At 48.9% G+C, this 142008-nt stretch overlaps 3 protein-coding genes, 1 non-coding gene and 1 pseudogene across 6 annotated transcripts; all 5 read right to left on the reverse strand.

Annotated features, from left to right (window-relative positions):
* Positions 1-4351: 4351 nt before the first annotated feature.
* On the reverse strand, positions 4352-48411 carry Asap3 (ArfGAP with SH3 domain, ankyrin repeat and PH domain 3). 3 transcript variants are annotated; one of them, XM_026403607.2, is made up of 26 exons: positions 48189-48411; positions 26355-26427; positions 26130-26275; positions 24264-24338; positions 23117-23166; positions 16351-16462; positions 16056-16141; positions 15590-15665; positions 15352-15438; positions 15094-15203; positions 13906-13975; positions 13538-13625; positions 12343-12391; positions 12059-12249; positions 11845-11978; positions 11463-11557; positions 11050-11227; positions 9766-9851; positions 9512-9627; positions 8706-8773; positions 8520-8627; positions 8216-8411; positions 7231-7453; positions 6558-6648; positions 5615-5659; positions 4352-4734 (listed from the first exon to the last, which is right to left on the reverse strand). In XM_026403607.2, the coding sequence occupies exons 1-26, from the start codon at positions 48315-48317 to the stop codon at positions 4714-4716; spliced, it is 2703 nt and encodes a 900-aa protein (XP_026259392.2). In that variant the 5' UTR covers positions 48318-48411; the 3' UTR covers positions 4352-4713. The 3 variants fall into 3 exon arrangements, with proteins under 3 accessions (XP_026259392.2, XP_026259393.2, XP_026259391.2); XM_026403608.2 differs by lacking the exon at positions 5615-5659; XM_026403606.2 differs by having other exon boundaries at positions 4352-5659.
* A 17466-nt stretch (positions 48412-65877) lies between these two features.
* LOC113193220 (actin-related protein 2/3 complex subunit 2-like) lies at positions 65878-67202 on the reverse strand (annotated as a pseudogene).
* A 3292-nt stretch (positions 67203-70494) lies between these two features.
* On the reverse strand, positions 70495-70599 carry LOC113193229 (small nucleolar RNA U13). The gene has a single exon (XR_003302117.2). It is a non-coding gene; the product is annotated as a small nucleolar RNA U13 (small nucleolar RNA).
* A 15190-nt stretch (positions 70600-85789) lies between these two features.
* Positions 85790-106104, reverse strand: E2f2 (E2F transcription factor 2). The gene is made up of 7 exons (XM_026403633.2): positions 105853-106104; positions 100147-100252; positions 96785-97004; positions 95873-96031; positions 94617-94731; positions 92675-92867; positions 85790-86055 (listed from the first exon to the last, which is right to left on the reverse strand). Exons 1-7 carry the CDS (start codon positions 106102-106104, stop codon positions 85790-85792), a joined length of 1311 nt encoding a protein of 436 aa, XP_026259418.2.
* Positions 106105-126524: 20420 nt separating this feature from the next.
* Id3 (inhibitor of DNA binding 3) lies at positions 126525-128085 on the reverse strand. Its single transcript, XM_026403601.2, has 3 exons — positions 127730-128085; positions 127540-127622; positions 126525-127020 (listed from the first exon to the last, which is right to left on the reverse strand). Exons 1-2 carry the CDS (start codon positions 128027-128029, stop codon positions 127563-127565), a joined length of 360 nt encoding a protein of 119 aa, XP_026259386.1. The 5' UTR covers positions 128030-128085; the 3' UTR covers positions 126525-127020; positions 127540-127562.
* Positions 128086-142008: the final 13923 nt, after the last annotated feature.

Genomic DNA, 142008 nt, shown 5'->3' on the forward strand with positions numbered 1-142008 from the left:
CACTAGAGGCGGTCGTGGCGCAGAGGTCTCCTGAGGGTGCCCAAGAGCTCCAGGAAGAGTTTTGGGTTCTTGCGTGTCTGCATGGTTGCAGCTCAAACAGGGAGGACCCACGTCCGTGCCTATGGCCAAGTGCAGACAACTTGGTGTACTCGAATCACGTCTCGGTGAAGTGCAGCTCTGCCCTAACTTAAGCTCACTCCCTGCGCTCGACGTGTGCATGCGCCTGTATCCTGCTGTTTTGGTCTGAGTGCTCGGAGCTTAGTCTATTTTGTAACAATGAGGTTTTGCGTTTCTAGCAAGCTCTAAAGTGCTCGGGGTGCTGCTGGTCCCAGGGCCATTCTTGGAGTGGTGAGGGAGATTCTTAAGGGCACCCAACTGAGAGATAAGGATCAGGTGTCCACTGGTGCCCAGTATTTATTCAGCTTCAGACCAGAGCCTTCCCAGCGGGTTTGGGTTTGGAAGGGTAATTTGCAGAGGAGGGGCAGAACCATTGCCCAGCTCCCCCAGCTGTGCACACATTAGCCTTCCTGATGAGGATCTCCTGAGTGTTCCTCCTAGACCTGGTCCCCTGGTGTCTTTCTGAATCAGCAAGTTTAATGGACAGAAAATGACCTTCTCATTGGGCCTGGTGGTGCATGCCTATAATCCCAGTAGCTTGGGAGGTTGAGGCAGGAGAATGGAGAGTTCAAAGTCAGTCTCAGCTACTTAGTGAGGCCCTAAACAACTCAGTGAGACCCTGTCTCTAGATAAATATAAAAAGGGTTTAGGAATGTGGCTCAGTGGTTAAGTGCTCCTGGGCTCAATCCCTGGTACAAAAAAAAAAAAAAAAAAAAAAAAAAAAAACCTTCCCAATAAGGGGTCCTGGATCTAGAGGGGAAGCAGGAAAATTGGTCCATGGTTGGGGAGCTGTGGCTTGGTGTGTTTCTAGAGAAATTTCCAGACTGAGAAACCCCAAACTCAGAGACCACCATTGCTGTGACCAGCACAGCCCTTAAGACAGAAATCTGAGAGGGGCAATGGGGATTGAAGAAAGAAACAGACACACATAGCAAAAGCTGGGGCCAGGTGTATCATCACTCCCTGATGGAGGGTGAATGACCCAGAGCTAGCTCAGCACGTTTATTAGGTAGGTTTTGTCATCAAAAAGTTATATGTGAGAAAGTTTCAGCAAAGCTGACAGAAGTTCACAGTGAAACTTGCAAGACATCAACGTTATCTTGTTATGCCCAAATTCTCTATGCCTGGGAGTTGGTGCCTGAGCTCAAGGTCCTGACTGATACAGCTCTGCCCCTTCAGGAGCCTCCTCCTTTCCCCAGGCATCACCATAGCAACTGATCCTTTTTTCTTTTCTTTCTTCTTCTTTTTTTTTTTTTTTTTTTTTTTTTTTTGTGGTACTAGGGATTGAACCCAGGGCTTTGTGCATGAGAGGCAAGCACTCTACCAACTGAGCTAGATCCCCAACCTGCAACTGGGCCATCTTTGTACAGGAAGTTCCCAGTACAAACGCAGTCATGAGGCCGTCAGAAACCATGGTTCAAGTCATGGCTGTCTACACCCCATCCCAGTCTGTGTGGACTCCTGTCTTCCAGTTGCTGTTGTGTGCCCGAAGTTAAGTAGGACAGGGTGGATTTTTTTCATTCATTGAACAAATTTGTCTTGAGTGTCCAAGTAACAAGCAAGACTCACCCAGTCCCAGCAAGCTGGGCAAGAGAATCTTTATTTCATTTTTGGATAGTGGTTATTGACCCTAAGGGCACTTAACCACTTAGCCACATCCTCAGCTCTTTCTATTTTTTGAGACAGGGTCTCACTAAGTTGCTTAGGGCCTTGCTAAGTTGCTGAGGCTGGTTTTGAGCTTGTGATCCTCCTGTTTTAGCTTCCTGAATAGCTGGGATTACAGGCATGAGCCACTGCACCTGTCAGGAGAAACTTTAAGCAGGGATATAATCAATGAATGTATTTACCACAGCTGAGCTGGGGTTAGGGGGAGGTAGAGGGCATTTTAAAAAACAAATTTGAGGGGGCCTGTACAAGCAGGGGTGCCACCTACTCAGAAGAAATGAAGTTCATTGAACTGAAGTGCTGAGAGGGAGTTGGAAGAAAAAGTTCATGTAAGGGAGAAAGAAACAGCCATTCATTCAACATATATTTATTGAGCACCTATAATGTGCCAGGCAGTTTTAGCCCTAAGCATCTAGAGAGGAACAAAGCAGTCCCTTAGAGCTCCAAATGTGCAACACAACTTGAGATATATTCTAAGTATCATCTCTCAAAGGCATCCAGCAAGATAAACTCTTGGTGCTTGAAGTGGTCAGCCCTCATCAACACATCCTTTATTGTCTCCCACCCTGCCCTGGTACTAGGGATTGAACCCAGGGGCACTTTATTACTGAGCCACATTCCCAATCCTTCTTGTTTCTTATTTGGAGACAGGGTTTCATTAAGTTGCTTAGGGCCTTACTAAGTTGCTGAGGTTGGCCTCAAACTTGCAATCCTCCTGCCTCAGCTTCTGAGTCACCGGGATTACATGTGAATGCTTAGCTGTTGCCTTTTTAAATTTATTTATTTATTTATTTATTTTGCAAACAGGTCTTGCTAAGTTGCCAAGGTTGGCCTCATACTTAACTTTGCAATCTTCCCCCCTCAGCCTCCCAAGTAGCTGGGATATAGGCACATACCACCACATATGGGTCTTTTGGTTTTTTTTTTTTTAACTCTGTTTCACTTCTCTATACCCTCATTATGTTTCTGGGATCACCTCACAAATAAAATACTTGCTCCTAAATCCTTGTCTCAGAGGGCAAAAGGGACTGGTGGGGCCCGTGGCAAAGGCAAAAGCTTTGACTCTCCAGAAGACAGTGCAGGGTTCTCTCCACACCAGGGCTTCACAGCCTGGGCACTACTAACCTCTTGGACTAGACAATTCACTGTCGGGTGTGTGGCTATGGTCTGGATATGGTTTCAGTGTCCCCAAAAGGTTCACATACTGGAAACCTGGTCTCCAACGTGGTGATGTTAAGGGGTAGTGAAGCTTTAAGGGTGCGGCCTCATGGAAGGTAATTAGGAATGGAGTCATTGCCTCGGAAGGGATTAATGCGGGTCTCCTGGACTGAGTGCTGGAGAGAATGGATTGTTAGAAAGGCAGGCTAGGGGCTGGGGATGTGGTTCAAGCGGTAGCGATCTCGCCTGGCATGCGTGCGGCCCGGGTTCCATCCTCAGCACCACATACAAACAAAGATGTTGTGTCTGCCGAGAACTAAAAAATAAATATTAAAATTCTCTCTCTCTCTTTAAAAAAAAAAAAAAGAAAGAAAGGGAGGCTACTGGGCTGGGGTGGTGGCGCAGAGGTAGAGTGCTTGCCTGGCATGTGTGAGGTACTGGGTTAGATTCTCAGCACCACATATAAATAAGTAAGATAAAGGCCCATCAACAACTAAAAAAAAAAAAAGTGAGGCTACCCCACACCTTGGCATCTTCTGCATGCAGCTGATTCCTTTCCCTGCCATATTGTGACATGGTCAGGGGGCCTCTGCCAGGGTGCTGGCACCATGCTGTTTGGACCCTCCAGCCACCAGAATTGTGAGTCAAATAAACCTCTCTACTTTAGAAAGTACAGTCTCTGGTATTTTGTCATAGAAACACTAAACAAATTAAGACATGGGCATGTTTAACAGCATCCCTGACCTTAGTCCACTGGATGCCAGTAGCACCCTCCAGTTGTGGGGGGGGGAGAGAAGGAAAAAAAAATATTGCTGAGGGCCATTGTCAAGTAGGAATGACGCTTCAAAATTTCCTTGCCAGCGTACCCCATGTTAAGTGGATTTCGCTGTTGACATTGCATGTAAGGTGACCTTGCTCAAGGACCAAGGCGGATCCGGGTTTAGAGCTGATCAGGTTTGAGGAAGTATCCCGCTCCTTAGGATGTTCCCGGTTTAAGACAAAAGGAGTTTTAGGGAAGTGGGAGGTTGAAGATTATTGCTGCTGGGAGTAGGGCGTGCCTGCTGCCTGAGTTCCCGCTGAGTTCTCGTGGAGAAAATGTATTTAGGACATGTATTGGGGGGGAGATGGAGAATTTCCCCTGAGCGTGTGTGGAGGCTGGTGTGAGATTGGGAATAAAGAATTGCTGTTTGAACCTACAAAGCTGTGTGGTGGCTCGTGATCTTGTGCCAAGCCGAGACAATGGCATTTGGCACTCTATACCATGACACCTCCTGGGGCAAAACCGGCCCTGATGGCACTGCAGTCATGGCTCCACACCAGGCTGTCTCCCTCGCAGGATCCAGAGAAAGAATTCCAGGGCCCAAGAGTCAGATCTCATAAATGAAATCAATGGAACTTATCTCCTCCAAATCCTTTATTATAAAGAGATGAATGAAATAACACGTCTGAGATGAACAGAGCCATACACGGGGGGCTCAGAAGGCAATCTGTTTCTGTGGGCCCACACAGCAGTCAGACCTCCTGGGTAAGTGACCCAGCCTCCCTGCAGACTGCTGTGCTGCTGGCCTTGACGCCCTCTGGTCTCCTCTGCTTGGCCTGGCCCATCCCCACCAGGGCCCAGAACCCATGGCTGTAAAACTGAGGTGTTAGCAGTTGGTGATGACTTTAGAGAGTCGGCTTCCAACTGGGGCTGAGCAGTGGTGGACTTCTGGCACTGGGAAGGACCTTGAAGACTTTGCTCTATCCCTCTCCTGCCTCCTTTCTCAGCCCCTCTCACCCAAGACTGGCAGGCTCCTGAGTTGACAGAAAAAAGAGATAAGTGGGGATCCATCACCCCAGTTCCTTTCCTCTTGCTAAGTCATGGAGATAAACAAAAGCAGGTGAGCCATGCTCTACTTCGTGGCTGAGAAAGACATTAGAGATCCCTGGGAAGGCTGGATTGTCCCTCGTGACTGGCATTCAGAATGTCTGTTTAACAGCCAGTTCAGCATAGGCCCTGGCCAACTAGAATAAAGATGAGCTACAGACAACTGTCATGGTCAGATGGGAAACCAGACAACAGCACGTCCTGCTCCTCATTCCAGAACCATCCTCTGGAACCTGGCCCTGCCCATTCCCAAGCCAGTCCTTGAGACCAGCTTCCCTACTGGGGACCATACCTATAGGAAGGACCCTGGCCTTTCCCATGTGGCATCCATAGTGCCTCACATAGGCCTGGACACAGAGCTGGAACTCAGTAAAGGAACACTGGACTAAGAATGGTGAGAAGACAGTCCCTGGTCCAGCAGAGTCCGTGATCTGGAAGTGAACGAGGGCACCCCGGGCTGATGGGAGAAACCGTCCTGACAGGGAACCGAAAGTTCTGTGTCTGAACCGAGCTCAGGAGCACTCAGACCTAACCTCTGGGTGGCTGGCCCCCGAGGGCAATGAGACAGCAGGAAAAGGACCATCTCAGCCCCATCATAAAGGGCACAGCTTCCTTGGCAGGGACATGGTCCACAGCAAGAGGAAGGCCATCCACAGAGACACGAGGGATGGAGAGCCGGGACCCAAGGGAATGGATGCCTTCACTCTCCAACTTTGTGTGCTCAAGTTCCACTTGAGCATTGGGGTTCAATATGGCCATGCAGGGGTCAGCAAGGCCCTAGTCTTGCAAAAGGCGCACAGAACTTGCCGGGAGAACCCCAGTCTTTGCGCCATCCCCTTCAGGGAAGCCAACCTGGGGAGAGAAAGATGAAACCGAGATCTAGGTTCTATCATGTACTAGGTGATTATCACACTTAGCTTCACGATTTCCCCACGGGGAGGAGGTTAAATTATTCCCATTTTTACACACAGTGAAACTGAGGCTTAAAGAAATAAAGCAACTTGCCCCAAAAAGCCACTTTCCTCTAACATTTAGCTCTTACGACCATACACGCCACAAGAGACTAAATGCCACGTGACGGCTACCGGCTCTCAGGGCAGTAGTGGAGCACGGATTTGTACTGGTACCTGACAGATGGACAAAATATGACGACTCCCCAGGGGAGCCAGCTCCTGCCCTGCCAACCCCCATGCCCAGCGCAGACATCCAGTGCCATCCCTGGGAATCCAGGGGAGCCAGGAACGGAGGAGGCCACCTTCCCCTGGGCTTTGGTCTCTGCCCACTGCAGGTGCCACTTAATATATGTAACTGCTGAAGACTCGGTGATCTCAGCAGGGAGAAGCCAGATTAAGGCTCTAGCTCTCTCCCTGTTCCCGTCACACCCCTCTATGCCTGGGATCTGGAAGTCCATGCGGGTTCTAGAAGCCCTCAGTACAAGGGGAGAGATGGACGGAGGCCAGGTGTGCAGCCTCCCTACTCCCGCTGAAGGAGGCCTGGCTCCTCCTCCCTTGGGGAACAGCACAACTTGGGCCACTTCGCGGCCTCCACTTTGAGGCCTGGGCTCACTGCAGCTACACGCAGCCCTGGGCCTGGGTGGGAAGGAAAGCCCCGGGGCAGGGACTTGCACCAGGTGGCCATCTGGATCCACATGTGCCCCAGCCATGGGGAGAGACTTCTACCCCACGACACCTGCTCCTGACAGACTCTCAGGCCCCCCCACTGCCCTCAGACACAGTCCCAGGGCTCCTACCTGTGTGCTCCTTCTGGGCACGGGCTGCCGGGCTGAGGGACCATCTTCCAGGCTCCGGGCTCCCCGCCGATAGGAGCGAGTGCTCTCCGAGCTAGAAGGCAAAGAGAGACCACCCCGGTTGCCTTGGTGCCCAGAGCCCCTCTGAGTGAGGAGAAAGGGCTCAGGAAGAGAGCGAGTGAGGCCGGGGCTGAGGATGAGGGGCATGGAGTCCTCAAGGCTGCCTAGTCTGGGTCCATGATAGGTCCCAGAGGCCTGGAGATGACCCCCAGAGGGCTCTGAGGATATCACCACATCGGTTTGCCCAAACTCCTGCTAGAAAGGGTTTGTGAGAAGGGAGAGGATTGGGTTCTGGGTTACAACTGCGGACAGAGTAAGGACCCCACTCAGAGTCTCTGAATGAGCCACGCAGGTGGGGCTGAGCCTTCTTTCCTCCAGCCTCAGCACCAAGGTCCGTCCCAGGCTCCTCCCCAGCTCTGCAGGCCAACCTGGGGGCAGTTGGGGGAGGGGGCCACACCCCTAAGCCCAAGGTCTAGCATCCCCACCTAGGGCATGGGCCGCAGAGCTAGGATGTGGCCCAGTCTTGAGGGAGGTGCTTTTTAGAGGTGGGGAGACAAATGGGTGATCAGAGACATCAGGAGACTTGCCTAGTTTCCACAGCTGGGCCCTCACCCACCTGAATCGGACGGGGAGATACACCTCTGCAGGGGTGGCTCCAGGTGCCAGGCTGGGTCGGGAGGTGCCCGGGGTCTCCTGGAGGCCCTCCTCCGAGCTGAGCAGGCCTTGACCGGCTCCCCCAGGCTCCATGGGGCTTGTGAGGCTGGAGGAGGAGGTGGCTAGACTGCCCAGGCTCTCAGAGGCCTCGGGGGGCTCTGAACTCAGGCTGGGGACTTCAGGATCTGGAACCAGAAATGACAGACCCCATTTTTATCATTCCCTCTGCTGTCTTTCAAAGCTGCCTTTGACCTCTAGGATTGTCCTTGGTTCCCTCCCAGCTCCCAGCCCCCTCTTCCTCTCCACCTTCTCCAGCTGCACATCTGTTCACAGCAGCAGCTGGCCTCCCGGCTTGCCGTCCTGCTCCTGCTCCCCCTTCCCCTCAGCCTGGCCTCTCCTGTCCATCCCTCATTTCAGCTCCCAGCCCTGACCACTCATTCCCAGCAGGACCTGCCTGCTCCCACCTCTGGATGGACCTTCCAGGACAAGCCCGCTCTAGTCATTCAACCTCTGTTCCCAAGCACAGGCACATGCACAAAAGCCCAAGTCCCTGTCTTCCTGAGATTAAGGCTTTGAATCTTATCACACTGAGCCTTGTAATGCCATCAACTGTATTTCAGTTTTATCTCCTCACTAGAGGTGTCCCAGAAGCCCTCAACGGACTCAAGACTCAGTAGATGCTTCAAAAAACTCCTGTCTTTCTTTTTTATTTAAGTGGAATGCCGAGGAATTTGGAATAAGACAGACCTGGGTTTGAACTCCACACCAGAGGCTTATCAGCTGTGGAAACTTTAGCATATTACTTAACCTCTCGGAGGAGGATAACCTCTAAAGAGAGGTGACTGTGAGCGTGATGTGGACTGGTGGCACTCTCAGTTCAGGGTCCCAGCATACAGAGGACCTCAATAAATGGTCTGGTGAGGACTTTTCTGAGCATTCAACTATACCTCCGTTGGCATGTCCTGCACGTCCTTGGACTGTTGTCCGAGAAGAGCTTTTGATGGGCAAGGGTGGGGGACAGTCTTCACTCTGGCTCTGCTGGCCGGCTGGTCCTAGGCTGGTGAAGGTCTCATAGGTCTTGTTGCTGATGTCCAGCCTGCCACTGGCCCAGCGGGCTTGGGCTGGGGGCTTCAGAGGGCAGCGCTGTGGGGCGAGGACAGCTGTTTCCCCAGTTCAGCCTGCCCTCCCACACCAGGCCCACTCCGGCTTTCCTTCCGCCACCTAGAGGCTGCGACAGGGGCTAGCACCCACCTTCTCTTCCTCGTCCTCCTCGCTGTCAGAGCCAGGCTCCATAGACATTCCCCAGGGGTAGTCTACATGCAGAGGGAAGGTGAGGGTCCCAGCCTGGGCCTGATCCAGCTGCCAGAGAAAAAGGCCCGCCAGTTCAGAGGCCAGGGGCCCAGCAAGGTCAGAGGGTAGCCCCACCCTCTCACTCACCAGCTCCTCGCACTCCTTGTGCTGCTTCTTCCTGGCCACATCCAGAGCTGTCTCTCCAGCCTCGTTCACTGTGAAGGGGTAAAGTCAGGGTCATGGTCAGGGCCAAGGAGACATTACAACTTAGGTTAAGATGGGCCTCTGGAATTAGAATGTTTGGCTTTGGGGCTGGGGATGTGGCTCAAGCGGTAGCGCGCTCGCCTGGCATGCGTGCGGCCCGGGTTCGATCCTCAGCACCACATACAAACAAAGATGTTGTGTCCGCTGAGAACTAAAAGAAATATTAAAAAATTCTCTCTCTCAAAAAAAAAAAAAAAAAAAAAGAATGTTTGGCTTTGAATCCTGGCCTCGAAACTTTGTAGCTATGTGAGATTAAGCAAGATATTTAACCTCTCTGGGCCTTAACTGTCTTATTTATAAAATGAGTATAACACTTGAAAGTATCTGACCAGGTTATCGTAAGAATTAAATTAATTATCAGGTATAAGTCAGTGCAGGCATATTAGTAAGCAGTAGCTATTACAGTCACTATCACCCAGATTTGGCTATATTTATTTTGATAGATACTTTCAGAAATGTTACTTAATTTTACCCCTTTGGCAGGGCTGCCACATCAGTGGTGTTACTCCCATTTTACAGATGAGGAGGCTGAAGTTCAAAAGATGAGTGACACCTGCCCTAGGTCAGAGGCAGTCAGAAGTAAGCCAGGTTAGCACCCAAGTGTGTCTGCAAAGCCCATGCTTGACAGGCAGGAAGCCGTAGCCGGGAGCAGGGATGGGCTCTGAGGGAGGAGGTGTCCCTGGTCGCACCTGTGCCCACAGCTGCTCTCCCTCTCAGCAGCAGCTTGATGCAGTCGGCCTGGCCGTGGAGCGCCGCGCAGTGCAGGGCAGTGTTCCCGTCCTCAGCCTTGGCATCCAGGTGACCACTGGGGGAGGGGTTCAGGGGGCAAGGAGGGGAACCCAGTTGGGAGGGTAAAGGTTGGGGGAAAGGAAAAGAGGAGACCAGGAGATGGGGGCGGGAAAGTGGGCAGTGCAGGGAGGGGCTGAGGGCAGCAGGTTCTCACCCGTTCTGGATGATGAAGTCCACCAGGGGCAGGGAGGCCTGGCTGGCTACTTTGATAGCCAAGTGCAGGGCAAGCTCTCCGGGCACCTGAACACATGCCCACACCTGAGTTTCCCCAGGTCACCTGCCCCCAGCCCAGCGCTGCCCTCTTGGACCCCTGCTGCTAGATAAGAAGCTGCCAGAACCCGAGAGACAAGACCCAACGGACAGAACCATGCGTGTGGGGAGAGGGGCAAGGACCAACCGCTCCCTCAGTGTTTCCTTCATGGCTCTTCCTCTTCTGTCCTCAAAGGAAGGAGTTTCCCAAGCTGGGTTCTGGCTCCAGGCTCCTCTCTGCCCCCGTTTCCCCATGGAAACCTATGCAGCCTCACGCCCTGCAGCGGCTGGCATCGCTGAACTGCGGCACCCTGCTGCCCACTGGCGCCCAACGGATATCAGATGATGGCTCAAAGAGCCCCAGGCTCTTTGTTGTTTTGGTGGTGCCAGCTGGGGCTGAACCCAGGGCCTCCTTTGTGCTAAGTATGCACTCTAGCACTGAGCTACACACCTAGTCCACGACAGCCAACCGCCAATGTCCAATCAGCAGCAATCCCCGCTGACTTAACCTTTCCAGGGCCTGGGATATCCCCTCTCCCTGACTATTCCATATCACTGGAATAGTCAGGCAGTGTCTAATCTGACCTACCCTTGCCCAATTCCAAGGCTATTCAATCCTGTAGGTGCTATTCTCTCCCTCCCTCTCTTCTTCTTCTTCTTTTTTTTTTTTTTTTGGTGCTGGGGATTGAACCCAGGGCCTTGTACATGTGAGGCAAGCACTCTACCAACTGAGCTACCCCCAGCCACTTCTTCTTTTTTTAACCAGGAATTGAACCCAGGGTTGCTTAACCATCCCCAGCCCTGTTTTTATTTTTTATTTTGAGACAGGGTCTTGCTAAGTTGCTTAGGGTCTCACTAAATTGCTGAGGCTGGCCTTGAGCTTGCAATCCTCCTGCCTCAGTTTCCTAAGCCACTGGGATTATAGGTGTGTACCACCATGCCGGGCTCTGTGGGTGCTATTCTTAACCCAATTTATGGATAAGGAAATAAGGCTCAGAAGGTTAAGTAACCTGCCCTGGGTCACATAGCTAAGAGGAATAATAGCTAGACTTCTGGCTCAGGTCTGCTTGACTGGAGGCATGCACACTGACTCAGGGATGGTGAGAACTGAGCAGCTGGCCCAGAAAGGCACAGGGGAGTGACAGCTGGGTTATAAGGGGCCCTCCGTGGGGTGGGGGTGGGATCACACCTGCCCGTCAGGCCCTGGCAGAGGCTGTCCAAAGTCCTGTCCGTTGGCAAAGGCCTCCAATACCGCCAGGAGGTCCCTGTTGCAAATGGCTGTCCAGAGTCTCTGGGGCTCAGGTGTGGACCGTCGCGCAAATCTATGTTCCACATACTTGGCCACGATGTAGTCCCTGCGGGCATTCCTACCAAAACAACTACAGGTTCTCAGAGCAAGAGCCTATTTCCACCTAAAGGACCCCTGGAACCAGCCCGCTGGGGATGCAAGTGTCCAGTTCCCCAGAACCATGCCCTGGAGACTCCCCAGACCTGAGGTTCCCCTCTCCCTAGACATCTGATCCCGGATCCCTCTGAGACTCTGGGGGCGGGGGAGGTAGAATCCTCCAGTCATGAGGTCCTTCCCTGGGAGAAGCTCCTTACATGTCACTCTCAGCTGAGGGTTTAGGACCGCCGTGTGAGGGCAGCTGGGCCTCCATAACCTCATTGAAGCGCGTGTTTCCGATGTTCAAGGCCAGCTGGGGTTAGAAGTGTGTGTTGGGGGTGGGGGTGTAAAACACAACGTCCCTGGGAAGGGTAAGCTTCCAGAAGTCCTGGCGCTCAGTCGCGCGGCTCACCCAGGCCCCGCCCCCGGCTCCACCCCCGGATCCTACGGATCTAGCCTATCTGGGCCCCGCCCCCCGGATCTAGCCTATCTCGGCCCAGCCCCACCCCCGGCTGCTACGGATCTAGCCTATCTGGGCCCAGCCCCGCCCCCGGCCGAACCACACCCCCAACCTTCCCTCGGGTCCCGCCCGGTCCTCACCAGCAACTCTGACGGGCCCAGCAGGTCCAAGGTGAGCGACTGCATGCGGGAGAAACGCACGCCCAGCTCGCGGTGGACGCCAGAGCACTGGATGCAGGTGAGCACGCCCAGGTTGGTGCTGAGCCACGTGGGGTCTGCAAAGGGGCGTAGCTCGAGCCGGCGGGCGCGGGTCCCCTCCCCGCCCGCCCCTCCTGGCCGTGCCGCACCAGCTCACCTGCAGCCCCGCAGTCGCAACACTGGCCGTTCCCGGGCCGGCTCTTCACCTCGGCTATGAGCAGCTTGGTGAGGTCCTGGGACTCCCCGTCCAGCCCCGCGCCCACCCAGGACGCCGGGCCGCTGCTGGGTTCCCCGAGGAAGGCGCTGCTCAAGGCTTCATCCTTGCTGTTCTGCAGCACCGACACCCACCTGCGCAGATGGAGCGAGCGGGCGGCGGGGCTGGGAGGCGGGAAAGGACCAGGCTCCCTGCCCCACCGTAAGGCTGGCCTACGGGGCACTCACGCCTCACACTCGTGCTCGTCCTCTGCCTGGAAGTGGTATGTCCGGTTGTCTGTTGGGAGAGAAGGGGCGTCAGGCCCGCAGAAATCCTGCTGGTTTTCCCCAGGTCCGGGGAGCCCCACCCAAACCACTGAGACCAGATGGACCCTTCTTCTCTGCCATGTTGGTCCTCCCAAGCTAGAAGGGTGTGACAGCGGAAGGCTGGGGGGGCAGTGGCTCACGCCTATAATCCCAGCAGCTGGGGAGGCTGAGACAGGAGGATTGCGAGTTCAAAGCCAGCCTCAGCAACCTCCAAAGTAGTATTCCAAGGAGCCTGCCTCTATGGAAAGCCCAGGTTTCCGAGTCAGGGCACAGTGCCCAACCCCCATCCCCAAGCCTAGGCAGGGTCCCCTCTAAACCTACTGCCACCACCCCATTAGGCTCTCAGCCTCTTGCCTAGTCTCTCTGCTTTCCACATCCTCCCCTCACCCAGCTTTTACCAGCTCCCATCCTTGTGCCTAAGATTCTAAGACCCCCATGGCTCCCTACTGCCAGGGAATAAGGTTTGAACCTTTAAAATGGCATTCCCAGGCCCACCACCCACGACTCCTCTGTGAACCCTCCACGCTGGCCAGCCTGGCTCCTACTTCCATGTCTATCATGGTGGCAATCCTGTCTCCTGAAGGCCACCCCACCCCCAAACCCTATATGCTCTATGTCCTTTAAGGCTAAATTAAAATGCTCTCTCCTCCCAGCAGCCCTTCCTGGTTCCCCATGGCAGGGCAGGCCTGTCCCCTCCGAGTCCTCCATGGAACTCTGTGTTTCACTCTCTCTGGACACGCCCCCTGGGCCACAGTCCCGGGAGCCCCCTCACATCCCTGCTGGAGACGACTCCCTGACCAGTCTTTCTCGGCCTTACCCACCTCACATAAAGGGCTCCAAAGGAGAAGTGAAAATTTAAATAAATAACAGTTTGGAAAGCCAGATCACCCAAAGCCATGCAAATATGCATCACCTGATGATCACGCTTACCATGGAAAGGGGTTCATTTTAATGCTGGACGTGATGGGAGGTGAAGCTGCTAGAACGGAGCCAGGGCCTGTGGGGTTCTAGGCCTGGGGCAGCAGCCACTGCACACCAGGAATGCACAGATCCCACCAACCTCTGTGAGAAGCCCTGGGCAGTTGTGGGGAGGAGGCAGGAGGCAGGGGACACTCACGGGTCACCAGATGGAAGCACTTTTTCTCCTCAGGGTTTGGCCTCACTTGGCACGTCAGCAGGGTCAGCTTCACTGGGGGCCGGTTTATCTGCAGCATTTTGGGGGTGAAGGATGTACAATCTACCCTATGGACCTCCAGAACTCCTGAGGCCTCAGCTTCCCAATCTGTTAAATGGGCATGATGATCCTGTCCCAGTTATGTCTCCCCTCTCCCAGAATCTCAAGGGCGAGGACTGTAAATCATGGCTAAGCTGGGGGCTCTAGGTCCCACACTTTCTTCTATGAGGGGTCTCCAGTTCCCTGATCCAGTTTTGGGAGCCAATCTTGGAGGATCATCTGCCTGCTCAGAACACCAGGGGGAGCCTCACAGTGCTGTGTGAGATGGTCAGGCAGCCATACTTGACTCCACACTTCCTCTTCTGCCAGACTCTTCGAATCCTGAGGGCCAGAGGGATAGAAAGACAGGGACCAAGCCTCATCACCTCTGTGACCTCTCACCACATCTCTTTCTCTTCCCTCTTCTGATCCTTACTCTTCATTCTATGGGTTCCCCCACTGTGTGTGTGGGGGGGAGGGGTTGCTGGGGATTGAACCCAGGGCCTTGTCCATGCTAGGCAAGCACGCCACCAAACCTCCATGGGTCCCCTTCTGATGCAGGAGACCCAGTTCTGCCCTCAGGAAGCTCCTGTGAGACGGAGGAAGGGCTCTGCTCTCTGTGAATCCTTATTCTAAAGGGGATGATGTGGCTGTGGCCCCCCAAGAGCTCTAAGGCTGATGGAGGAGACACCTCTCACACCTCAGGGAGTGCCCAGTCTGAGAGGAGGCACAGGATCTCGACCACCACAGATGCATTGTGGTCACACTAAGCAAGATAAGTACAAAACCCCAGAAATAAACAAATCCATGCTTCAAAGCTACTTAACACTTCTCCTTCAGAGTTCAATATTCCCTGGTTTCTTCCAGAGTTTTTCTTTTTGGATAAAAACTGATTAGTAAGCAGAAATGCGAATACACTCTATAAAGGCCTTTGTTTTTTTTTTTTTCTTTTTTTTTTTTTTTTAAGAGAGAGTGAGAGAGGGGAGAGAGAGAGAGAGAATTTTTTTTTTAATATTTATTTTTTAGTTCTCGGCGGACACAACATCTTTGTTGGTATGTGGTGCTGAGGATCGAACCCAGGCCGCACGCATGCCAGGCGAGCGCGCTACCGCTTGAGCCACATCCCCAGCCCCTATAAAGGCCTTTGTGTTTCACACTTTTTGCTTGTTTGGCACCAGGGAGCAGGGCACAGTCAACACTTTCATTTTGGGCATATTCAGTACAGTGTAGAGATTAAGGATGAGAGCACAGCAAGTGCTCAGTGTTCACTGCTGCTGTTCTTTGAGTTAAGAACCAGTGACCCAAAGGGCAGCTGCCCTTTGATGATTCTGCACAGAGTGGAGGGTCCTGGAACCCTCTAGGTCTTAACAAACGATACGGTCCCTGTGGGCAGCTTCCCTAACCCTGTCGCTTCCTAGGCTGAGCCTTTGGGTAGGTTGTAAGCTCTTGGAGACACTTACCCATCGCTCTTCTTATACAGAAAGCCCACTTTCTCCGTCCCAAACTGCTTGTTGCCTTGGTGCTGGTGAATGCTGTAGCCGCCCCCAGAGTTCTTCCGGCTCAGGTGCTCCTGTCCCTCAGACATGCAGAGGAGACCTCAGGACCTCTGGGAGGGATGACCCCATTCTGCAGGGGCTCATTAGGGGGTCTTCCCTCTCCCTCCCTCCGTGGTGGGCCCTGGAGGAGGGCATTCCTTTCAGGATGGTTCAGGGACTGACCTCTCTGTTCTCCAGCTGCAGGGTCCCTCGGAGGGAGTCCCGGAGCTGGGCCAACTTCTGTAGCTCCTCCTCCTGGGCTTGACGCAGCTGTGGGACGGAGGATGACGGAGGACGGAGGCCATCACCAGCCAGCGGATGGCCCAGAGCCAGAGCAGCAGGGCAGTGCCTCCCTTACAAGGCAGATTTTCTCCAAGGACAGGGGGCTTGGCTACGTGCCCAAGGGTGAGACCCGACTTACTGCATGTACGGAGGCTGCCAGCTTCTCGATGAAGGGGGACAGGCTCTGAGCTGCCTTCCAGCCATCTTGGAAAAAGCTAAGAGATGCCAGAGGCCAAACAGGGATCCAGAGAGAAGAAATTGAAAATGAAGCCAGACGTGTGGAGGAAGGTGCTCAGGGACCACAGGGCGTGGGAGCTGATGGTCAAGAGCAGACATGCAGAGGCAGGGGTCTGGCTGCGGATCCCAGTAACTAGCTGTGCCATCTTGGGCTTAGGTTTCTTTTACAAAATGGGGACAATCACTACATCTGCTCACTGGGGTGTTGGGGACCCAGTGAGACCATGTGTGTGTGAAGTCCCTAGTGCCTGACACATGGTGGCACTCCAAGATGAGCTGAGGAAATGCTGCCAGTGAGGTCCAGATATGGAGACCCTGGAGAGGCCTTGCTGTGACCTGCAGGGCTGGGGTGGGGTCGGGGTACCTACTTGTGCTGGGCGTGGAAGAACTTGATGAGGCTCTGGAGGAAGTCGGGGCCTTGTTTCATCTGACTCTCCCCAGCTTTGAGCAGGTACTGGGGGGAGGGGGATCAAGGGCGTGTGACGTGAACCCAGGCTGGATCCTGAGGACAAGGGCAGCAGTCCCCACCCCAAGCTAATCCTCTTGGCCATGACTAAGCTTTGATGACACCCCACAGGCCATTTAGACAGGACCTGAGCTGGGCCTGTGACTGGGCCCTGGGAGGTCAGGAAAGGCAGCCAGGAAGACACCCTGTCCCCTTACCTCACACATGTGCAGCTGGAAGACACGTCGCTCCCGCTGTGTGTCCTGGGTCACCTCCCCTGGGCTACCTCCTGTCACCCTGGCCCGATCTCGCTCCTTCTCCAGCCTGGCCCTGGGCCATAAGGGAAGAGAGGCCTGAATGACTACAGCCTCACCATCCGCCATCCCTCCGGCCTACTTTCTGCCCCTCACACAGGAGCAAGGGGGCCGCGCAGAGCCTGAGGACCTTCTCTGTGCTTGCTGGGTGCTCAGGCTGGGGACAACAGAGGGCGAGGGAGACTCCAGGACTCCAGAGGGTGGCAGGGGAGAAAGACACAACCAAATCACAGCAGAGTGACAGGCAAGCGCAGCGGGGGAGCAGATCTTGTCCTGGCTGCTAAGAAAGTGATGCTAGTGCTGGGATCTGAAGCCGGGGCTGAGCTAGGAGGAACTAGGGCTGGGCAGGGGGACGGGGTCATGGTGGCCCAAGGCAGGAGAGCTCGGGGGCTCCTGGAGAGGGACAGGGAAGGGGTGCTGGCTGAGGTGATGAAGGGCCAGACCCTCCAGGGCCTGCTTCAGACTCATTGAGATTTGGTCTTCAGCCAAGAGCAATGGGCAAGGTCTAAAGGCTTCTGGGCCAGAGTTGAGAGGCGGAGATGAAGACCAGGTGGGACCTGGGTGACCGATTCTAATCAGCTGGAAGGATTTTGTAGGTGAGATGACCACAAAGTACCTTCATTCTTTTGTGTCTATTCAGCTTCCCATTTAAAGCTTAGAAAACCGTTGTCCTGGGCTGGGGTGCAGCTCAGTGGTACAGCACTTGCCCAGCATGCGCGAGGCCCTGGGTTCCATCCCCAGCATCCAAAACAACAAACCAAAAACCACCTGTGTTCTTTTCTCATTAAGTGGAGTCAGACAGTGCTTCCCATCCTGGGCAACCTGGGCCTTCCTCTGTGGGTCCCCAGGGCAGGCCATTTTCCCTGTTTGGGGATGGGGGGTGTGTGTGACTGGGTTCCTAAAAATGCCACGCCCATCAGACACCCACCAACAGCCACCTCTCAGGCTGGGTGCATGCGATCAGGAATTCCATGGAAAGCAGACATCTGACTACCGATTCCGCTCCCGAGGCACCAGCCCGAGCAGAGGAGGCGGGCCTGGCTGCTTGTCAACCGCATGACTTTCCCCTCTGAGTCTCAATCTCATCTGGAAAATGGGGATCCTCTGCACTCAGGGCTGGCACACAGAGGACCCAGCGGCCACTGTTTAGGCCCGTCCAGGCTTCGGCCTTCCTGTATGGAAGCTGAGGAACAGGGGTCCGCACTGGATCTCAGGTCCCTCTGGCCTTCCCCAGGTAGTGTTTGGACACAGGATCTGTCCCTGGAGAGCTGTAGGGCTGTTTCTGGATCCTGGACCTACAGATGGTTTTGCCAGAGAATTCAGTTCTCCACGGGGGCTGTCTGGTGGGCTGTGTGTTCAGCAGTACCCCTGACCTCTACTCACTGGCCCTGGCAGCAAGACAGCCAGACCTGTCTCCTGACCCGGCCAATGTTCCCCCCGGGGGGAGGGGGGAGGGTGTGGTCCTGGGTGGAAACCCCTGCTCCAGAGCAGGAAGGACTGGAAGGAGTTATTTTCCATTTTCCTAAAGATACAATACCCCAAGTGGGAGTTCATAGAGGGTGGAGGGGGGGTGGGGCTGGGGGTTAGGCGAAGATGAGCTGCAGAAAGGGGAAGCAATGGATGATCCACAGCATGTTAGCTACAAGGTGCCTGGAGACTGGCCAAGGAGGGAACAACAGTCCACAGCTTGGTTGGGAGGGCAATCTCCCAGGGTAGACTATTGTCATATCTTTCAATACTGAAAAAGGAAAAATTAGCTAACTGTTGATCAACAGGAAGTGGTTAGAAAAATTATGGTATATCCATATATAGGAATACTATGCAGTTGTTAAAAAGGCCAAATATCACATATCTTGACATGGAAACTATCTGCTCCAGAGTTAAGAGGATAAAAAGCAAGCCCCAGTATAGTACAGTGTTAGAAATGTGTGCTTGGATATAAACAGCAGCTCCTTCACACACTCAAGTTTTATAAAATCTAAGCTTCAGTTTCCTCGTTTTGAAAAAGAAAATAATGACACCTAGTGCTTGGCTGTGATGCATGGGAAACATGGAGTGTGGTTCTGGCACATGGTAAGCCCTCAACAATGGCAGGATTATGATGATGCTAGTGAGGGCAATGATGACATTAGAGTAACAACTATTGGTGGTTCCTTTTACTTTTTTGTGAGTCTCTTGCTGGACATCAAGCTGAAGGCCTCTTGCATGCTAAGCACATCTCTATCACTGGGCTGTACCCCCAGCCCCCATGGTGATTCCTTGTAGACAGATTTTTTTTTTTTAGCATAGGGTCTTTTCCTCCTTTCCTTCTCTTTCCCTCCTCCCTTCCCTTCCCTCTAGTAGAGATTAAAAGATGGAACTACTTTGTTCAGGATGAAGATAAACTGTAAAGTACTACGCATGGCTTTGTCAATTACAGTTCTATCCTTCAGCCTCGGCTGGGGAAATTCACAGAGGTCTTCCCTATAAGGTTTGACTGGGATCCTGAGATGACCTGACACACCTTAAATCAATAGTTGGGGAATTGCTTCCACCCAACTCTCCAGAATAATGAGCCCCGCTCCCTCCCGGTCCTTGAAGGTCACTATATTTTCTAAACACTTCAAACATTAGGAGTATTTTAATTTCCTCTCAGAGGAGTCGCAGCAGAAGGAATGAGGAGAAGTCAAGAGTGAAAAGTGTTAGGATGCCAGTAATGAGGCCCTAGGACAGAGATGATGGCAGAGGGGCGTCTGGGGCCAAGCCAGGGTGGGGACAGGTACGAGGGTGCAGGGAGAAAGGAAAGGGAGGGTCCTCGAAACGGATCATGCAGCTGCCAACCCAACACCACCTCGAGCCAGCTTCCCTGGGCCACCCCTTCCCACCATCCAAACAAAGCCACCCGTTTTCTCTACCACCTCTGTGCAGAGACCCTCGCGGTGCCACTGTCACCTTGCACTTTAGTCATTTACCGAGCCCTTTCCAGTCTTGTCTTACAAATCTGTGGTGTCGTATTTTCCTCCCCATTGGCCCATAAATCTGAGGGTAGCAACAGCACCTTTCCCAGCCAGGGGAGGAGATCTGATAACAGAGGCAAACAGCTTATCCCCATCCCGGGCACAAAGGAAGCTCTTAATAAGAATTAGAGGTACAAAGTTTTATTGTTTTTTCTTTTCTTTCTTTCTTTCTTTTTTTTTTATACTGGGGATTGAACCCAGGAGCGCTTTACTACTGAGCTACAACCCCAACCCTTTTTATTTTTTATTTTAACACAAGAGTCTCACTAAGTTGCTTAGGGCCTTGCTAATGAGATCCTCCTGCCTCAGCCTCCTCAGCCACTGGGATTACAGGTGTGTGCCACCATGCCTGGCATACTAATTATTTTTAAGCACTAATTTCATACCAGGCACTCTGCAAGGCCCTTGACAAACTGAAGTAGTAACCCATGTAATAGGGCTCATCACCCCATTTTATAGGGGAGCCTGAGGCTAAGGTGGTAAGTCACTTGTTCAAGTCCCGAGGCCCTTTGGTGGTGGAGGCAGGATTTGAACCCTGTCTCTCTGATGCTAGAGCCTTAGGGGCAGCACTGGTGACCAGCACTGTGGCTCAGCTTTGTTATTCCTTCCTTCCTGGTCTTCTTCCCACTGCCACCTGGTGACAGTCACACCATCTTTTGTGAGAGGCCACAGTGAGAAACCATTTTACAAAGACAAAGCTGAGACCCAGAGAAGGGAAATAACTTGCTCAAGGCCACAAACTGGTCATGGGACATGCTAGGGACAGACGTCTGGGCTCCAGGCTCTAGGGCCCCTCCTGTGTTGTCAGGAGCCAGCTCAGGCTCAGAGGGACAGTCAGTGAGTGTTTGATGACTAGAAGTTCTGGGTGCTTTATGGGCACCGTGCCTGTCTGACCTCCACGGCTTCACAGCCCAAGAAACACACCTGTACAGGGAACACAGGATGTCCCTGGCCTTGCACAGGCCAAGACACCTTTCCCAGGGCTGGGATTATGGCTCAGCGATAGAGCGCTCGCCTCGCACAGGCGGGACCCGGGTTCTATCCTCAGCACCACATAAAAATAAAGGCATTGTGGGCTGGGGATGTGGCTCAAGCGGTAGCGCGCTCGCCTGGCATGCGTGCGGCCTGGGTTCGATCCTCAGCACCACATACCAACAAAGATGTTGTGTCCGCCGAGAACTAAGAAATAAATATTAAAAATTCTCTCTCTCTCTCTCTCTCTCTCCTCACTCTCTCTTTAAAAAAAAAATAAAATAAAGGCATTGTGTTGGTCCATCTACACCTAAAAAATAAATATATATATAAAAGACACCTTTCCCAGCATCCCTGGGAGAAATGGAACCTCTTCCTGTCTGAAGAGCCTGGGGTGAGGTTCCAGGGTATTTTACAAATGCCATATGCCCTGGGCCCCTCCAGCTGGTGCCCAGGCTGGTCTGGTGAGAATGTGCTGGAATTTTACAGCTCACTAATAACTGACTAACCTTGGAACCTTCCATGAAAAGGAAGGTGGACAGTCACCTGTGTCAGGAAATGTCATTCAAACTGTGGCTCTGTGGCAGAAGCCAGGGGACCAGGTAGCCCTGGGTCCCAATGCAGGACCTGTCAATAACTCACTGAATCACCCTAGCCAAGCCCCTTTTTCCATCAACTAAATGAAGTCTTTTTAAAATTGAAATCTTATGGGAAAGCTCAATATAGAAAGCTAGTAAAAGCAGCCAGGTGTGGTGGGGAACGTCTATAATCCCAGCTGCGTAGTAGGCTGGGGCAGGAGCATCACAAGTTTGGAGCCTGCCTCAGCAACTAGTGAGACCCTGTTTCAAAATAAAAAATAAAAGGGCTGGGGATGGAGCTCCATGGTAAAGCGCCCCTGGATTCAATTCCAGATACCACACACACAAATAGTAAAAAAAGATGTGTTTGAGGGAGATCCGCCAGGTAGAGATTCTTCTTTCTACTTGGTAATTGAGGCCCTGAAAGGCTGAGATAACTCAGAAGAGGCCACATGATCCCATAGCAAATCGTAAAGACAAGTGGAGCCTACAACCCCACCACCTGTCCCTGGGCCTCTAAAAAGAGCAGATGGCCATGCCCCATCTCAGGCAGGGTGAGGCCCACTGGGGAGGGCCAAACCTCCACCCTTCAGTCCCCAAAGCCACGCCCACAGCTGGGGTTGGAGCAGCTGAGGAGGGAGGAGGCGTGGCCAGCTCTGGGAGCTGGAAAAACAATAAATGCTCCAGGATCTATCTCTTGGAATGGATCCTAGAGAAGTAATTATGGGTGGGAGCAAATATTTAGCTCCAAGGATGCTTACCCAATGATAAGCAGATTAAATCCATCATGGACAGACTGAATACATCCTGGTTATGCACACGTTGGCAAACCCTGCACCCACTAAGAGACGCTGCATGAGAAGCTGCAGTACGCAGGAGAGGGTCATGATGTATTTTCAAGTGAAGAAAGTAGATTAAAAACAGTTGCTTATTATGATCTAAATTTTGTAAAGATACTTCAATCGGATAAAGAAAAATAAATGGAAAAATGTTAATACTTCAGGCTAAAAAACTAAGGATTTTTCTAGCTTTTTGATAGTTTCTTCTTGAAAGACACTACCTGTTGAAATAATAAAATTACAGTGCTAACCATCCCTTATTAAAAAAAAAAAAATCAAGCTGGGCCTGCTACTATAGCCACAGGTGCTCAGGAGGCAGAAGGACGGCGTTGGAGGCCAGTCACAGCAACTTAAAAAGGTCTTAAGCAGCTTAGTGAGACCCTGTTTCAAAACCAAAAAAGACTGGGACAGCACTTGTCCAGGGTGAGTGAGGGCCTGAGTTTGATCCCCAGCATGGGTTTGGGGGAGAAAAAAGAAACAACAGGGAAATATTAGATACCCCCCACCACAGTCCTTTCCTAGGATGATTCAAGTTTTCCTATTTTGCTTTCCTGTATTGTCTACATTATGCATAACAAACATGCATTGCTTTGGTAAACTTGCAAGAGAAAATACGATTTTACCAAGAATAAATGTCACTGAGCTATGGCCTGACTGGACCCTGGACAGAGACCTTGGAAAACACGAGGAGCCTCTGCTTGGGAAGAATTGGTCACTGGGTGCCTGAGGCCCCTCCTGTCCCATGCCATCCCAGTCGCTGCATGGAGATGTGCAGCATGGTGTGCACACACAGGAAGCCTGGCTGTGACACCAGCCCCCCCCCGCCCCGCCCACGTTAACTACATGTTGACAGACACCACCTGGCACTGAGGAGTGAGGAGCTGGCAGTGTGGGCCCCAGCTCTGCGTGGCCTTGGGCAAGTGACTTAACCTGAGTCCCCAGTGCCTCCTCTGGTAATGGAGACACTAACAGCCCCTCACAGGGCTGGGCGATGCACATTCTGTGGCTGGCATGTGGGGATGTTCCGTCCCCACCCACAGTGGCACCACCGAGCAGGCAGTCTGAGGCAAGCATCCCGGGGTCCCTTCCTCTGTGGTCTTGTGACCCAGACCCAGACCCCAGCCAGGCCTGGGCATAAAGCACCCGCTGCGAGGGCCTCCAGACAGCCAGAGGCCACGTGCTCCGGTGCCAAGTCCCTGCAGTACTTAGGGTCAGCTGGACATCCAGCCTCCTGCTGCGATGCAAGCACAGCCTCCTGGACAAACCGCCCGCCGCGGCCACTTACATCCGGGCTTCGTAGTCCTTCCAAGCCTTCTCCAGCTGCTTTTTGGAATCCTGTAGTTTAAAAAAGAACAATTTGCTCAGAAAGAAGCTTGGGTTCCACAATAAACAGGACACTCTGCCTTCAGGGGGACACTCGACCTTCAGGGGACCCCACCCCTGCATTCCCTGGTGCTGCTCACAGCCATTCTCCAACCAACCCTTGCCCCATGGCCCCAACTACAGACCTCTCCCACCAGGAGGCCCAACTGGCACCACTGTTCAGGGCTCCACGCCTTCTCCCACCCAACTGTCTCCTCCCCAGAGCTGCAGGAATCAGGGTGGGTGGGCCCTGGCCAGGGGCATGGGAGACTTTTGGACTATGTCTTGTCACTCAGAAGATGGAGATGAGCCATGAGAATAGGGACCCGAAGATGAAGGTCAAACTCCTGACCTAACTTTTGCCCATCATTTTCTCCTGCCTGGTACTCTTTTCGGGAAGGGCACAGGTCAAAAAACATGCACAGAGAAGTTGAGAAGTCTCCAAAAGGCCACACAGCCAGCCAGCAAGACCTGGCTGACCCCCTGGCTCATCTGGACCTCCTCCAGCTGGGTTGCTCACACCCTTCTGAACAGCCTTGGCTTCTAAGGAGAAATGCCACTTGTCTGGTTTGGGTAGTTCCCAGGCTGGTGCGCCGCAGCCTAGGGAGGGAGGGAACCCTCTCAGGGGAGTATGGCTCCTCCCTGGGCCTTTTGGCACAAACTGCCAGGGAGATCATCGTCACCTTCTTTGAACTCTACGCTGCACTGATTTGGACTGTCAGGCACACAGACAGCAGCTCTGGCAGGGGTTCAAGGTCCCTGGAGTCCCACCGGCTCCTCCAGGTGCCGACGAGGCGCACCACAGCAGCTCTCCCTCCGCAGTCCTGCAGGGGAGGCCATGGCGCCTACAGAACCACCTGGCGCGCCCTGGTCAGAACCGCAGGAGGCATCTCACATCAGGGGCCTGGCAGATGGTGGGACTGTCCTCCCAAGGGCAGTGGTATGGGGGTCAGAACTCCCACCGTGACAGCCCTCATTCACCTTCAGCCTCAGCCCTCAGCCTGCCCTGCCACCCCGAGGTCTCCAGGGCACCCCCTTCCCTGCACCCGCCCTGCTCCCTGCAGGCTCACCTGCCGCCCGTCCCTCAGTGGTCCCTTCATCAAACTGTCCAGAGGGAAAGAGACAATGTTGTTCAGGTTCTGAACCTGGAAAAAGCAGAGACCCCCCACCGCACCTTGGGTGACTCCTGCCCTGGCCCAAGGGCTCAGAGCACAATGAAGCGTGGCCAGGAAAGGGTGCAGGAAACAGGGATGGAGGGCAGGGGGCGTCACAGGGGTGTCAGGTCAGCACCCCCACCCCGCCTCCTGCTCCAGGAGGCCCCACAGCCAGACTCCTCCCTGCTCCTTGCAAGGGCCCGCCCACCCCACGCCTCCCCTGACTCTCCATGGCCTGTGGGGGACTCTGCATCTCCCCTTCCTGCGGAAACCCAGGATCAAGACACCACCCTGGGCCAGGGGAAGGCTATCCTTCTGCTGATCCTGGGCCTGCGTGGTCATCTTGCCCACTAGGCAGAGACAGAGACACCAGAGAAAGGGACAAAGCCTAAAGCCAACTGCACGGACTCCCCTTCACAGGGGCAGTGAGTTCCCTGCTTAATAGTTTTTTGAGTTGGTGTCTGTATTTGGCAACCCAAAGAAACCTGGCTGATGTTTTAGCCCAGCTTTTGGGGTGCAGTCCCGCTCCTCCAGGAGGCCTCTGCGGACCGCCCGGGGCTGCCCACCCTTCCCCACTAGGCTGACCCACGGCTGCTGCTCCCCACCATCCCTCGCCTCAGCTTTCGTCTCCCCAGAGGGGAAGATCATGGCTCTAGAGGCAGTGTCTGACTCCTTCCTGTGCCACCGGCCCCTGGGACAATGTCCAGCCAGATGCAGACCCTCAGGGAAGCCGAGTTGGAGAGGAGAGGTGAGGTGAGGTGAAGGCAGAGGACATGGTCAAGGGCTCTGTGCAAGACCCTCTATGCAGAGATTTGATCATGACAGTTGACATGATGGAACCTGCTCCATCCTCACTTCCACTTTGAGGTGGCTGTCACTGTCATCCCATTTTACAGATGGGAGACCCGGGGCTCAGGCAGATTAAGTGTCATGGGACATGGGAGCAGCAGAGCAGGGTTTCCGAGCCAGAGCTGAGCCCAAGGCTAGGTGCTTGACCACAGGGCACCTGCCTTTTGGAGGTGACCTAGCCCCTGCAAGCCAGGGAGAACGTGGGGCAGGACTGGAGCAGATGACCAGGGCCAGGGGCCGGCAGGGAGGGGAGGCTTTCCTGGGGGCAGCACAGGGGCAGGGCTTGGGTGGCAGCCAGACAGCCTGGCTTCAGACCCAGCAGGCACCTCGGGCAAGCTGCCCAGCCCAGTCCTAGTCTGTAAAGTGGGGATAACAGCAACGCCAGGCGACAGAACCGTGCCGGGATCAAAGGACTTCACTCACTAAGAAGCGGGCTGGTCTCATGGGGTGGCTTCAAGCAGGAACTTAAAGGACCAGGGGAGCCTTACCCTAGAGGCCTTCGGGAGGAACCAGAGGCTGCTGGGCCTCGTGCAGGGGCTGAGAGGACTAGTTCGAGGATTTGAAGATGAAGCAGAAGCGACTGGGGAGGCAGAGGACACAGTGTGGGAAGAGAGGTGGCAGTGGTGATAGAGACAGGAACCTGGAGCCTGTCCCTCCCTGTCCCAAAGCTCCCGGGGACCCCTCCCTTGCATGGGGCTCTTCCCCGTCATGAGACCTCTCTGTCCCTGGGTGGAGAGAAAGAGAGAACAGAGAAGAGCTGGGCCGGAAGTCACAGAGAAAGGAGGCGTGTGCCAAAGCTGGGTGAGCAGGAGGGGTCAGGGGCCAGAGGCCAAGTGCAAACCAGAGGAGGAACTGACTCTTTCCTGGTCAGCTTCTTCCCACCTCTGGATTTACCCTAGGCTGAGGGCTGGTGAGGAAGGAGCAGGGCCTCACCAGGTTCTTGAAGAGTGCAGCCACCTCACGGGTGAACACGGCCAAGTTCAGAAAACCCGTGGACAGTTCGTGGCTGTTCTGAGACAGGTGACTGTTACCCAGGGACTCCACGGCCTCTCGGTACTGTTCCTCATTCTCCACGTGGCCTGCAGAGGGGGAAGGGAGCTCAAGAGCTTGCTGGAGGCTGGGCGGTTGAGCCCCAGGGGCCTAGGCAGGCTTGCTCACCCAGGCCAGAGCTGTGGATGGCCCGCACAGCCTTCTTTATTCTCTGCAGGATGGCTTGGTCTCCTTCCAGGACCTGGAAGCAAATGTGGAATGAGGGTCAGCATGCTGATCAGGAGAGGGTGCTTTCCTCAGGAACCCCCAACTCCACCATCCTACCCTCCAAACCCCTCCCTAGGGCCTCCCTGCACCCCCACCAAACATAAACAGACCACCCTCTTCCACCGGTCCACACAGAAGGCACCGGCCAGCCACGCGACCCTAGGAAGACCACAGATCTCTCCCAACCCAACGCCAGTCAAGTAAACAGCGAGTCAAAGGTTCGAAGGTGTGTGGCCCAGTGGGTACCAGGCCTGGGTTTGAATCTTGACTCAATCTAGAGTCAAGATTATCTTTTCCAAGCCTTAAGCGCCTTGTCTGTAAAATGGGGCTGACACTACAGGTTCTCGGAGTTGCTGGGAGGATCCATGATTTGACAAATGTGTACAGAAGGCTTAGCAACAGACCAGAGGAAGAATGTGGACAGCCCAGCACTTCTGAAAGACAGACGGGAGAACATTTGTTCCCTAATCCCAGGCTCAAGTAACAGTCATGTGAGCACCAGGAGAAAGAGGCCCCAGGACACCCTGGGTGGATAGTGGGCACTGGACACACTCAGGACCTGGGTCATTCCATTCCCACTGGGGAGCACTGGGGAGATGACGACCCCAGAGCCCGGGGGTGCAGAGTGACTGACCAGCTTGGGCCAGAGGACGTGAGGGTGAAGCAGACCACAGCCCAAGGCATGCGCATCCCAGATGGGAAACTTCCAGACTGCTGGCCTTCAACAGGACGGGAAGCTGCAACTTCACAAAACCCTCGTGCACGACAGGTGACTTGGAAAGCACAGAAAGTCAGGGCCACAGACAGGGAAACTGAGGCCAATAGAGAGGGCTCACCCAGAGTCACAGAGACGGAGGCAGAGCTGGGTTTCCGGGCACCCTGTGTAGCGCCCCATCTTATGCCATGGCCCCACATGACACCAGCCCCTGCTCTTTGTCCAGTGGCTGAAATGGGATCACTCTGATTTCCGAAGACCTACTTCAGTGTGGCAAGAGCATTGGGATGGTATCGCCAGAGACGAGATGAGCACAGGGCGGACTTGGAGGCTGTGTGGAGTGCTCTCTGGAGGCTTCTGGCTCGTGCAAAGCCTCTGGGGAAGGTGGGGAGGGGTGTCTGATTTTGAAGCCCCACCCTGGCCGGATGCTGGGTGACCTTGAGCAGATTGCCCTTGGTCCCCACCTTGAAACTTGGAAAGCCAAAAAGTAGTTGATTTAAGGAGTTATGACATCACTCCAAAAGACAGCAGCAGGTTAAAGATGTAAACAATTTCCAGAGACTTAGGGAAATCCCTAGAGGGTAGATCCTTGTGCTTAACACACAGAAGAAGCTCAGGAAATGTACCTAAGTGAATGACTGCTGGAAAGGACGAGTTGACGGTGGAGGAGCTGGGTATATATGGGAACTCTGACTTTCTGTAAAGTTTCACTATGATCCTAAAACTGCTCTAAAAGATGAAGCCTATTTAAAAAATAAATAAATAAAAACAAAAGAATGGAGTGGTACCTCTGTCACCCCTCTCTTCTGGCCCTAATGCACTTGTGATGTCTGGAGCCCAGGCAGCCATCTTGGACCAGGAGTTAGAAGCCATGTGTTGTGGATGGTGAGGCAACAAAATAGAAGCTTTGCTCTTGGTGTTTGAGGGGCTGGCCTCGCGGGCCTGGACTACCTATCTGTGGACTTCTTTTATGTGAAAGCAAAATAAATGTCTTTCTTACTTAAGCCACCCTAACATCTACCAGGTATTCTGTCACTTGTGGTTGAACCTCTCTAGATCTGGTACAGGCAGGCTTATTCACTCAGGAACCTTTCTTGATGCCCTTGACAGACACAGATAAGGAATGGCTCCCAGGGAGACACTGCTGCTGTTGCTACTGTTTTTTGGGGTTTTTAAAAAATGATTAGTTGGAGATGGACACAATACCTTTTTTTTTTTTAATTTAATGTGGTGCTGGGGATCGAACCCAGTGCCTCACAGGTGCTAGGCAAGTGCTCTACCGCTGAGCTACAGCCCTAGCCCCTCCCTACTGTTCGCCACAACCCAGGTTCTCAGAGATGTTCGTTCATTCATTCTTCATTCATTCACCTGGCTACAGAGTGCCTGGCTCTGTGCTCACACCCAGGCTAGTCTCGCTGTCAGGGAGGAAGCCAAGTGAACAGACACTGAGAGCGAGACCTGAGGGGCTACAGTGGAGCTGCACATGGGTCCTGGGAGCACAGGGGAAGTGGGGCCCGGTCTTCCCTTAAACTTGACTTTAGGGCACTGGACAAGCAGAAAAGAGGGAGACTGCACTGGGAGGCAGAGTGGGGGGGCTGTTGGTAACCTCTAAAGAAGGGGGATTGCTCTGGAAAGAATGGGCAAGCAAGCTGGGCACCATGGCACACACCTGTAGTACCAGCTCCTGGGGAGGCTGAGGCAGGAGGATCACAAGCTTGAGGCCAGCCTGAGTAATTTAGTGAGGCGCATCTTAAAAATAAAAAGGGCTGGGGGCTGGGGTTGTGGCTCAGTGGTAGAGGGTTTGCCTATCATGTGTGAGGCCCTAGGTTGAATCCTCAGCACCAAATAAAGATAAATAAATAAAACAAAGGCAAAAAAAATTTTTAATAAAATAAAAAGGGCTGAGGATGTAGCTCAGTGATAGAGTACCCCTGGTTTCGATCCCCAACACCAAAAAAAATAATAATAATAAATAAAAGATCTAAGCTAAGACAATATAGTTTTTCCCCATCAGTAGCCTGGGGAAAGGAAGGTATTTGGGGAAAAGCAGAGGGCTTTCCAGAACTCCAGGGGGGCTCCTTAAAGGGGTTGAGATTCTAGCTCCAGCCCCTCCCCCAAAGATCTCTGGATAGTCAGTTCTCTAAACCTCCCCTTCTTTAAAATGGTTTTTAAAAGTAAAACAATAAGGGGGAAGAAATCCATTTTCTGCCCAATTCACAGAAGCCCTGAGAGGGTCGTCTGCAAACACGGAGCCGTGCAGGGCCAGGCCTTTGGAAGGCGGAGTGTGTCTCCGGTGGCTTGTTCACTGCCCCCTGGAGACAGCTCTCATCGCCCACACCCGAGAGTGGCAAATTAGGGGGACAAATCAGCCTCCTCCGGATTCAGGTGGGGCCAAGGAACCCCCGACAGCCAGTGGTTCTCAAAATGGTGTCCCAGTTCCACTGGGCAGGGATGCCGGGCATCACCACTGCTAGAGATATGGAGCTGGCCCCAGCGACCCGGGTTGGCACTGCAGCTCCATCAGGTAGCTGTCAGGGGACCTCTCTAGACCTCAGCTTCCCCACTCAGGAAATGGGGTGAGAATAGTTTCGACACAGGTCAGGCTGGTGGGGAGATCTATCATTTGATAGCTAAAAATGTTCTCTATTTCAAAATTGAATTTGGTTTAGGAATTACTCAACTTGCCGTGAGCTAATAAAACATAGCGCCCAAACCCCAGGGATCCTCTCCAGCAAGATGTGGGATCACTGGTGCAGAGGGTGCCACTGAGTGCAGGAGGTTACCCGCCCAAGACACTGCTCTGAGCCACGCATCTTACCGGTCACTCTCCTGGCCATGCTCTGAGGCGGGCATCACCATGCCCACCACCATGAAAGTGCCAGAAGAAGGCAGCTGTCTAGGTCCCACAGAGATAAACAGCGGCAGAGTCACCATTTAAACCTAGCACCTGCCAAACCCAGGACCAATGTTCTTTCCACCGCTAGACACCCCACAAAGGTTAGGGGGCACGGCTTCTTTGATCCTGGGACCTGATTGCCTGATTGCACCTGAACCTCGATCCCAACTCTACCACCTGGCAGTGCTGGGCCGGCTATGAACACTACTACCTCCAGAGGCTCTCCTGCAGAACAGAAAAGAAAAAAAGGCAGAAGTTCAGGTTGGCTCTGGAGAGGCTTCCAGGACTGAGAGGTAGAAGTTAGGAAGACAGAACCAGCTCAGAGAATGTTCTCAAGGAAGTAAAAGCTACCCTGGAAGGAGTGAGCGCCCCCACTTGCAGTGCGAGAGAGTCTGGGGTAAAACGACGGCCACCAGGTTTCTTTCAAGGCTGAGTCAAGGGCTGGGCAAGAACCTGGGCAGGCGCTGGGCAAAGAGGGTGAACGCAGAGTGTGAGGGACGTGTCTGAACTTGGAAAGCCCTCTGGAGTCCTTTGGGCAGCCTAGCCTGGCTGGCCCAAGACACAACCTGAATTCCAGCTGCTGGCACTGCCCTTTGTACCCTCACTCCGTCAACCAACACGCACGCGCGCGCGCGCACGCACACACACACACACACACACACCAGGCTCTGGCTCTTTGGTTTGTGCTCTCAACAGGCAAAAGACCACAGATGGCAGCACTAGGCCATGCCCAGCTGCCCTGCCTGGAGGGCCTTCTGCATGCCCCCCTCCTGGGTCAGGACGCATCAATAGGACCCATTCTTCATTCCTGTGGTTTCTCAGAGCCAGCTGTGGTTACCATGGCAACTCAGCCAAGGGAGCAGAGCAACTAGTGCTAAGGCCTTGGGAGATGCAGATTAAGTTTTCACCATTAGACATTCACTCCTTTGGACCATTGTAACATAGGGCACAGGCACCACTTTGCCATTTCTTGTGACAATGACAGCCATCAATAATCAATCACAGTCTTGGGGCTGGGGATGTGGCTCAAGGGGTAGCACGCTCGCCTGGCATGCGTGCGGCCTGGGTTCAATTCTCAGCACCACATACAAACAAAGATGTTGTGTAAGCCAAAAAAAACTAAAAAATAAATATTGAAATTCTCTCTCTCTCTCTCTCTCTCCCCTCTCTCACTCTCTCTTTAAAAAAAAAAAAAAAAAAAAAATCACAGTCTTTTTCCCTGTGACCCTGGGTTTGGTTTATCATCCTGCTAAGAAGGTTCTCCAGGTAGCCTCTACCAACTACACCAGAACTAGTATAGGAAATGAAATTTTTTTTTATCTTTGCTTTTGGAACATTATGATACCCCTCGAGAGACTAAGAATAGAGATAATCCAACACTATCTTCTCATGTCACAGACTCTTACAGACTGCAAAACAAAGGTTAAGATGAGTTTCTTGCCCCAGGTCTCACTGGAAATGCAAATAAACTAAGGAAGGATACAACTAATACCTGAATAAGATTTTCCAGTTTGTAAGGAAGTTTGACACCCACCATTTAAGACTCACAGCAACCCAAGGAGGCAGTCGTCATTTCTGTTTACATCTGGCTGATCAGTCAGTGAGGCTCAGCGAGGTGAAGAAAGTTGCCTGAGCTCACACAGCAAGAGGTAGACCTGAGACCCAAAGAGTTAGACTCCAACTCCCTAGCTCCTCAGCCTCAGTCCAGACCCTGGAGGTCCATGAGTCCCTGCCAGGGCCCTCTGAAGCCACATTTCTCATGAGCATCATAGGCCAATTTTTTAAAAGCCTCATGTTCAGTGGCAAAGATCTGGAAAGAAGGAAAACTAGAAAAGGATCTCTCAAATTTATTCAGCCATAGTCCAAAAATGCATGCAGCTGTTATGATCAATAAGACACAGGACACCTTAAAAGCATTCTTGAATCCATGCTAGCTGTGCCATTTCCCATACTTCTCCATCAATCAATACCAACAGTACAACCGCCGGGAAGTCAGTGAAATGCCAATGTGTGAAAGCTCTCCTGTGAGGTGGGGACCCGGCTCCTTTCATCTTTGACTGATGTCCACAGAGAAGATTAAGTCATGTGTGCTATATATTAAGTGTGACCAACGAGCAAACCAAGTTACACTTGAGACATTTAGTAAATAATACATGCAGTGAAAAAAAAAAATGAGGCTTCTTATTTCTAGATCCAGTTACTAATTTACAGGAAGTGCAGGTGGAGAGACTTGTTAAACACACCTGGGAGGCAGCAACAGCTCAACCAGACTGTGAAACTGCAGGCCGCCTGGTCTCTCTAACCAGCGAACTGCAACAAACAAACAAAACCCCACAAAATCAAAAAATGATGGAGGAGGGGGAATTTGAGACTTAAAAGACACATCAACAAGTGACAATGCAGCCAGGCACTGTGGCACATGCCTGTAACCCCAGCGGCTTGGGAGGCTGAGGCAGGAGGATCCAGAGTTGGAGGCCAGCCCGGGCAACTTAGAAAGGCCCTAAGCAACTTAGTGAGTCCCTATCTCAAAATAAAAAAGAAAATAGGGCTGGTATGTGGCTCAGTGGTTACCTACCAACCAACCAACCAACCAACCAAAACACATGACAAGCATGAACCTTATCTGAATCCTGTTTTTAAAAAAACAACAACAATGAAAGAAGTTATAATAATAAGACAACTAGAAATTTGAAAGCTTATGACTAATGATGTAGGGATTATTATTAATGTTTTGAGAACAAGAATGGTCTATAGACAAAGGAGCCCTCACTGTTTAGAGACACCTGTTGAACCCCTGAAGGACAGGACCAATCTAGGGCTTGGGATTTGCTTCAAAATAAGATGAGAGTCAGGGAAGCAGCTGGGGCGCCCAGGAAATGGCTTCACCCTCCACTTCTACTTCTGCGAATAATTCGAATTCTCCATGAAAGTAAAAAGTGGGAGCTAGGGGGTGAAAACATAAGACTGACAAAGTATTGATAATGTTGAGGCTTTTATGTATGTTTAAAAACTTCTACAGGGCTGGGGTTGTGGCTAGTGGTAGAGCACTTGCCTCGCATGCGTGAGGCCCTGGGTTCAATCCTCAGCACCACAAAAAAGTAAACAAATATATTTAAAAAAAAATAATAATTTTAAAATATCTTCTACAACAAAAATTAATAAAACAGGACAAAGGGGCCAAATCCAGTAGTGCCCATCTGCAATCCCAGCAATACAGGAGACTGAGGCAGGAGGATTGAGAGTTGGAGGTCAGCCTGGGCAACTTAAAGGCTCTAAGCAACTTAGCCTTTCTCAAAATAAAAAATAAAAAGAACTAGGGATGCAGCTCAGTGGGAAAGCACCCCAGTACCCAAGACAAAAACAAAAACAGACAAAGGGGTCTCACATTCAGGACAGCTGGGAAGGTCTGCATGAAGTTATGTGACCCTCGCTTTGCAACCTTAGTACCGTGTAGTCCCCTTTCTATCCACAGATGGGCTCTGTCAACAGGAGCCAGGGGATGGAAAAGTGGGTTTGGGAAAATTTGGTCTAAGGGAGGCCAGAGGGCCCAGGGCCCAGGACAGCTCCTCCAGGGGAGGGGGAAGGGCCAGGCAGCAGCTGCTGACTGACCTGTTGGCTAAAGGCAGCCACAAAGCCCAACGGCAGGGGACACGTGCAAGAAGAGCACAGATGAGCAGTGCAGGCCGAGTCCCACTCCTAGCACTACGACCCCCTGCTGCAGACTCCCACCTCCCACCTGCAGGATAGACACCACAGTCAGTCGCTGCAGCTCCAGTCACGCCCACTGAAGGGGCCTCATGGAAACTGGGGTGTTTGTGGCCACACCCACATAAGCATAAGCCGCTCTGTAGGTGTCACACTCTTATCTTCACACTCACCCAACCGCCAGAGCCAGAGAAGACAGGGAGCCCCACAGGGCCCCTCCTGGGTGAGACGAAGTCTTTGCAAGCATCCCATCCTCCAGGGCAACCTGCTCCGTTCATCTGTCAAGCACAGAATCTCAAATGTGCAGATCTGCCCCTCCATCTTAGTGAGGCCCAGGGGTAAAGTCTTGAACAGAGACACGGGCACATAGTAGGTGCACACATGCAGAGTGCCTGGCTGTCCTGTGGGCCCTGTGGGTGCTGGGGAAGAGAGAATGCAGACGAGCAGCATGCTAAGGTTGGAGGGGGCCTTGGCAGACCTGGGGCGGCAGAGAAGCCCGGAGCAGCGCGCTCCCGGCAGGTGAAGAGATGCTTCTTCAGCGCTGAGTACCGCAGGACAGGGAAGGGGGCACATGGGAGCAGGGGCCAAGTCCCCAGGACAGAAGCCCTCAGAACAGCAGGACAGCAGCCAGAGGCCTGCAGGAGCTGAGCCTTAGGAGGCCAGCGGGATGTGCACAGTAATGACCAGAGCCAAGTGGCCCCGGAGACGACCGACTGGGACAGCGGATGCAGTGCGCGCGAGCTGGTGTCCGCTCTCCCCCAGCACTGGACCCACTCTGCGCTTTTATATCACCTTTTCAGAAACCCCAAGAGTTTCACAGATGAGAAAACCAAGGCCCAGGGAAGTAGGGCATGTGCCCAGGCAGCCTGGCCCCCAGGGACCCTGCTTTGAACCAAACCCTGAGGTTTTATCCTACAAGTGAAGGCCGCCCAACAAGAGCAGTGACTGACAGATTTGCATGGTAGAAGACTCAGCTCTGGGCTCAGCTGTAGACTCATGACCAGGCAGGAGACAGGGAGTGCAGTCCCGTCCCCAGGGCACAACAGGTTGACTGGGGAACACAGGTCGGCAGGGCCGAAGCAGATTACCCAACAGGAAGGACTCCGATTCCGAGCTCCCAGGGCGAGTCTATCACTAACATGAAGTGCGCCGCTGCCCCACTTCCTGAGCGTGGCTTTGGGGCAGGCACTGTGTAGTCACTGTCTAGCTATCCCTCCAACAGCCCCGTGAAGCAGTCATTATCTCCCCGCTTTACAGAGGAGGAAAGCAGGCTGGGGTAGGCCCAGCAAGCTGTTCAAGGTCATGCAGCAAGCTTGAGGAAGTGCAGAGCCCTGGCCTCCAGAGCCCTCAGCCTCCAGAGCCCTCTCACACTACAGCAAAACCCCACTCTGAGCCCCAGTCACCTCCACAAGGACGCCGTGAAGATAACAATCTTTTCTAATGGCAGATGTCTACAGAGGGGTACAGAAGTGCTTTAGGGGAATGGCCTTCCAGACTGCACAAGCCCTCAGACAAAGAGCCCTGTACTGCGGGGTGGTGGGAGCAAGGAGCTTGTCTCAGCCATTAGCCCCTCCGTGTGTCTCTGAGTAATTCCTTCTTTCTGTACCCCAGTTGACTTTCTGGGACTCAGAGCTGAGGTTCGTCTGCCCTTTGAGGTCGCTCTAATGGTGGTGGAGTGGAAGTCTGCAGATGGCGCCCACCTGGACAAGCACCAGGGCAGCACCAGAGGTTCGGCTGGGGCAGAAGAAGGAGGCGCTGGGGACAGGAGGGCTCTTCCCAGCTGCCCCTCTGCCTCTCCTTACAGAGGTGACCCTGGCCTAGCCTGCCTGGCATGGCCCATGGGTGGCCGGCCACAGGGCAAAGCCTAGGAGCCAGGACCTGGGGTGAACATGCCCAGTCTCCTTCCCTGCCTGGGCCTCCGACTTCTAGACTCCTCGAAACTTCTCCTCGGTGGTATGAAGAGGCTGGGCGGTGGCAGGGAAGACTCCTGCCAGCTCTGACGTTTATTATTCCAGGATCGCTCGGCCTCTCGCTGTTTTCCTTCCTGCGCTGCTGGAGCCCGTGCCTGGCCGTGCGCCCCTCGGTGGGGCCTCTGCAGACCGTTCCCAGTCTGGGCCCCTGTCCAGCCTGGCCAGCTCAGCCCGGTGGGAAGGGGAGAGGAAGGGGCTGCAGGAAGGGAGCCACGCCCTCGGCTGTGCCGGGGCCTCTGCAAACCCCAAGTTTCCTGGCTGGGATTTTCCTCGGGAGACTGCTCGGCAGGGATGAGCTAAGAAAGCAAGAACTTCGCTCAAGATTCCCGGAGATTCCCCCTGACCTCTGGCCGCAAGCCCTGAGGTCCTCCCAGCCTGGGGAAGCGCCTGGCGGCCGGTTCAGACAGAGCAGCAGAGGGTCCAGCACCTCGCGCCCCCTGGTCTCCCTTGTTGGCCAGGACGAGCCCCCCCCCATTCCCTGGCCTTGCTCTCTCTTCACCACTGTGTCCTTTCACACCAGCCTCTGGAACTCCTGGCAGTTTCCTCACTGTGCCAACAACGGGTCCAGCCACCAGACCTCTGCTCACTCGGCTCTCTTTGTGTGTGGGGGGGGGCCTCTTTTCCCTTCCTCCAGTTAACATTTCATCTTTCCTGCCTCAGCTTACCGTGGCCTCTCATCACAACACAACCACCTCTCTTCATGCCATCCTGCGCCTGCTACAGGATTTTTCTTTTTTCTTTTGGGTACTAGGGACGAAATCCAGGGGCAGTCTACCACTGAGCTTCACTCCCAGCCGTTTTTCTTATTTTGAGACAGGGTCTTGCTAAATTGCCCAGGCTGGCCTCAAACTTGGGACCCTCCTGCCTTAGCCTCCCAAGTCACTAGGATAACAGGCTGCACCTCTGTACCTGGCTGCTTTGGGTTTTTATCAGAGCACTCAAAGTCCTATTTGCCACACACCCAAGCTCAGTGGGGCTGAAAACTCTAAAAGGGTAGGGATTGCCTAATCGGGCTTGGGGTCTGTAGCACCCAACACAGGGTTCAAGACAGGGGTGTACGTAAACATTTGTAGAATGATTGAGCATTTAAATGGATGAATATTAGCAAGACCTTCTGGGAACAGAGAAAAGGCAGCAGGGTTTCAGAACTCCAGCTTCCAGCCCACACTGCTCTGAGGTCCAAATTCTGGTCCCAATACTCTTATCTATATGACTTGAGGCAAGTGACTAAGCTTCTCTGAGCCTGTTTCTCCCTGTCAAATGGGACAATGAGAGTGATCCCACAGGACTGAGATCCAGTAGGCATCTCAGTACCTGTCCAAGTGTACAGCACATAGAAGGGCTCCAGAGCAGCTATTCCTGCCCAGCAGGTGCCTTCTCTGTCCCGTGCTGCCCAGGGGAATCACCTGGAGTGCTGGGGTTGGAGGGAGGATGCCAGGGCCTCACTGGGACCTGTTAAGCTGGAGGCCCTGGCGGGGTGGGAGCCAGGCATCGCCAGTGGAGTGACCAGCAAAGCACAGCTCCAGGGCCAACGGCCCAAGTCCAAAAGCTGGCCCTGCTACTTACTGCTAGTAGTTGCCAGATTTAGCAAAAACAAATATGGAGCCTGCGAACTTCAGATGTCAATGAATAACTTCCAGGGCACCTACGTCCCATTTGGTACCCTGCCGACTAGGCTACCTCACCCTTCCGTGTCTTAAAAGTGTCCTCCTGTGGGAGCACATGCGTTCATACCAGAAAATGCTTACAATCTGCCTGGTGTATTTGTGAGTCCCATTTTAAAAAGCAACAGACCACATGGATGAACTTGGAAAACATTATGCTGACTGAAAGAATTCAGACACAGAAGGCCACATATAGTAGCCCATTTATGTGAAATGTCCAAAACAGGCAAATCCACAGAGGCAGAAAGTAGCAGGGGCTGGGGGAGGGGAAGGAGGACTGCACGGTTCCTAAAGGGGGTGATGGAAGCATTCTGGAACCAGACAGTGGTGATGATTGCGTGGCATTGTGAACAGAATAAAGAATACTAAATTGCATGTTTTAAAATGGTTACAAAGTGAATTTTATATTAGATGAATTTTATCTCAATTTTTAAGAAATTTACCTAAAAAGTCAAGCATGGTGGTGCACACCTGTAATCTCAGCTACTCTGAGGCAAGAGAATTGAAAGTTCAAGTCCAGCCTGGGCAATATGGGAAATCCTGCCTCAAAGCAAAAACCAAAAACAGCTGGATAAATAGAAAACTCAGTGGTAGAGCGCTTGCCTAGCATGTGTGAGGCCCTGGGTTCCATTTCCAGTACCACAGGGGGGAAAAAAAAAAAAAAAAACATCTAAAAGCAGCAGCCCAGAGGATTGCAATGTGCAGCTGGGGACCTCTGGGTTAGCTCTCAGCAAATGTTTGATGAAGAAGCCAACAGATGGGAGAGGGCAAAGGGCAGAGCTGAGAGAAGATCCAGTCTCATTCAAAACTAGTTCAGCTTTTCATTCCCCAATATCCCAAGACATGCAGATTCTTCTGCCAGGACCACCTGGACAATTTTAGTGCTCACTCATGGAAATTGCCTCACCCCTGTTATAATTATCTTCCCTTTTCTCTGTATAGTTCCTGACCTGTGTATAGGTTTACTTATGTTTTAGTAAAAAGGGATTTTAAAGAATCATTAAGTACCTGTTATATGCCAGGTATATGATAGATGCTTTATATGGAAAACCCTCAAACAAACACATAACAAGGTTTTCACCATTTCTAACTTACATATGGAGAAACTGAGATTCAGAAAGGTTGAGTGATTTGCCTGAGGTCACAATAGCAATTCAACCCCTGGACTGTCTGACTTCAGTTACCAGTCCCTAGCCACAGAATTCGGCCATGCCCCTCCCTGTGTGCTGTGGGCTGTCAATCTTCTTTTCCCTAGTAGAACCCTCTTACCAGATGGGGACCTCGCCTGGTGATCCCCTGCCCTCCGAAGCTGGCTTTGTACAGGGCAGCTGTTCTGTAAATATGGTTTAATGGGTTACCAGTCTTCCATGGGCACGCAACATCTCACCACTGATGCTTTCACCCAGCTGCTCATCGGTGTCACCTGGGGACTTTCTGAGCCACTCACTTGCCCAGGCCTCATCCCAGGATTATTCTGCAGGGTCGGGGTGGAGATAAGGCATCCGAGGTACATCAAAACTCCACCAAGGCCTACAACCAGCTCAGATAAGTGAACCTTGAGCAGCTATTCCTAGGTCAGCCCCCAAGCTTTCCACAGCCCCTCTGGTGACCTAACCACGGGAGGCAACTCAGGGTCTCCTCAGGTCCCCGGGGCCTGCCCTAGGGTCTGATGAGCCACTCAGCTCACTGTGCCTCGGGGGCCTCACTGACTCATGCACTTTGGCCCACTGAAGGGACCTTCTCAAAAATCTGCCTAAGAACTTGATGACTGACTAACCCACAAAATTACAGTTATCTAACATTAGACAAAGGCACCAAAAACATACATTGGAGAGAAGACAGCCTCTTCAACAAAAGGTGCTGGGAAAACCGGAAATCCATACACAACAAAATGAAATTAGATCCCTATCTCTCACCAAGCAAAAAACTCAACTCAAAGTGGATCCAGGACCTAGGAATTAAACCAGAGACCCTGCGTCTAATAGAAGAAAAAGTAGGCCCTATTCTCCATCATGTCGGATTAGACCCCAGCTTCCTAAATAAGACTCCTATAGCACAAGAATTAATATCAAAAATCAATAAATGAGATGGATTTAAACTAAGAAGTTTCTTTTCAACAAAAGAAACAATCTGTGAGGTGAATAGAGAGCCTGCATCTTGGGAGCAAATTTTTACCCCTCACACATCAGATAGAGCTCTAATCTCTAGGGTATATAAAGAACTCAGAAAGCTAAACACCAAAAAAAACAAATAACCCAATCAATAAATGGGCCAAGGACCTGAACAAACACTTCTCAGAAGAGGATATACAATCAATCAAGAAATATATGAGGGGCTGGGCTTGTGGCTCAGTGGCAGAGTGCTTGCCTTGCACATGTGAGGCACTGGGTTCGATCCTCAGCACCACATAAAAATGAATAAACAAAATAAAGATATTGCATCTCTGTATAACTAAAAAATATTTAAAAAAAAAGAAATATATGAAAAATTGCTCATCATCTCTAGCAATTAGAGAAATGCAAATCAAAACTGCTCTAAGATTTCATTTCACTCCAGTCAGAATGGCAGCTATTATGAAGACAAACAACAATAAGTATTGGCGAGGATGTGGGGAAAAAGGTACACTCATACACTGCTGGTGGGACTGCAAATTGGTGCAGCCAATCTGGAAAGCAGTATGGAGATTCCTTGGAAAACTGGGAATGGAACCACCATTTGACCCAGCTATCCCTCTCCTCGGTCTATACCCAAAGGGCTTGAAACCAGCATACTACAGGAACACAGTCACATCAATGTTTACAGCAGCACAATTCACAATAGCTAAACTGTGGAACCAACCTAGATACCCTTCAGCAGATGAATGGATTAAAAAATGTGGCACATATACACAACGGAATATTACTCAGCAATAAAAGGGAATAAAATCACGGCACTTGCAGGTAAATGGATGGAGTTGGAGAAGATAATGCTAAGTGAAGTTAGCCAATCCCAAAAAACCAAATGCTGAATGTTTTCTCTGATAATAAGGAGGCTGATTCATTCTGGGGTAGGGAGGGGGTACATGGGAATATTAGAGGAACTCTAGATAGGGCAAAGGAGAGGGAAGGGAATGGAGGGGGTATGGGGTTAGAAATGATGGTGGAATATGATGGACATCATTATCCAAAGTACGTGTATGAAGGCATGAATTGGTGTGAATATATTTTGTATACAACCAGAGATATGAAAAATTGTGCTATGTGTAATATGAATTGTAATGCATTCCGCTGTCATATATAAAACAAATAATGAAAAAAAATAAAAATAGAACTCCATGACTGAATTGCCTTTGGGGAAAGCACTTTCCTTCTCCTCCCACCTAAAGTTCCAGTTTCTGTCCCCAGCTCTTCCTGTGTCACCTCAGCGGCCAGCAATAGATTGACAGCAGGCAAGGAAGTAAGAACTCAAGAAGACTGAAATGTGGTGACAAGAGGAGATTTTGAGATTCTGGCTCAAGGCTGATGACTCTGGAAGACCCTTAGGCCCATGCAGTGGCAGCTGGGACAGGAAACTGAGATTCAGAAAAGTTAAGTTATTTTCCCAAGGTCACACAGCCAATAGGAATTCAAACCCTGAGCTCAGCTGAGTGGAGTTCCAAGCTCAGTTGGAAAACCCTCTTGGCCCAGGTCCCTAGCTCCACCCCAAGTCTTTGCTTTCATTCTCTGATCTCTCATCTGTCCTCCACGAACCAGTCCAGGCAGGCAACCAACGACCTCCATGTTGCCAAAGCTAGGGGTCATATCTGTCATTTTCTAGTTTTACCTGGGAGCATGCAGGCAGCAGGACACCTGGGACACTGACCTCAAGGCGCTGCACTCTCTTGATTTCCTTCCTGCCTGGCAGCTCCTTCCCAGTCTCCTTCGCCAACACCTCTGCCCCACCTCTCTATGCCAGGGCTTCCAGAGCTTGAGCCTGGGCCCTCTTCATTCCTCCCAGGTGATCGTCTCCATTTCCACAGCTTTGCATCAGCCAACACAAGGCACACAGTGTGGCTCACCTCCCTTGCCTGGGACCTCCTGGGAGGCTGGTTTAAAGGCAGATTCCCAGACACCCCACAAGCTGGCAAACCCCTGGCAAAGACATTGGGCACGGTGGCACACTCCTGTAAAGCCGTAATCACAAGGCTGACGCAGGAAGATGGCAAGTGTGAGGCTGACCTGGGCAACTTAGCAAGACCCTGTCTCAAAAAATAAAAAGGGCCAGGGATGTGGCTCAGTGGTAGAGAAGCCCTAAATTCAACCCCCAAAGACACTGTCATCTTTGCTAGTCCCGTCTCTGAACCTCCTTCCCATGGCTGAGGAATTACTTGCTGCACAAATCTTAGAAGACCTTGCCTCCTCCAAAAGCTGAAAAGATCAAACTCTTGCTTCCCAGCCTCCCTTGCACCTAGGCTCAACTAATCAGAGGCCTTCACTGCAGACTCTGAATCAGAAGCAAAGATAGTTGGAAGATTCATTTTAATGCCGGTGGCAACAGCAGTGATAGCGCCCAATATCCAGGGGACAGTGGCACTACAAGCTGTGGCATTTATTATGTGGCACTACAAGCTGTGGCATTTATTATGTGGCACCAGTGACCTGCCAAACTGGCTGGTGGTGTGATTTGAGCTCCAGACTCTCATCTCCAACTGCTTTCTTGACATTTCACCTGGTTGTCTCAAGACCCATAAGATGTACACACAGAATTCTTTCTCTCAAACCTGGGTCCCCTCCCAGATTTTCCCTTCTTAGAACATGGTACTCTTCCATCAGAGATTTGGGAACCAGGATGGTAATGAAGCTCAGTGGTAGAGCACTTAACCTAGCATGCCAAGGGCTGTGGGTAGGATCCTCTGCACCAAAAAAAGGACAGGAAGAAAGAAAGAAATTTGGGAACCATTCCCCACTGGTATTCTACCAGCAAATCTTGGTGTTATTACTTATAAAATACTTCTATGAGCCGAAGGCAGTGGCACACACCTATAATGCCAGTGGCTTTAGAGGCTGAGACAGGAGGATCACAGTTTCAAGGCCAGCCTCAGCAATTTAGCAAGGCCCTAAGCAACTCAGCAAGACCTAGTCTCAAAATAAAAAATAAAAAGGGTTGGAGGTGTGGCTCAATAGTTAATGCCCCGGGGCTCAATCCTTGATCCAAAAAAAAAAAAAAAAAAAAGCAATCTTCTATAATCTGTCTACTACTTCTCTTCTCCTCCACCAATCACAACCCCATCTACACTACCCCCATCACTTCCCTGAACAACTGCCTTAGACTGCTTGGGTCTTCTCCTGCCGGCTCCAATGTAGCCTCCACACACTGGATTATGTTACTTGCCTGAATAAGGACGTAAAATCCAAATTCCCTAGCAGGGCCTACAAGTTTACATATGACCTAGCCCTGCCCACCTTCCCAAACTCATCTGACAGCACTCTTCCATTTGCTCATCACTAGGCTTCTGCCCCTCTGCCCTCCTTTACGTGTAACATGTACTTCAGGGTCTTTGCTGCCTCAGAGTCTTTTCTTAAGCAACTGCCTCCATCTGGGGCTCCCCCACACCATTGTTTTCTATGCGTACTCCTTTTTAGCTTTTTTCTTTTACTTGTTATTCAAACAATACTTTCTAAGCATCTAGTATGGTGCTAGGGCAAAGCACCATAGTAACCCCCTAGTGAGGGGGCTGGTGGCACAGCTCAGTGGTAGAACATATACCGAGCATGCATGAGGCCTGGTTCCATCCACAGCACTACCAAAAATACAAATAGAAAATGCTGGGAATATGACACTGAGATTAGATTCTAGCCTCTTGGAACTAAAAATCTATCAAAAACTTGAAGTTTAGTAAAATACACACACATCTATAATGTGTGCTGCAAAGGAGAGCGGTGCAGAGCTACTGCAGAAACTGACTGGGGTAAAAGAAGTCAGACCAATGAGGAGGCCGCTGCCTGTTCCAGGAGATGGCAGGCCGTGGACGAGGGATGGGACCTAGAAAAGGCGGCTGACTGCAGAGATGCTCCAAGGTAGAACTGAGACCCGGGCAAGAGGCGCGAGTGGTGGCGTGAGGCTTCCAGCTTGTGCAATGGGATACAGGGAGGGACCATCTCTGGAAAGGGGACACCAAAGAGGGCTTAGGCAGTCGTGAGTACAGTCTAAGTGGCTGTCAAGTGAGGGTCCAGAGGGCTAGAACTACAAATGCGCAAGTCATCTGGAGGTGGGAGGTGACTGAACCAGGGGTGTGGACAAGGTGTCCTGGAGAGGGAGGCTGGCTGGTGAAGAGATGAGGACCCAGGACCAAAGTTTAAAGAGAGCACAAGGCACAATCCTGCTGTATTTCCCAGCTCTGGTCTGTCCTCCCCAGAAGACTGTAAGCTAAGGACAGCAACTGTATCTTTCACTGAGCATATGTCTTCTATAGGGCTGAGCCCCAGTGCCGCTGTGGCCCTGAGCCAGCCTCATCCATTTCTTGGGTGACATGACTGAGTCTGCTGGTTCCCAGTGCCCAGCAAAAGTCTCTAAGCCTGCCTGGCATTCAAGCCCTCTAAGTCTCGCTGCACCCTCCTAGCACTGTAACCCAGTTCACCTTTTACTTCTAAGTCTCAGTTTTCCAAACTGGGATTCATCTTCACCCCTGCTCTGCACTAGGGAGGTACACAACAGAATGGGCACAGTGCCCCTCCCCAGAACCAGGAAGATGCCCTGCAGAGAGCAGCTCCATGGACCTTGTGGGGCTGTCCAGGCCCCACCCTTCTTCTGACAAATGCTCCCCTCCCACATGGCAGGTCTCAGTGGCCATGTTTACCCTGCTGTGTCTGTTCCTCCATGACCTGGGCTGATGAAACAGGGGTGGAGACCCAGCTTCTGGGACAAATCCAGACGCTGGGCTGGGCTGTCAGCCCCTGCCAGGAACTCAGAAGTGGGACACGAGACTGGCTTGGTTACCTTTAGACACCGGACCAGTGAGATCACGTGATCACGGGGGCCCGTCTGATGATAAGGGAGTAAAAGCAAAGACAGAGCTGCCTCAGCTCCTGGGGCTCCAGGCCAGACCTGCTGCTCCCCAGTTCCTCCAGGCACCTCTAAGTCCTTAAAACTAATTTCCCTTTAACAGAGACAAGCCTCAGAGAATTTATATTTCTTTTTTTTTTTTTTAAAGAGAGAGTGAGAGAGGAGAGGGAGAGAGAGAGAGAGAGAGAGAGAGAGAGAGAGAGAGAGAATTTTTAATATTTATTTTTTAGTTCTCAGCGGACACAACATCTTTGTTGGTATGTGGTGCTGAGGATCGAACCCGGGCCGCACGCATGCCAGGCGAGCGTGCTACCGCTTCAGCCACATCCCCAGCCCCAGTTTATATTTCTTTTAAGCAATCTCTAGAGTCGCATAATTTTTACATTATAACAAATATAGATGTACTTTAAAGCAAACTGTAAAATCATGAGAATTTTAAAACTTAAGAATGAAATCCTTTCTAAATCCAGATTCAAAGAAGCAAAAATCAAAGATAAACTTAAAATGTGCATTATAAGAAATTTAAAACATATAAGATATGATATTGATCTAGGTAAATATCCCTCTAACCACTTCCCTTCCCACCAATAATCTATTTGCTATGAGGACATAATCAGGAGGCGGTGCTCTCCTCTGGGGAGAGTACAGTCAACATGGCTTATGGGGTTCCTGATAGGCCCTCTTCCCAACAGCCTCTGAACTCACTCACTGTGTTCTTCATTAACCACAGTTCAGCCATCCATCCTGGAAGTGTTGCTTCCTCCAGGAAGCTCTCCCTGGCTGCACCAGTCCTCACAGGCTCTCTCCCTCTCCTGCCCCGCTAGACTCTTATGGCACTGACTATACCTTTCTTTGAACACTCAGGACAGACTCCTGGCATTCCTACTAATCTCCATAAGATGGGGTGCATGTCCCAACCAGTTAGTCAACCAAAAGTAGCATCTTTATATCCTTGGTGCCAACAGAGATGGCCTGGAGAACCAGAGAAAGCACAGCAGTCAGACAGACCCGCTATGCGACAAAGGGCAAGTGCCTAATCTCCCTGGGCCCATTCTCACTTGTGATAGTGTATCAATGGTATGTGGCTGTAAAGGGGCCCAGGACAGGAAGAAACTGGCTAACTTACTATCTTTAAGACTCCCTTACTTTGTGCAGTGCTTCATAATTAAAAACAAAAAACTTTAACAACCCAGAGAGGTAAGCAGGGAGGGATTAATGAGACCCATTTAAAGAATGAAATAACTGAGGTTCAGAGAAGTTACATTTAGGGAGGACAGACAGGTGGACCTTAGAAGAGAAAAAGAGCAGGGCTTGGAACACTAAGGAAGAAATGCTAGTTCTCTCACTACCCAGCCATTGAGAGCTTGGACAGTTTCTCGCCCTCTGGATCTCAGTTTCTCCATCTTAAATGAGGGAATTCCCAGCTGATTTCATTAAAGCGTCCCTCAGCTCAGACATTCTAGTTTTCTGTGACCTGCCCAGGGTCCTTTCCAACAGTGCTGCCAAAAAGAGCAGCAAGTCCTAGGACAGGGTCCCTGTTACTTACAGGAAACCAAATGAAATTGGGAGAGTTGATTTAAGAATCAGTTTCATTTTGATTCAGCCACATGGAACTTCAAGCCTGGGAGTGAATTAATTATGCCCAGACTGGGAGGGGTGGTTTTGCAGCATCAGACCACATGTAAGCACAATATAATAATAACACATACATGCAAATGCAAAAACAATCAGGAAACCTCAGGAAGGTCTAATCCAAAGGTCAGACCCTTAACTTTTGGGGGCACCGAAAGGCTAAAGAGAAAAGATGTGTTTAGGTGCCCAAGACTTTCTGTTACAAAAATAAGCCCTTGCATGCACCAACCAAAGATCCGAAGGTAAAGGAGGCTGGGTTTTATCCAGCCTAAACTGGGACAAAGCTGAATCCTGATCAGAGTTTTCTGGGCTTCCAGACCTGTTCTAAGGCCTCCCTCCCCAAACACAAAGTGCTCATATGCACAATGCCAGTCAAGGCCAGATGTGCATGGGCATAAATAGACGTTTCTCTCCACAGGAAAGGGTCCACCGTGCAGCTCCTTCTGCTCTAATGAACAACCTGGAGAGGAAGGTGAGCTGTGAGAGTCCTAAAGATTCCCATGGCACTTAACTCTACCTGGTCATAAAATGCAAGGCTACAGTGACACCCCTTAGGGAGCACTCCTCAAGACAAGGCTGTGCGGCAGCACTCCCCTGTGAGCCTCCCAATAAATTATACACATTCCTGGGCAGCAGACTCTAAACTACTGAATCTGCTCAAGGAAAGGATCCAAACCTCACTGGTTGCTTATTTTCTTTAAAACAAGCACTCCTACTATGTTCAAGAGTCAAGAGACTCAATCACCACCATCAAAAGAGGTCTGTCAATTAACCTGGCGATCGATTGATAATCATTCCATGTATCAAGATGCATGCTTTAATGGCGGAATGAGACGGACATCATTACCCTAGGTACGTGTATAATTGCATGAATGTTGTGACTCTAATGCACAACTAGAGAAATGAAAAATTCTGCTCCATTTGGGTACAATGAATCAAAGAGCTTTCTAATGTCATATATAACTAATTAGAACTAATAAATAAATAAAAGATGCGTGCTTTACACACATTGCTTCACATAATACCAAACTCTGAGAGGTGAACATTCTTATCCCCATTTCACAGATGACAGAATAGGTCACATGGCCAAGCTCACCCAGATGAAAAAATTCATAGCCAGACTCTGAACACTGCTCTGCCTCCCCAAAGTCAATTCCCTTTGTACAATTCTCTACTATCCTTTAGAAGGGAGACAGACAAACAGACTTGCAGATGGAGGGTCAGCTGCCCAGGGGAGAGAAAGTTTACCAAGACACTGGCTCAGAGTACTATAACTATGGAGCTTTGTTCTGTCACAGAGTAGATGCCCAGCACACTTATGGTGAAGGATGCAAGACTAGAGATGAGATCCACAAATGCCACCCCAATTCAGGGCACCCTCTGGAGAGGAGCTGCACAATCACATTCTGTTGGCCCAAAGCCATAGGGTGTCTGCCCTAGACTATTCCCTGCAGAGGAGCCAGGGAAAGCTGCAATGAGTTCGGAGAAGAGGAATGAACTCCAGTGAACAAGGGAATGGGGTGGGGCAGCCTGCAAGGGCAAAGAAAAGGCCTGGGACGCTTTGCTGGGAAAGACAAAGAGGAGAGGGGAGGGGAGAGGAGCCTATAAACTTGCCAACAGCCCGGCCAAGGTGAACCCCGGCTCCTGGCGCCTTCCCATCCGCATTCATTCCACAAGGCGGGCCAAGTCTCAGAACGAGCGGCAGAGGGTAGGGTGAACTCCCTGCAGCCCAGAGAAGTCAGATAATGTGGTGGGGAGCCTGCTCTTCAACTGGGGAGTGACTTGGAGGTGGGGGGCACATTTGTGAGGCTCCGAAGATGAAAACAGCGCTTAAGGCGCTGAGCAAACAAACATCTGACCGGGCAGATTTCCCAGAGCATCTGGGGCATGTGCCCCGACATGTGGAGTCTGTCATCGAGGTGACCTCGAGCCCCCTCACGGAGAGTCCCTCGGGCCCTCCCCCGCCTCGACGGTGAGGACGCAGATGTTTGAGACGTGCTGGGTTCCCACAGATCTAGGAAGGGGGCGGGTTTCTGGGGCCCAGCGGAGGACCCTCGCAGCTCCCAGGGCGCCTGTGAAGGTCAAGGCCAGGCCCCGCACAACCTCAGCCCCCTCCCGCCTCGGGCGCCTCACCTCCTCCCGCGCCAGCGCCGCCCCCCGGCACCGGGGCATCTTGGCGGCGAAGGCGGCGGCCCCAGCCGGGGAGCTGAGGTCCTCGGCGGTGACGGCCAGAAACTCGGCGACGCTGAGCTGCTCAGGCATGGCGGATGCTGGTCGGGGGCACCGGGGCTGCCGGAGCGGGACGCGGGGAGCGCTACGCTGCACCGCGTTGGGCCGGCCTCACCAACGGCCGCTGGCCCAGTCGGGACCTCCGCGTGCCCCGCCCCCGGGCCCGCAGCGCCCCGCCCCGCAGCCCCGCAGCCCCGCAGCCCCGCCCCCATCCCGACGCCCCGCCCCGCCCTCCACCACCACCACCCCGCCCCTCGCCGGCGCCCCAGGCTCGGTTCCCAAGGGCTCCCGGGACCTTTATCCAACTCCCCAGACCGCTCCCGGCCCCTCGCCTAACTCAGAGACTCGGTGCTCAAGGGCTTCCAGCCCCCCAGAACTCTGCCCCGGCCATTCGCCTCCTCAGCCCCGCCCCTGGCCCGCTGACCCGTCCCCTCGACCCCGCCCCCGGCCCGCTGGCACGAGTCCCGGCCCCGCCCCCAAGGCCTCCCTGCGGGGAGAGCTCCCTCCCCGCCCCTGCCTGAGTCCCCGGCCCTGCCCCCGCGACCATGCCGCCTCCAGCCCCGCCCCGGCTGCCGCCCCGCCCCCGGCCTCTTCGCAGCTGCGGCCCAAGTCTCCCGACTTGTCCCCGCAGGGCTCGCTCGCGGTTTGTCCCGCTCTCCAGTCCCCCAAGTCCTCCTTCCCTTCCACGGCTCTGGTTGCCCTATCCCTGCGTCTCTCCTTAGTGTCCATAGCCTCTTCCCCCGTTTGCAGTCCCCCATGACCTCGCCCCTCTGGCTCACCCCCAGCCTCCGGTCCACCCCAGCACCTCTCGGTCCAAGCGTCCCGGGATCCTCACTTCGCGCTCTATTAAGTTCTGAACCTGGCCAGAATTAACCTGCTAACCAGGGCCTCCTCGTCGCACTGTGTGACCCTGGCACCGTTGGCTAGCTGTGCGACTTTGGGAAGACTACTTCTTTTATCCAAACCAGTTTTCTTAGCTGTAAAAGCTTGATGCCCATGTAGTTGTGATGTTTTAAATAAAGAACGTATGGAAGCCAGATTTAAAATTAGGTAGTCAGTGTAGTTAGGTAAATCGGGTCTAATATGGAGTGAAATCTAAAATGGAGGCCATGAGAATGAATTCCCGGAAAAGTTGAGCAACTCTTGAAATGTTAATGAAGTCCAGGAAACAGCCCCCAACAGATTTAAAGACAGCCCATCCCAAAGAAATGTTAATGAACAGCCCCAGCAGATTTGAAGATAGTCCATCCCAAAGAAGTGTTAATGAACAGAACACTTGAAGTGGCTGCCTCAGAAGTCCTTCCTGCCCAGATTACTTCTTTGGCCCACCTGTGTCCCAATCCTTCGAACCTTCCCACCTGTATTCCATCACCAAAAACTATAAAAAGGGGAACACAGTCGCCCTTCAATGGATTCCACCTCTTGGGTCCCCTTCTTCCTCCAGGAGAAGTCATTTCTGCTGTCCTTTAATAAACTTCTAATTTTCCACTCTGACCTTGCCTCTGCATGCTTCTCTGGTGTTATTCTTCAACATTGGGGAAGCAAGGACTCCGGTCAACAGCAGTAACAGTATCACGTGTGTGTGTGTGTGTTCCCCATAGGGGCTGGATAGCCTGCTCCCTTTACCCTGCCCTGTTCCCTCGCCCACACCCTCGTTCTTTCCGGGTTCTGACTGATGCCTTTCACCCCTCAACTGTCTCATCATTCACTGGGGTGGATGAGAGATCAAATGAGATTCAACATAGAAACCCATTTAGGTTTAGTTGGGGAGACTGAGGTCGTCTGGAACAAAAACAGGGAAACCCGCATGGTAAAGAACATTGGTTGGGAGTGATGAAAAACCCAAAATCCAGTCTTGGTTCTGCTGTTGCCGGACTCTGTGCAGCTGAATAAATTGCTTCCCTAGTTTTAGAAACAGGCAGCCCCCTTCTTTTCGTTTCTGCATACAGTTATGGATTACACGAATCAGGAACAATGACTTGAACAATGGTTCACTGGTATCACTGGATTATCGAGCTTGATTTGGGTCATTGACAAACTGCTCTGTGTCAAGAGGAGAATTCAGACATTACTGGAATGTGGGGAGCATGAAAATTGAGCTCGGAGCGGCCCAGGGAGTCCTTTCTGGGTGAAGCCACAGGGAACAGCAGCAGGAATTCAAGGGAGTTTCTAGGTGAAATCAAAACCATCCAGGGTTGTGTTGTTTTTGTTTTTGTGGTACTGGGAATGGAACTCAGGGGCATTCTACCACTAGCTACATCCCCAGACCTTTTTATTCTATTTTGTTTTGAGACATGGTCTTCTTGCTAAGTTGCCCAGACTGGCCTTGAACTTGCAATCCTCCTGGCTTAGCCTCCCTAGAGCTGGGATTTAGGTGTGCATTGTTGCACCCAGCTCCTTCCTGGGTTTTAACTAAAGAAATGATATGATGGTAAGGAAGGACAGCAGGGGGGAGCAGTGTGGAGATCCTGAGAAAGCTAGGCATCACAGCTTGTGTGGGGGAACAGGGAGGTAGGCAAAGAGGAATGGAGGCTGATGCTTGTATGCCAATATTCTCTTAAACTCCTATGAGCAGCCTTTGCTCCCCTAACTACTGAAACTGCTCTGCTAAGGCCATGAATGACCTCCCCATTGCTGACTCATGGTCAAGGCTCTTGCTTTGCCTTCCAGCAGCTTCTCCACATTATACTTTCATCACCTGGCCTCCAGGACATCATATGGTCTTGATCTGCTTGCTGATCTCTTTTGTTGGTTCTCCTGTGTCTTTCTGATTTCTTGATACTTAAGTCCTTGGCCATCTCTGCTCCACTCTCTTTTCCCCCCATTTCTTTTAGGGTGTTGGCATTTGAACCCTGGGACTTAAGTTTGCTAGGTAAGCTCTGTACCACTGAGCTACTTCACAGATTTCCACTCCACTCTCTAAACTCATACCCTTGATAAACTTATTCAGCCCCATGACTTTATTTTTTTTTCATTGAGGCATTTTATCATATGTATGTTTTACATTCCTAGAAAAAGAACTCCAGGACTTTTCCTCCTGTGTCTTTTCTTCTCGCTTTCATGGTCCACGATGACACCTGAGGTTGTCAATACAATGAAACCAAACTGATGGGGATGGCAGCAGATTATTCTGCCACTTTTCTAGGTCTTTGATGTACATCAAATCTCGGGCTGATCACTCCACACTTGTTTAACCTTACTCTGAGGTTGACAACAATTTTTCCAACTCCGCGATCAGCAAGTTTTTCAAATTCACAGTAAGAAACTGGAGGATGACTTTGGAGCACAGACTAATAAAGACCTGGCATTTGCCTCTCTTTTTGACATCATTGATGCTCTTTTTTATATATTTATTCTTTTTTTTTTTTAATTTTCTTTCTTTTTTTTTTTTTTTAAAGAGTGCGAGAGGGAGAGAGAGAATTTTAATATTTATTTTTTAGTATTTGGCGGACACAACATATTCGTTTGTATGTGGTGCTAAGGATCGAACCCGGGCCGCACGCATGCCAGGCGAGCGCGCTACCGCTTGAGCCACATCCCCAGCCCTATATATTTATTCTTAAGCTTTAGGTGGATTCAATATCTTTATTTTACATTTATGTGGTGCTGAGGATCGAACCTGGTGCCTTGTGCATGCTAGGCGAACACTTCACCACTGAGCCACAACCCCAATCCCATTGATGCTCTTGAGAGCACCAGCCAGGACATTCATGCGCACCATTATGGAGGCATGAAAAGATGACCGAAAGAGCAGTCCTGTGACTTTAAATACCACTGAAATCTTGATGATCCCCAAACTTATAGCTCTAGCCTAAACCCTCTCCTTGAACTCCAGACTCCTATATCCAACTGCCTCCTTGACATTTTCCAATAGGCATCTGAAATTTAATGTATCCAAATATGAAGTCCTGACTTCTCTCCCTGAACCACGTAAACCACACCTGCATACCCATATGCACACACCCATGTCTTTCTCATCTCTAACCACTTTCCAGTGTTCAGGACAGCATTCTTGATCTTTTTCTTTCCCCACATCAGGAAATCTGCTGGCTGTACTTGCAGAGTCTATCTCAAATACATCACACTCCTCATCATTCCGCTGCTACCATCCTGATCCAAGCCACTATCATCTCCTGCCTGGATTACTACAGTAGGTCTTAGCTTATAAGTGTTATTGTTCTCACATCTGGTATGTAGTAGGCATATAAAAACATCTGCTGGGTCAAATAGGTGTTAGTAATTCTGTTTACTGACGCCTAAGATCACATGACCACTGTGTGACAAGGACTGATTAGAATCCACGTTTATCATCCATGCACACAGCACAGACCCATAATACCAGTTAATTGGAAACTGAGGCAGGAGGATGGAGAGTTTGAGCCCAGTCTGGGCAATTCAGTGAAACCCTGTCTCACACACACACACACACACAAAAAAAAAAAAAAAAAAAAAATTTAAACAGGGCTGGGTGCAGCTCAGTGGTAGAGCACTTGCCTAGCATGTGGAAGACCCTGGGTTTAATCTCCAATACTGTAAAAAAAAAAATAATAATCTAGGTTTTCATGATATCAAAGTCCCTGCTTCTACCATCTGTAATCTACTTTCTGGAGGTAGGTCTTAGGCTCACCTCCAGAGAGGTGGAGAATTTCCGTTCCTAGTGCAAATGAGGATTAATTGCCAAGGGGAAATGAAGGCAGACAGGACCCTTACCCCAAGGATCAAGTCTCTGCTTTTCTGCAGGGCACAAACTCCTTCCCAATCTAGCCCATCTTGCCCTCCGATCCAATGACAAATGTCCTATCTTATTATTTATTGTGGTTCTGGGGAATGAACCTAGGGGGAGCTCTACCACTGAGCTACCCCAGCCTCTGCGCAGCTCCTGAGGGCACAAGACTTCCACCTGTCTGCTCTGTCGCCTGTCTACTCCGGCACAGGCTGTTCCTTCTGTCTGTATTCTTCCTCCATCTTCTTTGCTGTCTTCTATTCAGCGTCATGATTCAGACGCCATTGATGTCATTGATGGTTAGTGCTCTTCCCAGAGGTCCCTATGCTTCCATGAACCCTTAGAAAATTGAAATTTTTTTCCCATTTTTAATTGGTGCTTTATAATTATGTATGGGTTCATTGTTACACATCCACACATTCATATATAACAACATAGGTCGGTATCATTCCCCAGGGTCTCCCTTATTTCTTCCCTCTTCCCTCCCCTTGTCCCTTACCTCTGCTCTACTGATCTCCCTTCTGTTTTTATGAGACACACACCACCAACAGCCAGACCTCACCCTCCTCACCTCTCCTCTCCTCTTTTGTTTCTGTCTCTCTCTTATCTCTAGCCTCCATATATAAGAAAACAGACAACACTTAGACTTTCTGAGTTTGGTTTATTTTCTTTAATATTATGCTCTCAAGTTCCATTCATTTCTCTGCAAATTACATAATTTTATTCTTCTCTGTGGCTGAATAAAACTCCATTGTGTGTATATACACCACATTTTCTTTATCCATTCATCCATTGATGGACACCTGGGCTGGTTCCAAATTTTGGCTATTGTGAATTGTGCTGCTAGAAACATAGGAGTGCACGTGTTGCTCTAGTATGCTGACTTCAATTCTTCAGATAAATACCATCCAGAAGTGGTGTCACTGGGTCAAATGGTGGTTCCATTCCTAGTCTTGAGGAACTTCCATTTTGATTTCCACAGTGGTTAGTACTAATTCACAATCACACCAACAGTATAAAAGGGTTCCTTTTCTCTCATGTTCTCACCAGCATTTACTATTGTTTGTATTCTTGATAGCTGCCATTCTAACCAACATGAGATGAAATCTCAGGGGAGTTTTGATTGGCATTTCCTTAATTGCTAAAGATGTTGAACATTTTTTCCTATATTTTTTGGCCACTAGTATTTCTTTCCAGAAGGTTTGTTTATGTCATTTGCCCATTTGTTGATTGTGTTATTTGGTTTTTTGGTGATACGTTTTTCATTTCTTCATATATTCTGAATATTAATTGACTGTGAAAGGAGTAGCTACCAAAGATTTTTTTTCCATTATCTAAGTTCTCTCTTCATGTTTTTAATTGTTTCCTTTGCCATACAGAAGCCCTAAAAGAAAAAAATTTTAAAAAAGAATTTTTTTTTAGTTGGGCCTGGGGTTGTGGCTCAGTGGTAGAGTGCTCACTTAGCATGCATAAGGCACTGGGTTCAATCCTTAGCACCACATAAATATAAAATAAAGATACTGTGTCCACCTACAACTAAAAAATAAATATTTAAAAAAAAAATATATATATATATATATATATATTTAGTTGTAGATGGACACTACCTTTATTTTATTATTTTTACGTGGTGCTGATAATCAAACCCAGTGCCTCACACATGCTAGGCAATGCTCTGTCACTGAGCTACAACTCCAGCCCCCAGAATTCTTTAATTTAATACATTCCTATTTATGAATTCTTGGTATTATTTCCTGAGCTTAGGAGTCCCTTTGATAAAGTTGTTCCTGTGTCTGTATTTTGGAGAGTTCACCCTTCATTTTCTACTCACAGTTGCAAAGTTTCTTGCCTAATTCCTAGGTCTTTGATTCAGGTTCAGTTGACTTTTGTGCAGGGTGAGAGATAGGGATCTAGTCTCATTCTTCTGCAGACAATAACCAGTTTTCCCAGCACCATTTGTTGAAAAGTCTGACCTTTTTTACTGCCTTTGTCAAGGCTCAGATGACTGCATCTATCTGGGTTCTGAGTTGACCTCTGTGTCCCCTGTTCCACTGGTCATTGTGTCTGTTTTTATGCCAGTACCATGTAGGGTGTTTTTATTTTTATTTTTTCCATTTGTTTTGTTTTGTTGGTTCTGGGAATTGAACCCAGGGGCACTTAACCACTGAGTCACATCCCCAGACCTTTTTTATTTTTCATTTGAAACAGGATCTCACTAAGTTGTTTAGTGCCTTGCTAAGTTGCTGAGACTGGTTTAGAACTCTTCATACTCCTTCCTCAGCCTCCAGAGCCACGTAGATTACAGACATGGGCCACCATGCCTGGCTATCATTGAGTTGTGTTTTTTAAAATTTTTAAATTTATTTATGTTTATGAATAGGCAAAATTAATATCATTATAATGATCATATTACCAAAAGTGATATACAGATTCAATGTAATCCCCATCAAAATACCAATGAGAGGTACTGGGGTTGTGGCTCAGTGGTAGGGCACTTGCCTAGCACGTGTGAGGCACTGGGTTTGATTCTCAGCACCACGAAATAAATAAATAAATAAATAAACAAATATCTGTAATTCCACGTGGCTCTGGGGTCTGAAGAAGGAGTATCAAGACTTCAAAATCTCAGCAACTCAGGGAGGCACTAAACAATTTAGTGAGACCTTGTCTCAAAATGAAAAATAAAAAGGGCTGGAGATGTAACTCAGTGGTTAAGTGCCCCTGGGTTCAATTCCCAGAATCAAAAAAAACAAAACAGTGCCCTCTTTCATATGTTTTTTTGTAGAGGTCTTTCCTCGGTGAGATTTATTCCTAGGTTTTTTGTTTGTTTGTTTGTTTTTGGAGGCTGTTGTAAATTGGATTGTTTTCCAATTTCTTTTTAGCAAATTCATTTTTGTGTAAAGGAAAACTTGATTTTTTTGCATGTTGATTTTGTAATCTGCTACTTGGCTGGATTTATTCATCAGCTCTAGCAGTCTGGTAGAGCTTTTTGGATCTTCTAAGTATAGCTTCATATAATCTACAAACAGTGATAATTTACTATTTCCTTTCTTATTTGTGTCTCTTTTATTTCCTTCTGTTGCTTAATTGCTTTAGCTAGAATTTTAAGTACTATATTGAATAGCAGTGATGAGACTGGACATCCTTATTTTGTTTTGGATTTTAGAGGAAATTCTTTCAGTTTTCCCCATTTACTATGATGTTGACTTTGGGTTTGTCATATATATAGCCTTTTTAATATTGAGGTAAGTTCCTTCTGTCTCTGCTTTCTTCAGTATTTTTATCATGAATTGGTGCTAAATTTTGTCAAAGGTTTTTTCTGCATCTTTTGAGAGAACTCAACAAGACTACAACAAGTAGTCTTAACAGTGAATTGCATTTATTGATTTGTGTACGTTAAACCATCCTTGCATCCCTGGAATGAAACCAACTTGGTAATGATGTACGATATTTTAAATATGTTGTTGAATACAGTTTGCTAATATTTTATTAAGGATTTTTGCATCTATGTTTATTAGGGATATTAGTAGTTTTCTCTTCTTGATGTGTCCTTATCTGGTTTTGGTATCAGGGTGATACTGGCTTCATAGAATGAATTTGAAAATGTTCCACCCCTTACAATTTCATAATCACTTGAGGAGTATTGGAAATAGTTCTTTAAAGATCTAGTAAGAATTTAGCTGAGAATCCATCTGATCCTGGGTTTTTCTTTGCTGGAAGGCTTTTTTATTACTACTTCAGTTTCCTTGTTTGTTATTGGTCTGTTTGGGTTTTTTCAATATCCTCTTGGTTCAGTTTGGAGGTCAGATGTGTCTAGAAATGAACTCATTTATTCTAGATTTTGCAGTTTATTGGAGTATCAGTTTTCAAAACAATCCCTAATGAACTTCTGAATTTCTGTGATGTTATCTCCTTTTTCATTTCTAATTTGGTTGCTTTGGATCTTCTCTTTTTAATTTTTTTTTTATTGAATGTTCCAAACATTACAGAGCTCTTTTTAATTTTTTTAAAAATTTTTTGGTTAGTTTGGATAAGAGTTTATCAATCTTGTATATCTTTTCAAAGAGCCAACTCTTCATCTCATTGATTCTTTGTATTTTTAAAATTTTCTATCTCATTGATTTCATCCCTGATCTTTTTTTAATATTGTTTTATTTGTTGATAAACCTTTATTTATTTATCTATATGTGGTGCTGAGAATCAAACCCAGTGCCTCACACATGCCAGGCAAGTGCACTACTGCTGAGTCCCAGCCCCAGCCCTCAGCCCTGAGTCTCTTAGCATATGGAGGTGGTGCTGTTGATTGGACCCTTATGCCCTCTGGTGATAGAATGCTGTTAGTAGCAGTCTCCTGTAGAGGTGGTGCTGTTGGTTGGAGACTTTCGCTCTCTGATAGAAAGGTGTTATTAGCAGTCTCCTGTTGTAACTTTTCCCCTGATGGCTTTTTCTGCTCTAAACTTCCTTCCTCTGTCTCACTAGCTTGAAAGACCTTCTCTTGTACTTGAATCTTTTCCTCATTCTGACTAACCTGAGAGACCTCTTTTACTTGAATCAATATGTCTTCTCCTTCCTCTACCTTTGTCTGATCTGAAGGCTTTGGACTAAGCAAACCAGATACGTTCGCCCACAATGTCAATGTGCCAACTGGCAGAGTCCCTGGGTTGTACTTTTCTATTCTTTTTAAATCCTCACCATGATGGTTCCATTGTGATATATCTAACAACTCCTCCTTAAAAAGCCATGGGCTATATTTTTGTATTGTATCAACGTATGCCCTGAGTATTCTTGATTTTACTGAGATGCCTCCTTCGTCTAACAATTTACTTAACACTCTTTCGGTTTGTTTTTTACTAATTGCTGATCCCGTATTTCTACTATAATACAACCCAGCAAGATAACACCAAACCAAACCTAGACAGAATCCAATAAAAATGGAACAACAAAATTTCATTATAGCCTTTCTATCCTCCTGACATGTGCATCCGTCCTTTCTCCCTATCTGTTCCTCAGACGTAAATAGTTTTTCCTCAGATGTGAGCAGTTTTTCTTCCGTCTCACTCATCTCCAGGGACTGAAATGTCCATCCTTCCTTTCTCCCTATCTGTTCCTCAAACGCAAATAATTTTTCCTCAAATGTGAGCGGTTTTTCTTCCGTCTCACTCATCTCCAGGGATAGGCAACTTAAAACAAAAATGAAGCAAAACAAAAGAGTAAACTTAGAATGGCTACCCATCCTCTCGCCCTGCCCTCAGGGGCGAGCAGTTTACTTACCCTCAGTCGCTCCCCGTGCGAGCCACCAAATGCCGCAGTCTGACTGGGCACAATTCAGGAGCCACTTATCAAAAGAAACAAACTTTATTTTTAAAACTACTCTCAAGTATGCCCTGTATTTGAGGTAGGAGGGCAGCGAATTCACCAGGGTTTATTTTACAAAACAGTGAAGGAGCTAAAAGAGGCTGTAACAACCTATGGTCCTCAAGCACCCTTCACTGTAAGCTTGATCGAATCCATTACCAACTTAAACATGACGCCAGCAGATTGGGCTAATATGTGTAAAGCTGTGCTAACTGGAGGACAATACCTGTTATGGAAGGTTGCTAATGAGGAATTTTGCAAGGAGACAGCTATGGGAAATGCAGCAGCTGGTTATCCTCAGAGAAATCTAGATATGTTGTTAGGAAAGGGACCTTATGAGGATCGGCAGCAACAACTTGCATATGATCCTGGTGTATACGCACAAATTGCTATAGATGCACTTAAGGCATGGAAGACTTTACAAGGACATGGAGGTTTACAAGGTCAATTATCTAAGATAATACAAGGAGCTAATGAACCTTATGCTGAATTTGTAGATAGGCTTATTCAAACAGCTACCAGAGTTTTTGGGAATACAGAACAAGCAATGCCATTAATAAAACAACTGGCTTATGACCAAGCGAATCGTTGGTGCAGAGATATCATTAGACCATGGAAACAGGAAGATTTAAACAAATATATTAAATTGTGTAGAGACATTAATGAACAAGAGCAAGTCATGGCAGCTGCAGTAAAACAGGCTTTAGATGCCAGAGACATTAATGAACAAGGGCAAATTGTGGCAGCTGCAGTAAAACAGGCTTTAGATGCCAGAGACATTAATGAACAAGGGCAAATTGTGGCAGCTGCAGTAAAACAGGCTTTAGATGCCGGGCTAAGAACATGCTACAATTGTCAACAAGCAGGAAATTTTAAAAGGAATTGCCCCATAGGAGGAGGGTTTAACAATACTAGGTATCAAAGGAATAGAATACCGGGTATTTGCCCACGATGCCGTAGAGGGAGACATTGGGCTAATGAATGCCGTTCTCAAACCACCATAGAGGGTACTCCATTATCAAAAAACGAACAAGGACAAGGTTTTTATCCACAATATCGTGGACAAAGGCATCGGGCTCCGTTGCCAAAAAACGGACAGGGGGCCCCAATGCTCCGGGGCCCCAAACCACAAATATACGGAGCTCTGGAGGAACCCAGCAACCCCAGCAACCCCATCAGGGTAGTGCCCAGGGCATCAGATCCCTCATCAGACAAACCAGAGGGAGCGCAGGGTTGGACATCTGCGCCTCTGCCAGAGCAGTACTAACTCCAGAGATGGGAGTTCAAATCATTCCCACAGGGGTGAAAGGACCTCTTCCCAAAGGAACAGTAGGCTTATTATTGGGACGCAGCTCTTCTACTCTAAAAGGACTTTTGATAAGTCCTGGGGTAATTGATCCCGATTATGAAGGTGAAATAAAAATTATAGCCAGTTCTCCAAAGGGTATATCAGTAATTTCACCAGGAGATAGAATAGCACAATTACTAATAATACCAAGCCTACATGATAAATTTTCCAGTCATGTTGTAGAAAGAGGTTCCAAGGGATTAGGCTCCACAGGTGTAGATTGGGCTATGCTTTCTTTAAATTTAGATTCTCGCCCCATGCTAAAACTAAATATTCAAGGACATGAATTTAATGGGCTACTGGATACAGGTGCAGACCTTAGCATTATCTCTCGTCAAGAATGGCCAAAACATTGGCCATTACAACAAGCCACTCAAACGCTTCGAGGCCTAGGAGTGGCGAATAATCCCGATAAAAGTGCAATGGTATTAGATTGGAAGGATCCTGAAGGATGTGAAGGAACTATACAGCCATATGTATTGGATCATCTTCCTGTAAATTTATGGGGACGAGATGTCTTAGATCAATTAGGTTTGACATTAACAAATAATATCAATCAAAATGCACCCACTATTATGGCTAGACAAGGTTTTAGGAAAGGAAAAAGATTAGAAAAACAAGAACAAGGTATAGCAGCACCAATACAAATAAATCAAGGAACAGACAGACATGGGTTGGATTTTCACAAAGGGCCACTGAGACAATAAAAATTACCTGGAAATCAGAAAGACCAGTATGGGTCCCTCAGTGGCCCTTGACTAAAGAAAAGATACAAGTAGCCCATGATCTGGTCAAACAACAATTAGTGGAAGGACATATACAACCTTCTGTATCTCCCCATAATACTCCCATTTTTGTCATCAAAAAGAAATCTGGTAAATGGAGATTATTGCAAGATTTAAGAGCCATTAATAATGAAATGGTCATTATGGGACCTGCTCAATCGGGGATTCCTCAGTTGTCTGCTTTGCCAAAAACTTGGTATGTTTTAGTTATAGATATTAAAGATTGTTTTTTTTCAATTCCAATTCATCCTGAGGATAGTCCACGTTTTGCATTTACTATCCCTGCACTGAATCATGAAGGTCCTGATCAGAGATATGAATGGAAAGTACTCCCTCAAGGGATGGCTAACAGCCCAACTATGTGTCAAATTTATGTTAACAAAGTAATCCAGCCACTTAGAAATCAAAATCCTGAGCTACAAATATTTCACTATATGGATGACATATTATTAGCACACAAAGCTAAAAACACATTGCTAGAATGTTATGCCACACTTACAAACTTATTAAAAAATTATAATCTAGAGATAGCAATAGATAAAGTACAATTAAATTTTCCAATTAATTATTTGGGAGTTCTATTATCCTCAACCATGGTCCGTCCACCAAAAATTCAAATACGAGTAGATCAACTCAAATCACTTAATGACTTTCAAAAGTTATTAGGAGACATAAATTGGATAAGGCCTTATCTAGGTATTCCAACAGGAGAATTGGGACCTTTATTTGATATCCTAAAAGGTCCATCAGATCCAAATTCACCCCGAATGTTAACGCCTGAAGCAAGAAAGGCATTAAAAATCATTGAAACATATATGGAAAATATGCATTTGGATAGAATTGATATAAGTTTGCCTTTATTATTTATTGTACTATCAACAAAAAATATTCCTACAGGAGTATTTTGGCAAGAAGGTCCATTATTATGGATACATTTATCTTATTCTCCTAACAATATTCTTACTAGGTATCCTGAGGCTGTAGGACAATTAATACTCAAAGGAATAAAAACAGCAAAGGCAGTGTTTGGAATTTCTCCTAATAAAATTATTACTCCATATACTATGAATCAAATTGATGAATTAGCTAATGAGTTAAATACTTGGGCAATAATCATGTGCAAATCTAATGTTTCATTTGATAACCACTTACCATCTAATCCTTTATTGTCTTTTTGGTCATTGCATCCTGTAATTTTTCCAAAAATGACAAGAAAAACACCTATCATGAATGCTCCAAATATATTCACTGATGGATCAAATAATGGTACAGCAGCAATAGTTACCCCTGATCGAACTTTTACATTTTTAGTACCCAAACAATCAGCTCAAAAGGTAGAGCTTAATGCAGTATTACAAACTTTTGTGATGTTTAAAGATTCTGTATTTAATTTATTTTCTGATAGTCAGTATATAGTTAATGCTATAGTATCCCTTGAAGATGCTGGTAGGATTTCCCCTTCTTCTACTGTTTTCTCTTTGTTTTCCACTATACAAAGTTTAATCTGGGACAGAAAAGATCCATTCTTTATAGGACATATCAGGGCACATACAGGATTGCCTGGAGCCCTTAGTTTGGGCAATGATTTAGCAGATAAAACTACACATGACATTCATATTTTCTCTATACTAGAAGAAGCTATAAATTTTCATAAAAGGTTCCATGTCAATGCTAATACTTTACAAAAGCGTTTTAAAATAACTAAGGAACAAGCTAGACAAATAATAAAACAATGTCAAAATTGTGTGACCTTTTTACCACAAGTTAATCTTGGAGTCAATCCTAGAGGATTGATACCTAACCATATTTGGCAGATGGACGTCACACACTTGCCAGAATTTGGAAAATTAAAATATTTGCATGTTACAGTTGATACTTCTTCTGGATTTTTGATGGGCTCCCTTCATGCCGGAGAAAAAACTAAAGATGTTATAGCTCATTGCTTACAAAATTTTGCCACTGTGGGCATTCCAAAACAGTTAAAAACAGATAATGCCCCTGGTTATACGTCTACTTCTTTTAAACAATTTTGTTCATCATTTGGCATTACTCATATAACAGGAATCCCATACAATCCACAGGGACAAGGCATAGTTGAAAGAGCTCATCAAACTATTAAAATGTACTTATTAAAGCAAAAAGACGGAATTGGGAAGGGGTATATATTCCCCAAAGATAAACTTAAAATAACCCTTTTTACTCTAAACTTTTTAAATTTGGATTCATCAGGACTTAGTGCTGCAGAAAGGCATATGTGTCCAAAAAATGTACATAAGCCCAAGGTACTTTGGAAAGATATTCTAACAGGACAATGGAAAGGTCCTGACCCAGTAATTGTCTGGAGTCGGGGGTCTGTTTGTGTGTTTCCACAGGAAGAACAGCAGCCGATTTGGATTCCGGAGAGATTAACTAAAGTCCTGACCCAGTGATTGTCTGGAGTCGGGGGCCTGTTTTTGTGTTTCCACAGGGAGAACAGCAGCCGATTTGGATTCCAGAGAGATTAATTAAAGCAATTTCTACAGACCAAAAAGAAGATGATTTGGCTCAAATCCATAACAGCTGATATCCAAAACTCCAATTTGGCTATCCTTACATCTGCAACAGAACCAGGATGCTTTTTTCAATATCTATTTTATTCTATTTTGTTTTTTGAGCTCATATAGACCTAGGTTAATGTTTTGCTGATCAGTTCTATATATATATATATATATTTTTTTTTACTATAGAGTTTTTAAACATTGCAATGGAGATTTCACCTGTAAAAAGTTATAAGGCCTTTACCATTATGTTATGTGTTGTATGTATTATATTATGTGTGCACACTTGTGTTTTGTGTTTGAATGTACATATGTCCATATATCATATATGATGAGCGCTCATAAAAAAAAAAAAAAAAAATGGATCCAAAATTTTTTTTTTATTCACGTGATTTAAATGGTTTAATTTAAATTGGGTAAATAACTGTTAAGAAGGTTAACAGATCTGTTTGTTTACTTTCACCTATTCTTTTTATTATATTTAATAATTCTTTTCAAAATAATGTAAATTGTTAAGAAAATTGTTTTCTTTTAGTGCCTTCTAGAATGTTACACAATTATTAATATTAACCATTATTGCCAAAATTCCTATCTTCATCCCAGTGCCAGTGAAGATAATGTAAATTGTTAAGAAAATTGTTTTCTTTTAGTGCCTTCTGGAATGTTACACAATGTTTTCTTTAGCTATTATTGCCAGAATTTCTATCTTCATCCCAGTGCCAGTGAAGACAATGTAAATTGTTAAGAAAATTGTTTTCTTTTAGTACCTTCTAGAATGTTATATAATTTTTTCTTTAGCCATTATTGCCAGAATTCCTATCTTCATCCCTGTGCCGGTGAAGACAAAGATAAAACTAATCTACAATCTCTGCAATAGCCATCACTGAACCGCTTACAGAACTTGCCTAAACTATGTGTCACATGTATGCATTGTGAACTCACTTGTATGCATTGTGAACTATCTGTTGGTGCAGCGACTTGTGGTAGTGTTGGAGTATTTTTGCTGATGATGTCATCGGTGGTACAATTTTTCCAACAAGAGCTGTCAATTGGCTTGGTATATCTTCCTCTCTTCTGCTTGTCATGATCGTTCAGCTATTTGGGGGCCAACAGAGGTGAGGCAAAGAACCTCACCCCCCCGCTGGTACCTCTCCACAGGTGTGGCTGTATACTGGACCGGTAGTCAATGACGGGTAAGATCTAATTACAATGGTTCCAACCTAAGACAGGAGGCTGACGCCCTGAGGTCAGCTCATCCGAAGACGGGTAAGGACCATATGTAGTATTGGACAACCTAAGGCAGGCACGGTCCCTAAGCCACATGCTTGTTGTTTAAACAGAGAGGGGGAGATGTTGAGAGCCACAGCCAAAGGGGCCCCAGAAAACTTCCAGCTGCCAGCAAACTCCCAGCTGCCGGCTGATGATTGGCTCACAGTGACCCCAGCAACATCTAGCTGATTGGCTCCTCTGCAGTCATGTTCATTGGGCTGTTTCCCTGCCCTTCAGACTACGGAACTGCTCATTGGGGGACTTCTTTGGCTCCGCCCACGCGACCCAGCCAATCGGCCTCAAGAGCAGGAGGATTGTGGGAGGTGGTGTGGTTTGTGTGGGGAGAGGCTTCTGGAAGCCGGTGGTGGCAGTTGGGCTCTGAGGGTTTTCCTGAGGAGCTGTTTTGTTTGGCGTTTGTAGTTTTAAAAATAAAGTTTGTTTCTTTTGATAAGTGGCTCCTGAATTGTGCCCAGTCAGACTGCGGCACCTGATCTTTTTTTTTTTTTTAATAACATGTTTATTTTATTTATTTATTTATTTTTATGTGGTACTGAAGATCGAACCCATGGTCTCACGCATGCTAGACATGCACTCTACCGCTGAGCCACAACCCCAGCCCCCTCAACCCTGATCTTAATAATTTCTTTCCTTTTACTGGTTTTATAGTTGGTTTGTTCTTGTTTTTTATAAAGTCTTGAGTCGCATCATTAGGTTGTTTATTTGGAATTGTTCTGATTTTTAAAAATCTGTTCTTTTCACATTTACATATAGCAGAGTGTATTTTGATATATCATACATATATGGAGTAAAATTTCCCATTCTACATACATGATGTAGGGTTATACTGGTTGTGTATTCATATATGAACATAGGAAAGTTATGTCCAGTTCATTCTACTGTCTTTCCTATTCCCATCTCCCCTCCCTTCTCTTCATTCCCTTTTGTCTAATCCAGTGAACTCTGATTTTCTTATGTAAGCATTCATAGCTACAACCTTTCTCTTAAAACTTCCTTGTGTGTATTGTATCACTATTTTGGTTTGATTATAAGATATTTAAAAATTCTCCCCTGATTTCTTCTCCTACCCAGTCATTGTTCAAAAGAATATTTAATTCAATCTTCATGTGTTTGTATGGTCTCTGTAGGTTTTCTTGATTTAATTACTTTTTTAGATTTTCTTTATTAATCATCCCAACCATATTTCTTTAGACACAGGAATTTTGAACTTAACTACTTAGGAGAAAACAAGTTAAGATTGCATTATCCTGCAACTCATTATTGCAAAGTGTTGCAACTTGCAATAGCTTGGAAAAGAGGGTGAGAGGGAAGGGGAATAAGGCAGGAAAAATAAAAGAAAAAAAATTAGGTTGATTAAGTGGAATTTTTTTTTTTTAATTCTCTGGGATCTTGAAGTCCTTTCAAGCACAGTTCATTTCTGCAGATTATTTTTTTAAGTGCATACAAAATGGAACCCAAATGGAGAATCCCTTAAGAACCTGCAGAGATGCAACATGATTATCCAGTAGCGAGTAGTCCAGCCTTTGGTCACGGGCACTTCCTCCTCCATTCCCAAGAGTTAGCGGGATGAAAACATCTTCTCAGTGATTGTTTTCATTTATTTTTTCTCATCATCTGGGTGTGCACAGTTCAGCACCTTGAGGAAATAGGACGGTTTTGCCCAAATATGAGGAGAATGTGACTCTAGGTCTTAGAGCACTTGCTGTTGCAATGCAGGTAGTCCCGGGACTGGAGGATCAGGTTGATGGAGTTATCTCAAGCACAAAGGTGATGTAGCCAATGTGGTCACCCACAGCAGCATCTGTAACTTTCAGTTCCAGAGGAGGTTCTCTGTGGCTAAAGAAGACCTGGATGGCTGTGTGGCTGGCTCTGCATTCTTGTTTTAACTCCTGAATGAACACCTTTCCATTGACCACATTGTCATCATCCTCAAACACTGTGCTGAAAACTACCCATGACTGTCCTTTTTAGATACAACATACATGTTCTTGTCATCTCTCTCATGGATATTGGTCCTATTCTCTCCTTCCTTGCACTCTTCTTGGAATTGGAAGTATTTCTCAAAGACAGAGGCAAAGCAATTTTCACTTCAACATGCCAGCCTGAAGCACAAGAGAATTCTTGTATAACAAGAGACATAAATCATGATTCTCGATTTATCAAGAAATTCCTGTAGCCAGGTATGGTGGTGCATTCCTATAATCCGAGTGGCTCGGGAGGCTGAAGCAGGAGGATCATGAGTTCAACTAAGCAAGATCCTAAGCAACTTAGTGAGATGCTGTTTTAAAATAAAAGATTTAAAATAGGGCTAGGGCTGGGGATGTGGCTCAAGCGGTAGCGCGCTCGCCTGGCATGCGTGCGGCCCGGGTTCGATCCTCAGCACCACATACCAACAAAGATGTTGTGTCCGCCGAAAACTAAAAAATAAATATTAAAAATTCTCTCTCTCTCTCTCTCTCTCTCTCTCTCTCTCTCTTCTAAAAAAATAAAATAAAAATAAAATAGGGCTAGGGGCTGGGGATGTTGCTCAGTGGTTAAACACTCCTGGGTTCAATCCTTAGTATCAAAAAGAAGGAGGAGGAGAAGGAGGAGGAGGAGGAGGAGGAGGAGGAGGAGAAGGAGGAGGAGGAGGAGGAGGAACTCCTGTACATTCTCTTTAATAACTTATCAGCACTATGTGCCTGAAGTTCCTTGTAGAATTTCAAATAAACATTAACCATCACTTTTGCTTAGTCTCCATTAGGATTTGAATATGATAAAGGACCCCATCAAAATCTACAAGTGTCACTCTGTTGCTTCTGGTTTGTTTCTGGAAGCTGTATTCTCAAACTTAAGCCTGAACACCTCTTTAATGATGCTGTTGTTCACCTGCAGCAGGATCATGGTGGAGGCTGCCTTAGGTTGAAGAAGGAGAAACAAGGGTAGGTGAGAGTGGGAAGAGAGGGAAGGACGGAGGGAGTGGCCTACTGCTCCCTGAGGAGGGAGGCTGGGGTAGGCAGTAGGTTAGGCAGAAAGGGAGAGGAACTGGGGAGAAGGGGAAGACATGAAAGCTAGCCTATATATACACTGACTGCGGGATATTAAATTCTTATTTCATTTCATGATGATCTGATAAGATGCAAGGAATTCATTATTTTTTTTATTTGCTAAGAGTTGCTTTGTGGGCCTAAAATATAGTCTATTTTGGAGAAAGTTCTATGAGTAGCTGAGAAGAAAGTGAATTTGCCTGTTGTTGGATAACTTATTCTACCAATATCTGTAAGGCTATTTGATTTATAATATTTTAAGGTATGAAGAATATTTATTGAGTTTATGTCTGGATGACAATTTACTGGTGAGAGAGGTGTGTTGAAATCACCCAGGACTATTGCAATTGGGCTGAATCTTTAATCAAATAGTGTCTGTTTTATGTAAATAGATGTACCAAAGTATTCACTATCATTTCATATTTTCATTGGATTTTTCCCTTTACCAGTATGAAGTGACCTTCTTTGTCTCTTCTGATTATTTTTTGCTTGATGTCTTTGTTGGATATGAGAGAATAGCTACTTCTGCTTGTTTTTGAGCTCCATTTACATGGAATATTGTTTCCTTCCTTTTACTTTCAAACTGTGGCCATCTTTGCCTGTAAGATGAGTCTCTTGCAAACAACATATAGTTGGATCTTGTTTTTAATCTATTCTTCCAGTCTATGTTTCTAACTGGAGATTTGAGACCATTTATATTGTGTTATTATACATATAGATATAATAATTCCTGCCATTTTGATTTATTTCTAATATCTAATTTGGTCCAATTTCTTATTTGCTTAGCTAGTCTTCAAATGAGATTTGTCCATTTGTGAACTCTATTTTTTTAATACCTTTATTTTATTTCTTTATTTTTATGTGGTGCTGAGGATTGAACCCAGCGCCTCACATGTGCTAGGCAAGCTATTTACTGCTGAGCCACAACTCAGTCCCAACTCTGTTTTTTTTTTTAATTGATTCTATGTTTAGTATTTCCTTATCCATTTTTTAAATGATTTTTAGTTGTTGATAGACATTTATTTTATTTATGTGGTGCTGAGGATCAAATCCAGTGCCTCACACGTGCTAGGCAAGCGCTCTACCACTGAGCCACAACCCCAGCCCTCCTTATGTATTTTTTATAGTGCCAGCTTAATGGCCATGAATTAATTTAGTTTCTCCTTATTGAGAAAGGTTTTATTTCTTCTTTGATTTTGAAAGATACCTTGGCTGGATAAAGCAATTTTGATTGACAGCTATTCTCCAAGATCCTCCTGGATTTTAGGGTTTGTGCTGAGAAAGCATTAGTAATTTTTATTGGCTTGCCTATAAATGTGACCTAATGTTTTTCTCTTGAGGCTTTTAAAATTATATCCTTGTTAGGCATTTTAATTATAATGTATTTTTCTTTCTTTCTTTTTTTCTTTCTTTCTTGTCTATTTGAAGTTCTGAATGCCTCCCATATCTGGATGTCCATCTCATTCCTGAGGTTTGGCAATTTTTCTGTCATTATTTCCCTAAAGAGGTTATTCATGCCATTAGCATGCATGTCACAACCTTCTTGGATTCCAATGATTCTTACATTTGGTCTTTTAATTTTGTCCCAGAGTTCTTATCTTTTCTGATCATGGTTACTTCTTTTCTTTTCTTTATTACTGTCTGAATGTTTTCAGCTGGCCACTCTGTCCTCTATATGGTCTACTCTGTTAAGAGATTTTCAACTGATTTTTTTTTTTATGGTACAAAGGATTCAACCCAGGGGCACTTAACCACTGAGCCCTTTTTTATATTTTATTTAGATACAGGGTTCCATTGAATTACTTGGGGCATTGATGTTGCTGAGGGTGGCTTTGAACTCATAATCCTCCTGCCTCAACCTCCTGAGTCACTGGAATTACAAGTGTGCACCACCATGCCCAGCTCAACTGAATATTTTATTTGATTTATTGTGGCTTTCATGTCCAAAATTTTTATTGGGCTCCTTTTTAATATCTCTACCTCCTTATTAAATTTGTTATTCATTTCTTGTACTGACTTCCTTGATTCATTGTTTTTCTGTGTTCTCTTGGAATTCATTGATCATTTTTATAATCATTCTTTTTAGCTGTTTATCTGGTATTTCATCCACTTCAATATTTTTGGAGGCTGTTGCTGGTGAATTATGAACCTTAGGAGGTGTTATGTTACCTTGTTTATTCATATTTCTTGTGTTCCTGTGTTAGGATTTGTGCATTTGTTGGGATGGATTTCTCCTTTTTTTTTTTTTAAGTGCCTCTTTCGTCCTTCTGCATCAGATGGGGTTTTATTTTTTTAATACATGTTTTTTAGTTGTCAATGGACCTTTATTTTATTTATTTATATGTGGTGCTGAGAATCGAACCCAGTGCCTCACACATGCTAGGCAAGTGCTCTACCACTGAGCCACAACCCCAGCCCCTGGATTTCTCTTTCACTTTTATATGTGGGCCTTTTTAGGGCACAGTTTATATGTGGTGAAGTGTTCTGGGAGCTGGGTGTGGTGGTCCATGCTCGGAATCCCAGCAGCTTGGGAGAATGAAGCAGGAGGATTGCAGATTCAAAGCCTAAGCAACTTAGCAGTACTATGTCAAAATGAAAAATAAAAAAGAGCTGAGATGTGACTCAATGGCTAAGTGCCCCCAGGTTCAATCCCTGATAACCCCACCCCCAAAAAGAAGTGTTCTGGGATATCAGGTTGCTGTAAATTTCTCAATATATTTCCAAGTGAGTTTTGTTTTTCTGCTAATTTTTTGGTGACAATTAGTGTTCTTTGATATGTATTATTTCAGAGCTTGAGGATTCCACTTTCTCTATAGGTTTCATAAGAGTGGGGTCCTTAACCAGGTGCAGTGGCCCATGCCTGTATTCCCAGCAGCTTGGGAGGCTGAGGCAGGAGGATTGCAAGTTCAAAGCCAGCCTTAGCAAAAGTGAGGCACTAAGCAACTCAGTGAGACCCCCGTCTCTAAATAAAATACAAAATAGGGCTGGGGATGTGGCTCAGTAGAGTGTCTCTGAGTTTAATCTCCAGTACCTGCCCCCTTAAAAAAGGGTCCTTCTTGTAGATTGGGCAACTCTGGCATATACATTGGGGTATGTGGGGTCCACTGTCTATAGATTGCTCGTCTAGGCTTAACAACTCTATTTTTTCACATTAGACAGGTAATGTGCTGATGTTATAACAAGATTTAGAGAGAGGGATACATCTCACACAACAATGTAACCACCCAATCATCATGTTTATATACCAAAAAGACCACAACTCTGTACATTCTAAAGGGGTACGGAGTGATCTAGATTGCAACTCCTAGTAGGTGCAGTGCCTTTGCGTTAGGTCTCTCTGTTTTGGCTGTAGTGACCCCTAGCTCTGTTCCTACTTGGGGACTGTTAATCAGTTGGGGGTTTTCATCTCTCCTTTGTATTGTTGAGCATGGTTAGTGTGTGTGTGGAGCAAGGTGCACTGTCTCTCAGCTCAGTAGCACAGTCTCTAACCTGTCACCCTATACTGCCCCCAGTAGATTCCGAGGACATCACAGAGAAGGGGAACAAACAAGAGCAATAGCAGCAGCAAACAATATACAGCATTAAAATGAATACCTGGTGCCGACCATGACGTCCACAGCACGCCTTACCCCAGAATCAGGAATGGCAGGGTCAGCAATTAACACCAGCAGCAACAACAAACAGCTGTGAACTAGATCTAGCATTCAAGCAAATAGCAGGGTCACCTGTGCCACCTGCAGCCCTGATAACCTCAGCAATATGCGTGCCAGGGGCAGGAATTACACAGGCCCAAGGGTTCTAAGAGATGTGGAGAGTATAGTTCATTAAGAGAAAAGAAGACATGATAGGAAGGTAAAAGAAAGCTTAGAACATTCAAAATGTGAACAGAGAGAAAGAGAAGAAAGGTAGGAAGCGATGGCTGTAAAGAAGGAGGGGAAAAAACAAAAGAGAGAACAAGAGAATTTGGCTATTAGAGGGACAAGAAGGAAGACAACTAGCAATGAGAGGAACAATTCAAAAATATCTAACCCTCAAAAGACAAAGCAAAATGACAAATGGATTTTAAAAAGACAAAAATAGATAAAAGGAAAATATGCATGAGTGTGTTTGGATCCCCAAACCAATCAGCACAGCAAGAGCAGCCAAACCCAAAGGAGGGGCGGGGCTCAGCGGTGAAGCACCTGCCTAGCACGCGAGAGGCCCTGGGTCCCATCCTCAGCACCACATTAAAATAAATAAAATAAAGATATTGTGTCCATCTACAACTAAAAAAAATTAAAAGAAAAGAAATTCTTTTTTAAATTTTTTTAAGAGAGAGAGAATTTTAATATTTATTATTTTTTTAGTTTTCGGTGGACACAACATCTTTGTTGGTATGTGGTGCTGAGGATCGAACCTGGGCCGCACGCATGCCAGGCAAGCGCGCTACCGCTTGAGCCACATCCCCAGCCCAATGTACTCTTTCTTGTCTTCTGTTCAAAGCACCTGGTTTCTGGTTCTCTATTTAATTTCAGTGAATTTCCTCTGTCACCCCTCTCTTGTGAGGTGCAGTACTCTTGCTACTTGACTCCCAAGCCACAGAGCCCCTGGAGCATGCAGCCCTCCTCTGTCCGCCACCTTGAATCTCAAAGGTTGAAAACTTCTGAGAGATGTTTGGTGAGCACACAAAAATATCCATGTTGAGAGTGTACGTGTGAGAATGCATCTGCACGATTGGGCACCACCACAGTTCCTAACAGGGGAACTTGGAGTAAGGTGGATTTCCCAGGACATAAAATAATAACAAAAATGATAACAATTATTAACCTATTACATACAATCCTCTCAAAGTTATTTCCCATGTTTTACTTTGTTTCCTTGTTTTTTCTTTTCTTCTTGTATCTGCCAATGTACATAAAAACACACTCTCTGCTAGACCATGAGCTCCATGATGATCTGGATTCATTTAAAAATTGGTTTCCTACCTTAAGATCCCACAAAGAACTGAAAAGTACCCAAGAGCCAAATGCAGCTTCTCTTCAGGGCCTGGTGGTCTTTATTTGCTTATCCTGAGTTTAAGCCATTAGCAGACGCTAATCTTAGAATCTCAACTCTTAAATTCCCTTGAGAGAGAATTGGGTAGTCCCAGGCAGGACTGGGTGCTCGCAAGCCCCCATGTTGCTCAATTACAGGTTCGTGACTCCTAGGCTACATCTTGGAGCCTGAGTGTTGGGCACTACGCAACCTGCACAGCTGGAAGGCAGAAGCAGTAGCCCTGAGTGCCCACTAGGGTCCGCTAGGCTTCCAGGGACCTGTGGGGCTCATGCTCATGCCCAGAGCACAAGCATATCTCTAGAATTACTCTCAGGCAAGCCAGGGCAATTTCCAAAGAAGGTGTGGACAGATTTGATATTATAAAAGTTGATAGTTATCATCAGATTCCCAAAGAGTCTGTGAACTCATAAAAGATTAGAACCTTCTAAACAGATCCATGCTAACAGCATGTATGAGAATCCATCTGCACTACTGGGCACCACCATATTTACCAAGAAGTGGGCTTGGAGTGAGGTTGGTGTCCCAGGATATGAAATAATAATGAAAATGATAATATTTGTCAAAGATCTACTTTATACAGATACTCTTCTAAGTCCATGACATGTGATAATTGTTAGTTTTTCATTGCTATGACCACAACACCTGACAAGAACAACTTAGAGGAGGAAAAGTTTATTTTGGCTCATGGTTTCAGAGGTTCAGTCCCCAGTGGGGTGATCCATAGGTGGAGGTCCAAGATGAGGCAGAATATCATGGCAGAAGGGCTTGGAGGAGGAGTGCTGCTCCACTGTTCATGGTGGCCAGGAAGCAGAGAAAACAGAGAGGGGGCTGCAGGAAAGATGCACCCTTCTCAGACCTGCCCCAGCGGCCCACCTTCTCCAGCCATGCCCCGCCTTCCTACGTGACCACCCAATTAGTCCATTCAGAGTTGGATGAGCTGATTAGGTTATAGCTCTCATAATCCGATTGTTCCACCTCTGAATATCCTGCATCAACACAGGAGCATTGGGGATTGAACCCAGGTGTGCTCTACCACTGAGCTACATACCCAGCCTTTTGTCTTTGAGACAAGGTCTCCCTAAATTTGCTAGGCTGGCCTTGAATTTGTGATCCTCCTGAGAGCCTCCAGAGTACCTGAGATTACAAGGCACGTGCCACCACACCTGGCTTATTATCTCCATTTTACTGATAAGGTAACTAAGACTGTGGAGCAGTAAAGAACTTGCCCAAGGTCAACAGCAAGCAAGTAATTGTTCAGGGTCTGTGCTTTTAGCTCCCTTGGCCTAATTAAAATAAACCCAAGGCAAGGTAGAACGTGGAGAAGTCCAAGTTTGTCTTCCTCATTAGAAGGGCAAGGAGGGCCAAGGTCTTCCAACTTCTGTCTCTGCAAGAACCAGGAAAAGTCCAACACCTCTGACCAAAGCCCACCCAGGAAGGCTCAAGTGGAGGCTACAGTGGGTTATCTAAAGTCTTTTCTTTTTCTTTTTTTTTCCAGTGCTGCTGGTGGAACCTAGGGCTTAGTGCTTGCTAGAAAAGTGCTTCTTCTATTGAGTTACATCCCCCACCCCTGAAGTCTTTTCTTGAGACTGGTGAGACAGATTTTGAATCTCTTTGTGTTTCTTACTGACTTGGGCAAGTCTCAGTTTCTCCATATAGACAAGGGAAATAACAATGCCTGTCAAGGGTTAAAGGAGAGCATGTTCATAAAACACCAACAAGTCAGGTGCTGGGGCCCACACTTGTGATCCTAGATACTCAGGGGGCTGAGGCAGGAGGATTGCAAGTTCAAGGCCAGGCTTGGCAATTTAGTGAGATCCTGTCTCAAAATAAAAGGAATTAAAAGGGCTAGGGATGTAGCTCAGTAGTACAGCACTGCTAAGTTCAATCCCCAATACCACTAAAACACACACACACACACACACACACACACACACACACACACCCCGTAAGCACTCAGAAGATGTTGACTTTTTTTTTTTTTTTAATGGTACTGGGGACTGAACCCAGGAGAGGGCTTTACCACTGAGCCACATCCCAGCCCCTTTTTTTTTTTTTGTATTTTATTTAGAGAGAGGGTCTCACTGGGTTGCTTAGGGCCTGCTAAATTGCTGAGGTTGGCTTTGAGCCTTCAATCCTCCTTCCTCAGCCTCCCGAGCCTCTGGGATTACAGGCATGCGCCACCCACCCATCTTGACTGTAGTTTTTGTCTGTCTCCAACGTGAGGAGTTGAAGAGAAGAAAATTCAATACAGTTTTCTGGAGACCTAGTTCTGGAGGTCAGAAGTTTGAGATGGGTCTTACCGGGCTAAAATCAAGGTGTGGGTAGGACTATGCTCCTCTGGGGGCTTTGCCTTTTCCAACTTCTAGAGGCTGCCCGCATTCCTTGGCTCATGACCCCTTCCTCCCTCTTCCAAGTCTGGTCCTGAGATATGCATACGCATTCAGATCACCAGGATAGTTTCCCTATGTCAAGGTCAGCCAATTAGCATGCTTAAATCCAATTATGATCTTCATTTTCTCTCACCAGGGAGCATAATAGATTTAGGTTCTGGGGATGGGGACACAGGCATCTTTGGGGAGGGGCATTTTGTGATAAATAAGAAAGCTCTGTGGTTGTGCAGTGATGTGCAGGGACTTGAGTCATGAGCATCCTGTGCCCAGCCACCCACAGGGCCCCTTACTGCCTGCGAGTCCGTCCTCTCATCCTGACAGGCAAGTCCTTTCATGAGCTGGCCTCTGTCCCCGTTTTATAAACAGGTCCTTTCTGGCCTCCTTACCTCTGCTCTACCTGGCAGGTATTTTAATGATCTTTTTGATCTTTAAAGTCCTGCCAGGGTCACCGAGCTAGAGAGAGGGTGCCGGTCCTTTCAGACTGCTGGGGAGGATTCTTGGCAGCAGAGAAAATAAGAGACCAGGCTCCGCTTCAGGGCCTGGGAGTGCAGCTCTCGGTGGGAGTTTGGAGGGATTGCTGCAGGGGACACGTGGCTAGCAAGAAGATTCCTTGTGATTGTGGACACCACCTGCAGCTCTCCTGAGAACCCATTCCTGGAGGACGTCACATGCACACACACCATGCGCCCTGTGCTCCTCCGGAAGCCGGTGTCATCTCACAACTTATTTTTGAGGGGACACCATCTCACTCTTACAGGCAAAGCTCTTTTTTTTTTTTCCCCCTTAAGCTTCCTTCATTGTACACACACAGGAAATGTCTAAGATCAGAGCGGAGCCCCCGTAATGCCAATGAGGAGGCTGGGCCACAGCGTCTGGGGTTTAAATGACCAGACTGTAGCCTGGTCCCCTGGACTAGGGGGAGAGAGACGAGGAGTCCTGCTTACCTGTCTTTGCCCTAGCCCGGTTCACCAGCTCTCTGATGTGTGACAAGCAATTTTACCTCCATGAGGACAATAGTACCCATTCTACAAGGTTTGGGGAAGGATTAAAATGGAATAAAATCTAGTCCTTACTGAGGTCTCCGTGAAGAACGGCTCTTTTCCCTATTTCTGCATTTGACGGAGTAGCCAGCAGAGGGCAGTGGTGCTCACTTTGGGGAAAATAACCGCTGGAGCCGGGCCAGAGTTGGCCAGGCACATCCCACGGCGGTGGGCGACCTCTTGGATTGGAACCACACATTCCAGGAAGAGTAGTGCTGCCTTGTTTGGGTCAACACAGGCACCAGCCAACACGGGGCATCTTGCTGGTCACTCTCCCCTGTGGTTGCTCGAGGACTGGCGCAAGCCTAGGAACCAGGGAATTGGATTCACTGGATGCACGAGGCTGTATATTTAACCACGAAGTCACCCAACTCTTCCCAGAATGGCTCCTGCTGCCCGCTGTGCAGCCCTCTCCTCTTTACCCTTTGGCAAAACTCTCCTTCTGGTCCTGTCTCCAATGTGACCACCCAGAGTCTGCTCTTCCATGGGGGAGTCCTTTGGGACTGCTGTGCACCCCATTCCTCCCTCCTGGTGACATTTATAACCCTTCATTCAATGGCATATTTATAAGAGGTTTGACAAGAGGTCAAGAGTGGAGAGTCTTGCCTGATGTGGTGGCACATGCATGTAATCCCAGTGACTTGGGAGGCTGAGGCAGGAGGATCACAAGTTCAAGGTCAGCTTTGGTGATTTAGTGAGACCCTGTCTTAAAATTGAAAAAGAAAAAAAAAAAAAAAAAAAAGGCTGGGGATGCAGCTTCCTGGTGGAGCATACCTGGATTCAATTCCCAGTACCACCAAAAAAAAAAAAAGTGTAGGAAGAGTTGGGGATCCTCAACCTGGGTTCCTTTACTTACTGAGGGATCTTTTGTACATTCTGTGACCTCTCTGTTTCTTCATAGTAAACAGAGCCAAAAGCAATACCCATAAAAACCCACTTCAAAAATTTTCCTGGAGCCTGGTATGGTAGTGTACACCTACCATATAATCCCAGCAGCTCAGGAGGCTAAGTCAGGAGGATCGCAAGTTCAAAGCCAGCCTCAGCAACAGTGAGGCACTTAGCAATTCAGTGAGACCCTGTCTCTAAATAAAATACAAAAGAGGGCTGGGATGTGGCTCAGTGGTTGAGTGCCCCTGAGTTCAATCCCCGGTACCGCTTCCCCCAAAATTCCTAGAAACAAAATGTTTTCCTGAAAACTAGGGCATGCAAGACCTCAGTTTGCTGAATGAAAGTCTATCAAAACCTACTGAGCTGTAGGCTGGGGACATAGCTCAGTTGGGAAAGTGCTTGCCTCCCATGCACGAGGCCCTGGGTTCAATCCCAGCACCACACCCCCCAAATCTTACCAGGCCGCAAGCTCCTCGGGAGCTTACATTGTGCCCATGTTGTCTGATGCACTTTGAGAAGCTGAGGTGTCCTCGGCGATTATTACCTTGTAGTTTATTGGGAAGTGCTTATTTCCAGGTCCCACCCCTGATTTCCTGAGTCAGAAGCTCTGATGAGGGGCTGAGGGTGTGTAACTCAATGGCAGAGAGCTTGTCTAACACTTGAGAGTTCCATCCCCAGCGCTGCACACAAATCAAGACAAAAGTATCTGGGGCCAGAGCTCAGACATCTGTACTTTAACACGACTTCCAGGTGATTCTCTAGTACCTAGAGGCTCAAAGCTATTTGTGTAGGTGTGCAAATCTGTCAACTTTGGAGTTTACATCAGAACAGGCTGTAAACTCACCAGAAGATGCAAAAATATAGTCAGTTCTCGAAAAAATGTTTGTGGAACAAATAAATGAAGACTCTCAGTTTTTCTAAGGTTCTTAGAAAAGTATCTTATATTTTCTAAATTTCAGCTTTATTCTCTCTCTCCCAGGATTGATGGAAGGATCAACAGGCAAACTAAATATCTGAATATACATAACAAAAGAGTAATGTCCCACTGTTGAGTCCTGTGAGAAACTCTCCTGTAGGACTCCAGAAAGGCCTGCTCTTTCATCCCTGATGTCACTCAGAATTCCAGGTCCCTCAAGGGTTCTGCTAGAGACCTGCTCCGACCTGCCAGGCCTTGGCCAGCCACGGGAGCAGGAAGCAAACTCTTCCATCAGGTACACACCCTTGACAAGGGAGGAGTGGTAGTTATGACCCTACCCTGACACGGGATCGACATTCAATAAAAGTCTGATAAATAAATGACCCTTGTTCAAGAAAGCAAAGTAATTTCATAGATTTGGGGTAGACAGGCATGTTGTCTTGTGTGTGTGTGTGTGTGGGGGGGGAGTCCTGGGGATTGAATCCAGAAGCCCTCTACCACTGAGTCACAACCCCCTGTCCTTTGTATTTTTATTCTGAGACAGGGTCTTGCTAAATTTCCTAGGTTGACTTCCAAGTTGCAATCCTCCCGACTTCCGCCTGGGATTAGAGGTGTGCCCCAACATTCCAGGCTCCTTCTTATCTATTTTTGTCGGGGGAAGGGGGTTGGCAGTTGAGCCCAAGGCCTCCTGTATGCTGAGCACAGGCTCCACCCCCAGGCCCCAAACGTTGTCCTTCTCTCTCACACTCAGCCCATGGAAAAGCTGAGTTTTGCAGCCAATGTGCTTGCTGGTAATGTCCTTGCCTTCCCAGGTCAATATGATTTGGCTGTGATTTTTCTTTTTTCTTCTTTTGCAAGGTTATATTTATTTATTTGCCATATGTTTTTTTTAGTTGTAGATGGACACAATACCTTTATTTTATTTATTTATTTTTATGTGGTGCTGAGGATCCAATCCAGTGCCTCACACGTGCAAGGCAAGCGCTCTACCTCTGAGCCACAAACCTAGTCCCTGTAAGGTTATATTTAATTGGTGAATTGTTATTTCTGATTTGTGCCTCTATGTTTAAAAGAATTAAACTGCTATTTTCTTTTTTTTTGCCTTGTCCTTGACTGGCTGTATGCCTTGTGCACCTACCTAAAGTGTACAATTCAGTGGTTTTCAAAATATTCACTGAGTCGTGAAACCATCACCCCATCAATTTTAGAACAGGCTCATCAGCCCCTATAAGACCTGTGCCTCTAGCAGTTGCTCTCCTTTCTTCTCCCCACAGATTTCAGCAACCACGAATCTACTTTGTTTCTCCAGATTTGCTTACTCAGTCCATATAACTGAGACCAGGTAATTTGCATGGAGCTTCTTTTGCTTAGCGCGTGTTCAACATTCATCTCTATTTTAGCATGTGTCAGAACTTCATGTCTTTTCATTGCTGAGTAATATTCCACTGGATAGACACATTTTATTTACCCATTCGCCAGTTGATAGACGTTTGAGCCATTTCAATTTTGGACTCTTGTGAATGATGCTGCTATGAATATTTAGGTATTTTAGGTAGACATAAGTTTCCAGTTTTCTCAGGTATATACGTAGGGTTGCAATTGGGGGTCACATGGTGCTTCTGTTTAAACTTTTGAGGAATGAACAAACTTTCTTTTCCTGAGTGTCTGCAATTTTAGTCTCACTAGCATTTTTTAATATTTATTTTTTTAGTTTTAGGTGGACACAATATCTTTATTTTTCATTTACGTGGTGCTGAGGATTGAACCCAGTGCCTCGTGCATGCTGGGTGAGCATTCTACCACTGAGCCACAACCCCAGCCTCTCACTAGCAGTTTTTGAGGCTTCCAGTGTCTCCACATCCATGCCATGCCTTGTTATTTACTGTTTTCTCATTACTAGTGGGTGTGAGGTGGTATCTTTACTTCTGATTTATGTTTCCCTGATGCCTAATGATATTAGAAATTCTTTTACTCACTTATTGTCCATTTTTATATCTTCTTTGGAAAAATGTCTATTCTAATCCTTTGTTTTTTGGTACTGGGGATTGAACACAGGAGTGCTGCTCTACCACGGAGCTCTATCCCCAGCCCCTTTTATTTTTGATCTGAGGCTGGCCTCAAACTTGCAGTCCTTCTGCCTCAGTTTCGGGAGCCACTGGGATGATGGACGTGGGCCACTGGTTCTAATTTTTTGAAAAATAGATTCCTTAGGCCGGGCACAGTGGCCCACACTTGTAACCTCAGTGACTTAGGAGGCTGAGGCAGGAGGATCACGAGTTCAAACCCAGTCTCAGCAACTCAGCGAGGCCCAGAGCAACTCAGCGAGTCTCTGTCTCTAATACAATATAAAAAAGGGCTGAGGATGTGACTCAGTGGTTGAGTGTCCCTGGATTCAACCCTTGGTACAAAAAAAAAAAAAAAAAAGATTCTTTAGGATTCTATGAAAGATCTTGTTATCTGCATTTATTTCTTACTATCAACCTGGATGCCTCCTCCTATCTCCCATTTTCTTGCCTAATTGTCCTAGCTAGAATTTTCAGTACAAGTTGAATAGAAATGAAAGGAGTGGACATCCTCGTCTGGCTTCTGATCTTAGAAGGAAACACCATTGACCAGGTGTGGTGGCACATGCCTGTAATCCCAGCTGCTGGGGAGGATGGCAAGCTCAAGGTTTGTGTCTATCAAGGTGACATGACTTTGTCCTTTATTCTTTTGATATGGTGTATTAATTGAATTTTGGATATTAAACCAAACTTGCATTCCTGGGACAAATTTCATGAGGTATAATTCTTATTTTTGTTGCTGCATTTGGTTTCCTAGGATTTTGTTGAGGATTCTTGGGTATCTATTCTTTCTAAAATATATGTGTATCTATATGTATGTATGTGTGTGTGTGTGTGTGTATATATATATATATATTTGCAGTTGAACACAATGCTTTTGTTTTGCTTATTTTTATGTGGTGCTGAGGATCGAACCCAGTACCTCACACATGCTAGGCAAGTGCTCTACCACTGAGCCACAACCCCAGCCCTGCATATCTATTCTTAGGAGCTCTCATGCATATTTACAGTTTGCCCCACCCTGAACATGTCACATAAGTGTCATTATATAATGTGATTTGTGTGACTGGCTCCTTTCACTTAGTCTGATATTTTGGGGGCCATATTGTAGTCTGTATCGGTTCTTCATTCCTTTTTATGACTGAATAGTGTTCCACTTTATGGACCTAATCATTTTGTCTGTTCCCAGTTGATGCATATTTTGGTCTTTCCAATTTGGGTCTATTTTGAATAATGTTGCCGTGAACACTATGTGCAATCTTGTTTTTATTTCTCTTAGGTAGACCCCCTAGAATCATTAAATCCTGTGATTATTTTGTGCATCTTTTTTTTCCTTTCTTTTTGCAGTGCTGGGGTACCTCCCACATGCTAGGCAAGAACTCCACTACTAAGCCAGTTCCCAACCCCAGCCCTTGTCTGTGGGTGTGTGTGGGGGAGGGGGTGTAACCAAGGATACTTTACCACTGAGCTACATCCCCAGCCTTTGAGACAGGGTCTCAAATAAGTCGCCAGGCTGGCCTCAAACTTGCAATTCTCCTGCCTTATTTTCCCAAGTCACTGGGATTCCAGGTGGGCACCACTGTGCCCAGCCTATCTTCTTGAGGAGCAGTCAAACTGTTTCCCAAGTGGCTGGCACCGTCTCAGATCCCCACCGATGACGTATCAGGGTTACCTGGGTTCAGATTCTCTTTATCCACCAAGTGGCGATGACTTCATAGTTGTTGTGGGTGTTAAATGAGATGAGGTTGTGTGAAGGACCGCGCTGAGCCCAGACAGAACGCAAAGGCTTCATCTCTACACAGCCCCTGTCCTGTGAGTGCCCCAACCTCAGGCCCCGCTGCACTGGCCTGGACGGGCTCACCCTCAAGCCTTCTGTGCCAACTGACTTCCTGGTGTCAAACTCCAGACCCTCCTCGTTGGTCGGCTAGTCTTTGTGGTCTGACAGAACCCCCAGACTTGGTCCCCTGACCCCAATGCCCTCCGGGTCTGTGTCAACCTTTTGGGGGCTTTCTGGGTCATTCTTTTTGGCTCTTAGCTGTCAGTGTCCCTCCTCAGGGGCAGCAGGCAATGTCCTGTGAGATCTGCCCTTGTCTGCGGAGACAGGACAGAAAGTATTGATGGCTCTGCCAGGAACTGGGGTCCCCTCTAAGACGTTGCTCAGGCTAGGTGCAGTGGCGCAGGCCTGTAATCCCAGCGGCTTGGGAGACTGAGACGGGAGGAGAGTCTCAGCGATGGCGAGACGCTAAGCCACTCAGTGAGACCCTGTCTCTAAACAAAATACAAATGGGGCTGGGGATGTGGCTCAGTGGTCAAGTGCCCCTGAGTTCAATCCCTGGTACAAAAAAAAAAAAAAAAAAAAAGACATTGCTCAGCTGTTACTTTCTTTTCTAATGACCCCTCCCCACTGTCGCATCATTAGTAATCACACTTCTGTCTGGAAGCCTGCGGAGGGGGCCGGGTCTCGCCTCCATCTCCCCACTGCCTCACACGTCGTAGACAATAACCCACAAATAACCAATCGGTATACGAAGCACGAATGAGGACGTGCTATGAGGACGTGCTAGTGATGAGACCCCGAAAGGCTCCGGAACCTGCCCTTGGGGATGAGCAGGCACCTGCTTGGTGGAAATGGAGCACAGGGCACCCTGGGTACAGTGAAGAGCGTGGGGACAGGCCCAGAAGAGGGGACGTGGATATTGAGGGCCGTGTGGCTGCGCATGGTGGGAAGGAGCGGCCAAGGGAGCTGGAGTGGTAGGGTAGGTGGACTGCGAGGTCAAGGACGGAGCGAAGGTCTTCCTGAGGGAACAGAGGAGCATTAAGTAGAGGGGCCCGCTGAGGACACTCTGGAAAGCTCTCTGGGTAGAGGAGGGCATATGCCCTCAAACTTCAGCTACCTTAACCCCATCCGGAGGGCTCATCAGGACTCGGAATTCTGGTCCTGCCCCTAAGTTGTCTCCAGGCCTGGGGACTCCACTCAGAACCACTGGTGCAGAGGACAATATGGAAGACAGCATCAAACCAAAGAGAAGATTAGGGAAACCATTGGCACAGCCCAGGGGAGGGTGATGGAGGCAGGGCGGTCACATTTCAGGTCTGGGTGCTGCTAACCTCTTGATGTCTTGATGCTGAGATTTCAGGTCTGGAGATAAGCCAGGGTGGGGTGGGGGGAGGCTGCCTCTGGGTAAACACATGCTCCTGGCATGGTACCCCACCCCCACCTGCAGGGGACCAGACCCACAGTTGATAATGAGTGTAACTCAGAAAGCAGGACAAGGACAAGCATCCAGAGTTCCCAGGCTGCCATGCTTTAATGCCCAAACATCCCAACACAAGGAGGCCCCGCTGGTACTCAAAAAGGAGGACCCAGGGAGCGTGGCCCAGAGGGGAATGACCCGCATGGAGTCCCAGGCACAGGGACCAAGTTCCCTCTGGCCAGTGCACCCTCAAGACAAATGACAGCTGCAAAGCTTTTTCCTGTCGCCCAGCAGCCAGTAGGCTAGCTGGGCCTGTGGCCATCCTGGTCACTGAGGGCCCTCATGGGAGAACACGGTCCCAGGATGAGGCAGGACCTCAGGATACAACGACAAGAACCCGGAAGACATTTCCAAACAACCCCAAAGGCTTTCTCTTCAAATGCGCTAAGCCACACAACACTGGGGTACCTGGCGCACCCAGATTCACTCTAACCCTAAACACTGTGCAGAACAAAGCGGAGAACACCACAGGCTGGGAAAGGGACAAAGTCAAGCCACCCCACGGCCATCTCCCTCTTCCCTGCAGCCCTAGCTGACCACCTACCGTGGAGAAGGGAATCCTGACACCTTCATTGGTGTTGATTAGGAAAGCTCTTTGAATCTTCAAGTCTACTAACAATTTAATGCTACCCAGTCCCCTGAGTCCCCAAGCCTTTGATATCCCTGGGGACATGAGTGACTTAGGGGCTGCTGGTGTGGCTGAGAAATTTCCTGGCAGAAATCATTTACTTCAGGGCTTTTCTTTCGCCCTAGTTTTAAAGTTCATGTGGCCCTGGAAGGAAATGAACACTCAACATGGCGTTCTCAAAGCGCTCTACAGAATTTAGGAGGTTTCAAGGGTTACTGGCAAGAAAGAGGCTTAAACCCTCGACCTTCAGGCAGGGTGTGAAGGGGACAGCCCAGGAGTGGGCAGAGGCCGCCGCTCAGGAAGGCCCTCTGTCCAGCCCCGTGGATGGGCCTGGGGGACATGAGCTTAAACTCTGGCCACACTTCAGCATTCGACTCATTCCAAGTGGGTCCTGCAGGCCTCTTCTCCCTTTCCTGCAATTTGATTCTAGAAGAACACTCCAGACAGGGCCCAAGGCATGGAGATCAAGCGTCTCTGTCCTCAGAGCTTGTGCCTGGTTCAGTGGCAGCCCAGCAGAGACCCTGGGACAGGAACATTCCCCCCAGCCCCACTTGCCCCACAGCAGACCTCACCCCCCAGGAGGGGGCCAAAGCCACTCCCAGCCGGGGCTTCCAGTGGGCTTCTAATGAGCCCCCTGTGAGGTTTTGGGGAGTGGAGACCGAATCCATGTCCATAAAGCATACAAAATAAGAGAAGGGCGTCTGTGAGCCGATGTCTACTCCTGGGAGGGCTAACTTGGGGGCCCGGGAAGTTGAGCCAACCACAAAGCACAGCTGCCTCCAACTGGGCATTCGCTCACATTAGGCCCCACTCTCAAGCTCACACCCCAAACTTCAACTCAACAAAGTCAACTTCATATTTTAAATCAACTTAATGCTACAAACATTAAAAAAAAAAAAAAAAGTGCTGCCCAGCTGAGCTCCTGAGGAGCCCTAGCTCCCTGAGGCGGGTGGAAGGTCTTTCAGACCACCACCCCTGGGTGCCTCTCTCCAGAAGGCACAGCCTTGGCTCAGCCCGGGTGGGTGGGCTGGGCGAGAGGGCTGCAGGTGGGATGGTCAGGCCCCTGGGGGACTGGGCGCGTAAAGCCAAAAGAGCTTCTCAAGTCCCCACGCCTGCAAGGGCGACACAAACCTATTTTGTTAACTGCCAAGGCCTGGTCTGCCGTGAAGCTTCAGCATTACAGTGACCAAAAGGAGCAAACGTGCCACCAAGCCCTGGCCACCTGTGTCCTTAGAGATCTACAAGAACTGGAGGGAAGGGGATGTCCCTAAAACGTTATCCCCTCCAACAGCGGGGCACACACGTGCGTGCTCCCAGGGACACTGGGGAGGGCACCAGCAGCCCCAGGGCCATGCTTCCTGCAGGTCCCTGCTCCTGCCTCTTCCTCTTCTCTGGTGGACCTGCCTCTGCCTCCCCGGGCTCAGGTGTCCGCGGCAGCCAGAGTGTCCCCTGCACACTCCTGTCTGTCCTCAGAGTCTTCTCTGCCGCCTCCCTGGGAGATCACTTTTACATTCTAAGGTGAGGAAGAGGTAAGGAATTCCTAGGAAAGGAGTCTCCTGGATCAGCTGCTCCTATTTCCACAGGAACCACAAAGCTGCCTGCCCCAAGATGGCCGCTGGAACCTTCTGTGAGATGAAGACCAGGAGTCCCAGGCCGACACCTCGGCTGGAGAGGTCAAGGGCCTGGCACTGGCGATAATCCTGAGGCCTAAGTGCAATGAGCTTTCTGGTAAACTGGACAACTCCTCAGAGACCAGTGTCTGGTCCCCTGGAAGGCCTGCCCTTGGACAGTGGGCGGGAATGGACCTATCTGAGGAGAAGCCTTGCCAGAAACTAGAACAATCTCCCTGCTAAAACTCAGGAAGAATGACAAACACAACTTAACCTGAAATAAATACAAGGGCATTAAGTGCTTCTCGGAAAATCAAGGGTCCTAATAACCCCCCAAAAGGAGGTGGCGGGGCCTTTCCCTGAACCTAATAACCTGCACCTGTGGTCCTTCACATGAGAGGTCAGAGGTCAGAGAGGAAGGACAGGACCCAACCCCTCATTTGCCCCTCCCCCACATCCTCCACCTGTCCCCAGACAGCTTCTGCTGGCAGGGAGGTCAGAAAGGAGAGGAGACTCTCATGCCCTGAGGGTGGCACCTTGTGTCCAATGTCCCTGTGCAGGCAGAGGACCTGTCAGTCTGTCTGCGAGGAGGTAGAGATGGGGGTGGGCTGCTGCGGCCCCTCAATTAATCAACAGGTCACCAAGGTCGTAGGAGTCGAAGAGATCGCTGATGCCCTCTCCCCCATCCAAGCCCCACAGGTAGTCATCCTGGTCCAGGGGCGGAGAGAAGTTGATCAGGGGGCTGCACGCCAGGGTCGGGGACAGGAGCTGGTCCTCGGTCTGCTGCAGAAGTGGGTGCGGCAGCTCCAGCATGCTGTCGGTGGCCTCCAAGGGGACAAGGGATGGTGATGGTGGCAGTGGCACCTGTGGTGGAGTCAGCGCTGATTCTGGAGACAAAGAGACAGAGGTCATGCCTGGACCCGAGCAGGCGGGACAGCCTTCCTGCCTTTCCCACTCCAGAAACCTCCAGCATTCCCCCACACTCTCTCCCTCACCTTTGGTGGGTGGAGTTTCCACTCTCAAAACCCACCCCCAGCTTTGACACCCAGCCCACCGCCTCTCACTTGGAGGCCCTGTTCCTGAGATCATTCCCTCTTCCAGCATCACCTAGATCCTGCCCATCGGTACACAGATATACTCCACTGACTCATAACTTTCAAAAGCATGTTCCCCTAAGGGACAGTCTTTTTTATAAATGATGCTGAGAAAATGGATGCCCACATGCAGAAGAATCAGGCTGGACCCTTATCTAACATCAATGAACTCAAAATGATCAAAGGCCTAAACATAAGGACTAAGACTTAAAACTCTTAGAAGAAAACACAGAACAGAAGCTTTATAATGTTGGATCTGGCTTGGTTTCTTGGATATGATACCAAAAGCACAAGCACTAGAAGAAAAAAATAGACAAACTGAACTTCGTATATATTTTTAGAAATTTTTTGCAGTACCTAGGATTGAACCCGGGCCTCACACATGCTAGGCAAGTGCTCTACCACTGACCTACACCCTCAGCCCTTTTTATTTATTTAATTTTGAGACAAGGTCTGGCCTCAAACTTGGGATCCTGCTTCAGCCTCCTGGAGATGCTGGGATTACAGGCATGCATCCAGCTCAAAAAATTGAAAATATTTTGCACCAAAGACAGAATCAACAGAGTGAAAAAAGCAACGCATAGAAGGGGAGAAAATATTTGCAAATCATGATCTGGTAAGGGATTACTATCCAAAATTACACAGAGTGCTCCTATAACTCAACAGGCAAAAAAACCTGATTAAAGATGGATAAGCATGGTGGCGCACACCTGTAATCCCAGCAACCCAAGAGCCTGAGGCAGGAGGACTGCCAAGTTCAAGGGCAGCCTCAGCAACTTAGTGAGATGCTGTCTTAAAATAAAAAAAAAAACTAGGGATGTGACTCCTAGAACAGCCCTGGGTTCAACCCCTGGTACTGTTTAAAACAAAGCAAAAAAAAAAAAAAAATCTATAATGATACACCTCCTTACACCTGTTAGGACGCTACTATCAAAAAAGAAAAATACCAAGTGCCAGCAAGGATGCAGATGGAGAAACCAGAACCCTTGTGCTTCACTGTGGGAATGCAAGACGGTCCAGTTGCTATGGAAAACAGCATGGTGACGGGGTAGGAGGGGGAGCACGGGAGGAACAGATGAATTCTAGATAGGGAAGAGGGGAGGGAGGGAAAGGGAGGGGGCAGGGGATTAGCAAGGATGGTGGAATATGATGGACATCATTATCCAAAGTATGTGGATGAAGACACGAATTGGGTGTCCACCTGCTTTATATACAGAGATATGAAAAATTGTGGTATAAATGTGTAATAAGAATTGTAATGCAAGAAAAAAGTTACATGTATAAAGACATGAATTGGTGTGAACATATTTTATACAAAGATACGAAAAATTGTGCTCTATATGTGTAATAAGAATCGTAATACATTCCGCTGTTGTGTATTTTAAAAAAATAAAATCAGTAAAAAACAATAAAACAAAAAAACAGTATGGTAAGTTCTCAAAAAAATAAAAATAGAGTCGGAGGTGGAGCTCAGTGGTAGACCATTTGCATGAGACCCTGGGTCTGAGACTCGGTACCATAAAAAAAAGAAAGAAAAAAAAAAAACCCGAGAGGCTAGGAATGTAGCTCAGTGGCAAAGCATATGCTTAGCATGCACAAGGCCCTGGGTTTGACCCCCAGCACCACAAAAAATAAATAAATAAAAATAGAATTGATGTAGGACTTGGTAATTCCACTTCCAGATATGTACCCCCCCCCCAAAATGAAAAAGAGCAGGAGCCAGGTGCAGCGGCTCAGGCCTGTAATCCCAGCAGTTTGGGAGCCTGAGGCAGGAAGATCAAGAGTTCAAAGCCAGGCTCAGCAACTTAACAAGGCCCTAAGCAACTCAGTGAGACCCTGTCTCTAAAAAATATTTAAAAAGGGCTGGGGATGTGTCTCAGTGGTTGAGCACCCCTAGGTTCAATCCCTGGTACAAAAAAAAGGGACAGGGGCTCAAGGACACATTCCCACTCAAGCTCACGGAAACATATTCACAATAGTTAAAACGTAGAAGTAGCCCAAGGGTCTGTTGACAGATGGATGGAGAGACAATGGAATGTTCTCCTGCCTTCAAGAGGAAAGAAATTTTTGTTTTTCAAATGGAAGGAAATTTTGACATATGCTATAACATGGAAGAATCTTGAGGGGGCTATATTAAGTGAGTGAAATAAGCCAGTCACAAAAAGATAAATACCGCATGATCCCATGGAACAGTCAAAATCCGGAGACAGTGAATGGTGGGGGGGAGGGGCGAGCGGGAGTTCTTGTGGATGGATTAGTTAGGTGCCTCGAGGGGTGCCCAGAGGCAAGAATGTGCTAGTAAACCCTGAACTGAACTTGAAGATGGTTAAGATGCCCAATTTGAAGAAGAAAAAAAAAAAAGTATACCTGGCCTCAGGACCCCACCTAATTCCCAGCCCATTTGATCACTCCCTGTCATGGTAAACTCCCTCTCGTATTTGAGAAGCCTGTTGGCTTTCTACTTCTCCATCACTATTCCTACTCCTCACCGCGTCACTGAACCCATGGCCTCCATGTTGCTGAATCCTCTGCTCTGTTCTCTGGCCTCCTCTCCTCGTCCCTCCAGGACTGGGGACAGCACCCAGGGCCTCACTGGGCCTTGCTCTCCACCCCGAGCCGCATCCCAAGCCCTCTCTGGCCTCCACTTATTTGGAGGCACCCGATGCTCTGTTCTGGACTTGGCTCCCAGGAAGATTCCGCTGGTTTTCCTCTCCTTTTCTGGCCACTTCTTCTGGGTCTCCCTGGGCTGGATCCTCCTCTTCCCCCCTCCAACCTCAAAGGCCCCGGGCTCCACACCCGACTCTCTCTCCTCTGGTGGCACTCTCCTCCCCAGCTGACCTCAGTGGCCCTGTGGCTGCCAAGAAGCCTCCAGGATCCTGCCATCCCCCAGCCTGTGGTCCTGGAGCCAGACTGGTCATGGCCACACCGACCACAGTCCCCACCCTGCCCTTCTCTTCCATCCCCCTGCTGTGGTCAGGCCCCTGCACCTGCATCACGGCTGGAGCCTCCCCAGAAGTCTGTGTTCCTACTTAAAACCTTAATGGCTCCCCTCTGGCTTGGAATAAAACCCAGGTTCTGGTCAGGGCTGAAATGACCCTGTGCCATCCCGCCCTGCCTCCCTCTCCATCCCCCACCCCACCCCGCCCTCCAGCCACACTGGCCATCTTCCTGGCACACCACCTCCGTGTCCTCTCAGGGAGGACGGTGATTTCCTACACAGGGACGTGGAATGGGGCCCCGGAAACTGTCTGTCAAATAGTCTCATCCCAGAACCGCGCCATCGCGGTCATCCCTTCATGTCCGACCAAGTCAGCTTTGGAAATAACAGAGCACCGTGGGCAGACCGTGACCCACCTCTAAGTGGCTGGGTGATCTGGGCAAGTGACTCCATGGTTCTGAGCCTCCAATTTCTCACCTCTAAAGTGGAGGACAGTGACTACATATCCACCGTGAAATGAGGGGGAGACGGTGGAATGGCAGGGCACAACGGCCGGCAGAAAGCCCAGGCGGTGGCCTGCAGGTGGCCTGCTCCGCTCCCCAGGTGAGGCACGGTGCAGTCCCCCCTCCTGACACCCACGCATCCCTGAAGGAGGCAATGCTGTCACCTCTACTTCAGATGAGGAAACCAGGCCCAGAGAAGTCAATAAAATTTGAATTAAAAAAATTGACAGGGGGGGCTGGGGATGTGGCTCAAGCGGTAGCGCGCTCGCCTGGCATGCGTGCGGCCCGGGTTCGATCCCCAGCACCACATACCAACAAAGATGTTGTGTCCGCCGAGAACTAAAAATAAATATTAAAAGATTCTCTCTCTCTCTCTCTCTCTAAAAAAAAAAAATTGACAGAGGCTGGGGATGTGGCTCAAGCGGTAGCGCGCTCGCCTGGCATGCGTGCGGCCCGGGTTCGATCCCCAGCACCACATACCAACAAAGATGTTGTGTCCGCCGAGAACTAAAAAATAAATATTTAAAAATTCTCTCTCTCTCAAAAAAAAATATTAAAAAAAAAATTGACAGGGTGCACACCTTAATCCCAGCTACGTGGAGGCTGAGGAAGGAGGACAAGCTTTGGCCACTTAGAGAGACCCTGTCTCCAAATAAAAAGTACACAGGGCTGAGGAAGGAGGCTCAGTGGAAGGGCTCCCCTGGGTTCAATCCCCAGGATGGAAGGAAAGAAAGAAGAAAGACCTACAGACAAACCCCAACCTCTGTTCAGCCCACTGGGGCCCTTACAGGAAGAGGCCTGGCTTGGGAACAAGCACGACATGGGCTCAGACTCCCGCCACACCTCTTACTAGAAGCAGTAACTGAGATAAGACGTGGGGACACCTGTGCCACAGGTGGGACCTGGCTCCTTCCTAGGTGATTGTGTCCTGGGACTACAGGCGTGCCCCACCATGCCAGGCCTTGCTGCTTCTGTTTTGCGAAGAGTTGGTCTGTGTGGCCCAGGCTGGCCCAAACTACCAGGCTCAAGCAGTCCTCCCACCTCAGCCTCCCAAGAAGCTGGGGCCACAGGTGCACGTCACCAGAGCTGGCCCTGAGGGAATTTTAAGCGTCCTTATTTCAGAGATTGGAAACCGAGGCTTGGAGAAGTTAAGGTGACTCTCCTACAGGAACCAAGTCACTCAGAGGTGAGGTACCGTCTCAAACCCAAATCTCCCAGCCTCCGACCCTGTGTCATCAGCTACCTTTAGTTTTCCTCAGAGTGTCAGAGCCTGGGGGGGGCCTTAGGAGCAACTCTTGTCCCACCCCTTCTAAGATGAGGGACACGGAGGCCGCAGAGGGTTGGCAATTCCCCCTGGGGATGACAGAACAGGGACAGGACCCAAGAGCCAACATGGTTGTGGCCTCCACTTTGGTTCTGGCCTCTGATGCTGAGCCCTCAAAATGACTCCACTTCAGGACAGAACACGGACTGTGTGTGTTCCTCCTCCAAACTTCACAGGGACAGGACTATGAGGCCAGGTGACAAGGTGAGGGGCAGCCATCGCACGCCACCCGGAGTAGGGCTGGCTCCCCGCTGTGCTCCGTGAGCCTTGACTCCTGAGATCTTGACCGGTGAACTGAGGTCAAAGCTTTGCCCTTCCTTACACTGTGGGGTCAGCCTCCACACAGGGTCTCGGGGGACACTGCCGTACCACTCAGGTGGTTCTCCCTTTGGAGAACTGTGCCCATGCCAACAAACAAGTGAGAAGGCAGAACAGGAGGAGGGAAGACAGGGTGGGGCACGAGCCTGGGGTAGGAGATAGGCACTGGGGAGGTGCCCAGAGGAACAGATGGCCGGCACGCGGAGAAGCCTGGCTCCCGGACAAGGCCAACAAACAGAAAGGAGATCATTAGAGAAGAGGTGAGAGTATGGCTCTTGTCTCATTTCTGCCATCAACTTGCTGTGTGACTTTAGGGAAACCACTTGCTCTCTCTGGTTTACTCACGTCTAAAATGAAGGGTTGTGGATCAGGGTCAGTAAACTTTCTACAGGACTGGATAGCATTTTAGGTTTTTCAGGACACTTGTGTCTCTGTAACGCAGTTGTACCTCCTCAACTCTAAAAATGTTAAAACCAGACTGGGAATATAGCTAGGTGGTACAGCATTTGCCTAGTTTGCACAGGGCCCCGGGGTTGATCCCCAGAATCACAAGAAAAAAAATAAAAAATAAAAACCATTCTTAGCTCATGGGTCATATATCAGCAGGCCAGATTTGACCTGCAGGCAATAGTCTGTCAAGCTCCGAGTTAGAGAAATGGAATCCAACCTTCGTTCTGTAGAACACCCCACCAGACGCCCATCAGACCAGTTCTAGCTCTGCCTTTATTGAAACACTAGGGTTCTACCTGAAGGAATTCTCCTGAAAAAACAAACAGTAGACCACTGGCTCACGTGGCCCTGAGGAATCCTGGCGGTCCAGCCGGCTGTGTGCGCCAGTAACACCTGGGCCATCCTGCAACAGGGCCCTTTTCTGGCTCTGCACCTGAGGCCTTCCACCCTCCCGGGGATTTCCCCTCCCTCTCTGCTCCCTGGAAACGTCCCATCAGTGTCACCAGCTGCACCTCTCACCTCCCAGTCAAGGGTGAGCCCCTCTGCCTGCGGAGAGAGCCCTGGGCTGGCCCCAGGAACTAGCTGTCATTAATTCTTATGCCCAACTTCTTACAGATGATGAAGTCAAGGCCAACAGGGCTTCAAGAACTTGCCCAATGCATACAGCTGGAAAGCAGCAGAGCTGGGTTCAGATCCAAGCCCTCCTGGGCCTGGGAACAGCACTGGCTCCCCGATGAGTGGTGCCCCGGTGCTTCCACAGCACAAAGTGCAGTGCACCTATGTTGGGGAGGCGACCGAACCCCCAGCTGCTGGAGAGAATGGGCATCCAACAAAGGCAGCTGCTCCCCCACCTCCGTCTCTCTGTGCAGAGGTCCCTACCTGAGGATGGCTCGAGCTCCAGGACGGCAGGGTCGCTGCTGCTGCTGGGCTGGGCACAGTCAAGGCTGGGGCTGAGGGCAGAGGTGCAGGGGAGGGGCTCCTTGGCAGGACTCTCTGGCTCCTGCACCTCCTCCGGGCACAGGTAGACTTCAATGGGCCCTTGGGTGCTCTTCAGGTATATCTGCAGGTTCTCCTGGAAGAGGAAGAAAAGGCAGCTCATGGCCCTGGGCAGCTGGACACTGATGTATGGGTTGGTGTGACTGCAGAGACACATGTGGCTGCCACTGTCCACATGAGGAAGCTCAAACTCCGGGCTCCACGTGCACCCTGCCTGGCCTGCGGCAGACGGTGCATTCTGGCTGTCGGACCCCAGCTCTGTTTTCAGGAAGAGTACCTTGGCTTTGAGCCTGTGATGCCGCACGGAGAGGCAGAGTGACACAGTCCTGCCACGAGGCCTCAGCCCTTCCCTACCACACACCTGCTACAAAACCTCTGAGTGTCGGGCTGGGGTTGTGGCTTAGTGGCTGAGCACTTGCCCAGCATGTGTGGGGCACAGGGTTTGATTCTCAGCACTACATTAAAAATACATACATACATATATACATCCATACAAAGGTATTGTGTCCATCTATAACTAAAAAATATAATAAAAACCAACAAAAACAAAACCTGCGAGTGTCTACACACACTCCATTCAGGCACACGGTCAGTCTCCAAAACCTGCTTAGTCTTTAAGACCCAGTTCAACTGTCACCCCCCAGGATGCTTCCTCTGCACATTCTGCCCTCGAAGCCCATCTTCAGTTACAAATGACAGCACCACTGTTTGCTTGGGTCTCTTCCCCACAAGGTCCTGAGCTCCTCCAAGGGAGGAATGAGGCCTTAATCAACCCTGTAGCTTCCACTTCTTCCTTCAATCAAATCCCTTCTAGAGCCCTCCCTATGTGCCAGACCCTGGGCTGCAGACACAAGGCACGCAGACTGTTCTCTCCTGAAGCCTACACTCTAACAGACGAAGCAGGAGGCGATCATGCCATCACGCCAGACACGTCCCAGGGAATGGAGAGTGAGTGTGTGAGGAAAGCACAGGTGGCTATGAGGTCAGAGGGTGACCAGGGAACACTTCCTCAAGGAAGTGACTCATGTTCAAGCTGAGACTTGAGGATAAGTAGCAGAAAACCAGGCAGAGGGAAAGGAGCATTGCAGCTGCAGGGAACGGCACGTGTGAAGGTCTTGCATAAAGATGTGCTTAGTGTGGTAGGAGACTGCTCATAGGTCACCGTGGCCAAAGCAAAGGCAGATGGGGCAGGCATGGAAGTGGAGATTGACAGGTCAGCTGGGGTCAGGGCACCAGAGGCCTCATGGGGAGAGTTAAGAATTTTGATCTTGCCAGGCACCGTGGTGCACATCTGTAATCCCAGCTACTCAGGAGGCTGAGGCAGGAGGAATGCAAGTTCAAGGCCAGTCTCAGCAACCTAGTGAGGCCCTCAGCAACTTAGTGAGACCCTGTCTCAAAATTTTAAAAAGTGCTGGGAACGTGGCTCAGTGGTAAAGCACCCCTGGGTTCAATCTCCAAGACACACACACACACACACACAGAAATTTTGATCTTGAACCTGGGAGCACACAGTCCGCAGGAAAGAATTTTTGTGAGTACTAACATGGTGGCGTGTGGGCCCACACATGCATATGAGGAGGAACCCAGGGCAGGTGGGATGCAGACAGAACAGAGCCTCTGGAGGGACAGATTTCCTCAGGCGAGAACTCTGTCTCTGTTGCCCTTTCCAGCTTCTGCCATTTCTGCCCCAGCTTGGAGGCCACCAATACTGCCATGGGCACAGCATGGAACAGCATAACTTGGGGCCGGGCAGTGCCAGGGACAGAGTCCAGAGAGCCACCTAGCCGGTCCCACTTGGCTCTTCAGCGCATGCTCGCCCCCTCACCTCAGCCTTGTCGGGCACTTCCAGTCGCGTCTGTGGAGGGGCCTTGACAGCGATTACCGTCTGCTCCTTGAAGTTGCCCATGGCACGGATGTCCTGGTAGGTCACATAGGCCAGTGTAGGGGCAGGGAGAGTCAAGAAAAGTCACTGCCTCCAGTCCCCCAGGCAGGGCCTCCACTCACCGCTCCAAAGCCTCCACACATCACCTTCTCAAAATTCTTTAAACATCTCAGAAATACCTCAAAAGTATCCTCTGCTCTTCAATATCACAAGCCACCCTGAATCCCATTAGAAAGCAAATGGAGAGAAAAAAAATCATCTTAAAATGCTACTTTATGCCAGGTGCTTCCAGGTTGAGGCAGGAGGATCACAAGTTCAAGGCCAGCCTCAGCAACTTAGTGAGGCCCTAAGCCACTTAACAAGACTCCATCTCAAAACAAAAAATTAAGGGGCTGGGGATATAGCCCAGTTGGTACAGTGCTTGCCTTGCATGTGCAAGGCCCTGGGTTCAATCCCCAGTACCCGAACCAAAACAAATCAAAACAAAAAATTAAAAAGAACTGGGGATATAGTTCAGAGGTAGAGTACCTCTGGGTTCAATTCCCAGGACCTGAATAAATACGAAGTTGAACAATATGAAATTTCTTTTTCAAAGATTAAAAAGTGGTCAAATACCAAAGGTTTCACATGGGTCAACCAAACAGTTTAGGAAGAATATGTAACATAGAAAGATATCTACAGTAATACACCAAGTGGAGAAAACCTGGATAACACGTACAACATACAGGGGCACACGACTGTTGAAATAACACACACAGCTGAAGAGTGAAGGAACAATGGCTACATGAAGGTGGAAGCTCACTTCTCTCTGTTTTCTAGACTTAAAGGAATGTACTAGCTGATATGGTGGTTCCTGCCTATGGCCCCATCTACTTGGGAGACTGAGGCAGAAGGTTCACCGAGTTCCAGGCCAGGATCAGCAACTTAGAAATGTACTTGGCTTATTTTTTTAAAGTTGGACACAATATCTTTATGTATCTTTATGTGGTGAGCGCTCTGCCGCTGAGCCACAACCCCAGCCCCACTTGGCTTATTTTTAATGAGAAAGTAATTTTAATAGGATTGAGAAGAAAGCCTAAGAAAGGAGGAAACAGATCTATCGAACCCCTAAGACAACAGAATCCCTGCAGGGAGGTGCTGCAACACCTGAACAGCTGTCAACAGGCAGCCCGACCCCCTTCCCACCGCAAACAGGATATCTCTTGTTGGCTTTATCCTCGGTCAGGTGCTTGAAGCTCTGGGAGCAGCTCTGGATGAGCTGGTCCAACGCCTGCTCCTTGCTCATCAGCTCCTTCAGCTCCTGCCCAAGCTGCTGCTGCTTCGCAGGCCGAGTGGGGTCTTCAAACAGTCCCCTGCCTCTGGGAACAGAGCAGTCTCCAGTGTCAGTATCAACCCCATCCAGGGAGCCCCAACCCCAGAGCTGCACGGAGCCGCACCAGCAGAGTGGGCAAAACTCCAGGACAAGGCTGGTCACATAGCCAGCAAGGGTGTCCCCCCTGGGCTGTGCACATTAGTGGTCATGCACACTCCCAGGGAACGGCTGTGGATTGGAACTCGAGGCTTGAGGATGGGCGAGGGAGAACAAGTGAAGGCCTGATTGCCAGTTTTGGAGAGCGCTCCATTCTGTCCATCCCTGTGCTCCAGCCTTTCCCAAATGAACCAGAGTGGCCTCAGTCCTGCCGCCCCTGCTAGGGCTTTCTTAGGGTTCACGCCAGGGGCTGCAGGTCTGTCCTTTAAGACCTTATAGAATGGGAAGAGCAACGTGGGTTACGCCTACTCAGCGCCCAGGGGACTTTCCTGAACTAAGAGGTGGGGATCTTGATAGCCCTGACACAAGGAAGGGTCTGGGGTCCTGGCAGGCCTTTACACCTCCTAGCCATCTTTCTCCACTGTCCCCACCCTTATTCTATCACTCCAGCAAGCACTAGGGCTCTTCCATTCTACGCTCATACATTTTGGCTCTGCCCTTAGCATGTAAACCTGCCCTTGCGCCCATTGGATGTTCCTTTCAGCCCGCCCCTGACAATCACACCCATTGGCTATTGCCCCTGTCCCCGCCCACCGCAGTGTACCCACTGGACGGTGCTGACCAGCCCGGCCCAGGCACTCACACCCACTGGATGTTGTTCTTGGCCTTCTTGCGGATGAGCTGGATGCCCTCCAGCACGTTGGTGATGTCGTAGATGCGCCGCTTCTGCACATCCAGCACCTCAGCAGCCCAGTTCAGGTCCAGGACCCCATCCTCAGACTCGCTCAGGAGGTAAATGAACTTCTTCGTGAGGAGCCCCAGCGATGTGTCATACCGAGTCTTCTCCCCGGGGGATTTGGGGGCTGAAAAGGAGAGAGGCTCATTCACAGCTCTGGGAGGACCAGCCTGGGGACTCTCCACGGATCTGCACCCACTAAGTACCACCCTCTGTCACCCACTTTCCAGCCACAGCACACTGTGAGGTAGGGACTTGTTCACCGCTGTTGTTCAGGCAGGGAAACTGATACCTAGCAAAATAGTAGGTATCAGGGGGAACTGTCCAGACTGGAAGACAGTTGTCCTGACTCCTGGTTGGGAGCCCCTTTCCACCACAGCTCAGAGCAGCTGTATCAACTACGGCTGCTTGCTATGTGCAGGTCACTGTTGCCAGCACTTTCCATACGTGAATACAGGTAATCCTTAGGACACACATCAGGTTGGTGTGCACGGATCCCCATGATGTAGACGAGAAAACAAAGACACCAACAGGTTAAGTCACCAGTTCCCTGAGCTAGAAAGTGGAGAAGCTGGAATTCTAATCCAGGCAGTTTGGCTCCAATCTTCCTTCCTAACCATTACCCTATCCTACCAGTTAAGCCAAGAATTTAAATTTACTGTAGGGAGAGAATGGCAAACCTGAATTTGTTGGGGTTCTCTTTCTTTTCCTTCTCAGTACTGGGGAGTAAAGCCAGGAGTGCTTTACCACTAAGCAACACCCCCAGTCCTTCTTTTTTTCTTTCCCCCCTATTTTGTAATTTATTTAGAGACAGGGTCTCACTGAGTTGCTTAGCGCCTCACTGTTGCTGAGGCTGGCTTTGAACTTGCGATACTCCTATCTCAGCCTCCCCAGCTGTTGGGATTACAGCATGCCTGGCACCAGTCCTTCTTGTATTTTGAAACAGAGTCTCCCTAATTTGCTGAGGCTGGCCTCAAACTTGCAATCCTCTTGCCTCAGTCTTCAAAGTCAATAGGATTACGGGCAAGTGCCCCTGTGCCTGGAGACAAAACTGACTTTGAGAACATTTTTTTAAAAACATTTTTTTAGTTGTCAATGGACCTTTATTTTATTTATGTATATGCAGTGCTGAGAATCGAACCCAGTGCCTCACACATACTAGGCAAGCGCTCTATCACTGAGCCACAACCCCAGCCCTTTGAGATCATTTTTATAGACACACACTGGCCTTCTCTTTCCATGGGTAGCCCAGTGGTTATCTGAGGGAATCAGTCATATAACACCAAATAGGGCAATTCATGGGAAAAAAAAAATCCCTTTCTCAATGAAGTAGATGTCACAAGACCATATCTCAGCAGCAGCATCTTAAACCATAAGGGGCCTTTTGCAATCAAGTGACTTACAAGTCACATAGCAAGAGAGTGGTCAAACTAGTTCTGGAACCTGAATTTTAGAGAGCCTCAGATTCCTGGGGAAGGGGACTACAGTATTCTTTAATGCACAGGTAGCACGTGTTTGGCATACAGACTGTTCTAGTGGGTTTTGTGCACATGGCAGACATTGCTAATTGATCAGCACAGTTTTTCACGAATCCTGCTGAATTTAGAATCCTTCAATACAGTGCTCTGGCCAGCCTCTACCAATCAATTGAAGAGGAACCTTTCACATCATTCCTGATCTAGTAATCTCTCTTTTTACAGATAAGATGACTAAGGTTCACAGAAGAAGAGGGACCAGTCAAGTTGGAGCCCTGCCTGGATGCCCAGATTCCTCACATGTCCCACCTTATGATGGTATGGATATGCGGTGTCCCCCCGAAGCTCCTGTGTTAATGCAGGAATGTTCACATGTGAAATGATTAGCTCGGGAGACCCGTAACCCAATCGGTCCATCCCAGTGTGAAGGGACTAACTGGGTGGTAACTGTAGGTAGGCAGGGTGTGGCTGAAGGAGGTGGGGCACGGGAGCACATCCTAGAAGGGTTCACCTTCCCTGTGGCCACTTCCCCTTTCTCTCTAGTTGCTTCCTGGTTGTCAGGAGCCAGGCAATGCCCTTCCACCACACCCTTCTGCCCTGATGTTCTGCCTGACCTTGGGTTCAGAGCAATGGAGTGGGCTGACCATAGACCGAACCTCTGAAACCATGAGCCCAGAATAAATTTTTCCTCCCTTAAATTGTTTTTGTTGTGTATTTTGGTCACAGTGACAAAAAGCTGACTAACACACACCTAGTTACATACCTTTTTCATTATTTCTCTGGAAAAACTAGTATTTCTCACAGACACTTGCTTAAAATGCCAATTTAACAAGACTATGCACTGAAATCTCAAGAGACAGAAATCCCCTCTAATTTAGCTTTTGGAAGTCTCCATCTGGGCACTCTCAGGATCTTAAAAACTTCACCGGTGGCCAGGCACAGTGGTGCACGCCTGTAATCCCAGAAACTCGGGAGGCTCAGGAAGGAGGACTACAGGTTCGAGGCCAGCCTCAGAATTAAGCGAGACCCTAAACAACTTAACAAGACCTGTCTCAAAATAAAAAATATTTAAAAAAAAAATGGCTGGGGATGCAGCTCAGTAGTAAAGTGTCCCTGGGTTCAATCCCCAGTACCAAAACAAAAAAACCCAAGCCAGGTGCAGTGATGCACACCTATAATCCAGGTGGTCTGGGAGGTTGAGGCAGGAGGATTGCAAGTTCAAAGCCAGCCTCAGCAAAAGTGAGGTGCTAAGCATCTCAGTAAGACCCTGTCTCTTAAAACAAATACAAAATAGGGCTGGGGATGTGGTGGAGTGCGGCTAAGTTCAATCCCCAGTACCCAAAAACAAACACAAAAGAAACCTCATAGGTGGCAGAGGCTAGATTGATCCAAGCTTCATGTCCCCTTGAATCATATTTAGCCCTCCTGCCTTCAGCCTCCAGTGCCACTTTACAGGCATGCATCACCACGCCGGGCTAAATACAAAAACTTTTTAAAAAATAGCAGTCTCTCAAAGCATCGGGCATCCCATTTGGCACAAGGGAACAGTATGTGGTGTGGAAGCAGTGCCAGGACTTCCATTGACTTTAGTCCTGATTCCGCTTACTAGCTGTGTAACCCTGGGCAAGTCACTTGAGCTCTCTGAATCTCAAGTTGCCTTAGGCAGGATCAAGTGGAGAACACACAGGAAACCTTGATAAACCGGAAATGCAAATATTGCTTCTGATGATTTGGGGAGGGTAGCTGCCCTCTGCCCCGCCACCCCACCCTGAGATGCCCATCGGAAGCTCTTACTTTTGGGGCTGGGGAGGCCATCCACTCGAATGCACTTCCCCTTGGGAGTCCGGAATTCCGGAACCACTGGCCTCCCGATTCCCTCCAGGTCCAGCTTCCTTTTGGCCTTGGAGAGACAGGGAGAGAGGTGCAGTAAGAATCAGTCTTTCTTTAGACTTTCCCTGACCTGGGGCTAAGGTGCAGAGGCCACTAGCAGCTACCTCCAGTTTGCCACGAGTCCTGGTGCAGCATGGCCACACTCACTGGTAAGGAAATATCAATGACCTGAAAGGTAATCGTTCAGAAGGGGGATGTCCTGTCTCCTGAGGGGCAAATAAAAATCCCACTCTTGAGCTGGGCATGGTGGCAGACACCTGTAATCCCAGCAGTTTGGGAGGCTGAGGCAGGAAGATCACAAGTTCAAAGCCAGCCTCCGAAATTTAGCAAGTCCCCAAGCAAGTTAGTAAAACCCTGTCTCAAAATAAAAAATAAAAAGGACCCAATGATTAAGTGCTCCTGGGTTCAATTCCATAGCCCCCCTCCAAAAAAAAAAAAAAAGAAAAGAAAATCCCATCTCTGAGGCCCAGGCATTGGAGGCCCTACCAAATCCAGTGTGGCCAGAGGCTCAGGGTTCCTAACCACAGGCCCCAGGCTGCCTCTACCCCCAACCCCAGGCCCAGAAGCCATAAAAGGAGGAAGTAGTAGGTGAGGCCTAAACCACATCAGGTTGGGGACCAGCCCCTCTGCAAAAAACAGCTGACCCAGCCAGCTGGTGCCCATCACAGCCCCACAGCTGGTCCTTATCGGGGTGTGGCCTAGCATCCGCCCAGACCCTAGGGACTTCCTGGCTTGGTGCCCCACCCCAGGGAGGCACCCACACTGGGAAACAGTGCAAACACACCCCACCCTCATGATCCGCCTCTGGCTTGAGGGATCCAGGGTCCCCTCAAGAGACATTCAGCTATTCTTTCTTTGCTGAGAAGCAGACAATAAGCCTTCCCCAGTGTCTTAAGGACAGGCAGCTGAGGCCCCTGCTGCCCCTCCCCATCCCCCCACCAAGCTTGGGAAACACCTGCTGGGGAAATCAAACCGCAGACCCATCTGCTCCTCACCACTGGCCCCAACCCGGCCCAGAGCCTCACAGCCCGGAAAAGGCCTCCTTTCTGGTTAGGGCTGGGCAGGGGCAGGGATAGGGCACTGGGGCACTGGGACACAGGTCAGAGAGCCAGTTGGAGTCTCCAGCTCCTCTCAGGCTCACTGTGTGACCTGGGAAAATGCTCTGCTTCTAGGAGCTTTGGTTTCTTCCTCTGCAAAATGCGGCAGAAAATATCTGCAGGGCTATTGTAAAGACTGAGAAGGCATCATCTGAAAAATTCTCAGTCTGTGGCTCAGCACACAGTAGGCATTCAGGAAATACACAGTCCCACAGCTAAAATTCAAGCTCACCATCTTCCTTGACAAAAGTTCAGGGGGCCATTGGGCCCATTTCCTTCCTCCCCTGTCCCGAGTCACCCAGACTTGACTTAAGGGCTTAATTTAACACTTGGTGGTGAGGTCATGCTCAGCAGGGCTGACTGAGTCTTCCAACCGCTGCTGAGCACAGCTGGGCTGACAGGTGTGTGGGGGGTGGGGTAGGGTGACAGCTCCTCCTGCCTCCTCCATTAGGCCTTCACTCCAGGAAGTCCTCCTGGACTGAGTGGAGGAACTCTGCTCCTTGGTTGGAGGAGCCTGGATATGACCCTTCTCTCACCCACCCCTGCCCAGGTCCCGACATAACCCAGACACCTCCCTGCTCACTCCTCTCAAAGCCTCTCTTGAATATTCCTTATCTGCCTCTCAACTGGTAAATTCCTAGAGTGTAGGAACCTAGCCCCATCCTGTCTTAGAGAAAGACCCAAGCATTGCCCATTCCCCGAGCCAAGCCTCCACATCCACTTCACTAGACCTTCCCAACACCACGGGACCCCACTTTGTGGCTCAAGGACTTGAGGCTGGTGAGCTCTGAGGCCTTTGTCCAGCCGGTCAAGGTTGTCCACCCCAGGACCTTCATCTATCCCTCGTAAGGAATACGAAGGTCAGGGAGAGAGGCGGAGCCGGGCCAGCCCAGAGCCTCCCCCACCAGAAGCTCAACCCCCGCACAGCCAGAGGTGGCAGAGAGGACCCCCGAACAGGAGACCTGCAGGGGGTAGGGCACATGCTCCCGCAGCTCTGCAACACTGGGACTGGCACTTGGGCAGACAGTGGGCTCAGGGGTTAAGGCACGTGCCCACGCTCACACAAAGGCAGACTCAGGGTTCAAACCAGGTCTGTCTGACCCTAGGGCCGCGCAAGGCTGCGTCAGCTCAATGCCACATACATTCTCCGGGGTTTGCTGGAATGGGGCCAAGGCCGGCATAGCTGGCCTCCGCGTCTCTCTCTCTTACACACACACACACACACACACACACACACACACACGGGCCCCCTCCCTTCTCTTAATCCCCCTGACCATAATCCTTACTCCCAGGGTCCTTAAGCAGCCATGCCCCCCAGCCTGGGACACCTCCCTGACACCTATAGGCACTGCCCAGAAGTCAGCATGTGACTGGGCTGAGCCTGCAGAACTGAGATGACAGAGGATAATCCCAAAGAGAGGCTGATCACAGGCCTGGGGCACACCAACCTGGTGCACAGCCCGGCCTCCCCCTTATTAGCTGGGTGAGCTACAGGGTCACTTGGCCTCTTGGGCCACCTGTAAAATGGAGACAGTCCACTCCACCTCTACTGAGGAGTGAGAGAGAGGGTGCAGCAAAAGCGCTCTGCCTGCCCAGGCCAGTGCTCACGCAGGGCAGCTGCCAGCACTAAGGTACCAGCAAGGGCCAAGTTCAAGGGTGAGCTGACAGAGATAGCTGTGAGGGGCCAAGGAAAGCAAAGGTCTGTGAGCACACCCAGAGGCCAGCAAGGTTCCTATTTCAACGTCTTTGACAGCCCCTTTAACCTGGTTAGAATTCAAATACATCCTGCCAAACCTCAGAGAGAAGACATAGTGACCTATAGGAAGCAACACAGCGACCTACCGGAAGCCCCAGGCCAAGCCTCTTACTGGCATCAAGGAAAGGAAACTCAGGCTTAGAAGGGGAAGTGACTTGCCCAAGGTCACACAGAGTGGAGCCAAGTCTCTCCCAAGCTCTCAGTTAGACAGTGAGGTGCAGAAGCACATGTAAGGGGCTGAGCCTCACTTTCAGTCCCCATCGGTGCCACCTGGTAGCTAGACAGATGGGGACTTAGGGTATCATGGCCTCACCCCTCTGAGCCTACCCCTCCCCTTCTGATCTGCCTTGTGCAGCTCAATAAAAGGTTTGTTTTCAGCCTTTGCAGCATGGCACACACCCGTTGTCCCAGCTACTCAGGAGGCTGAGGCAGGAGGATTGCCTGGGCCTAGGAGTTCAAGGCGAGCCTAGGCAACATAGCCAGACCCCAGACCACCTCAAAAAGTAAATAAATAAAAAGTTTATTTTCTTTTACGGCTCTCAGAGGAAATTTGAAAAATATAGACACAACGACAAGAGAACCATTGCAGAATCTTGCAGAATCCCACTGTCTTCCTAGGTCCCTGAAGAGCAGAAACAGAAGAATATCACGTGCCTGGCCAGAGGAGGGACTCGATGAAGGACTATCTCCTGAGTCTTCTCCAAGTGGTGGCAAGAACACTGGACAGGGAACAGGCAGACCTGGGGTCTAGCCTTCATCCTGCCCTCCATCTTGGTTGCCAACCCTTTAAAGGACAGCTCCCCAACAAATCCTGCTCCCCCTGCACTTTGCAGCCTGGCCACAAAGCAGGCAGCCACACCCAGGGTTGGGTTTGGAGCTGCTTCGGGTCACACCCTTGTAAAATGAGTAAGCAGGGGGCAGGCCTGCCTATGGGGCTGAGGCCCTGGGCATCTGGGAACCCACAGGAGAGGGGGCTCTGGACCTGGCAGGCCTCTAGAGGTATCTATGTAAGCAGACTCCCCGACTCCTTGACTCGTAACTTGGGCAAGTGACTTCACTATTCTGCTCAATTTCCTTGCCTTCAAGGTACCTCATCCTGGGTATCTTGACCAAGATGATGGTTTTGAAGAGTGCCAAGCAGTATCTGGCATATGAGAGGCATTGAATAAGAGAGAGCTGTCCTTGCCAAGATCACTGAGCCCCTCCTGGAGGGAGTTTCAGACAGATGCAGTCTGGAATCCTCTGGGAGCATCCAAAGTAGTTCAAAACCACAGCTGTTACTGAAACTCTGAGTTTGAAAGCAGCTGGCCAGAGGAGAGACTGGCCCTTCTATCTAATTCGGGTAGTACTGGAGAAAGTCAAGGCTATATAGGAAGATGACTTGTGGGTCAGGTCACTCTACCCAATCTCCCTCTATGACCTTGGACAGGTCACATCCCCTCTCTGACCCTCAGTTTCCCCTGTAGCATGGAGCTACTAATCCCACTTACTTCATAGGCTACAAGAATATTTTAAAGTATAAAATACTGAACACAAGACACTGAAAGATGATGGTTATTCTCAGGTGCTTGACCTATAAAGTGAGGATGATAGCATACCTGCCTCCTGCCCTCCTAGTTGGAACTAATGGGCAGGAAGGGGTTCTGGGGAGGCAAAGCCAAGCCTGATTCCAGTAGCAGGAATTGGGACTCTTCCTACAGCAAGAGATGGCCAGGGATCCATGCTTGCTGATTGTCACAGATCTCACCAGAGGCCTGGGAGTGGGGGACACCCAAACTTATTACAACCACAACTAAGCCAACTACAACACCCCCACTTTCCCTCCCTGGAGCAAGCTTCTAAAACCAAGGACTTGGAGCTAGAAGTGACCCAAGGTGAGCTGGCCCCAGAGCTACCACAGGCACACGTGCATTTTCAAGAAGAGGAAACTGAGGCCCAGACTCAAATACACACAGTGAATTAGTGGCAATCAGGACTGAAAAAACAGGCTCCCCTAACCCCGCCCTGTCACCAGGCCCCCAGGCCCTTTCCCACTCCACCCCCAGACTAAGGTTGCTTCAGCTCCAGGAATTCCACTTCCACAAAACACACCCCTGTGCTGCTGGATGCCACCATACTTTGGACCCTCCCTGGCCACAGCAGGGGCATGAGGGCATACCCCTGCTGAACAGGAACCCCCCCCCCCGGGGGGGGGGGGGGGCTGCCTGTATTTGCATCTGCCACTGCCTATCTGGGAGCGAAGACTGGGGAAAGACCTAGGGCATATACCTGGGAAGGAGTTGGCTGGAGCGACAGTCTGCAGTCTGTCCAAGCCAGACTAGGTCTGAGAGAGCCACCAGACTTATACTCCTGCCTTAAGTCCCCAAGGTATCCCCAGGCCAAGCCCTGAGGACAAGCAGCAGGTGCCCAGTACAATAAAGAAATGAATGAACAGTGGCAATGATGGGTGCCTTGTGGAGTTACTTCTCCAGTCACCCAGTGCACTAGGGACATTGGATTGGGTCTCCAGACTCCCGATTTAGTGCTCAGCACACCCCACGACAGTAGATAAGACGATTTCATCCGAACTCCGAAAATGATGGGGTTGGTTTTTTCCCCCTCAGTTATTAGGGGCAAAAAAAGTTCTGGAAACTGAAAGTTCATCTTCTCCGTTCCCCAAATTCAACCTGCTTCGCTCAAACTGAATCTCAGGAGCTCCTCCCTCCTTTTCCCCACCCAGAAAGCACAGGGAGAAGCAGTGGGGGTCCCCAGCATTACCGGCAGCCGGCCTGCCGGCACGCATCGCACAACTTGGCCCTCGGGTCCGTGGGGAGTGGCGTCGAGGCAGGTGCTAGGTGCCGCGGCAGGAGGCACCGTCTGCGGGTACAGCGAGGTGTGGTAGGTAGTGGTGGCCCGGCAGAGCTGGGGGCTGCTGAGGCCGGGCGGCCACAGCTCCGTGGGGCTCAAAGAGGTCACCCCCTTTGCGGGCTGCGCAGCGGCCGGAGCCAGGGCCCGGGGCCCGCGCAGCATGGCGAGTGCGGCGCCCCCTACCCAACGGCCCTGGCGAGCCCGCGGGCACCTGGGGGCTGTGGAGCCCGCAGCGGCTCACACAGAAGGCGGCATGGCGCGGAGGCCGGGGGAAGCCGCCAATGGACGTCTACCGGGCAAGGCCGGACCCTCCCCTCCTGGCCCAAGGCCGAGCAGCGCTTGGAGATCGCCGCTTGGAGACCGCCTGGCGGCGGTGGCACTACCAGGAGCTGTCCCGCCCCGAGGGCGGCCGCCTCCCGGGACTGCCCCGCGACCCGAAGGCCTTGGGGCGCCTGGGGTCTGGCCCGCTCCGGGGAGAAGCCTCGGGTGCCTACGGGCTCGGCAGAGACGCGGTGTGCTCGGACGCGGCAGGGGCCCTGAGACTCGCTCTCGGCTCGCTCTCTGGTCCCCAAGCCTTTCTCAGTCTCTTTTTTCTTCTCTCTTTTTTTTTAGCGCCAATCTGCGTGCCGCGAAATTCAGATCTCCCGCGGAAAATGCGGCGCTTTGGTTGGCTGCTGCAACACGCACAGGCTCCGCCCCCCGGAAAGGACCGGCCTTAGAAGCCCCGATTGCAACACCAGCTTTACAGCTTAAAGGGGCCACGACACCTGCTCCTATCCCTGTAGGCCCGCTCCAGCAGCCCACGAAACTGAAACCGAGGGCGGTTACCAGACACACAGCACAGTATTGAGCAGCTCATAGTGCATTAAGAAATGGGCCCGGGTTCCCTGGGGATGGGGAGAAATGTTTTGGCTTGGAGTCCAGATCTGAGCCTAGATCCTGCAGTGCATTTCCCAGGACACAGGGCTCTTTGTTAGTTTGTGTGGTTGGACTGTATTATATACATTTATATCCCCCTTTCTGCTAAAATGAAAGCCAGGAACCAGTAACTTTAATTGGCAGAATGGGGGGGGGGGGGGACAAGACATGGATCCCAACATTTATGCCTCTTCATAGGGAAAACTAACATCTACTGAGTGTCTACTGTATGCCAAGCACCATGCTAGACCATTAAATGTGTTGTTTTATTTAATTTACACCAACAATCCTGGGAAGAGCAATGCTTATCTTTGTGGTAAAGGTGGAGAGGCTGAGAAGCTAGGTAACAAGCCCAAGGTCATACAGAGAGATTCACTGATTTGAGAACTGACAGTGGAATCAGACAATCCAGCTCCGGAGTCCTGTTTATTCCACCATAGGCACAGCTGGAGTGAGGGTCCAGAGTACAGATTGTGTCTTGTTCACAATTGTTTTCTGAGGCTGGGCACAGTGGTAATCCCAGCAACTCAGGAGTCTGAGGCAGGAGGATGGTGAGTTCAAAGCCAGCCTCAGCAATGATGAGGCCCTAAGCAACTCAGTGAGACCCTGTCTCTAAATCAAATACAAAATAGGGCTAGGAATGTGGCTCAGTGGTTGAGTGCCTCCGAGTTCAATCCCTAGTACCCCCCCCCCCAAAAAAAAAGCTCAATTGTATTCTGAGGACCCAGCACTTGGCAGATACTTGCACATCTCTAAGTTTCTCCTAAACAATCCTTTTGTCACTAGAGTCTCCCTCCCTCATTCTAAACCCTTCATTGTTGATCATCTATTTCCAGTCCTCAGCTTTCCAGTTCAGAGGCTCAGAAGTGACCTTGGTAGTGAGTGCCAGAGCTGCCATTCATTCCAGATCTGCAGATTCCTGCCTGTCTACTGTGTGGTTTGTAGGAAAGTCTGAGCCTTGACATTCAAAACCTTCCAGAGTCTGTTCCCAGCTCCGGACCTCATCGGATCACTGATGATGAGGTGGCCCAGGCTTTTTTGCCAGCTTGTCTGGATTGAAACTGAAGCCCTGCTGCTTTACTAGCTGTGTGACACCAAGCAAGATTTGTTTGTTTTCTGGTACTGCAGATTAAACCCAGGGGCGTTTTACCACTGAGCCACATCCCCAGCCCTTTTAACTTTTCATTTTGAGACAGGGTCTTGCTAAATTTCCCAGGCTGGCCTTGAATTTGTAATCCTCCTGCCTCAGCCTCCTGAGTTGCTGGGATTACAGACAAGAGCCACATGCCTGGCCCCAGGCAGGTTTTAAAAATTCTCCAAACCTTGGTTTTTCTCATCTCTATTCCCACTTACCTCATGGGAGTATGGGGAAATCTCATGAGATAATGCATGTAAAGCTTTTGGCCCAGGACTGGTTCGTAAGGGGCTTCAAGAATCAGTAGCTGTTGCTCTAGCTCTGACCTTATCTACCCTGTACAGACCCTTTTAGTCTGCGTATCTCACTGGTACTTGGTGGCCAGGCTTAAACCCCACTTCCTCCAGGAAGCCTTCCTTGCCTGCTTTTTCTCTCTCAGCTAGATTGCCTCTTGTCCTCTTTGGACCCTGAGTGTGTTCTGTCTCAACAAACAAGGCTTTGGTTCCATGCCTGGTTTGTCGTGTTCTAAGCTCCTTTAAGGGTCTAGGTCAGATCTCTGAATGCTCCTCAGCACCCAGGGCCTGGCTTGGCACCCATTAGGTAAATAATAAATATTATGGTTCACTCATCTGCCCAGCAGAGAGTAGCAGAAGTTAACGAGATCTGAAATCGGAAAATCAGGAGGCCCCAATAAAATCCTGCTCTCTTTCCTAGTTGAGCACGTGGACAGCTGTTGCTCTACCCTCTCAACCTCAGTTTCCTCAACCATCAACTGTAGGTAATGCTTATCCCGAGCCTCTTTCCCAGGACTTCTGAGACATTATGAAAACAATGATAGTGGTGATGATCACTTGTATTCGTTGAGAATCTGCCATGTGCCAGGCTCCAAGCACTGTACTTCAAGCATCTCTTCTGATCTTTACAACATACCTCTGAGACAGGTACTGTTATTATCCCCATTTTACAGATGAGGGAACCTGGAAGGAATTGTGGTAGAGCAGGTTTGGGGAAGAAGCAGAGCCCTAGGGCCAGGGAGGGAAATGGGGGTGGCAGGGTGAGGCTGAGAGGAAAGAAGAGAGCCAGCAAGGGGGCCAAGAGCCAGCTCCCTGTGGTTGAGTTTCGGGCAGCTGGGGCTGACTTTAGAGTTTCACCTTCTGGGAACTGACAAATTCCTGCAAGAGGTGTGGGGCACAGATCTGAAGCCTGTCTCCCTGGGCTTGAATTTTTTTTTTTTAATACTGGGGATTGAAACCAGGGGCGCTTAGCCCCCAAGCCACATCCCCAGCCCTTTTTCTTTTTTTATTTTGAGACGGCTTCTCAGTAGGTTGCTCACGACCTCCCTAAGTTGCTGAGGCTGGCTTTGAACTTGTGATCCTCCTGCCTCAGCCTCTTGAGTCGCTGGTATTACAGGTATATGCCACCATGCCAGGCTGGACACCAATTCTTGCTCCATCTATTCCAAACATTATGATCTTGGTCGGGTCACTGGACGTCTCGGAGCTCAATTTCTTCATCTTTGAAATGGGGATGGCAAAAGTGATCTCTCCATTTCTAGTGAGGATTCAATAAAGTGTTGGATATGAAGTCTTTAGGAGGGTGCCAGGCAGCCACATGCTTGGTGTGGGTAGCAGGTTTGGGGAAGACACAGAGCCCTAGAGCCAGGGAGGGAGCACATGTTACACACATTATTTTGTTGAAATCTCCTGACTACCTTACAACACAGAGTCAACTTGGATTGAGGAGGAAACTGAGGCTGAAACATGCCAAGGGATTTGGCTAAGGGCTGGTTAAAGATGAGAAATCAGGGGGTCTGGGGATGTGGCTCAAGGGTCCAGCACTTGCCTACCATATGTGAGACCCTGACTTTGATCCTCAGCCCCAAAAAAAGAAAAAGAAAAAAAAATGGAATCAGGATCTGAGCTTAGATCTGTCTCCTTTGATTTTTTGAACAAAGAACTAGCTCCAGAACACCTGTGAAGGCGGATATGTTCCCCCCTGAGCCGGAGCTCCAGGGCTGCAGACACAGTTGAAGATGGAGAGTGTGTCCTATGACTAGGTGAGTTAGGGATGCTTAGGACTATCTTTCCATGGAGGAAACTGAGGCAAAAAGGCATTAAGTGCCTTGCCTGCAGCTTCAGAGCTGATGGATGAGGAAGCCCCTCGCCCAGTCAGGCCCAAATAGCCCTGGAAAAGTCCCCAAACCAATGCAAACTTCCACTTTTCTTTTCTTTCTTTCTTTTTTTCCGGATAGTAAAAGGTCTCGAAGTTGCTGAGGCTGACCTCAAACTTGTGATCCTCCTGCCTCAGCCTCCCAAGTAGCTGGGATTGCGGGAATGGTCTCCTGCGCCCAGCTGCAAACTTGCATTCCTGCTGGTGTAGCTTATCCTTGGTATATCTTCTCCCTGAAAAGTCTCAGATCCCTGCACGTATCCCTGCACGACAATCCCTGTTTATCAGAATACAACACACCTGCCACAGGCCTCCCGAAGGCACAGCCCTCCTGTTCCAGGCACCTCAGCGTGGTACCTATTCAGATGAATCCAAAGCCAGAGGGAAACCAGATCAGGAGTGTAGGAAAGAAGGGAGAAGGATCTCTGCCCCATTTTTGTGATTCTCCTGTTCTACCACAAACACACTATTCTGTGGTCACTGGAGAAAAACAAAGTTGTTTCAAGGGCTGGGGATATAGATTTGTGATAGAGCACTTGCCTAGCATATGCAGGATCCTGAGTTCCTTCCCTAGTACTGCAGATAGTAAGAGAGAATGGGAGAAAGAAGGGAGGGACGGAGGGAGGATAGGAAGGAGCCATTGCTTCCAGGAAGTTTAGCTAATGATAACACTTTACAGAAAAATTGTCATGGTGGGGCTCACAGCTTCTAACAGTGACTGGCTGGTACAATTTGAGTGCTTCTTCAATGCATAAAGCCCCAACCTTGGCCCTCCTTATGCTGTGTTTCATTATACTAGTCTGAGCCTCAGTTCCCTCACCTGGAAGATGGGGCTAGCCGTGGCTCTCTCCTAGGGTGACTGTGTTGAAGGGAATCTGAGATGGGACATGAATGCGCTCTGTGTGGGTGTGAAAATTTATTGAAAATACAAAAGATCTGGACAGACAGTTCTCCAGAGAAGATGGACAGAGGGCAAGAGGCACCGGGAGGATGCTCAGCATCGGTCATTAAGGAAATGATCCAGACAACGCAATCCAGCTCCATGCTCCCTGGAATGGCCGATCTAAGAAATGGGCAATCACGTCCTTTGGGCCAGGATGTGGAGAAATCGGAACTTTCATCCCTTGCTGGTTGGAATGTGTATTGGTGCAGCTGCTTTGGCAGTTTCTCAGAAAGTCACGGCAGAGATACTATATAAACCAGAAATTTTGCTCCTAGGGACAAAACCAAGAGAACTGAAAACACATGTCCACATAAAAATGTGTATAAGAGCTAGGCAAGAGGGCACACTTTGTAGTCCCAATTGAGGGAGGAGGATCACAAGTTCAAGGCCAGCCTCAGCAACTTCATGAGACCCTCTCTCAGAATTAAAAATAAAAATTGGAGGGGAGGTAGCTCAGTGGCAGAGCACTTGCCTAGCACATGTGAGGCCCTGGCTCCAATGTCTAGTGCCAAAAAAAAATATTTAAAAAATATACACAAATTCTTAGTATTATTATTATTATTTTGGGGTACTGGAAATTGAACTCAGGGATATTCAACCACTGAGCCACATCCCCAGCCCTGTTCTGTATTTGATTTAGAGACAGACAGGGTCTCAGTAAGCCTTGCCCTTGCTGAGGCTGTGCTTTGAACTCACGATCCTCCTGGCTGCTAGGATTACAGGTGTGGGCCATCGAGTCCAGTAGTATCTCTGAATATTAGGAGTCCTGGGTGTCTTTCTTTCTCCTCTCCTGCCTTTTGGCGGAGGCTGTCCAAGTGTAAGGGTTAAGGCTGCCATCTACAGGTAGCCACGGTACCTGCCAAAGCCCCTGTGATTAGCTGGGTAGGAGACAAAGATACAAGGAAGCCCTGCTGGGAAGGCCAGGGCCACCAGTTTGGCCAGATTCTTTCCAGATGTTTCCAGACCCTGGAGGTGTTTTTCCCAGATGTTGAGTCCTGTGGAGGTGGCCCACTTAAAAGGAGGGTCATAAGATTCAAGTCCCAGTAGAGGTGCCCAGAGCAGCTTGGGGAAAACCTCACCTACAATTTGCAGAATTACCAGTTTATCCTCTTGAGGGGCTTCTCTAAATCCTACACCTGAGCTGGGATTTAAAGACCTGGTGGCACAGGTCTGTAATCCCAGGGACTTGTGAGGCTGAGGCTGGAGGAAGTCCCTGTCTCAAAATCAAAAATAAAAAGGGCTGGGAATGTAGCTCAGTGGGAGAGCACTCCTGGGTTCAATCCTCAATACTGAGAAAAAGAAGAGAAAAGAAAGAAAAGGCAAACGGCATCGAAAATCAGAAAAGCAAAATCAAGAATCTAGATCAAACAGGAAGTGGTGGAAGTCACCCCAGCTACTGGACAGGCTCAAGTGGGAGGTTCACTAGAGCCCAGGAAATGAAGGCCAGCCTGGGCAACAGAGCAAGGCCTCTTTCCCAGAAGGAAGGAAGGAAAATAAAGAAGGAAAGAAGGTGGGGGAGAGGGAGAGGGGAAGTGAGGAAGGGAACAGGAAAAGACAGAAAAAAGAAAAAAAAAAATCCGGATCAGGGCTGGGTGTCTTGCCTACCATGCGCTCTTATCTCCCAGGTACCCCCCCCCCACCATCTGATCCCCAGCACCAGATCAATCGCTAACACTGAAAAACAAAACTCAGAACTCTCTGGAAATAAACAAGACATTCAGCCTTTGGAATCCTGGGGTGTTGGCCACAGGACGGGTGGTGATCACTCGTACCATCCACCTTTCCGAAGCTGTCCCTGATCTCTGCCGCCCACCTCCTTTAGCAATCCTAACCCGTCATCAGTTCACCTGGCAATGGCCATCCTTCTGAAGCTCTGGGTTCCCCCTGGGATTGAAGCTGCTCCTTGTCTTCCTCTTCCCACCCCAGCGCCTCCCACAGCCTGGACACACAGAATCGAACTGATGGTACTGATCTCCATGAGCGGTTTTTGAAACAGTTAAAAGGTCACTCCCAGTGTCCCTTCCCAGAAGGGACTAACCACGCAGAAGGCCTGTGACTCTGCATGGAGGGAAATGCTGAGCTGGAGGTCCTGGAGGCTCTCATGGGGACTGGAATTCCCAGGAACCCCCTTCTCCAGACCTGTACACCCCAAGAAAGAACAAGACTTTTCTTCTCCTTCTATTTGTAGCGCTGGGGATTGAAAGCAGAGACACACATGCTAGGCAAGTGCTCCACCACCAAGCCATACTGAGGTAGGCAGAAAATGAGGATAGGTAGAAAGGAGATTAACGGGAAAGGAGAAGAAACTGTAGTTTTAACTCTGGGAAGTTCCCGTAACACCGTCACCACCCCCTCCAAGCCTGGTTTCCTCCATGCTTAAATTCTTTCTTTTTTCTTTTTTTTTGGTATACCTTTATTTATTTATTTAATTTCAGAGTACCAGGGACTGAACTCAGGAGCACTTGACCACTGAGTCACATCCCCAACCTTCTTTTGTATTTTATTTAGAGACAGGGTCTCACTGAGTTGTTTAGCACCTCACTTTTGCTGAGGCTGGCTTTGAACTTGTGATCCTCCTGCCTCAACCTTCCAAGTCACTGGGATTACAGGTGTGCACCACCCCATCCGGTTTCTATTTATCTTTATACATTGCTGAGTATCCATCCCAGTGCCTCACACGTGCTAAGCAGGCACTCTACCACTGAGCTACAACCCAGCGCCATTCACTTCTAAATTCTTAAAAAGCTCTTGAATATTACGGAGAGTCTGGGTACTTAATGCCTACAGACATTGCTAGCTTACATAACGTATTTTATTTAGACAAAATAAAGCCAAGGGAAAATATGATCTGAGCATATTCCAATCGTTATCTATTGACCGGATGACACCCACCTAAAGATCCTAGAATTCCCCCTATACACCACAAGTAAGAACAAAATTCACGGGTTGGCTATGGTGCCCCGGAGCTTCTTACAAAGATTGTATTTACAAAGATTCCTTTGAGAAGAAGAATTCTTGCCAGGAAGAGGCTAAAGCAGAAGGATCATGAGTTCAAGGCCAATCTAAGCAACTTAGTATGACCCAGTCTCAATTAAAAAAAAAAAAATTAGAACATAAGTTGGTGGTAAAGCACTCCTGGGTTTGATTCCCAGTATAAGAAGAAGAAGAAAGAGGAGGAGGAGGAGGAACAGAAGGAGAATCCAGGATCTCAAAAGCACATCTCACACTTGAGTGCTGGTATCTCTTCCTCGGAGAACATGGCCTGCTCTGTTGCTCTTTTCCTGAATACATCTCCCTGCTTTCTATCTTTGTGCCCCTTTGACATATCCTGAAATTCCTTTCTGTGGCCTAATTCAAGAACTTGCCAGTGTGGGGTTGAGATCCCCTTCTCCCTTCTGGGAGACCTCCTGGGATCCCTATCCGGTAACAATTCTACCAGCAAAATGGAAAATCTCACACCTGACCTCGTGTTGCAGGTCACGGCCAAACTGCAGGCACGCTAAAAAAATATATAAAATCACCTTCACCTTCAGATTATGCTCATGAGGTATACATGAAACACAAATGAGTTCTGCATTTAGACCTGGGTCCCATCCTCAAGACATATCAGTAGGTATGTGCAAACATGCCAAAACCTGAAATCCAAAACTCTTCTATTCCTAAGCATTTTAGATAAAGGATACTGAGTGCATTCACACCCCAGAGCCATTCCAGTTATCACAGGAGCCCTGAGTTACGCCCGAGCCAGGAGTAGTTCAGTGGTACACCTACAGGCAAACCACGTAGGAATGTCAGAGCCCTGGACTGTATGTATTTGCTATGAGAGGGTCACCTTTCTGAAGGCTCACAAAGCTTCATACCTATGGTCCCCAGAATATCCAAGGAGGTATGCATTGTCATTTTACAGGTGAAGAAACTGAGACTTAAAGCCAAGGGCAGGTGATGCTGGTCGAGGCTGGTTTTGAGCCATGATAGACTGGGTTCACCATCTCAGTACTCCCTTCCTCCGGACACTTTGGCTTCAGCATGTGCAAGTAGGATAAGTGCACCACTTCACAGGTGGCTGCAGGGAAAAGACCTAAGGCCTGTGAACATCTGCAGCATCGTAGGTCAAAGAAGTATTACTTTTTGTGGGGGAGGGGTACTAGGGATTGGACCCAGGGGTGCTGAGTCATATCCCCAGCCCTTTTTATTATTATTTTGAGATTAAACTGCATAGGGTCTTGCTAAATTGCCGAGGCTGGCCCCGAACCTGTGATCCTCCTGCCCCAGCCTCCCCAGTGGTGGGGATTACAGACAGGCGGGCGCCACCAAGCCTGATTCTGAAGTCACTACTTTTGTTCTTCTCCACAATTGCAGCAACTCGCCACCAGAGGGAAGTCATGCGCCAGAAACCTACATCTTTCCCAAGCACCTGGTGGACGGGTCCAAGGTTGAGAATTCGCCTGAGCTGTTATGCCTGGTGAACAATTCTGGGACCAAGGACGGTTTCTCCCCAGTGCGGAGCTCTAGAAGCTGACCCCTAAGGCTTAGACCTTAGACCCATCCAAAGCCCCTTTACCATCACCAGTTCTGGGTTGGAGAGAGTGGGGGATGGATGTTGAGGGAGACCCAGCTGTGTCCCATTTGGTGGTGGCAGTGGTGGGGGATGGCAATTATCAGCAATTCCCCCCCTGCTGGAGGCTTGATTCCTGGAGCCACAGCTGCAGGATGGGGGTGGGGGTGCAGGGAGGGCTTCGAATTGTCTCCCTAGGGGTTTCCATGGTTACAGATTGATGCAGGCAGCCCACTAGGCTGGGTCCTTTATCTGTATTGTCTCCTCTGGAGACAATGGGCTTTGGAGATGGGGGACACTATGTAAATCACTTCTGCACAGGGGCCTTGAGTCCCCTGCTCTGTGAACCCCCTGACCCCAGCTACTGGGGTCCAGGGAGTTGGGTGCAGGGGTCAGCCTTGGTGATCATTCCTTGCTTTGGGGTACCAGAGTACTGCTCCAGGGACTCAGAGAGGATGGTGCGAGACCACTTTAGCAAACCTGAGGCTCCCAGATGGCAGAGCTGCCGGGGTGTCGGGGCCCTATGCAAAAAGCACACTTTGGGTGAAGGCTGGCTGGCTGGAGTTATTTTACCTGCACAAGCCTCAGTTTCCTCCTCTGGAAAAGCGGGGACAACACCCATTTTATAATTGGCTGTGGAGAGGCACCAGGCCCAAAGCTGAGTGCCAACAGAGGTCCTCAGAGAGTTGCCTGAGCTCAGAGGGTTCCTGGTGGCGGGATGTAGGCCTGGCTCTGCCACCCAGGCCTTTGCCAAGGCCCCTTCTCTCTGGGCTTCAGAAGCTCCATCGATGACTCTGAGACTTGAAAAGTTTACAAAGGAAGAAGGGAGATGATACTACGGGAGGGCTTGGAAAAATAAAAACTCAGTCCCTAGCACACAACCCTGCCTTCTAGGACTTCCATCGAGTTAGAATGTGTGCCCTGTGATCATAGGGCTCTGGCACATTTCTGCAGGATCCGCCTTCGAATAAGGCCAGCCGATCTTAGAGACAAGGAGACTGAGGATGGCTTTTATTGTTATCCAGGTGACTTGGCCCCCAAATGCAAAAGGCCCAATAATAAAATTATTTTGTCTGCAATATGGAATACAGAACTTGTCTAAGGGGAAAAAAAAAATAAAACAACTCCTTCATGTTTAAGTAAGCAGCAAAGTGAAAACTTCTAAATGTCTATTACTCATCCTTCCATTATGAGGCATACAACACAGAGCCTCGAACACTGTGAATGTTCAATAAGTGAAAGTTCTCGTCCTCATCACCGTTATTAATTAATTTTTTAGGCATACCATATTTCACCATATATCAAAATAGATTTTATGCCCATTTTTTTTTAAAAATGTGGGGTGAAACCATCATGTGAACTTTAAAAAAAATTATGCTGATAATAAGAATCATACATTACTAAACTGGTGAAAAATTAGGATACACAGAATACTCAGGAGTATACTTATGAATGTTAAAATTGAATAGACTCAGGAGGCTGAGGCAGGAGGATGGCAAGTTTAAGGTCAGCCTTAGCAACTTAGCAAGGCCTTAAGCAACTTAGCAAGACCCTTTCAAAAAAAAAAATCAATAAAAAGGGCTGAGGATGTAGCTCGGGGGTAAAGTGCTCCTGAATTCAATCCCTAGTACCAGGAAAAAAGAAAAAAGCTGTGTTTACCCTTGGTACCTCAGCACTCTCAACAAACCACAAGATTCAACTTTCAGAAACATACTGACAATGAGCGCAAGCCGAGGATTTTGGGCTGGGACCAGCAGTGCACAGGAAGACAAATGCACATTGACACACGGGGAACATATCGCTGCTCTGTTTAGCTTTTTAAGTGACACGGAAACAAAATGATATCATGCCATGATTATCAAAAGTTATAAGCCAATTTGGGGATTGAAAAAAAAACAGGATGTAATACATACACAGTGGCAATAGTTAAGCAGAAAAAAAAAATGGTATTCAACATTGAGGGCACAGAGGCAAAGAAAATTCCTTCCCGACTTTGAGAAATTCAGCCTAGGGAGAGGGGAGAGCAAAAAACCAATCCCTCTCTGGTTCAATATACACCACCTCATAGAATTCTCATAGAATTGCCTTGGGAGGTTTTTTCTTCCCATTTTAGAGATGAAAGAACTGAGGTTCCAGGGGGCTTCAGTGAGTGGCCCAGATATTGTAAAATATGAATAAAATATGGAATACAACAAGTTTAGGGGGAAAATCATTTTACTGGCTTAACAGACATGTTTGAAAGCAATGACGTATATAAATTATATAAGGTACATAGCTCACAGCTTCATTTTATTAAAAAAATATATAAAAGGCTGAGGCCTACAACCCCTGTTACTTGGGAGGCTGAGGCGGGAGGATCTCAAGTTTGTGGCCTGTCTGATCAACCTTAGCAAGACTCTGTTTCGAAATTTTAAAATCTCTAAGAAGGGTTGACAACGCAGCTCAGTGGCAGAGCCCTTGCCTAGCATGCCAAAGGCTGTGCATTCAATCCCCAACACTGAAAGAAACGTGTCTTTCACCGAGTTATAATACAAGCCAGGGGGTGGGGATGAAGCTCAGTTGATAGAGTGCTTGCTTCGCATGCACAAGGCCCTGGGTTCATGCAGCATGTTTCTCTAATCCTCACAAGAACCCTGAAAGGTAGAAATGGTTAGCTCCCTTTCACAAATGAAAAAGTCTCAGAGAGGTAAAGTTATATGCCCAGGGCTGCACAGCAAGGCAGGGATAGAGCCAGGGCTGGGACCTGGGCCAGGACTCACCTTGCAGAGGAGTTTTGTCAAGGAAGACGCTGCTGAGGTCCTCAGCTCCCTTGCCAGGGAGCGCACTGAGTGGGCTTCAGAGCAGCTCTTCACAGCGAGAGGGTTTCTTTCGGCCCATTTGGGAAGCATCGGGCGTAGCATGGCCTTCTCGAAGTGTGTGCATCTGCGGGCACCTGGGCTCGGGTAGGCACATATGTGACTCTGTGTGAAGCTCTCAAAGCCATGTGATAAAAATCGGGTACATCTTCCTGAATTGTCAATTTTGCTCAAAAAATAATAATAATAGAGAGGCATCAAGGTTTTCTATAAGACACAGATGGCTACAGAGTGTCTGAGAACACACGGCCATGGTAGGCTGAGGTCACGAAGGGACAAGCTTTTGCAGGTGTGTTCCATGTGCTAATCTAAGGGGCCTGTACGGGAACCCGTCCTCAACCACGACTGTGTGTGGTAGAGAGTCTACTGTCCCCATTGGACTGGTGCAGAGACTGAGGACCAAAGAAGTGAAGTCACACGTCCAAGTTCACACAGCTGGTAAGTGGAAGACTGCAGGAATCTGGATACTTCTGCATTGACCATTGCTTGTTCCATGCAAAGTGAACAAGATTAACTCATGAGGGGACAACAGTGAAGCAGAGGCACCCCCCACACATCTTGGCCTCCTCCTGGTAAAATGACACAGGCTGCCCACGATAAGCAGCTCGGCTGTGCCATGTGCTCTCTCCGTCATTTGATTTAATTCTATCCTATGAGAGAGGTACCACTGAGAGTTTTATAGGTGAAAAAACAGAGAAGGGTGTCATCTAGCCAATCAAACAGCCAAGAAGTGGCAGAGACAGATTTTTTTTTTTTTTTTCATTTCCAGGGCCTTAAACATGTGCTCTCCCACTGCGCCATGTCCCCAGCCCCAGAGAGGCTTCGAAGGCAGGTCTCTCTGATGGCAAATCGGCTGCTCTCACCATCACTGGCCACCAGGCCCTCTGCCCTCTGGTCTTTTGTCCCCTTCCCCTAACTCCTGTGCTCCGTTAGAGAAGGGAGTTTCACCAGCGAGCTGGTTCTGGGTCAGGCTGAGCCTGCCCAGGTTCACAGGGTCTAAAGCTCTGTTCCTCCACCAGCTGAAATCACACTTGTCCTGAAATTTTCCGGATGAGAAGGTAGTGGCTGGGTGTGATCTGGTCCAGCCCCTCCACACACACACTTTTGTTTTTCTCAGTCCTGGATTGAAACCCAGGGTTGCTCTACTACTGGGTCATGCCTCCAGATCCCCAATCTCTTTTAATTTTTTATTTTGAGACTGGGTCTCACTAAGTTACCGAGGCTGGCCTTTAATTTGGCAATCCTCCTGCATCAGCCTCCCATCACTGAGATTACCTGCATGCACCACCATGCCTGACTTTATTTTTTTATTTTTTTTTATTTTTTTATTTTTATTTTTTTAAATTCTTTTTTTTTTAAGAGAGAGTGAGAGAGGAGAGAGAGAGAGAGAGAGAGAGAGAGAGAGAAAGAGAGAGAGAGAGAGAGAGAGAGAGAGAGAGAGAATTTTTAACATTTTATTTCTTAGTGTTCGGCGGACACAACATCTTTGTTGGTATGTGGTGCTGAGGATCGAACCCGGGCCGCATGCATGCCAGGCGAGTGCGCTACCGCTTGAGCCACATCCCCAGCCCTTATTTTTTTATTTTGAGACAGGGTCTCACTAAGTTGTGCAGGCTGGCCTGGAACCTGTGATTCTCCTGTCTTGGCTACAGGCATGAGCCACAGAGCCTGATTTATCTGTCATTTCTTTTTTTTTTCTTTTCTTTTTTTTTTTTTTTTGGAGTGGGGGAGGTACTAGGGATTGAACTCAGGGATATTTGACCACATCCCCAGCCCTATTCTGCATGTTATTTAGAGACAGGGTCTCACTGAGTAACTTAGTGCCTCACTTTTGCTGAGGCTGGCTTTGAACTCATGATCCTCCTGCCTCAACCTGGTGAGATGCTGGTATTACAGGTGTGAGCCACCATGTCTGGCCAGCTGTCATTTCTTGAATGTCACTCGTGTTCTAGCTTCTAGGTGCTTTTCATTCAGTTCTTTCTGCACTTCTGTGGACAAGTTTCAAGATTCCCACAGCGTCACAGGGAGGAGTCTGAGGCACTGGGATGCTCCTGGGTGTGAGGAAGAGACTGTGCAGGCCGCAGGCCTGAGATACCATGCCTGGAAAGACAGGAAGGAACTCCTCCAGCAGGAATCTGACACCAAGTCCTGCAACCTCCTAGGTGGGAGTCACTCTGGGCCTACCAAGTGCCAGGCTTTTTATATGTCATCCAATTTAATCATCATATCAATCATGTGAGGCTCAGAGAGGATAAATAACTTACTTGTGATGGCACAGCTGATAAATGACAAAGCTAGGATTCAACCCACAAGTTTGATTCCCAGACTCACAGAGACAAAGTACCAGGGGAGCTGCTGTGGGTGGAAGAGGCCAATTCTATAGGATGTATTGGTTTGTATAATGTTTTAATTAGATTTTTTTTTAATTCCTTGGTGGCTCTGGGGACTGAGCCCAAGATTTTGTACATGCTACCAAAATACTCTACCACTAAGCTACATCTCCAAGTTGTAAAAAGCTTTAAAAGAGTGGCAGAGAGCAAAATTTGGGATTCTGACCCTCAGGGCAAACTGGGTTAGGTTTCCTAATGTCTGTGCATTCATAGGGGTTGAAATGGAAGCAGCCTGCCCCTGCCCTGTTGGCACTGCTACCAGGAAGACTGAAAAATGCTGGGCACTAATATATAGCATTTTGTTTATTTGTTTGTCACCAGGAATTGAACTCAGGGGCACTTTACCATTAAGCCACATCCCCAGCAAACCCCCTGACCCTAGCTTTTTTTTTCTTTTGAGACAGGGTCTCACTAAGTTGCTTAGGGCCTCACTAAGTTGCTCAGGCTGGCTTTGAACTCAGATCCTCCTGCCTTAGCCTCCGAGCCACTGGGATTTTAGGCATGTGCCACCACACCCAGCTGGTATAAATGGCCTCTTTTGAACATTGTCCTTGCCACTCTCTTTGTAGGTGGACTTGAATCTGCACTGGAAAATGTGATTGACCGGATATTGGACCAATAGATAGGCCCCTTGGGGCTTACCTGGATGAACACAGAAGGAAGCTGGGATCACAGTGGCTCCACACTTCGCACATCTGGACCCACAGTAAACCGTAGCAGTTTCTGGTCTTGATAGAGAAGGAAGTTACATTGAGGACAATATGTCTAATGTCCCCAGGTCCTCACCCCTTCCCTGCATTATCTGCAGTGGCTCAGTTCCCTGGGCGTGTCTTGAAACTTTTTTGGATGCTAGAAGTGGCGTAGACTGGAAAGAAAACAAGGCTTAGCAAAAACCAGGATCATCAAGCAGGCGGGTTATTCTTAGAAGCCTACTGGGCTACAAGTACCCTCATTACCACACAACACACACTTTGAGCCCCAAACCCACCAACTGCCAGCTGGCCAGCAACCACCTTGACTTAGGGTAATGAGTTCCATATGTTTCTGTAAGAACCAGCTAAGCTTTTCTCCAGCAGCTCTCACAGTGTTCTCTCCCTCCCCAGCTTCAAACTCTCATTTGACCACCCTTGTTCCTTTGGCTCTTCATGACTGTGGGAGGGAGAGGGCTGGGTGGGCAATAACAAGAGGACCTTGATTTGAGGAGTCACCATTCCCCGACTTTCCTTTTCCAGAGCCTTGGCCTCTCATGGCCTCAACTGTCCCATCCCTAAGGGCTGAGAAGCTTGGATTCCAGACTTGTCTTGACCACCAACTTGCTACATGTACCTGAGCAGACCCTGCCCTTCTTTGGGCCTTAAGTGTGACCTCAGGGACCTTTCTATCTCAGATGGGCTTTAGATTTATGAACAAATGAAGGGAAGAGGACAATCAATTGCCTGTTATCCATGGTGGCTCCAGGATGGGATCCCTGGGAAGCAGAAGGCCTCCCTACTCTGGCCAATTCTGCTGCCAGCCTGAGCTCCTTCTAACAACAGTAAGGCCCAAGGAGAACTTCTGCCTGCAGCAAGTGGCCCTAAGTAAGAGCAGGGTGGTGGTGAGGAGAGTGAGTGTCCCCAGACAGAAGGACAGCTCCAGAGCTTGGGTGGGGAAGTAAGATGGGCCATGGTGAGCCACCATGGAGGGATGTGAATCCGAGCTCAGAGGGCTAAAGAGAACTCCTCCTCTTATCTGGTTTGTCAAAAGCAACTCCCAAATCCTGATGTCAAGGTGACCTCCCTACACTGATACAGACTATCCACTGTCCCTACTCACAGACTGACCCCCGACACCCTGATCATTTAAGCCAGGCAAAAGTGACAACTGCCAACTTCTGCTCACACTTATCCCCAAACCTTGCCACTGACTGGCTGAACCCCAATTCTAGCCACACTCTAATCAGTCACTGGGCTGCAAAGGGATCTGCTGCAGAGTGACCCCTTGACCTTGCTGCTGACTGACCCCTAGCAAGAGAAATAATCAGAGAACAATTAAATGCTAAACTCGGAGTGAAACCGGACAGCGCAGAGGCGAGAACGGGGCGGGTGGGGGCGGGGAGGGAGAGCAGGGGCCGAGGGCAGAGGCTTCCCGGAGGAGCCCCACGGCCTGAGGCCACTCTCGGAAGGTCGGAAAGGCCTTGTGCGGGGCACGTCGCAGGCGCTCGAGGAATGCAAGCTGCTTGAAAGAATGAAGGAAGGAAGGAACGGGGTGCGATGCAGGCGGCCGCCCGGCCGGGGCAAAACGGCCGAGGCAGGAAGCGGGGTGGGGGCGCGCCGAGGCTGCGGCGGCCCGAGCGCAGCTGGGGGCAGCGGGAGAGCATTGGGGTCAGCGACTCCGCTGGGTGGGGGCCCCCCCGAGGCCGAGAGGCTGGGAACTGGGAGGCCGCGCTGCTGGCAGAGCGGCGGGGGCGCCGCGAGGCTCCGGATGGGCTGCGAGCCCCGCCCGCGGGCTGCGGAGGGAGCCGGAGCCAGAGCGGAGCCAGAGCTCAGACATCCGGGCGCCAGCGAACACCTGCGAGCGGCCCCCAGGGCCCGCGGGGGGAGCGCGGGGCGCCGGGCCGGGGGCGGGGCCAGGGGCGGGGACGCTCGGCTCCGCCCAGCCGGGCTCCGAGCCACGTGTTCCCGGCGCCTCCCCTGTGCAGGCGCCGCGGAGCCGCGGGTGCGGAGTGGCTCTCCCCGCCGAGGCCCGCGAGTGGGCAGAGAGCAGCTCTGGAAGCAGCTCTGCGGGAGACTGATGGAGGTTTCTAGGGTGCAGCATGGAGCATGGGGAAAAGTGGGGGCCATGAGAGGCGATGAGGCCAGAAGACGGGTAATTGGAGGTTGTCCCGCGCATCCACAGCTATAAAGAGAGCTTTACTGACTTTCTCAAAGTGGCACTATTTATGGTGTTAGAGGCATGAATTTGAACCCCTGCTTTGTTACTTAGGAGCTGTGTAGCCACGAGCAAGTTATTTTGTCTGTTCTAAGCTTGTTTATTTACTAGGGAAAGATAACTTCCAAATGACTGAATTTCAGAGCTGATGCAAAGAATGCCTGCGAAATGAGCGCAACACCCTCGGTTGACTATGCCTCTTGTAATTCAGGGAGCCTAAGTAGACATTTGATGAGCATTGTCTGTTATCTGAATCGCAAACCTGGAAGGAGGTACCATCATTCCCCTTGCACAGAGAAGGGAGATACCTGGGGTGGCTTTAGGTTCCTCTGGGGACCAAATATATGCCCCACTCGGAATATCAGGGAAAAGAGCCCATCTAAAGTCAAGTCGAGAACTTGGGCTTTGAAGCTAGAGGAAGCTGGCCTTCCTGAACCCCACTCTGCCACTTCGTTACTGTGACTTGAATCAAGCTATTCAGCCTGAGTCTGTTTTCTCTGTAAAACAGGAGTAATGATACCCACCTTCCTGGGTTGTAGTGACAATTAGAATAAAATAAAATGGAATGTGGCACCTAGTAGGCACTTGCTAAGTGATTATCATGGAAGACACTAACTTCTGAGAGTTTTCTGACCTAGGGCCAAATTGCTTTCACTCTCTAATGACTAATGGATTGGCGTGCTGGTCTAAGCTTTTGTCCTGGCCACCTGAACAGCTCAGCCCTGGGAGTCCTGACAAGCAATTTCCTTGGAATTAGCTTAATAATACCTCGTAGGTGTGTGATGCATTTCAAAGAACTTTCCCACCATTATCTTCTGTCCATGGAGGCAGCAAAGGAAAAGAGGCTCAGAGAGGTGAAGTGGCTTGCTCAAGGTCACAGGGCGGTGAAAGCTAGGGCTTTTTCAATCTTTTCCCACTCCTGCAACTTTTGAGCAAGCAGGAGGCAGCAGGCTGAAAAAGGTATAGGTCATGGAGCTCAAATGCCTAACTCTATTGTAGTTAATGGTATAACTGATTCGGTTAATGAGGTGGAGCTAGGCACCTCAGACTGCTTCTTCAAAATCAGTTCCTTTTCACAGATGTGGAAACTGAGGCTCAAGAGAGACAATCTTGCTGGACCTGTTAGTGCAAGCTTATGATCCCATCAACTTGGGGTACTGAGGCAGAAGGATTGCAAGTTTGAGGCCAGCCTCTGAAACTTAGGAAGACCCTGTCTCAATATTTTTAAAAAAGGTGTGTGTGTGTGGGGGGGTGCTTTTATATGTAGCTTACGGGTAAAGGGTCCTGGGTTCAACCCCAGTACCAAAAAGAAAAAAATGCAGGCTAGAGACTAGAGGAAAAGTAGGGATTTGTAGCTGTTTAGCTGTCCCCAGAACCATCTTAGCACTACTTCAGACAGTCCAGGGCAGCCCCAGCTGAGGTCTTACAGTCTGATTGGGGCAAGGGCTTATGCTATGGGCCTCCAGAGGGTTGGAGGTCTGCAGTTGCTGTGCAGTTGTGGGGAGGGTATGTATATTTTGAAGAGTGTTCATACCTTCCATCAGAGCATCAGAGATCATGACCTGAAATATGCCAAGAACCAATGGTCAGGCTGGGAGGATGGTTGGCAAAAACAGAGATTGCCCCCACCCAAATGCCCCTGTTCACCCCAGAAAGCTCACCAGGGTTAAGGCACAAAAGGTAATGATGTGACTTGTTTGTTATGAAATACTAAAGTAACACATGCCAGGGGCCAACACACAAATGAGATCATATCATAAACAAGATTGGTGAAGCTAGGTGCCTGGTGGAGCCCACCTGGGGAGCCACCAGGTGGGGTGGGGGGCAGTTGGAGATGGCATTAGTTGGAGTCTTGCCTTTTGCCTCACTCCCAGGACTGACTCCCTGTCCACCACAATTCTAACCACTGTAGTTACAGTTCAAATCCCATTCTTGCTCTTAAGGGGCTGGGTAAAACTGGTTCATCCTATGACTGAGTCTGACCTTCCCCATTCTGATGCAGGGACAAAGATGCTTACAGAATTAGTTCCCAGTGGAGGAGTAGGAATATCTGAAGTAATGAGGGCTCTGGGGCCTCCTCCTCAAATTCCCAGCTCAGGTCCTGAGTCTACATAGCATTAAGAGGACCAGTACCAATACTTCCCAACAAGCTTGCAAGTCCTTGTCAGAGTGGCTGCAGATTTGAAGAGACTCTGCTCTTCTTTTTCCAACTTTGGAAGCACTGGGGGAAGCCAGATCAGAGAGCATGATTGGAAATGAAACTGGGCCCAATGCTGAGTTTATTCATCTCAGAAATGGGTCTCAGTCACCACCCCTGACTGGGCACCAGATAAAGCAAACTGGAGGCTCCACTCTTACCACATCCCCTGCTAGAAAGGCATTAATAATGACATTGAAGACAGACACTGCTAGATCTCAAGGGACCTGATAATCAAGTCCCCAACTGGCTGGGTGAGCTTGTGCTGGTCTTCTCTAAGATAAAGGGGAAGGACCAAGTTCTTTTCTGTTCCCAACCTCCAATGGATATGGGATTCCCATCATGACCCCTTTCCACCACCCCACCCTCCAGCAGTTTCAACTGGGAGTTCTCCTCTCCCTCTTGAGGGAATAAGCAAGTTTGCTCTTCCCAAGTTCCAAAATATTTATTTTCCCAAAGTCAGCCACGTAAGAAAATTAGTACAAGGAATGAGATGTTTCATGAGATCATATACCAAGTGTTTAAAAACCGTTTATTATGCAAAATGTTAACTTTTATAAAAAGTTTAATATACATCGCATGATTACAGAAAGTCACCTTCCTGCAAAAAAGGTACAAAAGCTATATACTCTATTATAGAGTTCATAATCAGGGCAACAGAGCCTTTCTCCAGGGAGACCAGAAGACAGCTCAAACGCCGCCTTGGCAGAGTTCGGGAGAGCTGCCACTCCCCCACTCTCCAGCCCTCCACTCTGAGAAGACAGTCTTTAAAACTTGGGGGTGGGGTGGGGGCAGGGTGACGTTGCCCAGCTGGTGACCAGCGCTAGCTCTGGCTCTTCAGGCCACCCAAGTTCACAGTCCTTTGCTCCCGGGCGCCAGGTCCAGCCTCGAGGCAGGGGTTTGGGGAAGTAAAGTGGGCAGGGCGAGGTTAGGGCTCATCCATGCCCTTGAGCTTCCGGCCGGAGAGGGTCCCCGGGTCCCAGGCGGAACGGGCGCCAGCACCTGCGTTCTGGGCGGGGGAGGAAAGAAGAGCAGGGAGCCGTCAGTTTCCGCCGAGCGCGCCGAGGCGGGGGCCGTCCGCAGACTGGCCGGCGCCAGGGAGGAAACTTGGTCTCTACCTCCAGCTGATAACTCCGCGCCCCACGCTGCCCCCACCCAGTTGGCGCCAAAGGACCACTGGCGGAGCCACCACTACCCCTCCCTCCTTGGAAGGGACACTATTTGGAAGGGGGACGAGAAAGACACAGCTGTCTTTACGGTAACAATCAGAAAAGGCTTTTTTTATTTAGTCAGATCTGCATCAACTTTCCGGATCTTTGCCCTCTGGAGAGGACAGAGCCAATGTCCGTTTAAGTCCGAAATACGCACATTAGATAGAAAATGGTTTTGTCATTCATTTAAAGTGAACACGGACAAGACATTTTTCCCTTTGGGCTTGGTTTCTCTAAACCGAGGGGTAGTAACCCTCTAAAGGGCATGCCGATTCCTCAATTTGCAGTGTAAACCTTCCCCGGGAGGGGATCCTCACCTGGAGGTGCCAGGACAGCCGGGTCAGTGGCAGAAGCTCCTCTTGTCGTTGGAGATCACAAGTTCCGGAGCAAGCTCAGCTGTCTGGAAAATAAGGGGAGAGTTATGCAAGGAACTCGCCTTGCTCTGGGGGACTCGCAGCATCCCAGCCCTTGCGCCCAACCCTGTCCCACCCTGGCTCCCGCACGCACCTGGATGGGGAGATGAGGACCGTCTGGGGGCCCAGGAGCCGGCTCGGCCAGGACCACCTGGAGGTCAAGGATATAGTCGATGACGCGCTGCAGGATTTCCACCTGGCTAAGCTGAGTGCCCCTCGGGACGCCAGGCACCAGTTCTCGCAGGCGCGAGTAGCAGTGGTTCATGTCGTCTAGGAGGCTCAGCGGCTCCTCCGCCGCTGGGCTCTTGCCGCGGCCCCTTGCGATAGCCAGACTGCGTTCCGATAGGCAGCAAACCGCCTCGTAGCAGCCGCGCACAGGACTCAGCGCCTTCATGTTGGAGAATGAAACTGAAGGAACAAAACCAACCAAGCTACCACTAAGGCGGACTGGAGTGCGCCCAGGCACGCCGCTGCCGGCTCTTATAGAGCCCCTCTTGAAGGCACGCCCCTTTATTCAAAACGGCTCGCCCGGGCCCCGCCTCCTCCGGCCCTGGGCCCCGCCTCTCCCAACCCTGGGCGTTCACAGCCTGCTTAAATTGCTAACAGGCTTCCTCCCGCTGGTCTGACGCCGAAGACCGCGGAGCCGCGGATTCAAAGAATGAGGAAGCGCTGATACTGGGGAGAGGCGGGCCTCTTCGCCAGCCAGGACTTAAAAAATCACTTAAAACCATTAACTTTAAGAATTTGCCTTTTCCTGGCAGTGCCCCAGATCTTTGAGCTCCCCTGCCCCCTGCCAGTCCACCCTTAGCCCAACACTGGTTCGAACCTACAGCTCCTCAGAGGTCATAAATCCCTGAACAGCTAAGCTTTTTTTTTTTTTTTTTTTTTTTTTTTTTAAGCAAAAGATTTTTCAAGGGAAACTTGTAAGGAATTAGTGCCGCCTTGTTCCCCAATTTGCTGTTCGTCTGACCTCCAGACTCACTGGCGTCAGGAATTATCTTGTGACCAGAGGGGAAAAAAATTAATTGCGGTGAAGCTGAGGTTACAATGAAGAAAACAGATTTGGGCTAGGCGCTGAGATTGCAGGAGGAGGAGGGGAAGGGGGTTTGAGCAAAGAACACTATTTATTTGAGCAACAGGGGAAAAGAAAAAAGAGAAGAAAGCTGCCCAAAGCCATACTTTTAGCATGGGGAAAGAAAAGAGCTCAGACGTTTGCTGCACGGACTCCATAAGGAACCAAATATATGCCCAGTTGTGCTTTGGAAGTGAGTTTGATTAAAATTTTGGACAGAGTTTCAAATATGGGGAACCAGAGGGAACAATTTCTTAAAAAACATTTTTAGGATCCCCATCTTTATGGGGTCAGCAAATCTCTTTTAACTCTTGCTCTCCCCACTTTGCACACACTACTGTGCAGAAAACAATGTTAATTTTGTGACTCTTTTGTCTGTCCCTTTTCTGTTATGGAAGGGCAGCCACCTGGACTTGATTATTCTCAGCCCTGCTGAAGTAGCTCCAGCTCTATCTGAGAGACCAGGAAAGGGACCAGTGAGCAGGCAAGCTAAGTCTTATATTCCAACAGGACATTGTGCTCAGTATTCTTTGCTTGTCTTCTTGTCACTTCCCAGGACATTTGGGAATCTGCTATTCCAAGATGCTGGGTTCCATCTTAGAAATGACCAAGTGGAATTCTCCCAATGATTGCTTTCTTAATCAATTTGTTGGTAAATATTTATGGAGTGACTTCACATAGACCAGTGGCTTCTGCGTCTCAAGAATCTCACAATTTGGGGAGACAAGATTAACACAGGAAACAATCAAGAGTTCAATAGTGTGTGGTACTGATTAACAGGACAATGGGAGCTCTGAGCTGGGTGAGTCTTAAAGTAGTTACAATGGAGCCCAACTTGGTGACACACACAAATGTAATGCCAGCAACTTGCTGGGCAGGAGGATAGAAAGTTCCAGGCCAGCCTCAGCAACTTGGCCAGACCCTGTCTCCAGATAAAAAAATAAAAAGGATTGGGGATATAGCTCAGGGTAGAGTGTTCCTAGGTTCAATCCCTAGTAAAAAAAAAAAAAAAAAAAAAAAAAAAAAAAAAAAAAAAAAAGTTTTAGTGGAAAGGACACTGGGTTTGGAATTGGAAGACGTGGGTTGAACATGCCAGCTCTATCAATTATTGATCATGAAATCTTGTACAAGCTTAGGTACCCTGGTTTTAGTTGCCTTGTGAATAAAGTGAGGAGATGGTGCTAAGTGATTATTTTACATTCTTTCCAACTCTAGAAGTCTTACGCTTTTGTGAAATTTGGGCAGGCAGGTGTGGGATGGCAAAGGGCCCAGAGAGGTGATATAAAGCATGTCCAGTACCATATAGTAATAGTAGAGCCAATTTTGAAGTCTTGTTCTTTTCCATCATACCACAGGACTCTGAAAGAGGTCTTCAAAGATTTTCTTCTTGTAATAATAATGTTTTCAAGAATAGCTATTTCAATATAAGACGGAGAAAGGAAAGGGTCCTGTGGGTAGACAAATCAGTCTCTAGATGCTACAGAAATGCCAGCTATTTGGTCACAGGAAGGGAAGATAGTGGCTATCAGGACTCTTGGATGACCAAACAGAAGATCCTTTCTTTTTCGGTCATGCACATTTCTGTGGTTGGTGCAAAATTGTCAAGCCAGGAGGTTCTACAAAAATCATGGTCCTCAGAGCCAGTCAGACTTAGGTTGAAAATCTTATTATTCCCTTTTACTGACTGAACTTTGGCTGAGTCACCTCTCTGTGCCTCAGTTTTCCTCTTTGGAAAATGGAGCTAATCAGACTGACCTCATTTACTCAACAAATGATTATTAAATGCCTTTTCTCTGTAAGGTGCTTGTCCTGCTCCCTCCATCAGCTCCTTCAGTCTCCCTGGTGCCTGGGGGCCCAGCGTGGAGCCTGGTGTGTGGTGGTACAGGGCCACCCAGATTCTCCCCTCCTCCATTATTGCTGCTGAAGCCTCAGGCTTGCATAGCGGTTAATGGTTTGCAAAGCACCTTCATATTTATTATTTCCCAGGATGCTTCCAAGCTGAAATGCCCATGGGCAGTGTGACATAAGACAGAAGGATGCAGTGGGATTAGCAAGCAGAATTCTGTCCTGTCTGTGCCAATAACTTGCCCTGGGACAAATTTCTGTTCTTCCTGGGCCTTATTTTGGGGGTGGGGTGGGGGAAGCAAATGACCTTTCGGGGTCTTCTCCGATCTATGGTTCTAATTCTGAAAGAAGCCGGTTACGGTTGGACTGGGAACACTGAATACTTTAAACCCCAAAGACTTCTTTTCCCTACCAGCAGACTGGACGGCCTCGCTCAGTCTTCTGCAACTTGTTTAGCGGTGGCAGGGCCTCAGCCTCTTATTCCAAATGCCTCTGAACTTTCTGTTCCCAGTTCTGCTCCTTTTACCAGCTTTTTCCCCCCTCTTGCATTTTTTATTTTTATGAAAGGATGTCATTAAGGCTTTTGTCTGCGCTGTTTTTGTTTCAGAACTTTTCTCACAATCCTATTTTTTGTTGAGGAATCCGCTCCTTTGCCCAGCTGTGGGTCCCGGTCCCACAGCTGTGTTGATCTAAGACTCAGCCCCAGACAGCCTGGCGCCAGGGTGGGACGTCATGCGTTCACACAGGGATGCGTGTCCCAGGCAACCTTTCCTCGGGCAGTCACCGGCCGGCGACTGCCTCTCCCACCAATGAGCGCCCGACACCCGAGAGAGGGGCGTGGTCTGCACCGCCCCAACCCGCGAGCGGCTTGTGAATTGCAGATGCTGAGAACTTGATAAGGTTCCTTGAATTGGGGCCCTTTAAAGTCTTTCCCCTTTCTCTTTTAGTTCTTTCTTAGCTTTCTTTTGTTTATTCCTTTTCTTTCCGTCTTCTTTTTTATCTATATATGTATATATTTCTTCTTTTTTTTTTTTCTTTTAACTATCTCCTCCCAGTGTCAGGAATCATTTTGTAAGCATTTCCAGGAACTGAATCTTCCTCTGCCAATTTTTTTTTTTTTAAGAAAGAAAAAAGAGAAAGAAAAGAAAAATATTCACTGATGTGCTCTCTGATTTTCTTTTTCTTTCTTTCTTTCTTTCTTTCTTTCTTTTTTTTTTTTTTTAGGAGTTGGCAGAACTATTAGGCTATACCGATTGTCTTTAAATTTTTAAATGTGTTGGTAGTGGGATCTTTGAGCTGTTGATTTCAAAGTCAAAGTAATGATGATGAGGATTGCAGATGTCTGTTTGCCTAGGGTAGTCTAATATCAATTTAGCTATCTTTTTTCCACTTGCATTATAGACTTGGGGATCAAGAGGACCTTAGAAACTTGGCTAGGATGACTAGAGATGTCAGTGACTAACAAACATGTGATCAAAATCCACATCTCCTCCTCCTTTGACTCCCTGCCCCCACCTCCCTGTAAACTCTTCTTAGCATGAAGGTATTTGCTGGGGGTCTCAGAACATTCACAGATACTGGGTTTCCTTTTCTTTCTTTCTTTCTTTCTTTCCTTCCTTCCTTCCTTCCTTCCTTCCTTCCTTCCTTCCTTCCTTTCTTTCTTTCTTTCTTTTTCTTTCTTTCTTTCTTTCTTTCTTTCTTTCTTTCACCAATGGCCCACATCCCTAGCCTGTTTTATATTTTATTTTGAGACAGGGTCTTGCTAAATTACTGAGACTGGCTTTGAACTCATGATCCTCCTGCCTCAGCCTCCCAAGTTGTTGGGATTACAGGCATATGCCACCATGCCCAGCAGATGTTGGGTTTCTTTAGCTACCTTTTTGCTCACAAGATGCCTGTAAAGGTGTGCTGAGGATTTGACAACCAGAAACACCTTGGTTAGTCTGGATCCCAAAGTACAGCTTGAAGCCCAGGTGAAACCAGGAAAGCACAGGAGATTCTAAGTCAAGACCAGGCTCAAACCTTTGCCACCCAGGAAAGATTGAGCTACCAGGCTACCAGACTACCAGACTACCAGACTACCAGGCTACCAGACTACCCCAGCCTCACTCCACCTCAGTTATCTCCTCTATAAAATTGAAAGGAAAATAAAACCCACATACCTCACAGCTGGGAGGATCCCAAGGGACAAGGGATGGAAAGTGCTATAAGAGCCAAGAAGTTATTTTTATGTGATGCAGCCCCTGTTGAGTGGGATAGGAGGTGCCAGGTGAGTTTAGTGGCTCCTGCTGAGGCTGCTCTCAGGAATGTGGGCAATACTGAGAAAGGTAGTGTAGGAACATAGGAACCTAAAACACAAGTCCTTTCGTTGTATTATTATTTGTTTGTGTGTTTGTTTTTGGTACTGGGGATGCAACCCACTACACTACACTACACTACTCTACTGCTACACTACACTCCCAGCTCTTTTTTTACAGGCTCTTGCTAAATTGCCAAGGCTGTCCTTGAACTTGTGATCCTCCTGCCTCAGCCTCCCACTGGGATTATAGATGTGTACACCTGGCTAAGACCTAAGTCTTCACAGGGATGAAGACTTCACTGTCTTCAAGTTGAATATTCTACAGCTTGTAAGCACTCAGCTCTTATTATTAACATCATCATCATCATTATTCACTGAGTCTCATTTGCTAAGACCTGTTTCCCTTTTCAGTTGGGTGTTGTTTGGTTTCCAGTTCTGGAGATAGAACCTAGGGCCTCAAACGTGCTAGGCTAGCACTCTACACCAAGCTACACCCCAAGCCCTGTGTTTTCTCATTGACCCATCTTTTTTTTTCAAAAATTTTAGGGGGCTGGGGATGTGGCTCGAGTGGTAGCGTGCTCTCCTGGAATGCCTGAGGCCCGGGTTCGATCCTCAGCACCACATACAAACAAAGATGTTGTGCCCGCTGAAAACTAAAATATAAAGATTAAAAAATTCTGTCTCTCACTCTCTCTTTAAAAAAAAATTTAATATTTATTTTTTAGTTTTCGGTGGACACAACATCTTTTGTTTGTATGTGGTTCTGAGGATCCAACCCGGGTCGCGTGCATGCCAGGCAAGCGCGCTACCGCTTGAGCCACATCCCCAGCCCTCATTGACCCATCTTATGGACAATGAGACAGAGGCTCAGAAAGGTGACTGTGTTTGTCCAAGGTCACATAGCTAGTAAGTGGCAGATCCAGAGTTTGCACCCAGGTATGCCTGTCTCCAAAGCATGTTGATTCCTGTCTCCTGTGCTTTTCCTTCTACCCCTCCAAAGGACCTCCTGGGAAGGTAGCACCCATCTAAGAGGGTTTCATTCTATCAGACAGAAAACAGTAAGGGCAAACATTAGGTAGGAGGCAGACAAAGAAGGTTTAGGGGTGTAACAGGGAGACTTTGTTTTCTATGTAGAGACTCAGCATGGGAAATTTCTTGCCTATTTCAAGTTGTCTGTGCTTCAGGAGACATTTATTCTGTTTTGTTTGTTGTTTGTTTTTGTTTGTTTTGCACTGTGGATCAAATTCAGGGCCTTGCACATGCTAAGCACACAATGTACCATGAAGTATCCCCCCCACCCCCGTGTTTTTTTGTTAAAGTAGAGAATGACTGCTCTTGTTTTGGGGTACTGGGGATTGAACCCAGAGGTGCTTTACAACCGAGCCACATCCCCAGGGTCTTGCCAAGTTGCTGAGTGTCTAAGTTGCTGAGGCTGGCCTTGAACTTGGGATCCTCCTGCCTCAGCCTCCCAGGCATGCACTATTGTGTCCAGCCCAGAATGAACTCCTGTGTGTTGGAGTCAGCTTTGGAGTCGAGTTCCCTATTCCCTCCCTCCTCCAACCCAAAGCCAACCTAGCTCTGTCCAGCCATACTACCCTGAAGTTAATTAACCCCTTACTCCAGCAAGTAGGCTGTGACCATGGGATATCCAAGGGCATCTGGAGTAGAGGCTTGGGTACCCATGGCAAGAGGAAAGGAGTCATTTCCCAAAGATCTGACCTATCCTGGGTGTATTATCAATTCTATCTTGTATAATCTTTCCTCAAGATTTTGGGGATGAGTATTATTATGATCATTGTCTAGAGAAAGATACTAAAGTTCAAAGAGATTTTTCCACATGGCTGATGGGGGAAAAGCCCAATAATTAGGATTTGAACCTAAGCCTGAAGCTCAAACACTGAAACAGAGACCGAGACATTCAGGCTGCAGTGTCCAGACAAAAAAGGAGCAGTTCCCTCACCCCAGCACTTCTGGGCTGAGGACAGACGAAGACAGCCATGACCTCATTTCTCTGTTAGGAAGAAGTTTGGAATATCAAGATTTTGGAGAACACTGGTAGGTTATGAGGGATTTTAACTCTTACTTAATAAATAAAAAAAGCGGGGGGGGGGGAGTATATACTGTAAAGGTTTTACTATTTCCAAATCGCTTTCATTAAATATTTCATTGAACATCCCAAACACCTCCCAGAGTTGACCTGCTTTGAAACCAAGTTGTATTTGTCTCCCTGGTCTCAGTGTCCCTCACTGTACCTGCTACAGACTACTGCGAGTTCTACTGCAGTAATCATTTCTGGGACATCAGCACTGGGAGCAGAGATTTAAAATTCAAATGTAGGGCTGGGGTTGAGTGCTTGCCTAACATGGGCAAGGCCCTGGGTTTGATCCCCAGTTTTGAAAAAGTAAATAAATAATTTTTGAAATAGATCTGTCTGGCTGTGCATGCCTCTAATCTCAGCTATTCTGGAGGCTGAGGCAGAAGGAACAAAAGTTCGAGGCCAGCTTGGACAATTTAGCAAGAGCTTGTCTCCAAATAAAAAAATAAAAAGGATGCAGCTCAGCAGTACTGTACCCTGGGTCCAATCCCTAGTACTGGGGGGAAAAACTGAATAAAAGTAAAATATCCAAATGCAGGTTGTGCTGAAAGGCTCTGTGACCCTGGGTACAATGTGCTTTCTTATAGACAGATGCCCACAGCTGGATTTGTGCCCCCTCCAATGGGAGTTCAGGAAAGGCCTTGGAAAGATGATGGGGTTTCAGAGGCAGAAACGATGGAAGGCCAAAAAAGGCCTTGAAGAGTAGTGGCCACTCTGCCCAAATATTGTCTTGTCTTGGCAGAGTTCCCAGCAGCAGTTCACATGCTGGCAGGGGAGGAAGGTTGGGTGGGAGGGGAGTTATTGGCTGGGGAGTGAGCTGAAGCTGCCAGAGAGAAAAGGGCTCTCCTACCCCCAAAGAGGACAGAGCTCTGCAGCAAGCTGGAAAGGCAGGGGTGCCAGAAGGCTGAGTCAGGGACACAGTTCACTGGGAGCCTCCTGCAGGCTAAAGTGGCTTAATCACTACAGCGGCCCAAGTGTCAGCAGACTCATAAAGGAGAACTTTTACTGAGTGCTAACCGTGAACAGGACATTTTACATGTAATTATTTCTCTCAATCCTCATATTGATTGAGACTCAGAGAGGTGAGCTAACTTGCCCAAGGTCACACAGCTGTTTGGAGGCAGAACAGGGCTGTCAACCAGAGGGAGGAATGGTCTTAATACATTGGGGGTGGAAAAGAAAGGAAACTCATTTGAAATTCATTTTGCTCCACAGAACCTTGTGGTGTCAGGAGTGTGTGTGTGTGTGTGTGTGTGTTCTTCAACTCTCTGGTGGGGACCCTCATCGAGTGTAGTGTGTCTGGGCCCAGGTGAGGGTGTGTGCATCATTCCCAGGGGGCTGCAGCCCAGTTAAATGTGTGCTGTGTCCCCGAGTGCCGGGAGGACCCCCACCCTCCCATCACAGGACCTCTGGGGTGTGCAGCTTCTGCTGTGTGCCCACCTCATTATAAGGCCATCTTCCCGCAATCTCCGGGCCAGGTGCAGCACAGGGCCAAGAGAACAATAGGCCCGAGCTGCCCGGGTGGCCTTTTCCGCCACTCCCTCACCCCGCGACCCTCCCCGCCTGCACCCCGCGCCCAGGCTGCCCCCACTCGGGCCCTGGCCGACCTCCTCGCCCTGGCTCCGCCGACCTTTACGGTGCCGGGCAGCGCCCCGGCGGCCCCACCTCGGCCCTCCCCGACCCTCCCGCCCCGCGCGGCCACCCCCACCCCGGCGGTCCCCGGCGGTCCCCGGCGGTCCCGGGCGCGCAGCTGCGGGACACACAATCGCCCGCGCCCCGCCCCGCCCCCCGCGCAGCCCCCGGTTCAACAAAAGCCGCTTTCTTCCCCACAACAGATTAAAGACCCGGAGGGAGGGGCGAAAACAGCTTCTCCAGCCGCCGGCGGGGGAGGGGAGGGGCGCGGGGAAAGCTGGGGCTTTGGGGACTCTTTGATGGCGAATGTGTGGGAAACCCGGAGGAATGTGGCTGCGCGGACGGCCGCAGCGGGGCCGGGACCCGGAGGAGGGTCTGTCCCCGGGGACCCCGGGGACCGCGCGCCCCCTGCGGTCCCCGCGCCCCGCTCGCTGCCCCCCGCGGGCTGAGGGTCTCCGCCCGTCGCCTCGGGCCTTTCTGTCCCTCTCCATCAGTTGTCTCAAAGTCGAATTCCTCCATCTCCTTCGCTCTCCGGATTCTCCGCGGTGTCGCCGGTCCTCTTTTCTCCTCCATTTTTTTTTTTTCTCGTTTCTGTTCCCTTCGGGTTTTTTTTTTTTTTTTCCCTCCCTTTTCGGGTCTTTATCTGGCTCTATACATCCATTCTTTTTTTTTCTCTTTGTCTGGGATAGTCTCTCTGTGTCTCTTTGTTTCCGCGACTCTCTTTATTTCTTGGTGGCTCCTTCTCAGCCTCTTTCTGTGGTTTCCTGGGTGGCTTCGGAGGGTGATGGATTTAGCACCGACTCCGCCGCCCTTTCTCCTGGCTCCTTGGAGAGGGCTGGAAAGAAGGAGCCTGGAATCGGGGCAGTTTGCTCACCCCCCCCCACACACACACACACCCCAGTGTGGGCACAGATGAGAGCCCAACGTGAAAGTTCGGGCACCCAGGACCACTGCGGGGAGGAGACTTGGGCAGACCTGGTCACTAGACCAGAATAGAATGGGAACAGAGGCTCTTGGAGGCCTCCAAGGGTTCAGAATTATTTTCAAATCAGTTTAAGTCTCTGAAAGGAATTCCTGGCTCAGGACCGGATGGTGGCCTTGGGACCCTTATGGGAAATGGGTTGGCCCCCTCCTCTCTAGTCCTTGGAACTGGCTTGGGGGAGGAAGGGATTGGTGCAAGACAAAGGGCTTCCAGGTGGCCAAGGGCAGAGATCTTGGGTCAAGACCCAAGACCGGGAGGTCCTGGGGGAAAGCGAAACCTGGGATCCGGGAAACCCAGCTTGTGCACTTGGCTCTGTCACTTGCTGACACACCAGTGCAAATTCCTTCTCCTCTCTGAGCATCGTTTTTCCCACCTGTAAAATGAGATGTTTATGTATACCAGTGGTCCTCCACTTTTTATTCTATCCACAGATCCCAAGGTCCAGTTTATTCCAAATGTCTTGCTTATATTAATCTCCTTTCTCATTTTGCTATTCATGAAAGACAAGCATTCAGTCAGTGGTTTGGATTAGCATGATTCATTTACCCTGCAAAGCTGATCTGATTCAAAGAACTAAGACACCCCAGACAGACCTCCAGAGATATCCCAACCCTGGCCAATGACACCCCAAAACTCTTGGGGTTTTGTTAGGCTGGGCAGCAAGATCCCATGGGGGAACACGGGTTTTGGAGTCTACCAATGTCCAGCAATGACCTTGGGGAGGTCACATCCACCTTCCTTTTCCTTATCTGTAAAAAAGGAGATATTCAAAATATCCACCCCTCAGGATTATGGTGAGTGCTGCATCAGATATCAAAAATGTAAGCAACAGGTGCTCAGAAAAGCTGAGCAATGCAAGCCATGTGAGTAATTGAAAGGACACATGTGTAAAAAAAAGACAGTAAAATTAATTTCAATAATATATTCTACCTAATAATAATAATACACAAAGCATTATTATTCCAACATGCAATTGTTGCAAAAGGTTTTTATTTTTACATTCATTTTCCCAGTAAGTCACTAAAACCTGGTATGCATTATATAATTCAGCATCTCTCAGTCTGGACTAGGCACGTTTCAGGTGCTCAATAGCCACACAGGGATAGGGGCTAGAGATTGGACAGTGTTGATCTCTTTGGTTTAAGGCAAGGTAGACATTAGGGAGGAGAGGAGTTGAGCCTTGGAAGCCAGCTGGGATTTTGATACAGAGAAGGCAGGAGGAAAACAGAAGGGGGTGGGGAGAGAATGGCATGAGGTAAGGTGCTGATGGGCTGGACTGGGCAGAAGTGAGGAGGGGGGTGGACACTGGCCAGGGATGGATAAGTAGATGGAGGTGGGGGTGCCTGGAGAACTTTGAATGCCAGAATAAAAAGTATAAAGTCTGTGAGTATGCAGGGTGGGAAGGGAGAAGATGGTCTCGGAAGTCAGTCTGGGTCTGTAACTTACCTGGTACTATGGAGACCTCGATTAACACTAGCTGTCGTTCACTGAGGATTTACTATAACCAGGCACTATGCTGAGCACTTTGTATTTCTCATTGATTTCTCTCAATAAACCTTCACACATGGCTAATGGGAATGTAAAACTTCGGAGGACATTTTGGCAATGTTTCAAAAAGTTAAAACTAACTGAGTATGGGGGTGCACACTGGTAATCTCACTGACTGAGACAGAAGGATTGCAAGTTCCAGGCTGGCCTCAGCAACTTAGGGAGACCCTTAGCATCTTAGAGGGAGGGACTCTGTATCAAAATAAAAAAATAAATCAAAAGGGCTGGGGATATAGCTCAGTGGTAAAGCACCCCTGGGTTCAATACTCAGTACTTCTAGAAAATAAATAAATAAAAAGATAGATAAATTATAAAAGTTTAAACATAAGGTTCACATACTACCCAGCAATCTTCCTGCCAGGCATTTACCCAAGAGAAATGAAAACCTGTCAACCCCAAGACTGAAACAGGGAAGTTCATAGCAACATTGTTTGTAATGACTAAAAAGTGGAAATGGCTCAAATGTTCATCAGTGGATGACCGGATCAACAAACTATGGGATAGTCATACAATGGAACAGTATTCAGCCATAAAAAGTAATGACTACTGAAACAGGTAATGGCGTGGATGGACTTCACAAATACGCAAAGTGAAAGGAGCAAGACACAAAGGATCACGTAATAATAGTTCCATTTATGTGAAATTCCCATAAAAGGCAAATCTAGAGAGACGGGAAGTGGATTGGTGGTTGCCTAGTGCTGCCTGGGGAGCAAAGTGATTGTTAATGGGCCCGGAGGAGTTTGTGTGGGATGATGAAAATATCCTCAAATTGATGTGGTAATGGTTGCACAACTCTGCAAATATGCTAAAAATCATTGAAGTGTATACTTATAGTGCTTATAGTGCATATGTTTTATGATATGTAAATTATAGCTCAATAATTTTTTTTTTTTAAAGGAAGGCAGGAAAGGAGGAAGGCACAGGCACAGTGGACTGTCCCAGCTGATTGATGGATTGAGGCAGGAGGATGGCTTGGGCCTAGGAGTTTGTGCCCAGGGAGAGCTTGTCTCCAGAAAAAAGAAGAATTCCCCCACCATTTTTTGGGATGGATACTATTATCACAGCTGTGGGCACCTGGGAAAGCTGACACCACGGGACCCAAACCTGCAAACCTGCGCCCCTGATCTCTGTTCTTCCTTGGAATCCTTGGGGTGGTGCCTTCTGTCTCTCAGCTCACAAGTTTGGCACCAGCCATATTTTCAAGTCAAATCACCTGCTTCTTAGAGGTGAGGGTTGGTCAGGGGAGGCAGCAGAGGCCTGGGGTAGAGTTGGGAGGCTGGGAAACCCTCATGAGAACTCTGAGGCCACAGCTGCACAGCGGTCATCTGCGGCAAGCTCCACCATCTGACACCCCCTTCCCCAACACTGTCTGACTCCCAAGGGAGAGAGGAACTTGGCTTCAAAACTGAGGCCAGAATATAAACCAGAGTCTTGACCTGACCCCCACCCTGGAATCCGCTGGATCTGGGACCATGAAGCGGGAGGGGCTGACCCCAAACCAAACTAACCAAGGAAAACCAACTGTCCCCTTGGCCTTGTTACTTTATAGTCATTCCACGGGACAGGGCAAGTTGAAAACCATGGGACTTGGAGTCTTGAAAACCTAATTCAAGCCAGGCATGGTGGTGCAGGCCTGTAATCCCAGCCACTTGGGAGGTAGAGACAGGAGGATCACAAGTTCAAAGCCAGCCTCAGCAAAGGTGAGGCTCTAAGCAACTCAGAGAGACTCTGTCTCTAAATAAAATACAAAATAGGGCTGGGGATGTGGCTCAGTGGTCGAGTGCCTCCGAGTTCAATCCCCAGTATCCCCCCTCACACACACACGCATACACCAAAAAGAAAACCTAGTTCAAGTCCTGTTTTCTTTCTCCAAACTCAATGTCCTGGGGGAAACTTACCTTCTCCAAGCCTCAATTTCCCTTTCTATGAAACAGAGGCAATGACTCTCCCCTTAGAGGGTCCATGTAAGGGTTAAGGGACCAGAAGTTAAATTCGATTAACTTTAGCTCACCTTTATGGTATCTTAAATTGTTAGGGTTTTAATAATTTCCCCACTCAAAATAAGAAAATAGTGAAAATAGTTAATATGAAGAGTTGGTACTGATGGGCACTCCTCTTGTACTGTTGCAAGAGTTTTACACACAGTCACTCATTAAAATCTTCATAATGACCCTATGAAGTAGGAGTTATTATCCCTCTCATTTTATAGCTGAGGATACTGAGACTCAGAGAGTCTTACGTGTGTTGCTCAAGATCATACAACATGGAAAGGGCAGGTCCACGGACTTCAGAGCCTTAGCCTTGTGCCACTCAAAATGAATGAGAACGGAATTCAAGAAACCATGAGCCTAGTTTATTCAAGTCCTGCTGTTTGAGGACGAGGAAAAGCAGCCATAGGTGTTGATGACAGGTGACTGGTCCAGAGTAACTGGCCTACCCTGTGAGCATTTCAGCATTTCTAGATCATCTGCAACAAGAGCACATACCACGTTCATGGCAGTACCTTAGAGTCACCGTGACAGCTGCTTTCATATTTTCACCTCTAATGTAAACAAACTATTGTATTTTTAAAAATTTGGCGGGTGGATTACTGGGGATCGAACTCAAGGTCACTCAACCACTGAGCCACATCCCCAGCTCTATGTATTTTATTTAGAGACAGGGTCTCATTGAGATGCTTAGCACCTCACTTTTGCTGAGGCTGGGTTTGAACTTGTAATCCTCCTGTCTCAGCCTCCTGAGTCACTGGGATTACAGGTGCGAGCCACCATGCCTGGCAAAATATTTTATTTATTTATTTATCTATTTATTTTTAAATATTTATTTATTTAATTTTCGACAGAAGCAACATCTTTGTTTGTATGTGGTGCTGAGGATCGAACCCGGGCCGCACGCATGAC

This window comes from Urocitellus parryii, chromosome 11 (genome assembly GCF_045843805.1).
Source record: "Urocitellus parryii isolate mUroPar1 chromosome 11, mUroPar1.hap1, whole genome shotgun sequence".
Classification (NCBI taxonomy): domain Eukaryota; kingdom Metazoa; phylum Chordata; class Mammalia; order Rodentia; family Sciuridae; genus Urocitellus; species Urocitellus parryii.

Coding starts and splice junctions, on each gene's coding strand:
- Asap3 (XM_026403606.2), bottom strand. CDS start 48,317: ATGCCTGAGCAGCTCAGCGTCGCCGAGTTTCTGGCCGTCACCGCCGAG. Junction 13,626..13,905: donor TGACCATCTCACACAGCACT/GTGAGGCTCCCC, acceptor AAAATGCTGCAG/ATAAACCGGCCCCCAGTGAA. Junction 11,979..12,058: donor TTGCGACTGCGGGGCTGCAG/GTGAGCTGGTGC, acceptor GCCCCTTTGCAG/ACCCCACGTGGCTCAGCACC.
- E2f2 (XM_026403633.2), bottom strand. CDS start 106,104: ATGCTGCGCGGGCCCCGGGCCCTGGCTCCGGCCGCTGCGCAGCCCGCA. Junction 92,868..94,616: donor AAGTGCCCGACAAGGCTGAG/GTGAGGGGGCGA, acceptor TTCCTCTTCCAG/GAGAACCTGCAGATATACCT. Junction 86,056..92,674: donor GGAGCTCGAGCCATCCTCAG/GTAGGGACCTCT, acceptor CTTTGTCTCCAG/AATCAGCGCTGACTCCACCA.
- Id3 (XM_026403601.2), bottom strand. CDS start 128,029: ATGAAGGCGCTGAGTCCTGTGCGCGGCTGCTACGAGGCGGTTTGCTGC. Junction 127,623..127,729: donor GTCCTCATCTCCCCATCCAG/GTGCGTGCGGGA, acceptor CTTATTTTCCAG/ACAGCTGAGCTTGCTCCGGA.